The sequence below is a fragment of the Lepidochelys olivacea genome (assembly GCF_965140295.1).
Source record: "Lepidochelys olivacea isolate rLepOli2 genome assembly, chromosome: 8".
Classification (NCBI taxonomy): domain Eukaryota; kingdom Metazoa; phylum Chordata; order Testudines; family Cheloniidae; genus Lepidochelys; species Lepidochelys olivacea.
The window spans coordinates 18,004,781-18,148,959 of NC_140418.1; the positions used below are offsets into that span (position 1 = coordinate 18,004,781).

Here is a 144,179-nt window from a genome sequence, read left to right on the forward strand (position 1 = left end):
AAGTCCAGAATAAACTCCACTGAGATCAGAACACCAAATCAGGATCTGGCTCCTAACCAGAACAATGGTACAGGAATTTCTTTCTGAAACTTGCTTATGAGTAGCTTATGAGTCAGGCAATGAGAGAGTTAACAGGGCTGGACATGTAAGTTGATCTGTCAGTGAGTAACATACATAGTTGTTATGTTAAAGTTTTCAACAGGGTTGCAATTTGGGGAGAGGGAGAGCTCTTATCTCTTGAGCTGTGCAGAGCTGATTTTGTCTTAGAAGGGGCACAGATGCAAGGTTAGTGGTACTTCAAGAATTAGCAACCTGCTCGAGTTTCCTTTTGGGGCAGACATCTTCAAACACAAGCTTAACAAATGAAGTTATGCTGTTTATAATGTCCTTATCCGTGGGGAAATGTTCCAGTATATATTGATCAGGATTACTAGGCAAAGTATTCTACAAAATCTTTGTATTTAACGTGGCACAGGTGCCACACTGGATTTTCAGAGAGCAGGTTTCAGGGTTGGCAATATTTGTTTCAACATCAGAGGGGAAATGATTCCTGGTTAGGTTTCTTTTACACACACACACACACTTCTACTGTGTGTTATAGAACTGTAATTGTTTTCACAAGCCATAACTTGAATCCAAAAAATGTATACATGTTTCAGTGTAAACCAACATACAATTGTAAAAGGAGCTAAACAGGTTGAGTGACTTTACATTGTGGGAGGGAATAATGACTTCTCAGGCTGTTTTGGATACCCAAAGCAACTAGTCTAGGTGAGGATGAAATTGCAGAGCTCCTTAACTAAAGCAATACTAAACTCCTTAACTAAAGTCTCTCTTCAAGGCACAAGAATTATGTTTGTATTTGGGTGACTTTTTTTATATAGAATTGCTGCCAAAACTAGTAGAAAGAAAGCTAATTAGGAAATATGTTAAAAATGAAACAGTGTGGGTGTGTGTGGGATTGTGTGTAACTAAACTGCTGTGTTAAGACTGAACATATTTACTCTTGACTCTATGGGATATTTACCAGAGGATCTCTGCTCCTGATCTGGTTTAAGTATTGTTATACTATTCATAATTAACATTAGAATAGACTGCAAAGCATTACAGCGAAGTTTTCCTACAGTACATGTGAGAAGGAATGTTCCTGTCTTGATTGAGTTGCCCTGCTCTGGGGCACTGGCATGAATTAGTATAGTTGTCTCAATCTGAGCTGCGGTTATTTATCTACCCTGACAAACAGAAACTTGGTCTCTCCTGCAGCAGACTTGAGCTTGAATACAATTCTTCTCACTAGTACTGAATCACAAATGACTCACTTCAAACTTGGATGTGAGAGCAAAGTATACATTTGCAAATTGGCTCGTGAGGCATTGCTTTGCAATGTAGGTGGGATAGGTTTCATACTGTAGCAGTCAAGTTCTGTTCTTTTTTTCCCCTCCTCCTCTCTTTTCCTTCATGCAGGATGGTTTTCTGAGTTCAGGATTTCAGTGTCGTTTGTGAAGGTACTGTAGCAACTGCTACCCAATGCTCTGGTGAATGTATCATGTGGACTTTCCTGGCCTCACGTGAGACTGGAGTTCTTCACTAAAGATGGACGATTTCGCCATACTTGACCTGTTGGAATGTCCTGTGTGCTTTGAAAAGCTAGATGTCACGGCCAAGGTGCTACCATGCCAGCATACCTTCTGCAAGCCTTGTCTACAGGGGATACTGAAATCCCAAAATGAGCTGAGGTGCCCGGAGTGCAGAACCCTAGTCTTCTGCAGCATTGACGAGTTACCGTCCAACTTGCTTCTAATTCGCTTACTGGACGGTGTCAGATATGGACAAAATGTTACAAGGTTTGGCTCAGTCCAAAGATCTCGGGTCCTGACCTCTCCTGCTTCCATCAGGAGAGACAGGGGAGATCCAAGAGGTTTACAACTTAATCAGTACAGGCTGGCACCAAATCCCAGGATCCATATGGAAGGGGTAAGGAGAGTCCATGTTTCTTAATATCTTCATAGGCAGAAAAAGTTGCATTATTGTGAGTCAAGAACTATAAAAACCTTCATGTTAGTAACACTGCAGAAATACTTAAAAACAGGAGAGATTAATTCACTTGATTACAAATCTGCCTGCTCTCTCTCTGTGATATTTGGCTATTTTGAGTTGATCTCTGCAGTAACAACATTAAATCTCAAGCTTATCAAAAATAACTTGTCTTTCTGAAAATCAGGTTGCAAAAATTTCAAAAAAACAATTTTCATCGTGAGTTTTCTGGTGCTTGCTAGTTTCAGTTGTGCCAGAAATATGGTGTGCTCTGACTTGCAGATGATATTTTGGTACATATATCTCCCGTCTGAGATTAACTCAGGAAATGCAGAATCATGGAAGTTTCAGATTGAAAAGTCTTTTCATTTTATCCATTGACTGAGACTGGTCTTTTTTTCCCTTCAGTGATTTTACCAGTCTAATTTTAGAAGTCCTCAGTGGCTTTTGCAGCATCCCATAAGAGCAGTTTTTTCTTATATATTCAACTCATGTTATTTGACCCTTTGAATAGGTTTGGTTCTGTCTGCATTTGGTGTAAAGGGTGGCATTAGGTTTTATTTTACCTGCACTGGATTCCAGTCCCTAATTTGTCATCGCTTCGATTCCTAGGCACTCTTCATATAATGCTAATCTAAATCCTTTTCATAATACTCAAGAACAAAGGGTTGTAAAGGCAGAGGGTATCTGAGTAGAATGATTGCCAGAGACATGAATTTATAAATGTATATACAGTGAAGAAACACACACTTGCATGTGCATAGTGTTTATGTAACATTTATGTACAAGCATATTTCTGTATACATTTAGAACCGGGTACAGTTTGTTATACTGTACCCTATATAAGTACAATTTGGTAGATGCATCCATTAAATCTCACAACCTCTGTTGAGTTAGAAACTCTTCTTGCATGTGTGGCACTTTAAAAAATGATATTTGAAGAATGAATCTCAGATTTTTCCCTTAGTGTGAGAAAATGTGACATTGTTGCCCGAGAAGTTTATGCACTGGACCTCCTTCTGATGTGGCCACCAAAGACCTGTGCAGTTTAGGGGAATTGATGGCTGTTATTGAACCAGTCCGTGGTTCAAATCGAGCATAGTTTGGTGGTAATGATCCAGAATTCCTACTTCCTGGCAGCTGTTGGGTGGTGTATGAGAAATATGTTGTATCTTTATTCCAATTTCCATCAATGGCACAGTGACATTAATGGGATCCCATTGCAGCCTTATCCAAGAGTCTGAATTTCCTTCAGTTATAGAAGTCTGTTTCTTTAAGGTCAGGACTGACATACATCACAGGGACAGCATGGGTAAGCATGCATTACCGCTGTGTGTTCCTGACCTAGTCTGTAGTAAATGAAGGGCTAGTGGTTCCAAGACTGTCAATCCACAACCTTTCATCAGCCCTAAATTCATATGATAAATAAGTAAATAAATAAATACATACACACATACAGAGGAGGGAAATTAGAAGACTTGCTTTGCTTCCATTATTATATTGTTACATTCATCATACATGCTGCAGCAAATGAAATTTTACAATTGTTTGGTCACTTGCAATCTCCTTGTGACAGTAAAAAGTGAAAGGTGAGAGTTGTTCAACACCAGATTCTTTGCAAAAAAGGGAAGACATTTTATAAACTGCAAATCCCACTGGAGAGCACTAGCAAACTTGGTAGCCTATCGGTGGCTATTATTGTAATCCCAATGCGGTTATTAAGTAAGCAAACTGGCCTTATCGCTGCCAGTAGTCGTCTTTCATTTTCATTCCGTTAGGTCACTGGCCAGATAAGAAACTAGAGCAGGTCACCATGGAGGAAATCAATCACCTAATTCTCTTGCACACATACCTGTTTTGCCACAAAATATATTTAACCCAGATCAGGCAAATTCTGGCTGCAACTCAAACCCAGTCCCAAACATTGTAGACTAATCACAGCCCAAAGGGCCTAAACTGCTATATTCATAGTGTGATTCATTAAGTGGAAGGTTTGGAAGGCACAATATCATAAGAAATCAATCTCCTGCTATTTACTTTATCATGTCATTCTTTAAATTATTGAATGAGTGAACGTAAGGCAAGTGAAGAGTTAGTTAGTCCTAGGGACTGAAGTTCTCTAGCCATGGAACAAATACATCAGATAGTGGATATACAAACTTCCTTTGACAATACCCTGATCTGTGTTCTTCGCCCCAGAGAACACCACATGGGCATTTCAGCCTCCATCACCATGTAACCCTTGGCCGCTGTATTAAAGCTGCCAATGAGAATGACAATCAGTGGCATGGCCAATGATGGGTTTTCCAATATAAAATAGCTCCCCTCTAGGAGCTGGAATTAATCACTGATTTATTTCAGAGAGGCTACTAGTCACTTATCAAATAGCAATTGTTTTCAGTCACTATCACTACGGGCTGACTTTGCACCTTGAGGTGAAAAGTTTCATAATTTATCCTGTTCAGAACCCTTGTGTCATCCAGCCCCCATTCAAAAGCTTAATTCCTTTTTACGATCATCTTACTCTTTTTTCTCTGTGTGCTTTAGATTTTACTTAGCTCTCAGAACAAGGAAAAATCTGTTGCTGATATTGTGCAGTGGCGTCATGCAGCTATTTGCTCCTACCAAAAACAGTTAAGATCAAATTACCCTTGAGAATCAGAATAGCTAGTTAGTTTATTCCCTGCTGGCTTGGGAAGAGTCCTAGACAACAGGACTGTGATGTTCTGTTCATTGTTCTGGCACTGCCTCACTGAGTAAGACCGAGGAAGTCACTTAACTTCTCCATGCCTTAGTCTACCCATCTGAGAAAAGGGTAGAACAACATTATAGGAGAGTGCTGTAAAGCTTAATTACTTAATATTGTAAAGCACTTTGAGATCCTCAGCAGTAAAGTACTGCAAAATGCAACATGTTTTGGTAGCCCAGTATATATATAGCAGTGACATATTTCCTTAGCTGCTGTACTGGGTCATTCACACACACCCCTAAGTGAACTAGCCCTTAGTGTTGACTCTCAAACAGTAACAATTAACCTCAGACGTGCTTATAGTGTAAAAATTCAAGACTAAGAAATTATGGCTGATCTTGTCGACATCATGGGAGTGTTTGAGTTTATGTTCTCTAATCACCAAGATAAATCACGGTAATCTGAGGCGTCCATAAAAATGGAAGTTGTTGCCCATGTTGTGAACATAGCTACATAGAGGGAAATGGTTTTCTGGTTAAGCAAATTGGGAGGAAGGATAGTCTTCTGGTAACAGCACAGGAGTAGCAATCTGGAGGCCATTTCTTCCATCAGACTCTCTGTGCGACCTTGGGCAAATACCAAATTATAAAACCCACATTGACTTCAGTGGGATTGGGATTAAAGTACTTTAGTTCTCCCATCTGTAGAATGGTGATACTTACCTAGCTCAGAGGTATTGTACATTGTGAAGTTAAAATTATTTGATATTTGTAAAGCACTTTAAGACCTTGGGCTAGAAGGTGCTGAAGGAGCCTTTTCCAGTGCCCACTGAAGTCATAGGGAGTCTTTCCATGGGCTTTGGCTCAAGCTTTAGATGTGACTAGCATTATTATTATATAGCTAGGATGAATGGATTTTGAAAGACAGCAGCCTGGTCTCTTGGGTATTTTTAGATCTCATAGCTGTAGAAGAATAAGTTTGAACTTCTGATATGATTTCCCTCTCTCCTGATCCTCTCCGGCGGCTTTCATAATGTTCTTGAAATGACTTGATTACAAAAAAACCCCCAGTTTAACAAAGTGTAGTGAAAACCTCTGGGAAGATACAGAGAAATCTCTTGAAGCCTATTGATATCTAGCTCACTGTTTGCATTCAGATGAACTGTAACAATGATTCAAATTGGTGACTCTTCTCAGTTTAAGATTTCTGAAAAACAAGCTATTAGAGCCTCTGATAAAGAGCAATCTATTCCTAGGAGAAAACCCACCTACTACCTTCTCGCCACCGTTATTTCCCATTTGATGCAGAGTAACACGTGAGGCTGCCCTGGACATTCTCCACGATATTATTTTTTAAGAACTCCTAAAGAATCTTCATTAACATTTTAACCTTCCCCACCCCCTCCTCTCTCCTGCCCCTGCCACATATCCAAGGAGAGAAACCACCCGCCTACACACCTCTTCTGTTATTCCACATCCTTCCCAGCACCTCCCCAGTCGTATTTAATCCTTTGCTCCATCAGCACCAGGCAGACTCAACACATTCCTGCAGTATAATAAACAACTGTCTTCTAGATCTCAGCAAGCAACCCACTTATGGACTGGATCTGTGAGAACAGTTTTGCACATGGTGAAATTAAGGGAATTCACCTCAGCGATGTTTTTACAATGGAGGCTGGGGTGAGCCAGACATCTTTGGGGCACATTCAATATTTACAGTTAGAATTTCTGAGAAGGTAGCTCTTGAGGGAGAGTTGAGAGCATTATTTTATTTTTAAATGTTTCTCATTTGGGGCATGATCCAAAGCCCACTGAAGTCAATGGAAAAGCTCCCATTGAAATGAATGAGCTTTGGATCAGGCCCTGAGATAGCTCAGTGAGATTAGCATCTCATTTGTATGAGCTTCCATAGTTCATTACAAGGCTAACATCAGTCACTTGCTTGTGTGTGCATGGATGCAGGGTCCATGTATGACTGTAGTCGGGAAGATCAGTGATGCCCAATGGAAATCGTCTCTCTTCCCTTCCATGGGAAGCTGTGCGTCAGCCTCAAGCTACTTCCTCTTACAAGGCTAATAAAATAATCTATTCTGTTCCTTGCCTCACTGCACCTAAGATGTGTCATGAAAGGCAGAATCGGGAATACAGTTTTCTTCCACTTAGGAAGCCATCCTACAAACATATGGAGCTGAGAGAGATGGAAAGAGCTTAGAGCTGGGCACAAGAAGACAGTTTGCTTGGATTCTCAACTCCTGGCAAGCCTCTTGTTGCCACTCATACTCAGCAAGCTGTTGCTCTTCAGCCTCTTGAGCTCCGGAGGAGTGTTCACAAAGCCAAAAAACTAAAACAAATCCCATCACCACAGAGCAAGCAAAGAATTCAAACCATTCCAAGCGCAAAGTGCATACGACCCTCAGCAGAGCTGCTGAAATAATGTTATCTAGAGACAGACCGTAGCCAAGAATTTCACAGCCAGAGCCAAACTCCTACAAAGGGAAAGGGTGTTTTATAGTTCCAGCGCATCTCTAAATATTTTTTACCTGGTGGTACCTAAATCATTTGTATTTTCATGCTCTGCACATGTGAATACAATGTAATCTGCTTATATATCATACACAAATACATATGTGAATCATTATACAAACACCACAGAAGTGCAGCCACTTCTGAAGCGGAGGACACAGACAATTGAGTAGTGCACAGCCTACTGCTCAAGAGCCAGGGGCAGGAGGAATTTTTGCAAAGGAAACCAGGGCAAACCTCAACTGTTACAAATAGTGCTATGAGATCTTTAATGCCTTTGTAGAAAGCATAAGACTTTTGCTTTTAAAAGTGTTATCTGAAAGATTCCCCACACAATAAACTGCATAGACTCAATCTAACAGGGGGCTAAAGGATTTGCTGGGAACTGAATGCTAGGGAGTGTAAATAATTTAACCTGAATACTTTAGACTGTTAAAAGCCATCCTCTCCATGTGCAATATATGGTTACTTTCTAGGTGAGGGCATACTTCACAGCTCAGGGGAAAAGCTACAGCATGGATACAAACTAAATAAAATACATTTTTGACAGTTGTGAGAAGAGTGAAAAGTTTCCGTGTGGAGCACTATGCATGAAGCTTCCATGGTCCTCCAAAGTGTAGCAGGGCCAAACTGTACCCCAGACACAGATATTCTCTTCATGAATCATGCCACTAAACTGCTATTTGGGCAATGAACATTATAGTGCATGGAAAATACAGGAAAAAAACAGAGCCAGGCAAAAATATCCAGATAGTATGAAACTCTGCCCTTAGAAACACAGAAAATACTAGTCCACCTGAGGCCTATGTTCTTGTCTCAGTGGAGAAACCCCCCTCCCCCCCACACACACACACACAGAGCATTTTATGGGAGACAGACAGATACCTCCTCTGTTGAGATAAAAATACAGTATACTCCAACGTTGCCACCTTCACACTGAGTCCTATATATAGTGACTATGCCTTGCTATTCTCTTCTCTTCTGAAATCATCTCCAACTCCTTTTTGAATTGACAGACAGGATTTACTTTGCCAGCTCTTTTGAAACTATGCGTCCAACATTCTTTGCACTGGCAACCAGGATTCCAGAAAGAGGAGACAAGTGCAGCAGGAAACAAGTTATGGACCCATTGCAATACTTAGCTTTCCTCCCCTTGCATTCCGCTCCTTTCCAGTCTCAGGAATGACCTAACAGCACAAGGCAAAATCCTGTCCTTACTAATTAGAGTCAGGTTGGGCTTGGAGGGGAAAGGAGTGGATAGATGCTGAGCATGCATTAGGAACAAGAGCTTTCCTATCAATGCACACTGACTCAGGGTAAGGCACACACTGCTGTTTCTTTTAAACGAAGGACCATTTTCTCCCTGGCTAGCAGCTACTGCAGGCAGTGGTATACGTGCCGCTCACTTGGGGGTCTGTTCATGCCACGCTGGCTGCCATTGTCCACCAGCTAGAGAGGAAGTCAGTTCTCTTTCCATTCCTAGGGCTGGGCTATGCTGCTGGAAAAGGACGCAACCTATGCCCCCTTTCCCATACTATTGCCCCAGGTCAGGATTTGGCTTATGGTGACCAAAACAGCATAGGGTATCCTACAGTGTCATCAGTTAGGAGATCCAGGGAGCCAACGTTCCTCCCCCACAGGGCTTTTGCACTTCCTCAAAGTTCCATAGGCTGCTGAGCAGAGGGGCGGAGGATGGCCTGACACCTTTAAGCAGAGGTCCTGTACCAAATTAGTACAGCTGCTACTAGAGCAGTGTGGATTTCAGCACCACTGACATTTGATCTGACTGCCTCTCCGTATGGACGGAGGGCAGCTGGGCCAAATTTCATTGGGTTGTGTTGACACCTGGCCCATGGGATCTGTTCCTGAATGGCAGAGCATAGAGGAGTCCATTAAGAACTTGGCCCCTGGTAGCACTGGCTCATGCCCAATGTGGGTAAGAGATGGGAGGTTCCCCAACTGAGGAAGACCTGGGGTTCTTACAGGGGGTGGGGAGGAAACTGGAATTTACTCCACTCCTAAAAAGAAAAATCTGAATTGGCACCACTGGTATCCTACATGTGACTTGACTAATGATTTCCCTAGTGCTAGAACAAATAATGCAGTTTGCACTGTGCACCCTCTGTGCATCACAACGTTGTTGGCCCCCCTCCCCCGATGGTCTTAGTGTGGTAATTGACGCCTAGTGGAATTAGAAAGCAAATTCACTGAAATGCAGAGAGCCTGACAATATGAACAGCAAAAGAGGCTAGCCCTAGAGATACAGCATGCTTTCAAGAGGCAGCACTGCATGCTACGTTTTAAGGTCTCTATATGTCTCCTGCTAGCCTATGAAAAATATAGTTACCAGTGTGTACAGGATACAGCAAAACTTTCAGTCATGTTCATTAGATGGAAGCACAATCCAAAACCACAGCTATAAACACCCTCAGTGATGAGGATTTCAGCTCTGAATGGTGCAGCATTAGGAACTCACTAGAAAGGCCACTCATGTAAGAACTTTAGAAGAAAATTTAATCTTGGAGCAGGAGAAAGGATGAAGCACACAAATTCACCTAAAAATGTGAGTAGGGATAAACGGGCTCAGTATGGGGGAACTGAAGAAATTATCTGGCCTGTCTTATACAGAAGATCAGACTAAATGATCTCATGGTCCCCTCTTACCTTAAAAATCTATGAATCTACTAATCGCTTACCTGGTTAGAAACCTCTAATCCAGCTGTGCTGGGTGATGATGAGCAAGAATCACACTTGTAATGCAGAGAATGAACCAAATAACTACAGGGAGAAAAAGTCCCCCCTCCTGAACCCATCTATCAGTAACATGGAAAGACTGCAGAGATATTTATTTATCTCTGATCCATTACAGAGCACCCTATACTCTTGTTCACGCAACTGATAGGGGAACAAAAATGACCATACATGAGCCAATTTTGTGCTCCATGCAAACTCTCAGCTGTTTACCATCCCACAGCATGAGTGCAGTTCTGACTTGGCATGCATGGAGAAAGCGACACATAGTGTGTACGGGTTTGCAATAAATTAATCACGAAAAAGAAAGCAAAGAGGTTGGATTAGGGTAGTGCCGAGCATTGACAAATAGCAAAATGACCTGCCCTAAATCTCAAAAGCTGGTTTCCCTAGTTTTACAAAATTAGGTCCTGAATAGCAAAACACACCCCAAAAAAAGTGTTTTAATTTGTTACCAAGGCAATGAGTCAGACTCAGATGGCAAGTCAGGAATAGAATAACCCAGGCTTTTAGCAGAGTGCTATGTTCATCTATTAAATACTGCAGTTGGAGGCATGGATGGGGAAAGTCTTAGACACTTTTATTTTCCGGTCAAATATTCCACACTGGTGGTTGGTTGGGTTTGTGATCATGATGTTCAAGTCAAATGGATTGATTTTGTAATTTTCATTGCTGGACAAAAGGGGAAAGAACAGGCAGATTCATGGGTCAGTTTTTAGTCTGGGGTTATTCTAAAAGATGATCTGAGAAGTCTGAGGCTAGCTTTTGACAGGAAGAACACTGATTCATTGCTTCAATTTTAAACTCTTCTCTTGGTCTCCTTCAGTTCTCCTCCTCGCTAAGAAAACTATAGCATTTGCAGATAAATGTTGGCTTTTGTTTTGTAGGTATTATTTATGAGGCATTCACAGCAAAAGATGCTTCTTTAGCAGGCACTTTGAGTAGCATTGATACTGTCTTCCATATATATATAGGTAGCAGAATGAGACAGCTACATACTATCCTTCCCCAGCATTAGACTGGCACACAAAGAATCTAGTGAGAGATGAGAAGAACTTCTGAGAGTGATCTTGGCAGTGGTGTCAAGCTGTACACTCACTATCATTACGGCCCAGAATGATGGGGATGGTCTCTTCTCCTTTAAGAGAGTTGGGAATGTCTTTGTGATCTTCCAAATGGTTCCATCGCTGCTTGGCCTACCACATGCATTGGTTATCTAGACACATACTGTCATCTTTTTGGCAGCCCTACCTGTCTATGAGCAGTATCATCTTCCTTCTCTTGTTCAAGTACCACATAATGCACAGACACGTCATCTGGATTATGCAGGCCACCCCTCTTGACTCAAAGTCTTCAGGCACCTACTCTGTGATGAAAATTCCCACCCAGCTTGTCACAGTACTTACTGAGGCCCTGGTCAAGAGTGCATGCAGCCAAGAGACCGTGTAGAGCAGGGATAGTCAATTATTTTTTGCCAAGGTCCAAATTTCTTGGTCAAGGTATAGTTGAGGTCCAGACTCCACAGAAAAGAATAAAAAAAACAAACCAATGATGATAAGTAAATAAAAAGATTTTGGGGTCTATTCAAAAGCATCTAGTGGTCCGGATTTGGTCTGTAGTCTGCCAATTGACTACCCCTGATGTAGAGTATGAGCATCAAGGTCTTCCTGTTGTTGTTGGGGCAAGGTCTGGTAGACCCAGTCATTCACATCCAAGCTAATGGTTAGAAGCATGTGCCATGATTAACAATATTCTGCTCTGAATTAACTTTCTGCAGTGCCTATGAATCACATACTGCAGTGCCTATGAAGAGAGAGTTTGGGGCCCTGTGCAATGATTCTTACAATGGAGAACAGCGACCTTTCAGATGATTTCCTTTTCCACTTGACCTCTCTGAACAAAATCTCTGGGGTTTTGCACCTTGGCCAACTTTCTGCTCTGCAGAGGTTCATACCTTCCATGGGCAAAGACCTGGACAAGAGGACCCAATAAATCTTTTCCATATGTAATTCCTGTGATTACACAGGTAACCAGCTTTCCTGCTAGTGGAGCATTAGCAGATGACCACCTCTAGTGATTGCTGCTGCTATAAGCAAACTATCAAATGTCCATCCCCTAAAAGCCCACAGTCACCCACTCAAACAGTTACTAAACACTCTGCTGTCCCTGACATTTTCCTGCCCTTGGTGATAAGCTCAATGGACAAATTTGCCCTACTCTAGGAGAATTTAAGGATACTGATGGCTACAGAGACAAGCAATAAGATTCTTAAATCAGAGGAACAGAAGCAAAATACAAACTTCCCACTGCTATTGACAATAATCCTGGGTGAGGATTAAACTGTGGTTCTAAAGTACAAAGAATCAGGATTGAACATGTTGAGGGCTGGCACATTTTGTTTCTGATGCCGTTTAAAAATCATGACACACAATTTAAACAATGTCCCAGATTGCTGACACAGTGGTGGGGAAAAAGTCCGATAGCAATAACCATGAATGGAACAGCTGTAAAAGGTTTGATGCAGACGCTACAGCTCACACATGCCTGTTGTAGCTACCACCAGCAGCAAATATACTGTGGCTCCCATAAGCTACAGGACCAAGATGATACATACTGCTGACAAATCCTTCCCCCTACTTCCTCCTTCCACCTCCCCAAGAAAGAAGATAGGAAAAGGTGAAGATGGATTAGGGACAGATCTGAATAAATCATCCTACCACCTACATAATATTGTATGTACAAAAGAATTTGTAACCGTCAAATGAAGCCAGATTCACGTATAATCCCTGAATTATACTTTGTTTTGACATTAATTCTGCCTATCTAAAAATGTCAGATACAGTAATACTTAATATGGTAGTTTCATCATCCTGACCTGTTGTGCGGTATTACTGTGCACTGTTAAATAGCTGATGTGTTCCACCCCCAGGATGGGTGCATTTCAGTAGTGAGTCATGTAATTTCAAAGTGTAAAATGCTTTGAGATCCTTTGTGATAAAAGGAGCAAAGTATTATCTTTAATCATTTTTTTTCTGCGCTGTTTCAGTCATGACCCCTCCCCAGAAAATAGCCGCAACTTTACACCAAATTCACCGCATGATGTAACTGTGGGTGTGGTTGTGTATCGAATGCAAATTAGGGAAGTGCTGTGATCTACACTGGTGAAGCACCACTGGCTGCCATGCAGAAGCACAGCTACAGCAGAGTAGAAATTAGCCCAGTAAGCATAATTTACATACTCTTTACTTTATATTACATGCTTTTATATACTATGTTTGGTTACTTTTCCTGATATCTTTCTTCAGTCTGTTACACCCCCTTACACCTGGTTTCTGACCAATTTACACCCAATGGGTAAATTAGGCCAGTGTTTTCCATACTTTGCTAAATCTATATCACTTACATCATCAGCTTCCATATGAGTTGCAGCCAGTCCCACCAGGTCTGAACATGGCTCATTCATTAACTAGAGCCACAAAGTGGCTTTCACCTAACGTCTAAAATGAATGAGGAGAAAATAAGGCAGATTTGGTGAATGCTATTAAAGTACTTTCACAGGGCATGGTTTTATTCTCCCTGGTGTAAAAACAGGCTGCAGGGGAGATGCTAGCATTCCTCCTGAGGGGGGAAATAATGCAAAAACTACCCAACTGTCTGAATTCACAGAACATAATTATATGAAGAGATTGAAATGACAAGTTTGATGGTTTTGTTCTATGTGACAAGGCTGACGTTAATGCTGTTAAAAAGAAGAAAAACAGAATTGTAATGGTAATGAACTTACCTTCAAATGGTTCCTTTCAAGCAGTTGGATCCAAAGAGCTTTGGAAACTTTGTGAAGTGATTGTACAAACTCTATAGATGTAGGGATCACTTCTCCCATCTTTGAAACGCTGTCCCCTCTATTAAATGGGGGGTAGCAATGGAGATATAGGTCAGTTATTGAAATGGAGTTTCTAGTGCTTGTCTTTCTTCTGAGAAGGGTGGAAGTCAATACAGCAATAAAAACCTGCCTTCTATCTCTATGTGGTTCTAGCACTATACGAGGATGCACAAGACCTGGATTCAGTTCCCAGATCTGCTACAGGCTTCCTATGTGACTTTAGGCAAGTCAGTTAACGTCTCTGTTCCCCATCTGTAACATCTGTAACTTCTTCCCCCACCCACTTTGTCTCACTTGCCTTTTCAGATTGTAACTTCTTCTGGGCACGACTTTCCGCTACTATGTGTATGTACAGCACCTATCACAATGAGACTGTGATCTTGGTTGAGGCCTCTAGGCGCTACCGTAATATAAATCATAATAATGACTGATAGCAGCAAAGTCATTGTAAATGAGAATTGTTAGATTGGGTATTTGTTTCAGAGCTCAGGCTTCCAATTTTGGCACTCACTCCACATGTGTATTTGTATTTTCATTTGCATAACAGAATAGTCTGTCTGCACACTGCCAGAAGTCAAGTAGCACAGGTACCATGCATGTTCCATGCCATGTCTGTGCCATGTCTTCACTTCTTACATGTAAGAAAAACAAAATGATGTGTACTACCACTTGAACAGCAAAAAATCCAGAACAACAGTGAGGTGACTGAAGCAGTATGAAGCCATGTCTATGGGAGGAGCACTTTACCAGAAGAGTGAATCTGTGTTGGGGGGCGTGGAGGGTGAGAAAACCTGGATTTGTGCTGGAAATGGCCCACCTGGTGATCACTTTAGATAAGCTATTACCAGCTGGACAGTGGGGTGGGAGGAGGTATTTTTTCATATTCTCTGTGTATATATACAGTCTGCTGCAGTTTCCACGATATGCATCCGATGAAGTGAGCTGTAGCTCACGAAAGCTCATGCTCAAATAAATTGGTTAGTCTCTAAGGTGCCACAAGTACTCCTTTTCTTTTTACCGGAATAGAAATCCTGATACCAGCAAAGTTCCTGGTGTGGATGCAGCTAGACAGCAAAGCTCCACTTTGTTCCAGAAGAGCAAAGCAACCCCTCACAAATGGAACAAGCTATTCCTGTACGAGTGCAATTTTGCTGGTACCTGTATAGCTGTGTCTACACTAGGGACCACACCTATGTCAGTCAGGGATAACACCACTTCATGCCCGACTGACATAATCATTCTGGCAAAAGTCTGGAGTGTAGAGTTGGCCTAAGTAAACGTTTGCTATCAAAGAAGTGCAATAGTGGGAGAATTTAAGACAAAGGCTAGGGTAGACACAGTCCAAGCCAGCAAGTTATCTATAATAAGCGTATAATCGTGCCAAATTGTAGTCCTGAAACTTCAATAACAGTTTCACTTATCTGTTAAAAAGTTAAGTAGGTCTGGCAAGATATAATACGCTTCCCTGGTCTCAAACAATGGGAATTTGTAAGTTATTGCATAGCGTGCACAGTGATTTGGAATTGAGAAGTCTTCATGTTTGTGTGTGTCACGGAGGTTGAAAGGAAAGGGAATATGGCTAAAATGAGATGCATTTATAAGAGAAAGGGTCAACAGATCATCCTATTCATATCTATACTGGCTACTCCTCATCTTTTGTTTTAAAGGGGAACTTAGTGCAGGTGAGATACGATGGATTGACCAAACTGGAAACAGTTTAGCCAACAGAAATGGGTACAACATGTGCAGCATGAGCACAGATTGCCACACCCCATTCCACCAATGTGCTGCAGATAGAATCTACAGAAACCACTCCTAGAGCTGAGCATATAGCTCACTGTGTTGAGTTACCCGTTGTCTCTCTAGTGAGACTGCAAACAATTCTGAAAACCTTTAACTCATATAAATAGACCTTTGCAGTCAATAGGCCTGCGCGTATGATTCAGGACTGCTCAGGGGAGTAAAGGTTGGCAGGATTGAAACCACGGCTGTGTCTACACTTAAAGCGCCACCGTGGCAAAGCTACAGTGCTGCAGCTGTGCTGCTGTAGCATTCAGTGTGGCCACTTACGAAAGCAAGGGGAGGGGTTGGCCCATCGCCATAGGTGTTGCCACAGGTAATCCACCTCCCTGAGATGTGATAGCCAGCTTGGCAGAAGAATGCTTCTGTTGACCCAGTGCTGCCTACACCAGGAGCTGAGTCTGCTTAACTATGTCACTCAGGGGTGTGGATTTTTCACACCCACGAGCAACGTAAGTGGGTTGACTTACCTTTGAGTATCGACCTGGCCCAAGATTGTAAATTGTGGTGGTGGGTTAGTGATGCGGCCTCCTGTCTATTATGGTCAACCCGTTCATTTCACATAGACCACCCAAAACCCGACAACTGTCAGTGGCCTCTGGTCACTACTAAACTTCACTCAGACAAGTCCTCAAGGAGGTGAAAACTACTGAGCAAAACCATGCAAAGCAATCTTAATTAAAGGTGAAGTCAGGCAAAACTCACCCACTTGGTTGTATCTAGTTTCATGTTTAACTAAAAATGGAGTTTTGTTCACTGAAAGAGTAGTTGAGGGTTCAAGACCCCACTGGTGGCTGTTGGCCATGGGCAGGCCATGGGCCTTATGAAATGCTCTGGTGGGCTGTGTATGGCTCATGGGCTGTAGGTTGGGCACCACTGTCTCAGGCAATGAAGACGAGTCCTTTCATTTCTCCTGAAATGTCACTTTTGCACCTCTTAAGAGTTTGTTTTTATGATAAGAAGTAACTGTTGCCGGAGAGCTGCAGGGCCCCCCCCCCCCACATGTTGACACTGATCCTCAGTCTTTACTCTTCTGTGGCTTTGCAGGGAGTGGGAGGAGGATGTTCTTTCAAAAACCTCAGTATGGTTTGAACACTTGACTAAACTTTGTTCAGACTTTTGATGGAGCACAAGGCACAGAGCCAGTCTGGAGGAGTTAGGGACAAGTGGGCTTCAATTTCACATGCTTCCATTAGGAATGGATCTGAACAGAAACTCTGGATCCAAACACTTCTGAACATTGGGGTGTTCAAAATATAGATCCAGATTATAGATTTTGGCCCATCTCTAACTGATGTCAGGGCAGCACAGGATGGGACCAAGGGGCAATGGCACCAAAGAGAATTAAACAGACGTTTACAAACTGAATCAAAAGCCTCTAACAGGCAAGAAGTCAATTTGAAAGATCTCCAGATTTGGATTTCTTTTTCCTAGCGATGAATACCTTGTTCCTAGAAATAAATCACTGCTCCAGAGCAGAGCATAGTGAGGTACATAAACATCTACCAAAAGGCCGGACACTGCCTCAATGTGCCGTTGCCTTTAACCCTCTCATGCTATTGTACAAATAATCCAGTACTTGAAGCAGAATAGAGCTGCAAGCACATCTTGGATCTGTGCAGCCGTTTACGTTGACTCTCCTATCCGTTCACTAAAGAATGGCCATGCCTCTTCTCTGCAGCATCTCTGCTTCTCAATGTCCTGCCCAACCTTTTGGGTGGCACATCTGGGTCTAGTTTTGTTTTTCACAGCTCATTTACAATGTTCCAGTTCTATTTCTGGTCATCTGTGTCTGTCTAACTGACAATGACTGCAGCCTGATTTCCCAACACCCACTGGACAGAACATTTTTGAATGTGCTCTTGACAGTCTCCCTGTCAGAGACCAGCATTTTAAAGATACTTAGGGCCTGAATCTGCTCTGCATTGTGCCAGCAAGACTCAGGAGTAACTCCATTCCTGTCACTGAAGTTACACCCATGAAACTGAGATCAGAATCAGGCTCCTGTTATTTAGTCCAGGGAAACTATGCCAGTCTGGGAGGAGACTACATGGTTTGGATGGTTTTCTGTATTCGAGTTTACAGGTGCAGGCAAGAGAGATTCCAGGGCATTTCCTGTGTAGAATTATCAACACTGCAGCTGAGAAAGTTACTTGAGTGAAAATCCAAATGTACCTGAACCAAGCCATGTTTGAGCCTGCCAAAATCATCCTAAACATTGTGAATCGGCTCTAGCAATCAGAGCAGTAATGTGCTGGAGGGGGGCTCCAAGGCCTCTAATTAACATCCTGCCACTAAACTGAAAGGAGTGAACTTCCTACTTCAGTTAAGATTGCTGGCACACTGGATCCTACCAAAAGGCATTCTCTAAGGATCATAATCACTGAACAGCATTTTTTCCCCTTTGGAATGGACCAAAACACACCAAATAGGAGGTATTTTCAAAAAAATTTCCCAAGAGAAATTTCCCAAGGTACTAGCAGACTTCTTTGCCCCACCTCTCCTCCAACACACATACATGGGGCCTGATGCTCTGGCACACTAAATCCCTTTAACATTGCCAGAGCATCAAAGTGGATATAATGGGGACAGCAATGGCCCCTGGGAATATCTCCCATGCAGAGGGTCTCCCCAGTTGGCCTACAGCCGGTTTCTGTGACATAGTTCTGTGCCAGCACTGATCCTATGTTAAGGGAGAGAAGGGGCAGCCTGGAGGGAAGGGACTTGGCTGGAGCACATTCCTCTCTGGCTATTCCCTTTCTGTCATGGCCCACAGAGGAGAAAGGAACGCAGAAAGTAAGTTAGATCAGCCCAAAGGCATTAAGTCCAGGACCACAGTAACCCACAATCTGAGATGGATTCAATACTGACATAGAGGGAAGGATGCCACCTATTTAAACAAGGTCACTACTTCTTACAACACTCTGTGTCATTCTTGAATGTCTCCTGTCCAAGCATGTGAGATCGCCAGCTGGTTGGAGGCCCTGCAGAAAGCAGACATTATGCAGTAATTAAGGACAACAAGCTGGAGAGAGAACCAAGGTGCTGCTCATTTCTTTATGTTTACCTACATAGCTGTTGCCTTTTCCAGGAATACAGTTGGTTGGGAAAAAAGGGGAAATCCACAGTAGCGTCCTTAGCTTGGTTCTGCCTAAATCATTTGCAATGTGCACCCTTGGAAATGGGATTAAAGGGAAATTCTGTGGAAAATGCATTGTTCTGATGCCTAAAACAACCACGTGTTCATCCTGATGTATCCCAACCAGTTTGTTTGCTCCATTCATCCAGCTGCCAGGGCACCACAAGTCAGATCACGCTGCTTGTCATGAACGGCATTCAATGGAATTGCCTGAGACTTGGTTTATCCAGAAATCTGTCTTCATCTGCCTCATTGTTCTTCCTTATTTGTCTTTATTTCTTGGCATTTTTAATGTGCCTTCCTCCCTCCTTTCTTTTAAATCCAATAATATGAAGAAAGAAAAGGAGGACTTGTGGCACCTTAGAGACTAACCAATTTATTAGAGCATGAGCTTTCGTGAGCTACAGCTCACTTCCTGCATCTGAGGAAGTGAGCTGTAGCTCACGAAAGCTCATGCTCTAATAAATTGGTTAGTCTCTAAGGTGCCACAAGTCCTCCTTTTCTTTTTGCGAATACAGACTAACACGGCTGTTACTCTGAAACCAATAATATGAGTTATGCAATTTTATAATAATCCAGCATCAATAATGGGGAAGTTATAACTAGCTCATTTAATATAATTATAGTGCACATTTATCCCAGCTATGAGGAGATGCTTTGAACTGCTTCCATATAGATAGATAGATATTAATTTGTCTCTCCATTTTGTATGGCAGGAGATTCAGATGTTTTGGACGATTGCCACAGCTCCGCTAAAGCCAGATGCAAAACAAACAAAAAAAACCCCAAAATTCAGCCAGAAAGATTAGTTCTCCCACCTCCCTCTCAAATGCATCAGTATTGCAGGAAGCACAAAGAGCCACATTCTGCTGTCACTTACACCCTGTACAAGTGAGGGCAGAATCTTGCCCAGAGATTTTATTGTGGTGATAAACCACGGAGCTCTTGAACTTCGCAGCCTTTAGTTTTGGCTGTTGCATTCTCTCTTCGCCATCTCCTGAATTCTCAAAATAATGTTTTACACTGGGACCAGACACCAACTGCATGATATAACTGGACTAGCTCACTACAAGTGCTGGGCAAGCTCATTTGCCGTAATTTCTACCCTTCAAACACTGTGATCTTAAAATATCCACTCATATGTTCATACGTTAGTGCAATATTAGGGTCACATTCCACTTAGGTAAGACAAAAAGGGAGCTTAGAGAGAGAAAAAAAAATGGAAAAAAATAGAAAAACAGGTGGGCATAAGGCAACGTTATTACAGACTGAAAAACAGAGAGACTAGGGAGTGGGGAGCCTCTAGCTAGCTTCTTTTGGGGGCAAGAGGGGAATTCTCCCCTGAATGTCTAGCACAGGTTCCCTGTAGCTTAAAAGAAGTGGTTTATAAAATTGAATCATACTTGGGAAAAAACACACACACTCACATATATAGCCATTGAAATCTCAGGAAAATGAGTTTACAAACACAAACCATGATTGCACACCCCAAAAAGAACATGCAATGTTTGCACAACATGACATTCATCCATTCCTACTTGGCGCCCTAAAAATGTGACCAAATTGTTTAACATTGATACTTAATTACCCCTTTTTGCCACACAACCCTCTCTCCCCCTAACCCCCCCCCCCCACACACACACACACACACAGTAATGATTGGGAGTATTCAAGTAGGAGAATGTGAAAGACTCAGTCACTTTAAAAGGATTGCTGTTATAGGCCCAGTATTGCATAGGCATCCTGGAAAACCTTCTCCCTTCACATGTATTTTTCATCCATGTTGTGTTCTGTTGGCCATTCTGGGATGCGTTAAGGTAGATGAAGCTCTTCGGAGCCCAGGCTGAGATACTTTGGTAATGAATGCTACCAAAACCCTGAGTGGGTTGGGTGTGAGCCTAAACCACCCTGCACACTTGTGGCACAATAATAATATGGAGATGGAATTGCCATATCCTCTCACACTCACAGTTCTTTAGTAAGGGTCCGGTTCTATCCATTCAAGTCAATTGGAGTTTTGCCTTTGATCTTGATTGGCCAAATTCTGAATTGCTTATTCCGGCAAAATTCCCACTAGAGTCAATAGCCATGAGTAAAGACCTCAGATATGGGGAGGGATAGCTCAGTGGTTTGAGCTTTGGCCTGCTAAACCCAGGGTTGTGAGCTCAATCCTTGAGGGGGCCATTTAGGGATATGGGGCAAAAATTGGGGATTGGTCCTGCTCTGAGTAGGGGGTTGGACTAGATGACCTCCTGAGGTTCCTTTCAACCCTGAGATTCTATGATTCACTATTTTGTCCCAGTAGTAGCAGGATCTGGCCCCAGGTTCCATGGCACATTTACACTTTGTCCTTTATTTATTTTAGAGATTTGAATCAAAGATACACTTCCAGATAAATTAAAAAGGTACACGCAGCATAATAAAAAATGGTGCTCCTCCAGCCTGCATTCCTGTTTTATATCAAAGTTCGGCATCCTTAGTGTGTATGTGCACGTGTACATATGAGAGAGAGACGGAGAGAGGAACATTGAATGCAGGGGATCTTTCAAATGTATCATCATTTCTAAAGTTATCTGGGTTAAACTTTCTGCCACTACTAATACTCTGTGAAAATGAACAGCAGTTCTCAGAGTATCTCCAACTAGGGAGAGGGGCATCTGGCTGGAGACTTGGAGGAACTCACTAGGCTACACAAGAGATGCTGCTTCTAGATGCATGTTCTTCATTACTTTGAGCTACCAATTACTTGATTTCTGCAGTTATACTTACCTCATTTAAAAACAGGCTAAACAGGTTTATTTTCAGATGCTGCTGATACAATCCCAAAAGCAGGCAGAAACCAAGCAATGGCTGAGGGTGTGTCTACACTGCAATTAAAAACCCATGGCTGGCCTGTGCCAGCTGATTCAGCCTCGCGGGGCTTGGGCTCACGGGACTGTTTAATTGCAGTGTAGATATTTGGGCTCAGACTGGAGCCTGGGATCTAGGACCCTCAAAAGTGGGAGGGTCCCAGAGCTCGGGATCCAGCCCAAGCGCCGATGTCTACCCCTCAGTTAAACAGCCCTCTGAGGGTAATCCAAGCAAAGAATTAGATCTTAGGTATGTCCAGAGCTCCCAGAACCGCATACTTTAGTGCCATGTGCAGTGATCAAAATTAACATAGAGATGCCCATAGTAGTCTCTGCTCTTCACCTCTCCCAGTTTCAGTAGGCTTTATTTACTGTACCTTTTTATTTTAGTCATTGTTCTTTGTCTTTAGATATTTCATGAAAGCTTTTGCAAAATGGTGAGCCTTGCTGTGCTCTCTGTAAGCCATCAGGTTCAGGTTTTCCTCCTTCAGCAGGCTGTGAAGTACTGTTGGTTTATGCTCAGATAAATTTGTTAGTCTCTAAGGTGCCACAAGACCTCCTTTTCTTTCGTTTATTAGGGTTACTCTTGGGGGGGGGTTCTGTAATTCTATCAATGTATTGCTTGTGTCACTTGTGTTCTCATACAGAGCTCTACTTCTGCAAGTTCCCTCCCACTGGCGCTATCCTTCCAGCCCCAGAATCAGATGAACACACACACACATTAACAGAGCACATCTGAGAGGACCGGGTTAATCAGCACTCCCAAGCTGACCCCTTATATGTCCCTGGACCCAGTAGGCTGGATCGAGCAGCACTTCCAAGCTGCCTCCCTCATATGCCCCAGGTACAGCACGCCCCTATCCCCACTTGATGAGCAAACCCCACAGGATTTTGGGGTGCTGCAGGGATCTTTAGCTTAGGTACAAGGAGCGTTGCTGCAGAGTGAATGGGGAAGCCAAAAAAAACCCACGGTGGGGTGGGGAGAAGAAACCAGTTTAACCATAAATGATACTTATTGCCAGGTAATAACCATACGGGAGCCAAACAAACCAAAAGGTTATAATATTAAATCTAACATAATTTTGATTATAAAAGTCAGGTTTAGAAAACTATAACTGATCACACAAGTCAGGGTCAGAAGGCTACACCTAGAGAGAGAGAGAGAGCACAGAGCTGACCAGTAACAGCAACAGCACGCTCTGCAAAGAACATCTTATCACTGGTTCTATAAAGTCACCCTGAACACTATCAGCTGCATTGTCCCAGAGACACATAGCTGGACTGAGAGTCTCTGATGTTGTTTTACCACAGCCCACAGAGATCCTTAAAGGTTGAAATAAGGGTATTGATCTATGTCCTGACGTGGAACCAGTGGAAGATGCAGAACTTTAGTACATGCTGTCAGTGTTTTTTCCAGCCAAGGAGGGGAGCTGCTGTGTTCTGCATGGGTTTCAGTTTCCATAGCTCCTTCACATTTAGTCCTATGTACAGTGAGTTATAAAGTCTGGAGGTGGCAGCTATTGATCACTGTGAAATTTACACATGAAAAGCGCTATGTTAGCCCTAGGGGTCATTATGATTATCATCATTTCCTGGCCAGATGGAGGTGAAGGAAGCTACTTCCCACTACTGATGCTCCCGTGGTGTTCAGGATGAGTACTGGGTCCTGTAAAATGCAGATATTCATCACTATCTCATTGAATGGAAGGCAAATGCACTTCATCAGTGAGTCTCCTGATGTACTGTTAACCATAAACCCATGAATAGGTGAAAAATCCCGCTGTGGAGAGACAGGATGAATGTACTGTAGATACTGAGCTAAAAAGCACTTCAGCATCATCATTAATTATTATTACCATAGAAGCTAATAAGAGTTTTGCAGCTAACTTCAATAGGCATTTAATCTGGCCAGTAGGGCCATAGGTGTGCTCAGCTACATAAAACCATGAGAGAGAGAGAAAGTCTCTGCCCGAAGATGTTTACAGTCAGCATTAGATTCTCTACACCAGTTAAGGAGCAACAGAGCCAGAGAAGAGATTAATGGAAGGGTAAGCAAAAGAAGAGGGATTTGAACCAGGGAGGCCACTAGGTGACACAATAAGAGGGAGTCTGTTCCAGTCATAGTGAAAAACATGGTGTGATGGAAAGGCACTGAATTTTGAGTATCAGGAGAAAAAGGGGAACATTGAGGATTGAGGAATGGGGGAAAGGGTTGAGTTTGAGAGGGGGTGTAGGAGGAAAGGAGATCAACAATGTAGGTGGAGGCAAAGCTGTAGACACTGAAAAAGGTGAAAATGAACATCTTAAACTTAATCTGGAAAGAGAGAGAGAAAAAAAAGCTACAGAAGATATTCAATGGGGAGAGATATGGTCAGAACATCAGGACAAGATGATACTTCATTTGTAGTGTTTTGGATAGATTGGGGAGCTGGGAAGGCCAGAGAGATAGAGGTAAAGGAACTAATCAATGTACATGCCAACGTTTAACAATTTGGACAGAGAGGGATTATTGTATTTTAGAGACATTGCAAAGAAAGAAGCAGCAAGATTTGACAAGAGCCTGAACTTGAGGGTAAGGAAGGACAATGAGGTGTTGAGGAAATGAAGCCCAGGTTACAGGGAGGACAATCCAGCATACATTCTTTTACACTGGGAGCTCGAGAAAATTTGAAGTATATGGACAGGATCTACTGTATCCCTCAAAGACAAAGCCTTAGAGAGACCGTGTGATGATACTGACAAAGTTAGGGAGGGCATGTTGATCACAAGTAAAAGGAGTGGCTAGTATAGGAGGCAATGCCTGCAGGTGGATTAAGAGCCATGGTAGTGATCAGCCAAACAGTTCTTTTCCACATGGATAGCCCCAGAAGGTTTTTATATGCATATGCATTAACTTTAGAAACTAGACTGACTGTGAGCAAAACAAATAGTGAGCTACACCCACACCCCACTGGAAAGCCTCTATATCTAACTGAGCGGGTGCCATTGCCAATCCAATCTACAGTCACAAACCATACGGTATGACAATTCCAAACTCCTCCACTTCCTGGGGGTTGACTTTGTTCACAAAGAAAATAACAATGAGGTAATATCAAGATCCTCCCCAGGTTTAGCCTCTCCCGGAGTGCCTCCCTCCAGATTGCTCAACCCACTCCCTAGATCTTCTCTCCTAAGAGAGTCACTCTTGTCTCCCACATATCTAGGTGGGGTGATGAGTTGCCTGACTCAGCAAATCAGCAGACCCTGCTTAACCCTTTTCTAGCAGGATCAACAGCTACTAACAAAGCCAAGGGTCTCACTCAAACATTGTCAGCCTGTTACACTAGATTGAGTATTTCTAGACATGGTTAATGGGTTTGATCCACATCTTGTGTTCATGAGGTGCTAAGAGCAGCGGTTCTCACCCGGGGGTCTGCGGCCCCCTGGGGGTCTGCAAGCCCTTTCAGGTGGGCTGTGGAGCCCTGCAGCTGAAACCCGGTGCCCCAAGCCTCAGCCCCAAAGCCAGGAGCAGCGTGGGGGCTGAAGCCAGGAGCCCCACCCCTGCTGAAGCTGGGAGCTGCACTGGGAGCCCCCGCACGCATACACAGCCCCTAGCTACCCCCTGCCTGCACCCTGAGCTACTCCCCTTTTCACACACAGCCCCTAACTACCCCCCTGCCTGCACTCAGTCCCTAGCTACCCTCTGCCTGAACCCTGAGCTACTCCCCTGCCTGCAAACAGCCCCTAGCTGTCCCTTCTCTGTACCCTGAGCAGTTTTCAGACTTTTTGAACTGAGTCCCCGCTTTGAGTTATATTTTTGGTTGCATCCCCCCACTGCCCAGGCAGACTGGGTGGCCTCCTGAGTGAGTCAGGGGGTGGAGGTGGCGCTCCCTCCCTGGACCTCACTGTGCAGAGCTGGCTTGAGCCCCACCAGCCCTTGCCCCCCCACAAATAAAGGTAAAATTATCCCTCTTCTCCAACCCCCGCTGGGCTCTGGTGTTTTTATAGCATGTTGAGGGGAGCCTCAGCAAGGAAAAAGTTGAGAACCCCTCCTAAGAGGACCACAGTCGTACACTCTTACTAGAGCTTTCTTCAGTACAGCATCACTAATGCTGTTCAGAAGAGAGGGGGAATTTCACCTGCTGACAGCAACCAAGAGAGCTGATTTCCAGAGTGTGAAGGGAACAGGCTGGTCTCAATACATGTCACTAAGAAGGTAACGAAACAGAGATGCCAGTGAAAAGTCTGATGACATTCCTCGGTGAATAAACTAGAGGACAGTTTTGATCCTTTCTTTCAGTCTGTTGACATTTAAAGCTGCATTGGCAGATACATCCTGGCCTCATCTGACTATTTCTGCAATCAGATTAAAATTTACTCTCTTTGTTAAGTACATGTATAAAATAAGCTAGCCTCATGTGGGCTCTGCACAAACAAATATCTCTGTTTCTTTCAGATATTTCAGACCCTTTTTAGTCCAGATTTGAATTTAAAGTGAACTGATAGGTTCTTCAAACTACATCTACCAGGGCCTTTGCAGCCATGTACTATCTAAGGGAGACTGACAGTCACTTTTGGCTCTGGACAATTTGATATACCTTGAAAGTTAAATCTTCAGTTAACAAATGTCCCTCCTGCTTAGGTGTATTTAGTTCTTAAAATAGATCGAAATCAGAGCAAGTGCTATGCTTAAATTATGCACGTGAAACCAAGCACTGCATGTCATTGCCACACATGCACAAAACTTCATTTCAGAGAAGAACATAACAGCAGCATTTCCATGTTTGCTTTTTAAAAATTACTCCAGGCTGGAGAGATTGAGCTTGACATTTCAACATGAAGTCTCTGGTTATCTCTAGAACCATTCTTCAGAGGTTTTGTTGTGAGCGTTTTCTTCCCGATAGCACCAGTGATGTGCTAGGTAATCCATGGACAATAAGACAAAGTACCAACTCTGAAGAGCTTATGAACCTAAAGGCTTAGTTAGGTCCATTTAACAATGGCTTACTTTGTGGGTGGGGGTGCCAAGCAGGTACAATGGGAGGCATTGTGTCTCAGGCAGTCACAATAACTCCCAGAGGTTCCCAGCACGCTGGCCATGTGTGTAACATATGAGGGGGAAACGTGTGTCTTGTCTTTCTGTAAGTGCTTCCACAATTATGGATTGTGACCCCAGTCATCAATGGACGGGGTCATGAACTCCTCTGAACTGCTCTACAAAATGGCATCCTCCAGCGTGACCTTGCACGCAGCATACGTGCAAAGTCACGTTGCAGAGAGGTTGCCATTTTGCTCTACAGTCTGACCTTGAGGGCATCATACATGCAAGATCATTTTGTAGGCCCATGTTGCTTTGTTGCTGTCTGCTGTCACAGAAATCAGTAAGTCCTAAATGGGGTCATGCAGGTAAAAAGTTTGGGAACAGCTAATGCCTGGTCAATGTAAAACATAAGACTATTGCTACCAGCTAATGGAGTAAGCCTTTTAGCTCAGTGGTGTCCAGACTTTTCCTGTCGTGCCCCCACACCTTACCAGTAATGGAATCTGTCCATGCCCCCCATCTCCACTACTGCACAGTCGGCGCAGCAGAAGAGTTTGGGCTGAAGGCAGAGCTGGGGACTGAACTGAGGATGGGGGGAAGAGCGAGGGCTAGAGGTGAAGGTAGCCTGCGGGCAGAGAGGGAATGAGCACAGAGCTGGACTAGGGGTGGAGCAGGGGGCAGAGTGGAGCTGTGGCCAGGGCTGAAACTGGGCTGGGGGCAGAGCAGGGGACAGACTAGAGCTGCAGACGGGGCCGGAGCTGAGCTGGGTGGTGCTCCCTCCAGCCCCGCTGTATGCCTCCCCTGCGTGCCCCACAGTTTGGGGACCACTGTTTTAGCTCAAGTGGTAGCAGCCTTGATCAAATTTCTGGGGTTTAAAATCCCACTAATGACCTGGGCCCCCCACTGAGCCCTCTTTAATAGATGCCACATGCATTTCCTACTGAGACCGACTAGTGAAAGATGGTGGCAAGGCTGCATGTGCGTGGGACCCATCCACGGGTAGCATAGATATTTCTGGTTTCTCTCTATTTCAGGCCAGCTCTAGCAAAGGCAAGAATTACTGGGGACACCTGTGGCTGCAGCCATCTCATTCTCAACACCACAGTTGATTGTATTGGACTCGTCTGCTGTAATACAGTGAAACTGTTGCAAGACAGCCAGGCTTTTCACATCATGTTTGCATTGATCAATTTAGATTAACAGGGCAACTTACTGCTCAGTTCTTCATTCAGATGGACTAAAACAGCAGTGCTTGGATCCAGGTTTAGGCTGAGTTGGGCAGAAGGGGTTCTGGAATTCCAGGCAGAACCAAGGCTAGATTGTGCATTGGATGGTGCCAAAATGAGTTTTTAATGCAATCTTGTGAATTGTCATAGGTTTGCAAGGACATAACTGAATATGGATTAGCCAAGTCATAGAGAGCTCCTGGCCAGGGGGACAAAGGGAGACACAAAGTAAAGGGCACTGAGGCCTCCAGAACCTTTTAAACTACAGGTCATAATTGTATAGGGGCTCAGCACGAGCACCTGCCACTGGAGCCAGTGACACCTGTGGGTACTCAGCACCTCTGACAAACGAAGCCTTGTATCTCTTGGGCTAACATAAGTCATTTAAGTTGCAAGTATAAGATTGTTTGGCCCTTATATCCTGAGAGAGAGAGAGAGAGAGAGAGAGAGACTGACTGTGCTCAGAAGATGAATATTAAAGCCACTTGTTTCTGGTTGTTTCAACAACAAACTCTAGTGACTGAAAAAACAGAGCTTGCGGAGTTTGGACTTTGTCAAAGAAATTAAGGCTACACAGGGTTCTTTTGTTGCCTTTCCTATTGCACAGATGCACTTCAAGTACAACTAAGACAGGTGCATGCATTTTTACCATTAGCAGATATTACAGTACAAAATGAATTACTTAATTAGCATTAAACATTAATATTAATTGCTTCATGTTTCAAAATACTTTGAAGGTGTAAAGAGCTTTGAAGGTATTACAGGAAGTTTTTCTTTTCCCGGCTCCTTTCTCTGTAGTAAGCAGCAATGATTACCTAACTATTCTTGAAGAACATTCTCTTCCCAAGTTCTAGGTCACTTTCTGATCTTTCCCAAGCTCTAATTAACTTGGAGTCTAATCTTTCTCTGGAATCATACCTCCCTCCCAGAATACTGCTGGGATTGACTGATTTCTGTACATGAACTGCTAGCCAAATCCTAAGCTTTGACATATCTTAGCTAGATTTGCAGTTGTGGAAACTTGTATTTCTCTACACACAGAAAGCAACCAAACACTTTCAGTCTGAACGTCAAACACAAGAACAAACATGAAATTGCAACAACGTGGGTGTGGGTGTGTTGCCTGTTATATGTTGGCTCAGTGCTGCCTCCCAACACCCAGGTACATTTAAAACCAGACCAGAGAAAGCACTAACAAATGTAGAGAGTAGGGAACAATCCTGCAGTGATAGGAGCTAGTTGACTAAAAAGGTCTTTTCCATCTACTATCACAAGTCCAGTCGACCCCCTCCTCTTGGCCACTCACCAGACTGCTGTGAGGGGACTCAGCCGCTGGCTCCCTTGTGTTTTAAGCCTCCAGAATCTGAACAAAGCCCTGGCTCTGGCCCTGTCTTGGGGACCTTTGGCACCCCCTTCTGAGAGTTGTAACCACACAGCCCACTGCTAGGTCCCTGGAGCCCTCAGACTCTCCCAGTAGCTTTAACACATCCTTCCCCAGAACTCCATGCGAAAGTGAGAGCCATCTGGCTTACCTCTTCAAGGAACAAGTGATAAGGTATAGCACATACAGACACTTTGCACAGGGTTTTACAACATTATTGCTATTTCTTTAACAGCACAAGTCTATACAAGGACAATAAAGGCTACACACACTTCCCAGCCCCAATTTCCTCACCTCTCTGGAGCATTCTTTGCACGGGGGTCAGAATCCTTTGGGGCTGTCCACCATCCCTCTGTTGCCGTGTATGGTTGTATTTGGCTCTTCTTCTCTGACCTTGGTCTGTCTCGTATCCCTCTCCAGCTCAAACTTCCTGTGTGTGCCCCAGCATCTTCCCCTTTCCAACCTCTCCAATTCCTTCCCTCCCTGTTGAGGGAATTTGGAGAGAACTGTGTTGCCCTAGAGAGCAGTAACTCTTCTGTTCTCCCCAGGTAAGGCCTACTGAGGTGTTGATAGTCCTTAACCATTGGCTATTGCCACGGTCTGGCAGGGCCAGAGACCCAGCCCCACACTAGCACATTTACACAGGGGAATTCAATGATACAGCCATTTTCATAGTAACAACTTAATAATCAACCAGAATTTCATACAGGTTCCCCAAACCATCGCACATATCAAGGGCCAAATTCTCCTCACACGTTGGTCCTGATTCAGTCAAGCTCTACAGCATGGGTTTTAGTCACATTGAAATCCATGGGACTTAAGGCTATGCTTATGTACTTTGCTGATTTAGGACCACAGACCCCATTCCCTCCACGGGAGCTCTTGGGCCTCAAGATAGGAGGTGAGCTCAGAATATTTGCTTTGGAGCCACGGAAGCTTTCGGAAATGAAAGAACCAAGCTGGCCCTTTGGAAACATTAGCTGTTGAGCTACGCTCTCAAGAGGGAGAGCGTTTTTTTACAGCCACGCGGAGCTTCAGTTTTGACAGACTGTGCTGGTGAAGGATAGTGGGAGAGCAATTTTGTGAATCACTGAGGGAGCAGCTCAGCAGAATCTAAAAGGGAACACAAGTGTCAGATAAAAACATTGTTTAAAATAACAGTTTTGCCCTGATTTGGGGGCGATAGCCACTTTCAGTGGAGAACACCACCCCTAAGCACTTTCCACAGGAAGCAGTAATCAGCCTTAAGTCCCCACCCCCACCCCAGCGAGTGGTGATTCCTACGTTACAGATGGGGAACTAAACAACAGAGATGTTAAGTGAGGCACTTCAGGCCACACAGCCTGTCCCCAGCAACAGCCAGTAATAGGACTCCAAAATTCCTGACTTCCAGGCCTGTGATTGGCCCACTAGCCTGTGCTGCCTCTCCAATAAGATTATGATTATGATGATTTAATGTATATTGGTTATTATGTGAGAAGCAAGACAGGATCTTGGAGCAGGAACCAGGGACTTCAATTTTTTCCATTCATACTAGTAGAGTTTAGTTTACTTTTGTTTTAATTTAGGGCTCATGAAGGTAAGGTGACTTAATAATAATACTTGACTCTTACATGGCACTTTTCATACATAGATCTCAAAGCGAAGTCAGGATCATTATGCTCAATTTACAGATGGGGAAACTGAGGAATGAGGAGGGAAGTGACTTGCCAAAGGTCATCCAGCAAACCAGTGGCAGAGCCAGGAATTAAATCCCAGTCTCCTAAGTCCTGGTCCAGTGCCCTAGCCACCAGGACACTCTGTCACCCAGCCCTTGACTGCCCTAGGGACTGAAATCCACAATTTATCCATTGAATGGGCACAGCCTGAGCAATAGCAGCGGAAGCTCCCCACTGCCCCCTTAACATGCCTTGCTCCCTCACCTAGAAAGTCCACTTCTAGATAGTGATACAAATTATTCACTCCCTATGGACCATACAGTCCTTGGCCTCTCAGCCGATGGCAGCAGATCGCTTTTGAACAGTTCACGTCAACACGTTTAACAGTAGTGAATGCCACTTTAATAAAAGGTCACGCTCCAAAAAGTACCTATAATGAATTAAGCACATTTGCCAGCTGCTTTACACATAATGTGCAGTTAGCCCCCCTACATAAAGTTGCAAAACCCAAAGAATGGAGAGAGTTAATCTAGGACTGCAGAGACAAGATAAAAGAGATGAAGAGGCATTTGCTGGTGCTATCTTTAGCATTAGCAGTTTCATTTAACTCTGGTCTGGACACTGGAGCCAAGGAGATGGGACGGCGGTCCAGAATGTGGTCCTCAGAATATTTGTTCTACAGCACATGGGAGGTGACTACAGAACTCAGCTGGTTTTAAAGGGATCCTAAACATCTGGGGCTTTATTGCGGCAGGCACTGTGTAATTGTGGGGACTAGAGGTTGTGGAGCCGCAATAGAACAGGGGAACCCCAGACCATGTACCAAGGGAGGTGCTTGTGACAACCTCCCTTAAGGGGAGGGAACAGCAATGCACCTTTCTTTTGCTCTTAATTCTGCTATCAACACAAAGGAGGAGGAATGGACCTTATCCATGCCTCTTCCATGCCCACTTCGAGGTTCCCCAGGGAAGCCCTAGAAGATGACATTTCCTGTGTCTGGGGAGCATAAGGATGGCAGCTGTTCCCAGCCACTGTGAGGGGAGGGGCAGAAGAGACCAAGTGGTGGAGCCTTCTGAGACGGGTTCCCCCCCCCTTCTTCGGAGTGCCACTTGGAACTGCCTGACCCACCAGCCTGGGCTCTCTTTACACTGTATTGCTGATGCAAGCCAGCCAAGCCCTCCCCCTCAAGCTTCAGACTGCACTTTACCAGCACACATACAGGTAGGGACACATCCCGGCTGCAGCTTTACACACAGATGCTGAGATCAGCTCTGCATGGGAAGGCTCAGCTAAGGAATTTCCCAGTACTCAAGTACATGCCCCCGCTCTAGAGAGTAGACCCAAATTTGCACCATCTTGCGCTGCACAGAGAATTGTACAGTGTAAACTCATGAAACTCGGCCCCTCTCTCAATGTGGAGAGAGGTATGCAACAGCTTTTTGCCCCCCAGTTATGAATTCCACACGCTGGGTTTTAGACAAAACAAAACAAGTTTATTAACTACAAAAGATAGATTTTAAGTGATTACAAGGGATAGCAAACATATCAAAGCAGATTACCCAGCAAATAAAACAAAACACAATCTAAGATTAATATACTAAAGAAATTGGTTACAAGTAGCAAATTCTCAAGCTAAATGATGTTTTAGGCAGATTCCAGAGACTTGCTTGCAGCTTAAAACTCCAGATATTCCTTTCACAAGCCAGACACCTTCTAGCCTGGGGGCTCAGTCCTCCCCACCCACCCCCAGCTCAGTCTCTTTGTTTCTCAGGTGTTTCCAGCAGCCTTCTTTCTTGGGCAGGGAGTTAGTGAAGAACAAATCACAATAATGTCACTCCCCTGCCTTAAATAGTTTTTGCATATGGCGAGAATCCTTTGTCTCCCAGGGTGGTTCCCACCCTTAGTTAGTGGAAAAATACTAGTATTTTCATGAAGTCCAGTACCAGGTGACTTTGTCACATGACCCTGCTGCCATAACTCAGAGGCTGTTTGCATGGTCCCCAGGAAGACTTCCCGATGGGAGATTAGTATCTTCAAAGACCTGTTGTTTTCCCTAATGGCACTTCCCAACTGGCCATCCAGACTGATTGCATTCTGTTTGGTGAGCATTCCCTAGGTGTAAAACACATTTGTAATAGATGCATAGGCAATATTCCTAATTTTTCAGGAACAAAAATGATACATGCATACAAATAGGATAACCATATTCAGTAAATCATAACCTTTCCAATGATATCTCACATCACCCATCTTGCATAAAATATATCTTAGTTATGCCATAATCATATCATAACCATATCTCCATGAAGAATATGGGGCGTAATGCCACACCTTCTTGCACAGATCCTCCCAATACTGGCGCATCTGCATGTCTGGAAACAACCCAGCCTTTGTAATATGTATCCCAGGGTGGAACTTCCCCTGGGAGCTGATGGTGTTCTTTGCACCTTCTTCTGAAGCACCTTGGTACTGACCGCTAATGGAGACAGGACACCAAACTCAATGGATGACTAGTCTTATCCAATGTGTCAGTTCCAACATTCCTAACTGATCAGAGACTAAGCAGTTCAGATTTCTTTCAGCACGAATGACTGTGGAAAGGATGATAGAATGGGGTCTTTTGCAAGTGGAGGGGGGAATCTTTTTTCAAGTCCCTGCATCTCCCGCATGCCAAGTGAGTGCCCTAAACACTAGGCTATATAGTCTCTTTCTCTCTCTGGCCCAGTGACTGTTTAACTATTTATACAAAGTGGAAGAGCTCTATCAGGAGAGAGACCCACTTCAGAATAGCCAACAGCCAGGGCACTCTTCTGAAATATGGGAAACTGAAGTTCCAGTCCCTCCGCTGAACCAGGCAGAGAAGGGACTTGAACCAGGCTCTCACCTATCCCTGGTGAAAGCTGTAAGTATTGGGCTATTGGCTATTCTGAGAGTTCCCCTCCACAGCTCCCATGAGAAACTTCAAAAGATCTCAGGGTGAGACCCTGATGCAGAGTGGGAACAACTTTCAAAATCTCCAAAATTTTTGCATGGAAGAGAGAATTGTTTCCCACCCAACTCCAATTTTTTTTTCTGGTCTTTAGACCTTGGCTGCAGCGCTCTGGGCCACCATGGTATGTTGTATCTATAATCCGCAATGGATCTTTGGGATATTTATGACTTATACTTTTTCAATCTTTGCCCTGGGGGAAACAGGATACCCCTGGAACCCTCTCTCAAGTTCAGAGTTCTCAGTGAATGATCTATATACTTCCACAGAGAATGGAGCTGCCATTATTTCAAGAGATATAACAATTGCAGTGAAGGTACCTGAGCATATTCCACTAGGAATTGCATAATTGCAAATAAAAATGTATTAAAGGAAACATATTTTATAAGATGCATAACCTGTGGAACCCACTGCTGCAAGATATTATTGAGGCAAACAATACTGTAGGATTCACAAAAGGATTAATACTTTATAAGAGTAAGAAGAACAACATCTGCAGTTACACTAGCTGGGGTAAACTTTATCGGCTATATCCACCCTCCTTCTTCACAGCATAATACCAACAACTAACTGGCTCAGGTTAGAAAGAAACTTCTCCCATAGGCATGCTATTGCGAAATTGTGTAGCATTAGGGTTTTCATAGAATATTACAGTTGGAAGAGACCTCAGGAGGTCACCTAGTCCAATCCCCTCCTCAAAGCAGGAGCAACAGCAATTAAATCAGGACCAACACCAACTAAATCCTGTACCTCTAAAGCATTTGGTTTCGGCCACCATTGCGAATTGGATACAAGACTGGACGGACTACTAGTCTGATACAGCATGGCAATTGCTGTATTCAATAGCAGCAAGATGCTGTATTACAATAGCACTGTTAAATAAATAATGTTTAGCAAGCCAAAACAAGGACATTCAATAAGGCTGCTGCTTCTAATGTCACTCTTCCCTCTGTGCTTAGAGATTGTAGAGGTCTTTTGGCAGTGCTCTTTATTTTATACAACTTTTTACAACACTCAGGCACCTGGAATGAAATTCACCCCTATTCAGAGAGCCTACACACTACTTAAGTCAACTGGCCCTCACACGGGGTTATTTGTGGGTAGAATACAAGCCTTAACCCTTACTGCACTTCCAACTTTTTAGTTCATTTTGCACTTCAGCTAGAAGCATATGGTACAAACTACAGCAAATATAAGTGAAACCCAAATTCCACCAGTGTTATGTGGAGTGTAGTAGGACAGTACGCTATCTAATAAAGCTGCTCACCCAAGGTATTTCCACCAGCCTGGAACACAAGCCCCCCACCTCATTTTCTGAGCTGATGCAGAAGCTAGTTGCACCAAGAGCTGCACGCCTGGAACTGCTACACAGCAAGAAGCAGCCTTTGGCTTATCTGTACTCGTCTTCTTCCAGGAAAAAATCTGCAAGGTTGCTTTCAAACTGTAGCTCTCAGGCTCAGGGCAGTGAGGCCAGTGATGGCTCTGAATTTAATTCAACCATCCAAACAATCCATTGCACTGTGTATTAAATTGAATTTTTTGAGTGGATAAAATATGATTCAGGCCAGTAAAGTGGATATTTTAAGTGAACTCTAGTTTTACTTAGGAGACTGTTGCAGGGGACAATGTGGGAAGGTTCCCTCATCTCCTCTGATTTCAGTAAATTTCTCCCTCCAACCCAGATTGAACAGTTAAGAAGCAATAATTATTATTATTATTAATAAAGTGCCCCCTCCTAAAATGCTGAGAAGACAAAATATAATCTAAAGCCAGCAGTTACATCATAGTGCATAGGATACTGAATAAAAAACTAACTAATAAAAAGCTAAATGATGTGGGTTTATTAATATGAAAACATTATGAGAGGATCACAAACTCACAGGAGACAGTTAAGCCCCACAAGGACAGAGAAAGCAATTGCTCATTTCATCAAATTCCTAAATATTGAACTTGATGTGTTAGCTGCACTGGTGTCAGGAGTTCTCCTTTTGGGCTTGTCCTCACTAGACATCAGTTTAGGATGCAAATGCGAGGAGTCATGTTAGCTTAAACAATGATGACCAGAACTTTGTGTCAGTAGGTCATGAGTAAAAGCTAATGTTTGTTTCTTATCCTGCAGGTTCCCCGGGCCAGAGCCCTGTACAGCTACAGAGGACAAAACCCTGGTGAACTGAGGTTCAATAAAGGGGATATCATCATATTGCACCGACAGCTGGATGAAAAATGGTACTTGGGAGAGATCAATGGGGTCAGTGGGGTTTTCCCAAGCAGCACAGTGCAGGTTATCAAACAACTTCCACTACCACCACCCCTGTGCAAAGCACTTTACAACTTTGATCTGAGAGAGAGAGATAAAAAAGAAAATAAGGACTGCCTGACATTTCATAAGGTAAGGTTGCCTGTCTGCCAGTCAGGGGCTGGTATTTGAACAGCTGGGTAGTTTCTCAACCCTAGGTCCTGTTGTCAGCACCATAGAACCTTGCAGGTCTACAGCACCTTTCATCTAAAGATCTCAAAGCACTATACAAACAAGAATTAAACTTCCCAAAATCTCAATGGGATAAATATCATCCCCATTTTGCACATAGATAAACCAAGATGGAGAGGTTGAGGGTGAGGTTTTCAGAAGTCCTCAGTGTTAACCCAACTCTAACCTAGCATTGAAGTCAATGGTTGAAAGTCCCACCTAAGTGACGTCGCCAAGGACACACACTGATATTTAGAAAATGAGTGGAAATTTGACAGAGGTGAAAACAGAATCTGGAAGCCTGATGTTCAGTCCCTTGCTTTAACTTCTCCACAATGCTCCTTTAGTCAATTAGCTAATAACTGATTAGCTGCATTATTCCCTAAACTATGGGAGGGTTTGCCTTGAAAGATGCTTAGTTATATAATAAAAATGGCTTAATAGTCAGGGGACAGAGATCATCTATGCACCTTCAACATATTCAGCCATTCCTTTAGGAACATACATTAGTGAAGCAACACCTGCATGCTTCTACAGACATTTGCCATCTGTCCTGGTATTCTACTGAAATTATAGGACTTGCATTTATTCTTTTTATAGTAGATACTTTTCAAGGTAAGTGTGCTTCACAGCAATGTCAACACTTCCTAGTATTTCAAAATTAAGTGAAGCATATTGAATCTAGCTGAGAAACCAACACCTAGGGGCTCTGATGTCCTAACAGAAAAGTCACCTGTTTTTCTTTTCATTCGGCAACTCAGCCCCTAGTGCTGTTGCTAATCAGCAAAAACAAGCAGTTCTCTAGAGGGGATTAAGGAGAAAGTTAAGAGGCTTGATAGATAGGGCTGGGTGAGGGGAAGGCTGGGGGAAAGAAAGTTCAAATATCCAAAACCAGGTTTGTTATCTCAAACTGGGATGGGGCGGAACCAGAGGAGAAAGTAAGTTTCACTGAAGCATCTGCTGCTGCTCACTTTGCATTGTCACTTTAAAGTGTGGTTTCTAATATTGCTAACAATAACACAGGGGACATGGGGAGCCAACAATATTTTTTAACTGCAGATGCTTTCCTCTCTTTCATGCCGTCTGGTTTTGTTTTCTTTTTTGCTTTATTTGTCTTTGTTTCACTGCTTACTCATTCTATTTATTTGCTTTTGAAGACAGCCCTCATTTCCACGCCTACAGTTCAGTTAGCACACAGAGCGTTATCGTACATATAAAACAGGCAGATGCTTCTTCGAGGAGGGGACAACACACTCACTCACTCACATCCCCGTGTCTTGCAATGTTAGTCAGACAGTTCTCATTGTATGTTCTCACTTAAGGACCCCAGCTGCTGCAGTGATTTCCTTTAATATCACCCATCAGGCTGCACGAGGTCGCTGAAGCTCCCTCTGTGCACCCAACCACAGCAGGAGGATTCAAAGCTCAGCATACCCCACATAACCTCCTCTCTGCTGCTCTTTTCCCCTCTTGAGGTTATTTGCACCCCAGTGGGTGCTAGTAGTCAGCAGAACCCAGGCACTACCATTGTGACAAGACTCATATGGGTGATGCAAGAAAGGAGAGGTTCTGTGTACCCATACAGAGTGAATCACAATCTGGCCCTGGATGTTTATGCAGTGATCTGAGAGTCACAGTCCAGATGACAAGTGCTATGAAAGTGCAATGTATTATTATTAAAAAAAAATCTGGAAAGGGAGCCTGATTCTCCCCTCTCCTTCGTCTTGTGGAGTCATTTACACCTGTGCAAAAGGAAAGCAAAGTTCTACCAAACTGTAATGGAATCCTCATCTACCCACTTTGCATAGATGCAAGTGATGCAAGCCAGAGGGGAATTAGGCCAAGACCATTCTGCTCTCAATTGGAATTAGAGTAAAATGTGATTGATTCTCAAAAACTTCAAATTAATTCAAAGGGAAAAAAACCCTGCATTTTTGGACCTTTTCTCCCTACAGGTATTTTCAGTTGATCAAATACAAATATATTAAAAATGAGTAACATTTCATTTCTGCTGGGTTGCACAGAAAATGGATCTTTCCAAAGGATTTTTAGCCACAAGTCGATAGAAAACTAGTTTTGCTGCAGAGTATTTGAAGTACTGCAGGTCCAATAATATTAGGGTATTTCAACTCTTGAAATATTCGTTTATATAGGAGTTTCTTGGCAGTACAGTTCCAATTGCCTGGAAACTTATAATGGTTTATATTTGGTACATATCTGAAATGCCATTTTCATTATTTTATTCGTGCATGATAATTAAAGAAGAATTTCCACATGAAGGAAGTATTTTAAAAAGTCATAAACTCACTTGCTTTTCACACATTTTCCATTATTTTTTGTTAAATTCCGTTGTTTTAAGTTAAACGCACGCTGAGCATAGAGCTGAATACAGATGGACTTAAACATGTACTTAAGACTAAGCACGTGCCAAAGAGCTTTGCTGAAGACATGTGTTCTCTACAATGGACATACCTCAGAGGCTGCTTAATGATTTTGTTTTGCAGCAATTACGGGTCAAACCCATCTTTACATGTACTATCTGTCTATCCCAGACAGGAAGGTTGGTAACAATATACTTCTGCATTTCAGGGCGATATCATCACAGTGATTAGCAGAGTTGATGAGAACTGGGCAGAGGGAAAGTTAGGTGATAAAATAGGGATCTTCCCCATCTTGTTTGTGGAGGTAAGTGCAGCACATTCAAAAACACTTATTCAATCCATTACCACAGGGAAGCAGTCAACATCTGTATTCACTCCCACCATACTGAATGATGCTCCTCATGTGATCCATGATCCTGGAGGGTATTCTCTGGTTTCTGTTACATCTCCTTTAAGTGAAGAATGGTGCTTGGAAACTAAGGAGATACTCTCAAACACTGCCCTGTCAACGTATCTCACGTCCTAACTGGGGGGACCGCAATTACCAGTGAAGGGGTAATTCAGTCTTCATGGCCTATTCAGTCCTTGGCATTTTGCTGACACTATGAATAAGGGTGAGGGTCACAAGATGGGTTTTGTGATGTTAATAATTAGAAATAGTGCAAAATGTACATTGAAATTCTGTTTTAGTGGGGGGAGGGAGAACTCTTTCAACCAAACTGAACACTTTCATGGGAAAAAAAATTCATTTTTTGATCAAAAAATTTTAAAAGTGAAAATTCTCAAAATTATTCATCCAAGTTCCATTTTGTTTTGTGTTGTTTATTGGGGGGAGGGGCATTTTCTTTCACATTCACTGCCCCTCTCGTCATCATTTCCAGTGTGGAAAAATGAAAGAGGGTTGTTTTTCCCCATCAAAATGATATTTTTCAAATGTTTTTCAAAATTTTATTTCAAACATATTTTTGGCAAAAAAAAAAATCCAAAAAATGTCATGGAAAATGTTCATTCCTTGCTAATTTTTTTGACAGACTAGACTTGTCTTTTTTGATCAGCTCTATTAATACATTTCCACTAGGAACTGTAATGAGATCAACCAACTGATTTTCCATAAAGCACAAAACATCTATCAGATAGTAACAGCCTTAAGTCACTACCAGCCTGCCCCAAATTCAAAGCAGAGATTTAGAGAGAGAGATTTATTGCATTATCAATCTCCTTGGCCATCTAGTCCTTCCCCAGCCGCAACATTTCTTGTTTAATACTGAATTGGTCATTAATGATCTCCCTAAAGTTTAGCTTGGGCTATAAACTGTAAATGGCACACCAAATATCTAGACACAAATGGAGATATTATTAAACTAAGTACAGAAAACATTTGTTACTTATTCCACAATTACTTTATAGACAGACACTAGTAAAAATATTACTTGAAGTTCGAACAGATCTTGTAAAATGTCTCTTCTTTTCATGAAATAATTTTGACTCAAGTAATTTTTTACTTAATCTGGCATTAGCTGGAATAAATTAATTATGGCCACTGGGGAATTAGAAATTAATTATGGGAAGGGAAAACCTGGGGCTAGTTTGAGAGATACAGGACTTCTTTTGGCTTTGGCTTTACAGACAATGATCAGATCCATGTTCCACTTTAACCAAATACCTAGTGTTATGGGAATTCAGATAAATGGTTTTGGTTTTAGACTCATCTCTAATCACTTACAGAAATTACAATATTATATATAACACTTATTTCTGTAAGTACTTGGAGAGGAGTCTAATATATCACACACACACACTACCTGTTTTTAAACCTGGGATTGAGGAGGAGACAATACAAAAACAACCTTTGCTTTTACATGATGATACTGGTAAGGGCAATGACCTGTTCCACGCTAGGTGGATTATTTTTCATCCTAGGCATTAGGCATAATGTTTCGAGTGAGTGGGAGAGAATCTCAAAGATTTGCAAGTCTTTAATGTCAGCCGTAAATCAGGGTTAATTTCTTTGGGAGCCATTGTGGGAAGAAACATTGCCACCAAATGCCCTTTGCTATTAATATTGAGTTACTCAGCAGGTTCAAAGACATCCTGTTGAAATTCAGGCTATTACTACAGTTTATGGTGGCAGAACTTACGTTGCTCAGGGGTGTGAATGAACCACCCCCTGAGTGACATAAATCACACCAACATAAGTGCCGGTGTGGACAGGGCGATGCTGGTGGGAGAGCTTTTCCCACCAACATCGCTTCTGCTGCTCCTTGAGGTGGTTTTATTAGGCCAGTGAGAGGGCTCTTTCCCGTCGGCACACAGCGTCTTCGCTGGGGCAACGGCCCCGCTGCAGCACCGTACGTGTGGACATGCCCTTAGTCTCTATGCAAACTGAGGGTCTGACTCTGCTCCCCTTAAAATCAATGGTAAAAATCCCACATCTTTCAGTGGGAGCAGGATCAAGCTGTGAATGTTTTGGTCTAAACCAGGGGTGGGCAAACTTTTTGGCCCGAGAGCCACATCTGGGTGGAGAAATTGCATGCAGGGCTGGGGCAAGGAGTTGAGGTGTGAGAGTGGGTGCAGTGTGCAGGAAGGGGCTCAGGGCAAGGAGTCGGGGCAGAGGAGGGGTGCAGGGTGTATGAGGGGGCTCAGGGAAGGGGATTAGGGTGCAGGAGGGGGTGCAGAATGCAGGAGGAGGCTCAGGGCAGGGGTGCAGGGAGGAGTGCGGGAGGGGGCTCGGGGCAGGGAGTTGGGGTGCAGGAGGGGTTCTGGGTGCAGCAGGGGGCTCAGGACAGGGGGTTGGGTTGCAGGAGGGGTGTGGCAGGGGGTTGGGGTGCAGGCAGGGTGCTCAGGGCAGGGAGTTGGGGGACAGGGGACAGGAGGGGTTCGGGGTGCAGGCTCTGACCCAGCACCACTTACCTGGAGTGGCTCCAGGGTGGCAACAGCGCGCACCAGGACCAGGGCAAGCTCCCTGCCAAAGCCCTGAGGGGCCGGATCCAGCCCACGGGCCATAGTTTGCCCACCCCTACTCTAAATTGATCTAACTGAATGGAGGCAACACAGCTTATAAAGCTAACATCAGTATGGACTTCTCCATATGAACGCCTTCATGTCAGTTGGAGAGACTTGACCCCCTGCTGTGAAATGCACCCAATCTTGCCAACACAAAGCAATTAAGAAAGATGTGCCGATTTGTCCATTGTAATTTGGCGTTCCATTTATCATACTGTATACTGGAGCTGAGTGGAAGAAACTAGCTGAGATGCATGCTTCTTCATCTCTGTGAGTCTCCAGTTTTGACAGGAAAGGAAGCCAAACCTTTCTGTGAGACTTCAACTGGAGAGAGAACCAGACATACAAGCTTAATCAGATGGTGTCTCAGTGACAGACTTCTTCCAATCCATTTTAATTTGGTGGTCAGCTTTGTGTTAGTAATTATGCCTCTGGGATTTGTCACTGAAAATATAACAAAGCTGAGCCACTCAATTGCAAAGATTAACCATAATGCCATCTGAAGCCCAAACTCAGCTAGGCTCCTTGTTAGGATGAGATATAAAATGTGGGTCTATGCTCACTGGGTTTGGGGTCTATGCAAAGCTTAACTTCTGAGATGGTGCCATAAAACTTCTCTTCTTTCTGTCCCAGCCAAACATGACTGCAAGACAACTCCTACAGACAAAGAAAAGCCACCGATCCCCCTCATTTAAATATTCATCACCTTTAAGGACAGCCTCTCCCAGAGCGAAAGGCACAGAGTCACCAACCTTCCGCAAGGTGTCAGAATCTAGAAGGAAGAGCCTGAGACCATTCTCTATCACGAGTGCCTTGAATTCACTCAACAGGATGGTCCACTCACCCACAGAGCGGCAAACACTGGAAATCAGCTCACCAGTACTCATCAGCTCCAGTAATCCTACTGTGGCAACCCAGAGCAGCGAGAAAGTAGAATTCCCATATGGCCCCCCCGTCCAGGTAAATGAAAACCATTCATGTTGCTGATTGTTGAGCACACACATTGTTGGCTCTGCAAACAATAGGCTGAAAAGTAACTTCTAGGTGGAAACATTTTTCACTATGCAGATAGCAACCTGATAGGCCAAAGCTCAAATTAGCATTAAACAGCTCTTTTAGGTTTTTAAACATTTATATCTACAATGGTTTAAACTCTTTTCCACGGCTTAGTGCAGCTTTCTGTAAATACGACAGGAAGATGATAAAGGTAAAAGACTCCTTTTAAGGATTGCATGTTAAAAAAACGGGAGAGAAGGGAGATGGAATGCCAGTGCTAGAGACGCCTACAAGCCATTGTGTCATCCATGAAGTCAGGGACTTCTTCCCCCCTTTGGAAATGGAAAGCTCTGCCTCTTGAGTCACAGGTGCCAATGTGACTCATAAAAGGGGAGATTAAATGATCAGAATGATGACATTGTTTTGGTAAGCTGCGGGGGTTGGAGACTGAGAAGAAAGAGGGTTTTCTTAAAAAATAAAAGACTTTCCAGTTTGGAAAGTCTGGCCTGGGATGTGCATTCCTTGGCCAATTAACTGAGCCTCAGTTTATTTGCAGAGAAATGTGCACCACATAAACTATGCATGTGTGGGCATGCGCACACACACACAATTATGGGTTTCCTTTATGTGAAGGAATAGTCCAAACAGACAGAAACGAACAATATCAACAAAATAGAAGGTAAAATTAAAAACACGGATGGGCCAAGTTCAAAGGTGCCACCTCACTGATGCTTCTAGTCCCCCACACAGCCTCAGGTTGTAAATACTGGTACATGTTTGCCTAAGTGTTGCTGATGCCCCATTTAAGACCCTGTTTCCTGCACTCACTGTGCTGCCTGGACTCCTAGGGTGATATTCTGGCTCCATTGACGTCACTGGAAGTTTTCCCATTGACTTCAATGGGGCCAGGATTTTTCCCCTAATGACTTCAGTGTGAGGTTAGCCCCTGTGAGGAAGGACCTGCAAAGTCAGATCGCAAGTTATCATGTTTAACGAGGAGTTGATGGATGGTTCTAGACTATTCTCAGTGGCAGCGGATGACAGGACAAGGAGTAATGGTCTCAAGTTGCAGTGGGGGAGATTTAGGTTGGATATTAGGAAAAACTTTTTCACTAGGAGGGTGGTGAAACACTGGAATGCGTTACCTAGGGAGGTGGTGGAATCTCCTTCCTTAGAAGTTTTTAAGGTCAGGCTTGACAAAGCTGTGGCTGGGATCATTTAATTGGGGATCGGTCCTGCTTTGAGCAGGGGGTTGGACTAGATGACCTCCTGAGGTACCTTCCAACCCTGATAGTCTATGATTCTATGAAGTCCAGTTAGGTTAATGAAAAAGCAGCAATTCCTTAGGGATCTTTTTGATGGCAGTTGTTTTAATGGGCTTCTCTCCTGTCTCTTTGCTTGAATGTCAAATGTATGTAAACCTGTGGGGATGTATTTATTTATTTAAATATCTCTGTCACCTTTCCAGAGTTCTAGGAACCTCCTGGCATCTAGGGCTATTTCTACACAGGAGTAAAAAACCCATGGCTGGCCTCAGTTAGCTGACTTGGGGTCATAAGGCTCAGGCTCCAGGGCTGAAAAAGCGCTATGTAGACACTCAGGCAGCAGCCCAAGCTTTGAGACCTTGTGAGGGGGGAGGGTCCCAGAGCTCAGATTCCAGTCCAAGCCGGAGAACACCTACACAACGATTTTTAGCCCTGCAGCCCAAGCCCCACAAGCCCAAGTGAGCTGACCCAGGCCAGCCGTGGCCATGTACACATATTCTAAAGCACTCCATTAAAAATCCAAAATGTGCAATACAATATTTTAATGCAATAGTTTCTCCTGAAGGCAAATTTTCCACTTACTAAGCTTGTCCACAAAAACTAAAAGACATGCTACTCGGTCATGTTGCAACACCCTGCCCTCCCCCTACGGACTCAACCCCAAAATGCTAGCAAGGAAAGATGGGTGTTACAGCATGCCTGCCTGCCTTGAAAAGTTACCAAATCAATTTTATCTGGTAGATTGCAGAAGCTGTACTGACTACTTCCACTACGGAAGTCATAGACTGTGAGACTGACCTCGTGCAGCAATTTTCAGCCATAAAAATCCATTAAAGGTTCTGTAGTGTGCTTTGACAAATTCCCCTTTGACAGATTCCTGTTTGAATCACGAGTTTGAAACAGGTTACATGAGAACGCACAATGGAACTTTTATGTGTAATAGCAGTGTCTAGATAGCCAGTTAGTGCACCACAGGCTAGTGTGCATTGTAGATTCACACCCTGGTTTGCCACACACTGACTTGCTGCGTAGACAAGCCCTAAGATACCCTGTTTCAGTACATAAGCTGGAGAAAGCAAGAAATCCTGTAACTTACCAGCTAAAAAGAGTGGAAACTATTACTTGAAAGCCAACATAGTGTTAATGGAAACCTGTCATTGTCGAGGGCCAAATACTGCAACAGTGAATTAAAAGGGAGTTTTGACACTGACTTCAGTAGGCAGGGATCAGGCCACAGATGAGCTCTGCTCTAATGATACAGTAAAAAGCATCTTCTAGACAGTTAAGAGAGGTGATACTAGAGTAATGAACGCAGACTTTGCTCGCAATCAACGTGATGCCCTCTGAAAGATGATCTTAGCCTATCAACCTAAATACAACTTAGTGAGGCTTGTCTTGTCTCTTGGTTACACATGGTGCCACCTGCTTTCTGCCTCACACACATGTAACTCACTCGCCTCCATTCCATGACTGTTATGAAGCCAGCGAGAAATCACAAAGAAATCCAATCATCCAGACCAGAACCCTTTTTCCTTTGGAAAGGAGTCCTGGTCTTTGTCCTTCCACTACGTCACTCTGCTGCCTGCATCCCTTTAAGTCCAAAAGAGGAATTGCAATAAATTCTCATGGCAGCCTAGGAGTCCTTGCCTCCTTCCAAACCTTACCCCAAGATTGTCCCAACACAGACTGAATTTGGGACTGTAATGGTGTAACAGTGTTATTAAAATAGACCTTTCAATATAAGATCTCTCCTTTTCAGGGAAGTGAAATACCCCAAGATCCCCAGTCTCTGAGCAGAGGTCTCCACCCTGCTTGTTAACTGATCATCTGAAAAGAAAAAGGGGTTGTTAAGATTTATTTGGCACCTTAAGGAAGCTCCAAGGGTTTTATGAGCAATAAGCCAGTTCTTGGTAGTGCAGTCGCTATGCAAGAAAACCCAGCAGGCATTTTGTGCTCAGCAATACCTTGCACAGCACGTTGGATGCTTGATCCTGTTTTACTGTGAGTGAAAGTGAAGCTTTACGATAGGGTCATCATTCAACTGAAATCGTATCATGGCTTATTCACCCAATGTCATTTCACTGAAAAATGTCTTTCTGTGAACTACTGTCAACAGCAAAAGCCATAGTGCAACCATGTTATCTTGTTGCCTTATAATGGCTCTTAATTGGTTTATTTTTCCTAAGCCAGCCTTTATTCCTGGTAGGTTTGTTTATTTGGCTACTGTTTGTTTTGGAAAGGGGATGCAGATGGCATCATGTGTAATTTCATTTCAAGCCTAAACTTGTGGATGGCCAGTTTATATCCATTTGTTCTTATGTCAACATGGGCTCTTAACTCCTCTCCCTCCCTGCTATTTATCCCTCTGACGTATTTATAGAGATCAATCATATCTTCCATCAGTCTTCATTTCGTTAGGCTAAACAGCCAAGCTCCTTAAGTTTCCTCTCATAAGGTAGGTTCTCTATTCCTCTGATCATCCTAGTAGCCCTTCCTTGCACCTGTTCCAGTTTGAATTCATCTTTCTTCAACACAGGAGACCAGAACTGCACACAGTATTCCAGATGAGGTCTCACCAGTGCCTTGTATAATGGCTTCCCTATCTCTACTGGAAATAACTTGCCTAATGCATCTTCGGATTTCATTAGCTTTTTTCACCGCTGCATCACATTGGCCGCTTATAGTCAGCCTGTGATCCACCGATACACCCAGGTCTTTCTTCTGCTCTGTTGTTTCCAACTGATATGTCCCCGGCTTATAGCAAAAATTCTTGTTGTTAGTCCCAAACTGCATGGCCTTGCACTTTGCACTATTAAATTTCATCCCATTTCTATTATTCCAGTTTTCAAGATCCTCTAGATCTTCTTGTATGATTGTCCGGTCCTCCTCCATATTGGCAATACCTTCCAACTTTGTGTTATCCGCAAATTTTATTAGCATATTTCCACTTTTTGTGCCAAGGTCATGAATGATAAGAGCCAAAGTTATAGATAAAATTTGATGCTAGATCATCATGTTGGGTAAACTCTTTTGAAAATCTGTCCTTGACTCAGGTGCTGAAAACTTTTGAAAATCTGGTCATCAGTGCATCCCCTAAAATGTGATTGTATCCTGACAACTGTCTTTATACAAATGGCATTGTGTGGTGGAGAGAGGGTGTTCTGTGTTCAGATTTAATTACTCCAGATCAAACGTGCTCTGTTTGCAAGTAAAGACATATGGGGGTGGGAGTTCTCCTGCAAACTCAACCTGGTATCTGAGAGTCATGCGTGGTTCTTTCCTTCTTGCACATCATCATTGGTAAAAAAAAAAAAGTTCTCCCAGCCAATTAATCTATGCAGCTCTGTCGCCTGCATTAGGTTTGCAGAGGTGGAATTGACTGGAACTCAATAAGTCATTCTGTTGATGATGCACCAAAAGGAACCAAACCCACAGTTCACTCCCTCTTGGTGTGCTGGGCCCACAGGCCTAAGAAGTGTAAAAGCATATTTCTATCACTAAAGTCAGCAGATAATGCTCTGAATACACAGAGGGAGCAGATTGGTTGATTTAGAAGGAGCCAGTGTCTACGTCCTCACTATTCAGAGCAGAATTGGACTTTAAACTTTCCTCTATACTTCACCTGACTCAGTAAGTATTCAACGTTGAACCAAGGGGTTGAAGTCCAGAAGGAGCTTTGCCTCTGAAAATCCCTTACCCCAAAATATCACTGTGGAAGGCTACAGAGTAATCAAAGGGCTGAAAATGCCAGTGATCCTGGATAACCGATTCCTATAGAACAACTTCTGTGAGACACTGACCTAGAAAGAAAATACTAGGTACTCTGAATCAAACTCGAGCTGGGGCAGCAAAGACTGGTGACAATACAACCAAGTGGAATCTAAGGAACGACCCCAAATGTGAATGTGGAGAGCGTAGGCAAGCACTTGAATACTGCCTGATGCAATGGTCCCTGTATTCCCAGGGCACGCTTTGAGATAAGTGACATTATCAGGCCATGGCTGCAGCTTTAGAGTGACAGATATGATGATGACCTGCCTCTATAACAAGAAGCACATGTTTACTACAATTAGGTCTAGTATTTTACCCAACTGTGTCATCCACTTTAAGTATAATTGGCTGCATTCTAATAGTATTAAAACAAAAAAAAAAACCAACAATAGTTTGTATGTTGCAGTGTCATCTCTGTGCATGTTGCTGTGAAATTAAATCATAAGTACCTCCAGCAAATGCACACACACTATACAGCAACACTGGAGCTCAGATAAGTGCTGGCCTTCAGCAGGGCAAGGAGCCTAGGTACTTCCCCTAAGGATAAGTCCAACTAAATTAAAACAGGTCCCACCTCCTTGTAATGCTCCTTTGTTACACCTTACTGGAAATTCCAGTAGATTTCTTCAGAATCCTTCACCTGTTCTCTCTTGGCAGCCCCAGGCGGCCTAGTGGCCCAGGAGGTTTTGCTTTGTTCTATTGCCTACTTGGCCAATTAGAACCAGCTGAAATTTCCACATGCCAAGACATGATACAAAATAGGCCTCAACACCAAAGTCAAAATCTGAGACTGGATGCAAAACTTTGCACAAATTTGAGGCTGTTCAAATCCATCTTTATGTTGTAACTGACAGGTGACAGTGGAGGTGCTAAACCCTGAAATTTATTCACTAGAGATGGGCCCAAACTCTTGCTCAGTATCCCCTTCTTCCCCTAAAACTTTAGGGAAGCTTGAATCACTCTCTGAAATGGAAGCATTAAGGAGGTGCATTCCTTGAAGCATTCCTGGGTTTAGGTGTGGGTTTTATTTGCTTTCTTAACTCAGTAGGGAGCCTGTCAGTTTCCCCAGTGCATGCTTTGAGACTGGTGATACCTCTGCCTTGGATGGTTGCGTGCAGGAAACTGGAGGGTTACACTGGCTTGTTCTGTTTGACTGCAAGTCTGGGAATCTACCGTCAAGACTTTCATTTGCAGCTTCAGAAGGTTTCTTTGCAAGCAGGTTAGTTTTCCCTTTCACCAACTCTTTCTTTATACAATCTAAACTGAAGCTTTGTCTCCAATGCAAAAATAGGTCTGTTTTTACATCAAGATAGGTAACTTGAGACAGCTATTTCACTGGGAAAAAATACACCTAGTTTTGCAGTGAAGATATAGCATTGGACTAGATGATCTCCTGAGGTCCATTCCAACCCTGATATTCTATGATATATGTTTCTATGATAACCTTTTGCTTTGTTTGGAACAAAAAAGATTATTGGGGCTATGGTCTTATTGTATATACTATATAAAATAGATGAGAAAATATTAGGGGAGCCATGTAAGCTCCTAAATGGGGGACAGACTGCATATGTAGTACAGATAAACTATATGGAGAAGGGTCAGAAGATTGAACAACATTCACCTCTCCCTCTTTCACCCCCTAGTGGAAGTTTCTAGCTGTCCTCCTAAGATGAGTGCAGGAAACACGCTTTTCTGCTATAAGGGAGGAAGGATGGGTTTATTTAGATGGAGCAAAAATTCATCAGAGATTAAAGACAATGGGTGAAAGCATTAGGACCACCAGGCATACTGGCAAATAGTCTGAGTTGCCTGCACGAGAGCTATGCATCATGACAGACATACTCCCTTGCTGGGAGCGAGGGAAAGTCCGCACTCTGGTATCTGAGGCGTCCATTTGAAATACAAAGAGTTCGGGAGCACTCAGTGCCATGGGGCACCACACCTCAAAACTGTCATTATGCCTCATTTGGCCTCAGTCAAAAGGCCACTAGATTTAGTACCAGTGCCTCCTCACAGGCCAGTTAGAACTTCAGTCACTGATCTCAGTCCTTCCCCTCCAATTCCCCAAGAAAATAAAAGAAGCTACAGGGATCTCTTGTTAAACTACTACACTCATTTCCAGATCCAAACCAAGCCCATCCTGGCAAGTCAGGTGGCAGCAAGGTCAGGGAGCACTTAGCTCGAGGCCACTGCTACCCTTCACCACTAGTCAAGTGGGTCAATGAAAGTGGAGGAGCTCAAGAAACGTGATGGCCAGCATCAAATTTTATATCTTATGTTGTACAAACATCTAGGACTTGAGTTTTAGTTACACTCAGGCCACTTTATGCTGTAAATTGGCAGAAATGGCCCCCTGCAAGTATCCCCTTACTAAGAAGGCTTCCTGGGCCAGTGTGGAGCTGGCGTAAGGGCTTCACATCAGCACCCAGTGTAGACAGCATATTGAGGACAGATGGCAGGAGTTGAAGAGAGGGGGGTGGGCCACGGGCCAGGAGAGGACACAGTCAGGACCAGCTCTAGGCACCAGTAAAGCAAGCACGTGCTTGGGGTGGCACAATTCCAGGGGCGGCATTCCAGCGATCCTTTTTTTTTTTTTTTTTTTTCTGCTTGGGCAGTTGCACTCTCAGAGCTTGGGGAAGCAAAACACCTAGAGCCAGCCATGGACACAGTTATTCCCTGCTTTCAAAGGTGCACAGGGGGGATCCATGGGTAGCAGAGCACAAATGATTACAGCAGCCCTGAGGTTGCTCTTGACCTACAGTTGGTTGGAAACTTTTTGATTAAACTTTTTTCATCAAAAGATGCCATTTTGTCAAAACTGAAGTACTTTGTGAAACCATATTAATTTAGACAGAGGTTTCTATGGGACGGTTTCTCAGATGCAGGGCGGACTTGAGAGAAAGAGAGAGAGAAAAAGATCAAAAACCTGACCTTTTCAGTCCAAAAATGGATGTTTTGACACAATTTTCTTTTCATTCCAATGCAGAACTAAAACAAAATTTCCAAACCTCAAAAATTGTCACAAAACAGAATTGTCATTAGAGATGGCTGGACATTTGTACCAGAGGCTGGACAGTTCCCAGGGCAAGAAAAGATTGTTTAAAGCTAGCTGTTTCCTTCTCCACTTCCACGCATGCCCAAATGTCAGAACAGAGGAAATGAAAATCAGGGCTAATATGCGGCAGGGAATGAGATTGGTAACGCAAAAAGCAGTACTTTCTTTTAAATCAGTATTCCACAAATGCCCCGGGCATGGTACTAAGGGGAGGGGGCACTACTGCTGGAATTTTTAGCTTTGGGATGAGATAGGAAATTAAAGCTCTGACCATTTTCATCATTAAAGATCCTGTGGCCCTTTTCTCCAAAGTAGGAGGATGAGTCCAGGTGGCAAATTCCAGCTTAAATGCTTTCTGCTGACCTAAACTTCCCCATGTTAGCAGAATTGCAGAAGCTATTCTTCACTCCCCGTCCTGAGAAAAGCGATGCCACATGAATGGTGCAATATGGCTTCTGTATTTCAGCTTGCAAGTGGCTGCATTTTAGAGGTGGATGAACTGATTCTTGTATTAGTTTCATCCCAGAGCAAATGTTTATGACCAAGTTATAAAGCTGCAAAAGGAGGCTATAATTAAAACTCTTTAATGAAGGCTGCCTATCACCTCGCTCAACTACTTGTGTCCTGTCTTTGAAGACGTGCCAGTACACTGTCTGCTGTATGCCAGCTTGAGTGCCAGCCACCAGGAGTACAAGAGCTCTGTCTCTGAGGCATGTTGTGTTGTATATGTAAAGAGGGCGAGTGGAAAAACAAAGCTGAACTTCATAGGTAGAAATTAGGAGAGTGGAAATCACCTGTATAAAAGCCTGTGGTTTGCTGCTGTACTGCTGTTACATACAAGGACTGGATCACAGAAAGCTGCCTGGGTGCCACCTTATAAGAATCCCAAGATACACAGAGGAGTGTCTTAAATAAATGAAAAGGAGGACTTGTGGCACCTTAGAGACTAACCAATTTATTTGAGCATAAGCTTTCGTGAGCTACAGCTCACTTCATCGGATGCTCAGATAAATTGGTTAGTGTCTAAGGTGCCACAAGTACTCCTTTTCTTTTTGCGAATACAGACTAACACGGCTGTTACTCTGAAACCTTAAATAAATGAGACCGTCATGCACCAGGGCTCAACAGCACAACCTGTTTGTTATTCTTTCTGAAGTGAATTTTTGTCCCTGTGAAAGACAGTGAGTGGATTGACAGCCCAGGAGACTGCAGCCCCCCAAGTGCACAGAGCAGGTCCACGGCCAGGTGGAGCAATACTAGCTTCTCCCACACCACCCTATGCAATGGACCTCAGCCTCCCCATCTGTACAAGAGAGATAATAAAATCTCCCTGCCTCTCAGGGTGATGAGAGACTTCATTAATCTCTCTGTGTCTATAAAGCACTTGGAGAGCCTCCAAAGCAAGGTGTTAGAGAGGTGCAAAGGGACCACCTTTGAAGGATAAAGATTTCATTCTCCTTGTCTCATTTAATCCTTTGTCTCTCTGCTGAAGCTGCAAACAAGCCTAGCAACTGCAGCTGGTCAAAAAATTTCTGCTGAAATAGTTTTTCTCCTCCCCCCAAAATTTTGATTTTCAGCTAAACAAAATTTTTCACAGAAAGTGTCTGCTTTCTGAGGAAAATTTCAACTTTTTTCATTCAATCAAATGCCCAAAGATCTACAGTTTTCCATTTGTGCCAGGAAAACAAAATATTTCAGTTAAGACATGCCACTGTGGTGCTGATGAGAGTTGTAGTTTGGTTGCCTTATGTCTCCATTCTCCCCTATGGGCTGGACTCCATAGCCCCACTACATCTCCCAGGCTGCACCATAGCCAGGGACTCCCGTGATCCATCAGCTCCCCTCACCAAGAAAGGAGACAATGGTGTACAGTGAGTGATGCTGTTTGGCTTCACTCTATAGAGGAGAATGGGAGCACCAGGTCCCTGACCTACAAATTCCTATGGGAGACACTGCGGCAACATTTCTAAATTAAATTATTTTGTTTTTTTATTTTTTGCCAAAAAGTCAGAGGATAGGGAAAAAAACACATTTCCCAACCAGGGTTGGACTAAGACCACCAACTCATTTAATCAAAAAGCTATTTGATGGCCACACCTTTAAACCACTATCAACCTTAACTGACATCAAACTGGCTACCTAGAAGTGAAAGCCTCTGATCGCATTAGCTGTACCCTGAGTCCCCACTCTGTCCTTCAGCATACAGGTGCAACAGGTTTGAGTTTGGAGCTGTAGGTTTTATTTGATTGGTAGAGCTGATCCTATTTGTCAAAGTATAAACTTACAAAAGAAATGGCTGCAGTTAATTAGCTGAATAATCACAGAGCCCTTTAGGTATTTGTTATATGAGCAAGAGTGGAAGTATCCTTGAGAGATCTGTACAACCCATCTTCCTAATTTCACTTCCTATAAGAGGTATATTTGAGAGAGACCCTAACCCAACTGCTCCCATCCCTCTTCACTGGTCCAGATAAAACAGCTATGTTGCTCAGTGAAGATTTTTCTCTGAAGGCAAGCAAGTGACATCAGTTATCTGCTTGTAGCTAATAAATTACAGGCTGGTTTAGCAGACTGCACTGGCTCGGAGACAAACACAGATAAGAAAAATTAGTGACATAGCCTCTTGGGTTGATGACCCCCATCCACAGCCTGTCCCTTTCCAAATTAGAATTAATCGACTTTGTTCTGAAGTTTCGTCTCCTCAGAGCTGTTTATCAAGCAGCATGTGACAAATGGGAGCCCGAGGAGGATATCCCAACACAGGCACACTAACAGACAGCTGGATATGGGTTACCTGCCAATGCATACTAGCATACTCCTGCAACTCATGCAAGCACAAGGTAACCAGGTCAAAACGCCTTGGGGTTTAAGCAGACCCCAAGATTGAAGGTGAACAGGGCAGTAATAACCTGCTTTCTCCAGATTCCACTATTTCAACACCATTTCCTGCTTCCTCCTGTTAGGTACATTGCTCTTAAAGGGTTAATATGTTTAAGCCCTGGGTTGTTACAAACAGCAGGCAAAATTCTGCTCTCAACTACAGGCAGGCAACACGGAGTGTACTGGCACTTCTTAAGCCAATGGGGTAAAATAGAGAATGGAATTTGCCCCAAAACCCCTTTCCCTCACACAGGTAAGTGTTTGCCTCTTACCCCTACATGAGAAAGGAAGTTTTGTCCACACCATTACCATGTAAGTGAGGCAGAGCTGAAAAATTAAATACAAAATGCATACAGTACTTGGAAAAGGTGGAGATATGCAAATAGGTTAGAAGGAAATAAAAACTGCTACATACAAGAAAAGTTTGGCTTATGAATGCTGAAAAATAGCCAGATGGTGAATCAGTATGCTTTTATTACTACCTCAAAGGTGAACAGTTCTGAGGCTGGGCTTACTATTAGTCAGATCGCATAAGTAAGTTACTGCATCTTGACTAGATGTGGCTTAGGGCAATGACAACTATTAAGGTCCTCTAACCTACGCAAATATCTTACTTGCCAGCTACCAAGTCATAGGCGGTCTTGTCTAATGGTTAGAGCAAGAGTCTAGCCTACCACTTAGCACTGAATCCAGATGGGGCAGCTCCAGGAATAAAGCCAAGGGTCATAGCCAGGAGTCAGAAACCAAAGCCTTAGCTGCAGGGTTAGCTGGAATCACAGTCAGAAGGTGGAGCCAAGGGTCTGAGGCGGGCGTCAGAGATCAGAAAGGAGCAGGAGCAGGAGCAAGACTAGAGACAGTGGAAGCAGGGGCAGAACTGAGCGTAGCTGCAGGCTAGGAAAGCATTGAGCAGCCACTGGACTGCTGCTGCTGCTGGTGAGGCTTGGTATCATGCTGCAAGTGTCTGCAGAAAATCCGGTGATGCAGTCAGTTTCTATCAGGACCAGCTGTGCTCAATGGGTTCCCAAGAGACTAGCTCTGCTGCAGGCTGGACCCTGACAGTACCCGCCCCCCCTTCAAGGGTGCCTCCTAAGGACCATAGGGACCTGGTCTTGGGGGGTGTTTCTGATGGAAGGCACATATGAGTTCTAGAGCATGGACTTTTTCCTACAACTCCCATGACTCCCTTATCCATCAACAGATTAACCAAATCAGGGGTGCTCTTGTGCTGAGTTGGAATGTTGTGAACCCGGGCAAAGTCTAAGTCCATGAAATTGTTGGAGGGCCCCAAAGTCCACATGCCCCCTCAGCTTGACCTCCGATATGGTGGGATGTTGTAACCAGAGAGGGAGTTGGAGGGCACTGGCACGGTGTCCCTTCACAGCTGAGGTACAAGTTCCTGGAGTGAGGGGGGGCGGGAAACATAAGCTCAGCCAGACCCCCTTATCAGGGCTGAGGCCTGGAGTCTTTCTAGTCAAGACACAGCTGGATTCCTAACAGGGCATCCCAAAGCGTGGTGTCCAAATTCCCCATAATACAGGCATATCCCCAAAGCAAGATGCCAGCCCTTTTCTGCATCAGAGGCAAGGCCGAACCCAGCTGATCTGCCTGGGCCACTGTAATGAGAACAGGAGAGGGGACTGGGAAGTCGACTCTCTCTCCAGGAGATGTTTGGTTAGGGGGTCATTGGTACCTTGACCAATCAACTTGACCAAGACATCCAGGATGGATGGTGGCTCCACCCGTGCCAACTCATCCTTGATTTGCTCACTTAGGGCATGTCGGAAATGGTAGCGCTGTGCCACCTCATTCAGCATTTGCTGCTAGAACTCTGCAACAAGCTTGGTGATCAACCTATTTCCCCGGCACAGCCCCCAAAGCAGGTTCTCAGCAGATCATGTGCAATTTGGATCATCAAACACCATTGCCGTAGCTCAGACAAACACTTGAAACTGCCCCAGCAGGGGTCTAGAAGTCTCCAGGAGGGGAGACACAGAGGCCAAGGCCTCCCCAGTTAGCAGACTAATAATAAGTTCTTCTCGGGTCTGGTCAGTGGAGAACAACTGGGGCCGAAGCATAAACAGGAGCCAGCATTCCACAGAATTTGTTATGGTACCCAGCAAACTTACCCGGGATTGGAATCTCTGACTCCCTAGAAGCCAGGATGGCAGCTACTGGCAGGATGGCTTGAGCCCATAGAGCTGCAAGGCCATAATCTGGGCCTGTAGGGTCTGCAAGATCCCACAATGTTTGGCAGGAGCACAGTTGCCTCTTCAGAATCCATCTAAAGGGAAGTCCAGCCACTTACCCAACCGTGTTCAATCTTTTGAGCTGCTCAGACTGTCAGCGACCAAGTCATGAGTGGTCTGGCCTAGTGATTGAAGCAAGAGTCCAGTCTGTCATTTATCACTGAAGCCAGATGTGGCAGATCCAGGAGTGGAGCCAAGGGTCATAGCTGGGAGTCAGAGACTAAAGCCTAAGCCAAAGGGTTAACCAGAGTCGCAGTCGGAAAGTGGAGCCGAGGGTCTTGGCTGGGTGTCAGAAGTCAGGAAGTCGCTGGGGGCTGGAGCAGGCACAGGCTGGAGAAGAAGCAGGAGCAAGGCCAGAGACAGTGGACCAAGTGCAGCTGCTGGCTAGGAATGTGTTGAGAAGCCACTGGACTGCTGCTGCTCCTATTGGGTTCCGGGAAGCAGGCGGGCACAAGCCCGCCCATTGCTAAAGGACCCTCCCCAGCCTGAGGGGAGGATCCACAAGGACCAGGAACTCAAATAATTACGGGGGACAGCCAAACATGTAACAGGGGCAGGTGTGAAGGTCAAAGGGTCAAACAAAGGGAACCTGAAGGGGACACTGACAGGGCTGGCTCCAGCTTTTTTGCCACCCCAAGCGGTGAAAGGGAGGGAAAAAAAAAAACAAGCCTGGTTGAGCTGCCGCCAAAGTGCGGCTGAAGAGGGAGAGAGGGACTGCAGGGCCTGCCGCCGAATTGCTGCCAAAGACCCGGACGTGCCGCCCCGATGACGGACAGAGTGCTGCCCCTTTCTATTGGCTGCCCCAGGCACCTGCTTCCTTCGCTGGTGCCTGGAGCCGGCCCTGGACACCAAGCATGGACTGCTGCAGAGTCTAGATGTCAGGTTGTAGGAATTGGCAGCCAATCAGGTAGCACAGTCAATCAGACAGCTTCCATCAGGGCCAGCTGTGCTCCTTTGGGTTGCCAGGAGGCTGGATCTGCTGCAGGCTGACACCTGACATTGCTCTTGACTGGCTTATCAGAAGCCAATAGTAGGGTTGTGGGTTTTTTCCTGGCCCTGTAATTTCATCCCTTCTTAGCAAGTCACCTCAAAGAAAAAAAACAAAACATTTACACTTCAAGAAATTCATGACCATAATAGAAGAGATTTCCAGAGCTCTCTGATGAAAACATTCAGAATGTCTGTAACAAAACATCTGAGGACCAGCAAAATGCATTGTCCCTTGAGCGAACTTGGCTCTACATTAACACTTCGGTCAATATATCTTGACATTCTTCTCAAGAGGAGCCAATATCTGCCTATCTTTCTACATCATCCTAAACCCTCCCATGCAACATATGACATGACAAGATTACTCTGTTTTTACTGAATCATCTTTAAAGGCAGGATATTGAGGGATTCATAGCTGGGAAGCGTGTGTCATTTTTGTAGCTGCTGTGTGGTGGCATGAGGGTGGGAAGTTCAAGAATTACAGAAAATGGATGTGTGGGAATATGCCTGCCTTAACCCATGTCGAATACAAAATGCTTCACACCAAGAGAAAATGTGGGCTGCTAAATACTGTGATAGTTTAAGGACCTTACCTCTAGTGCGCTTGTTGAATCCCACTGCACTCCTTAGAATATGAGAATCTCAGGATTTCTCACGTTGTTGGGATAGGGGCATGGAAACAGAGGGAAGAACCAGAGACACTTTTCAATGCCATAAATGTTAGGAGTGAGCCTAACACTGTTCAGGACTGGTGCTAAAACAGACATGGCTCTACTCACCAAAGAGGCGAATCAGAGAAGCTGAGAAAAGAGGAAAACAGATCATAAGTTACTTCATAAGATAACCTTTCTGGCTAACGGGCTTGTATCCCTTTAACCCACAACTTTTTTCTTCAAGGGGCATTGCAGGGAAGAGACAGTGACCCATTTATTGATAAAAGCTTCCTGAATGTCCACAGGCAAGTCACCAAGGGTACGTCAGCACTGCAATTGGGGGTGTAATTGCAGCCCCTGTAGACATACCTGTGCTAGCTTTAATGTAGCGAGGGCAGGTACCAATAGCAGTGAAGAAGCAGCAGCATGGGCTATACAAGCCCACCTGGGTATGTACTCATGTAGCTAGCCTGTGCTGCTATGGCTTTACTGCTATTGCTATATGAGCTAGTTAAATTAAAGCTAGCTTGGTTACATCTATACATATTGCAATCACACCCCTGACTGCAGTGGAGAGGTACTTAGTGTCTCTGGGCTTCAGTTCCCCAGGAGAGGATAACAGCATAGCCCCAATGTCACCGGGAAGTTGTAAGGATAAAGACATTAAAGATTGAGAGGCACTCAGATTCTATGGTAATAGGGCTGGATCAGTATGATTGATAGATAACTGGTGAAAGTTGGGATTTGTAAAGGTTTCTTCTTTCCCTTCTCCTGGACTTTCTTTTCACTTACACTGTGGATAGCAGCCCATCTCCTAGCAGTGACTATGGCAGCACAGACTCCAGGAATGCTAGTCTTATGGGAGATGAAACAGGCAGCCTGACATCGGTGGTGAAAGCAGCAGCAGCAGCGTTTGGAAATCTCTAGGCAGGAACTTTTGCCTCAACAGCAGCTCTGGAAGGGACTTGTATTAAACATGACCACCAACAATTGCTTTGACAACAGTCACAGATTCAGGCCCCTCGCCCCAACATGAGAGAATCACATGAGAAAAGTGCATACTGGGTGTTAGGATGACTGGTACATTGGGACCGTGGCAGGAAGGAGGTGTTCCCTCAACAATAGTCACATCATTTGCGGAATTATGACCTCTAAAAGACCCCACTTCCCAAACTATTCTGCAGCTTGCTGTGTGCCATGTGGTTATCACCTGTCACCCCAGAAGTGGCTGCATGTCAGTGGAGCTTTGTGTATGTATGTGTGAAATGCTTTTTGATCCCTTAGGATGATATGCAACCCTATAAATACCAGATAATAATAATAATAATAATAATTAATAAATACTGTTATTGCTGCAAGCTCCCTGACACAAGGACTGTCTTATTTGTGTATCATACACAGCCAAACACTTGGTTGGAGTTTAGTAAACGAAATTATGATTATATAGTCCCACTCACCTGACTGAGGTGACATTCTTCCCCCTGGTTATCACACTTGTGATTTTAAATAACATTTTGTCAACCCCTGCCAGCTCCTCTTCCCTTCTAGGTTTCATGCCTGGAGTGCATATCAGTCCCAACAAATGAATCAAGGACTCGCTCTGTTGTAGAAGTAATCCAAAAGGAAAGAGAAAAAAAAAACAAAAAAAGGAATGAACTCCACCACCCTTGAGTGGGTCTCATATTTATATGATCAGCCATGATTACAGATTTAGGGGACTGGAGGCTCAGACATAACATTTGAAAGTCATGGCTGTTAGGTGACGTTTATTCTGTTTAATCAGTGTGCTGAAAATCTCCACAAACACAAGATTAGCACTCCTAATAAACCTGTAGCTTGGAACCTTGCCAGCAATAGGAAAGTATCTACCTGGCCATTTTTCTGTGCCATGCAGCAGTAGCACTAAGGGCAGAACCAGCTCCACGCATAAGCTGGAGAACTGAAGCAAAACATGATGATGTATTGAATTCCAGAAGTAGGCAAAACGCTACTCTGCCTCCATTTTAAAGTATGTGGGGCTGATTATCCTGTTACTTACACCAGTGTAAATGAAGAATAGCTCCCCTGAAGGCCGTGGAGTAACATAGCTGTAAAACCAGTGTAAGTCGGGAAAATCAGGCCCTATGTGTGAGTGCAAGTCCACTAGGGGGCTAGTGAAAGGTGCCGGGCTGACAACCCTCGAAATTAGACACTACTCTTTACTCACAGAATGGCATAGCATGGGCAGTGACAATGCAAGCTTCCTCCTCACTGACCCACCTATGTACATCAGCGTTGAGGTAGAAAGGCCACCTTGAGAGATGAACGGGTAGTAGCTTAAGTTTCCATGACCCATGCAGCTTTTGGACATCTCTGCTGTGACTGACAGCAAGGTTGCCCATGGGCATCTACTGTGATGTAGACAAGAGGTTTGGAATGTAGATAACCTGTCCACTAGGAAATGAATTGAGACAGCAGTCCACTGAAGAGATGGCAGCAATCACTACTGAACGGGGCTGGAATTCAGTCTGTCCCCGTCCCTACACAAACCGTTCTGTTTCAGAGTTCTGTGATATTCAAGGCCACTGGGGTAATAAAGCAACAGAACACTTTTGTGGAACAGGGCATGTTTCCTGGCTGTGGTGGCAAATGATTGTGGGGTCGTTTCACACTCTTCACAGTGGGGTTCCGATGGCAGAGGGAGCCTAAACTCAAGGTCATTTTATTCAACTTACTTTGTTTCCATTTTTCATTGCAGGTCAGCGCTTCTTATTATACTGCACCAGGATCCCTGGGGCACTCAACTGCCATTGTCACCCTTCCGCATCTTCAGCAACACATATCAGCTAATATGTACGTATGAGTATTGAAACTTTGTTGCTTTTGTTTCAGAGGGTGGCAGGGAGCTTGACTCGTGAAAGCCCATCTCAGATATATGGCATCTCATTTTCAGTGGGGCTTCTGGGGGCTTACCCAGCCAACGCAGAATGGACACTAAGTGTTTTCCTGAAGTAACATGCTGATGAGGAGCTAAAATCAGATTAGAAGCTGTGATTCTTTGGACTCCTAGTTCTTTCTTACGCATTCTAGCCACCAGATCACTGAGCCCTAGTAAAACTCTTGAACTCACAGCCTGACTCTTAGGCCAGTGAAAGGACATAGCACTGTAGAAAAATAAAGATAGAATATTGGCAGCACACAAGGGCTTTTCATAGATTTCGAGTGCTTTTGCTCACTTTAAATTAGTATGATCTTCATATTTCAGTTACTACAATCCTAACACTGTGGGTTTTTGTACCTGATTGTTTATCTCTTTCCAATGCCTGTTGAATTACTGATGTGTTTCTACATTTTCAAACCAAAAATTCTTTAAAAGTGAACTGAAACGCTCTTTAAATTTAACTAATTATTTTAATTAAGAAACGATTTAAAAGTTAATTGATTTTTTACAACAAATCATTCAAAGAAAAATACATGTTGAGTTAAAATTTGCAAATAAATATATGGCAGTTGTTTTGTCTGTCTGTCTCCTGGACAAGAATCAGCAGCCTAGCTCTCATGATAAGCAACCCTACAACAACAAACAAGCATGAATGCAGTCTACTGCTCATGAGCAGTTCTATATTGAAAATCGAGATCCTGATCCTGCAAAGATAAATATCTATTAGGAAGGTGTATAACCTTGAATTATTCTCATGCATAAACTTACATACACAGACCCTGATCCTTCAAAGATTTACACACATGATTACTTTAGATCCATGAGTAATCCTGATGACCTGAAATGGGAATATACAAGGGGTTGCAATTAAGCACATGTGGAAGAATTTGCAGAATTAGGGCCATACTGAAGTGTTGGTAGGATTGGGTCCCTAATCTGGACCATTCATTGCTCAGAACCTACAGTAACAAACTAGCATGAGTGCAAGCTACCACCTAAGCGCGGTACTTCAATTAAAAAAAATAAACCACTGGGGAGTTAGAGCAGGTCTGAATTTAGCCCCATCTGCACAAATAATAGAAGGAAAAATCCTCTTATAAGGAAAGACATTTCAATTTCAAACTTCCAAATGGGTGTTATGACCAACAGAGAGAGAACAATCGCTTTTAAGAACTAGCAAAAAGTCCTTGACAGTCTCCTTTTTTTTAATAACTCTTGGTTTTGAGGTGATGATAGTTGCTGTAGCATCTGCTACTCAGATTAATATTTGAAAACAGACCACATCCCACTTGGGAGAAGAAAAAAAAACCAATGCAATTAGATAAAATGTGTGTCTCCTTGGAGACAAATAAAAGTTCTTTTTTTAAAAAAAGCCACAGGCCCTTGGGAAAAGGGTAAAATTGAAAAACAGGTGGATGAGATTTTTGATGTTTTGTTTTCCTTATTTTTTGCCATTCTGTCTTATGAGGACCCCTGCTGAGAACAAGCAATCTCATTACACAACTAGAATCAGTGGGGGTTTTTTGTTTTGTTTTGTTTTTTAAACACAGCTCTCTGAGCAGGTTTGCTAAGCAGGAGAGACAGGCTGCAGGGAGCCCCCAAACACTTGTACAGGAGACAGCCATAACTTGGCAGTACATGCTGAGGAAAGCAAAGTAGATGGGGCCGGGTATCTGGCTAATGCTTTCTATGGAGCTCACAGTCCCTTTGGGTGTGTCTGGGTGAGATTATAACCAACAAAAGCTGGCAGGAAGACCCAGGTTAACAAGTCCTGTTGCTGACCACATACTGATCCCATTGTACCTTTCAAAGATATAATGCCTCCTTGACACAGTCTTTTGGGTGGTACACCTCACCTGCGCTCTAGTGCTGCTCTGCTTTGGAAGACGCATAACTCCATCCCTAATCAGTTATTTCAGTGGAGTATTCACGGTTGGAGAATAAAAACAGCCCCCTCCAACCCCAATACTGGACCCCTTTGGCTGAGACTGACAGTTCTAGGTCAAAAAATGTTGACAAAGACTGCTTCATTCCTGGTAGCTTTTCTTTTATTCATATCCCCCCTGGCCTTAAGATGTAAGCAGTTACCTTCCTACAAAGCCTTTCCACATTCATGACAGCACCCAGATATATGATGCGAGTGCCAGCTGAAGATGCTTCAGGCAATAGGCTCTGCTCACACAGAACCAACAGCATCAGCTCCCAGAATGATTAGAAACAGGATTGTTGTGTCATCTCCTATCCTTACCGCACACGGGGGAGGCAACTTTTCCATAGTGCATGTCTGTGCTTTTCTAATTTCCTGTGTATCAACAGGTGCGTCGCTCTACACTCCTACACTGCTCATGGACCGGAGGAGCTGGATTTGCAGAAGGGAGAAGGTGTTCGTGTTTTCGGGAAGTACCACGAAGGCTGGCTCAGGGGAATGTCATTGGTCACTGGAAGAGTTGGGATCTTCCCCAGTAACTATGTTGTTCCCCTTTTCAGGTCTGATTTCCTTATGTGAAATAATGTATTTGTAGAAGGAGTGGTACAGTAGGTAATCCTGGGGGGGATATAATGAAAGAAGCTCACTGCCTGGCTCCAGGACAGTGAGATTGTCCTAGAATATTAATCATGGCTGTCAACACCATGGGTATATGGAATGCTGTCCTGCTGCCACCCCTCCGGAATAACTGGATCTCATTTCACATTATCCCCTTCTGTACTATGCCATTGGCCACATGTGCTATATGTGCTTCCACCTCCCTCTGAAGATCAGGCACTGGCCACCACCAGCTGTAAGATACCCAGTTGGGTGGATCAGGGTCCTCACAGGAATTGCCGTATGATCCAGATAAGATGGACAAATGAGCAGTTATGGCGACATCCTTCATTCGTCTCTTTTGAATCTGAAATGTCAACAGTGTAATGCAGTCAGAAGCCCTTTTCAATACTGCTCAGTCCACTCCAGGATTTAAGGAAACCCTGTTTAGTAACATGCGGCAACATGCTTAGTTATTTTGGAGCCAAAGAGCCATCAGGAACCACAGGGTCTCTCTGTGCCCAGCGGCCTCAAGAAAGAATCCCCTTTATATTTGTTTCAAGACCCTACTGGAATCAAAGCACTGTCGTCAGAGCAGCTGTTTGCTCCAAGCGTTGGAAGGTGTTGACCTAGCGATATAAAAATGTGCATTAGCAACCCCCTAAAGTCAAGTCAGTACCTAGGCAACATCTTTTAGGAACATCATGGCTTTTTTTTAAAGCAGAGATTCCACTGCTGAAAAATGCATTGTGGATTGCTTCAGCTTCTTTTCTCTCTTACAAGCAAGGCAGGGATGGACACCAGAGTAAAGCGGGAGAGCGACCTGCAGAGATGAACAGCTAAGGACTTGTGGGGATGATTTCCAAACCTACCCACTTTCCTTTCATCTGTGACCACATCAAAGCAGCACAGCCCCTTTTACAGATGCAACAGCCTATCACTCAAGGGTGTGAATGCCACGGTGGGAGCGGAATTGTTTGGGCTGATCCAAGGAATAGGGAGATGAAGTAATGCATGTGAAAATGAAGCTTGAGTGTCAGAGATGGGAGGGAGTGCCAGGAGGGAGTCTATTGGTTTGCAGAGCAGTCTGCCAAAGGGAATAGTGCCACCCTTTGGTTATTCAAAACTGGACTAGAGAAAGCACTCTAGCATGTACCTGCAGCCATAAAAACTCAGGTAAATACCACTTCCCTACTCCAGGGAGGTGTTGTGAGGGTAAATACATGAAAGATTACAAGGTGCTCGGTACTATGGTGATAGGTGCCATACAAATCCGATTGACTGATTTATAGATGTCAATAGATAGCACCTTGAGATGTGGTTGGTCAGCACTTAGAAAGGAGACTGTCACAGGAGGGGCTGCCCCACACCAGCGCTAGGAGTAGCTCCCCAAACAAAAGTTCTCCCCATCTTGATTTCATATAAATGGGTCCAACGAGAAAGCTCATCCTTTCTGGATCATGAGCAGTGTAACGTAGGGCCTGATTCATCATTGCCCTGCACTCTGCACAGTCACTTACCCAACTGCAAAGTGAAGTAAAACACTCCCATCCTGGTCTAGGAGCATTTTACACTGGTGTAAACAGCCCTGTCTGATGCAGAGCAATGGGGAATGAGACCCTCTGTCCTCTAGACTTTCCCCCACTGTTGCCCCCACTTTTCAGATACAGCAGTCAGGCCTGGAAGGTGCACAAGCCCTATCTGCATCTGCTTCCCAACTGCTTAAACCCTTCATGCCTAGTTCAAAAACTCAGCACACATGACAGGGAAAATGAGGTCTGGGGATTTAATCCTAGCTGGGCAGTCACCCACACAACTGCCTGGGACTTCCTAGTTCCAAAAGGATAGCATGCCCTATCTCAGAAACCTTGTCAGGAACTGAGTACCTCACCACTGAGGAAAGGTCAGACCAGCTCAAGGTGTGTGTTGCCCTCTAGTGGCAGAGCAGAGATAAGCCAGAATTCTGATACACGGATAACATGAGCTTCGCCTCTGGCTCCTGCCCAAGATGCCTGTGCTTTAACAACAGAAGTTGAGTTCTATGTTAATGTATGGCCATGAAGTCCAGTGCAGCTAGCATGCCCTAGAGACTGCAAAGTCCTGGGAAGCCACAGACACATTACAAACTCCAGGGTGGTGTGAGAAGCAGGTATTGGGGATTTGCAGGTGGCTCCCTGTCTGGTGAGTCACTCCTGAACCAGTGCCCCAGGATGGTGTGAAGGGGTGCTGCCTTTTGGATGAAGGAGCGATCAGCTATGGGAGTGTGCCTCAGTTTGGACTATGTGAAAACTTATCAAGGAACTCAAGCTTTGACCCACTGAAATAGCCTAATGGTGGCCTAACTCCCTCCACATTATCTCTGACATTGACAGATAGACTCTGGCTCCTTTTTCTTTTCCTGCTTATATTTCACTGTGTTAAATTCTCAGTTCAGACTGAAGATGATGATGCTGCTTTGATCCCAGCATTAGCCCTCCCTGATTTAAAGGGAGCCAGTGATTATTCTTTGTCTCTTTGACTCATTTCTCTGTGATACAGCCTCTGATAACACCATGGCCCCAACTCCCTGCTAAACAGAGCAAACAAACAATCCAACACAAAGCCCAGCTACCCTAAAGTCACCTAAGCCATAAGCACCAATTTGGGAGCTGCTCTTCTGTATCCTCCTTTGGACAGTTCATCATAATAAATTGACGCGCCAGTTATTTTGATAAATCGCCACTCTGTTATTAAACCATAAATCATTCTTCTACTGTCAGAGAGAGTCATGGGAAGGGAAAGAGAAGGGTCAGAAGGAGCCGTCTTTTCCCTTTCAGAGGAGTTAGCAGACAGCCTTTACCCTGGCTGACTTTCCCACTGAATTAGGAGCATTTGGGAGGGTTATTAAGCATCACGCTGATGTGGGAGATTGAAGGCCTTTATGGCAATTTAACGGATTTAGATGAAAAAGCCAACATGCCCTCTCCAAGGAAAGCAGATGAGGAGAGGAATAATAGGAAGTGACAGCTGCTCGCAATGGGGCCCGAACAGAGGCTGGGCAACCAGAGTCAGAAGGGCAAGGAGTATGAAAGCTGCCACAGCCTTTTCCTTAAGGATCACTGTGCTCCCTTTAGTGCTTTCTGGTGAGAGCTGTACCAAGAGCCAAGGTGTGATGTCAGCAAGCCAATGGGCTCTCTTGCCCAGCTCATTCAGTGCAGGACAATGGGTCAGACACAGGCCGAATGAGCAAAACGAGCATGTTTTAGCTGCATGGAATTTTTACAGTAATACTGAAATGGTCCTATTTCCCTTTGGAGAGGCACAGATCAGACCAGAACACCGGGTGAGGTTAATTCACCAAGCTAGCTTCAGAGCATGTTAAGCTACCTACAGCACAATAGCTTTCCTTCCCTAACTCAATGGGCGGAGTGCAAACCTATGATGAGTATTTACATATGACCGTGTCTGCAAGATTTCGATGGCTTCTGTGCTGCTTAACACATTAGTAAGTGGGACAAATGCTGCAGCTCCACACAATAATTACCTGGCATGTCCCCTGCTGGCATTATGGAAGAACACTGGCCGCTAAAAGCCCCCCTTCCTTTTGGCACCCCATGGGAACTGTTGCAAATGATTCTAGGTTGTGTCTGAGAAGGCCCAGGTATAAAGTGGGCATGTGGGAGTGATGGGAGCAATAGGGCTGAGAATGATTGCTCTAATGGAACCAGAAAGTGAACTGCAGGGATTCCAGAAGGATTTTTTTTAACCTGATGAACTCTAGGGACGGATGGGCTGTTAAAAATTCTGATCTGGCTCCACAGTTTTGCAAACAGTCCTTTTCTTTGTAATGGGCTGAACCAAAACAGAAAACAAAAAAACACATACACCATGCTGTGTGGGGGACTGAAGATTTGGATTTGAATTGTGCCTCTCTGTAGCTATATTTAATTAACTCTCTCTCTTTCTCCTTCTCCCCCCGCAACCCCTTTGCCAGCAGGAAGTCACCCAATTTCTCTGAATCCAGGATGCCTTCCCTGTATGCCACTTGGACATTATCCACTGGCTCACTCTCCTCCCAGGGGAGCATCTCAGAGAATGGCCCAAGGCAAAGCAGGCCTTTGAAATCAGCCTTCATGCCCACGGTGCTGTCTTCGCCACTGAGAAACGTAGCTGTGCCGGCCACCTCAGGACAAACATCACTGAGGCGAGGACGCGGCAGTACTAGGAAGAGTAAGTTCTGGTGGGAGGGCGAAGACAGGCCTGTGAGTGTGTTCCCAGGTGGGCAAGTGGTACTGGGAGCCTTTAATTAACAAACAGAGACTCAGAAATGAGGTAATACTGGTAATAAATAACATGCTACAGCTCTTAGAGCTGGCCGCTTCATAGAACGCATCCAGCTGGGATGGAAGCCTACGGGGGCAATGTTTACGTGATAGGCACTACAGTGGCATAGCCATGGTGCTATAGCTGTGCGTCTATACTACGGGGTTACAGCAGCAGCCTACAGCGACGGAAGGAGTTCTTCCCGTTGCTGTAAGAACTCCGCCTCCCCAAGTGACAGTAGCTAAGTCAACGGAAGCATTCTTCTGGCGACCGGCTGCATCTCCCCCAGGGATTGGATCAGCAGAGCTCTGACAGTCCAGTGGGTGGATGCATCCGATGAAGTGAGCTGTAGCTCACGAAAGCTCATGCTCAAATAAATTGGTTAGTCTCTAAGGTGCCACAAGTACTCCTTTTCTTTTTTCACATGCCTGAGTGTCATAGCTCTGTCAGTTTAACCTTTACGTGTAGGCCGGGCCTTAGTCTTGTGTAAAACCTGCAGGTGGATGGACTGGGGGGTCTGTCAGGAGAGATGGTTTAAAGGTCAAATACATCCTGGTTAAAACACATAGGCTGACAAGATCTGCGCTGTCATTTTCCACTCCTTGTCCCTCCTTGTTAAATTAACTGATCTCCAAGCTGCTTAAAGTAAGAGGAAGTGGGGTTTGCAGGAGTCCTTAAATACTGAGGCACTAGGGCTGGAGTCATGGGAGTTACAGAGGGATCAATTTGGCTCCTCCAGAATTTAAAGCTTTGATCTTTCAAAGAGCTTCAACATGGCCTCTGATTTTGTACCTGCAAAGAACTGCAGGTAAAATGTTGTGAACAAACATAGTTGTGGGTGCATTTGACAGCACTTAGACATCTCACTACTGGATTTTTGGGTGCAAACAAGGGGTTAGATGTCACTTTCTGAGTCCGAGTATGTGTTTGACCCGTGTCCTTGACCCTCATCTTCCCTTACTGCTCTCTCTGTTTGTTGATTGCTGCCTTCTACTCCAGAAGTGGTTGCATTTCAGTCCAGTGGGCATACTCACACTTCATCAGGATGAAGTATAAGATCTATTTATTGGCATAACTGTAATAGCTGAGCACCTCAAATATCACCACATCAGGCATCAGAGAAGCCTGCATGAGATAGGAAAGTATTATTGCACCCCTTTTAAAGATGGGGAAACAAGCACAGAATGAATAAGGTCATAGTGGAAGTCTATAGCAGAGCTGGCAATAAAACCCAAGGCTCCTGTTCTTAGTCCTGCCTTAACCACAAGACCATCCTTTCTCCCAGCTCCTGCTATTCCAAATTCCTGACTCAACACACAAAAGGATCCTTTCCACAGGCTTATGCAGAGCTCAGCGTGTTGCATTCTTTCCATGAGGTTGGCAAGGTTTATTTCAGACAGCTCAGACTGCCATGGAATAAATCTCCAGCTTTATTTAAGCAACTAAGCAATGCATTTTTCAATAGTTTCAGCCTGAACTGCTACTTGAGCTATGTAGAGTCACTGGCAGGGGGTGAGGTTCATTTGCAAAGGACACGGTCAATGTTTTTAGGCTCGAAATTGGATTTATCTTAGAAGTTGTTTTACCTTAAAGGACTTGTTCCCCCACTGTGGTTCTATTTAAAATCAATCTTTCAAGCAGCAGGAAATTGCAAGAGAAATAAAGCATGCATCACCTATAAAGTAAACATTCAAATGGAGTAGGCTGTGATGTACAAACCACAAATGTCACACAGCTGAGAGGCCTGCTAGTGAGGGCTCAGGTATAGGGCTCATGCTTGGGATTAGCTGACTGGCAAAAAAGGGGCCCACTTCTGTGAAGCCAGTGGTAGTTGAGTGTGCACAGCAAGCAAGGTCCTCACCCAAGGACCTTAGCACCTGGCAGGATCAGATCCTTCTAGGTTAGGGTTCTACCCACCTACTTCAATTTGTCAGGGCAGGGGTAGTAGAATTTTGTGGCGAATCAGTGTGTGATGTGTCATTGCCTCACCTGTTGATGCAAGAGTCCAACATGGAAACTCAATATTGTTATGCTGTGTTAACATGGCTCAAAGCCTGAGATAGTTGTAGAGTCTTTAATGGTCCTGCAGCATACAGGTGGATCGAGGAACGTCAAGCCTGTCCTGCCCACTGCCATACAGAAGGCAGAAGAGTTAAGGACTTTTTTATTTTTAAATTCCATGGATTGAGTTCAGCCTTCATAAACTGACAAAGAGTAGGGGAGTATAGTCCAGTGGTTAGAGCAGGACTCCAGACTCTGGCTCCTCAGTTCTATTCTGGAGTCCATCACAGACTCATTGCGTTGCCTAGTGCAAGTCACATTGTCTCTGTGCCTCATTTCCTGACATTTGGAAAATGACGACAATAGTACTTTTCTAGAACCACACTGAGTATTTGTACGGCCCCAGCATACTGAGGCCCCAGCCAGACTGAGACCCCCATTGTGCTAGGCACTGTACAAATACAAAGAAATGCTGGGAAATTAATTCATTAAGCTTTGAGATTTCAGATAAAAAGGCACGATCCGTTACCTGCAAAGTGTGGGGAGTGGAAGAAGTCATTTTTGCTCATCTGTTATTTATATTGGGCCCCCAACCATGCAAAGGCCCCTGCAGACCTGTAGGAATTCAGTCAGACCCTGCCTCAGACAGCGGAGGGTCTCAGCAGCCAACAAGAGCTGGTGGAAAGGGATGGAACATGAGAGTTTTTGTCTTTTCTGATTCTGTTTAAATTTTCATATTTGCCCATTGGCACCTATTTATTTTAACCTTCATCTCCGATTGACTTCAAAACAATCTTTCTCCCCAGATGGATCACTGCAGAGACCTGTGCAGCCCGGAGCTCTTCCTCAGGTTGTCGGCTCCCTCAGTCGCACTCCAGTTGCCACAGTGCGGCCCCAGCAACTTCAGCTTTACCAGCATGTCTCCTCTCAGCCCCCTGTCACCCCTGGCATGGCGGATCCAGGAGCCAGGCCAAGCGCCTCCCATGATGCTTCATTGCTGCTTGTGCCCAGGGCAGGTGAAAGCAGATCTCCTTCTGTATGTAGCTCAATGATCCTGGATGCCAAAGAATCCCCAGCAAAAAGTGAGCCAGCTCCAAAGCCACCTCCATCAGCTCCGCCCTCCATCCTGGTGAAACCAGATACCTCCCGGAACAGCACCGAAAAGGTAGCGTAAGGCTGAATCATTGCAAGGAACGATACACAGACCCTCCACCTCTGGAAAGTCCAGAAAATCCTGCTGGGACTGACCTTAGGTTTCAGCTGACTATTCACCATGGTTCAGTTCCCATGAGGTCCTTACTTCAGTGAGTCCATACTCAGGCAGGACTCCCAATGTGATTCACTGGGATTTGTGCCTGAGTAAAGTTCTCAGGATTTTGCCCCCTCTCCCACACCCAACCCAACCCCACCCTACGTTTATTGTTGTTAGAATGAAACCATTCACAGGGGCAGATATTTTGAACTCTTCTGTCTTCTGTTCACTTATGGCCAAATCCTCACATCTTTACCCAGACCTTAACCCAGGCAAGAGTCCATGAGGGTTTGAGTGAGAAATGAGTAAGGAGCTCCGAATCTGGCTATTAGAACTCAGGCTTGTCCTACCAGGACTTCTGAGATTGCTGTCTGGCTCCCTTTGCTTGTGTGTTAATTGCTTCTCTGCTGAATAGGTTGGGTGTTTTCTGATTGACATCTGCAGTAAAAAAAACCCAAATGGTTTCATTCGAGGAGTGAAACTACCCTGGTGACAACTTTCCCTACAGGTGGTACCTGCAGAATAACTTTGTAAAAGCCACACAAGTCCCACAAAATGAGGCCAGCTCACAGGTTTCTGGTTAGCATATTAGCTAGAGATTAATCTTTCCAGAGTCCCAGGTAAAAGAGAGCCAGAGGATGGAAATCAGGTTATGTATTCTGGGTGAATGGCACCTCAGGCTAGAGGTCAGCCTCTCTCAGAGGTCTCCCCACCATTCCATAGCCTCTCTCCTATGTTCTCCTCCACCTTAACTCATGCTCTATCCAATCCTGCTTCTCTAGGTTCTCATATTGCCCCCATTGTGTGGTATCCAGTTTTTCTGGTACCCTCTATGCTCTTCTGATGTTTCCCGCCTGGTATAGTACACATTGTAAAGCCTCTAATCACTCCACTGCTGCACACCATCCCAAGTGTGGGGCACTCACACCCCCTCTGTTGTGCACCCAGTCCCCTGCAGGGAAAGTATCTGTGCTCCATCCTAGCAGCCCTTCCTCTGTCTTTGCCACAGCAGATCAAAGCAAAGGAAGAGACTCACTGTGTTTCTGCAGTAGTAACTCTTGGTTCTGTTCACATTTCAGCAAGTGAAAACGGTGCGATTTCAGAACTACAGCCCACCTCCGTCCAAGCGGCACAGCTCACAGCCATCGCCAAACCATCCCGGTGGCAACACTGAGCAGACAGCCCAGCCAGAAGCAAACACCCTGGGCCCTGACATGACAGCTCTCTATTCGCACCGACTCAGCTCCAGCCCAGTGCATCTGAGGAGGACGCCGCACCCAAAGACCCCATCGCTGGATCTTTCTGCCCAGGCTGGGCAACTGACCTTCCCTACCAAAAAGAACTACAGCAGCGTTTCTGAGAACTGACAGGTTTTCTTCCCATTCAATTGCTTTCCTTTTCAAATGGGGCTTTCGCCTCTGTGATAAAATAAACTCCCCACAGACCTCACACCAACCTGCCACCACCCTGGCTTCTCCTTACAAGAGCTAGCGATCCAGTCAGGAACTTACTAGACCCCAGTTCCATGGGGAGCAAGGCCTCCTTCAGGCACTCACAATAATTGCAGCTGGCCAGCCAGTAACTTGGGGGCCTCTGAGGAACTGGCATGGGGGTCAGCACCTCTCTCTAATTTTATGGTAGAGTCTCATTTTAAATGCATCTGACTCACATCCAGCAAGCCACATCTGTATGTCATGGCAATGCATCAAATGTCATCAGCCCAAACTGCCCCAGTGAGTAGATGCAAGCACCACAGACCAACATGGAATGGGTTTGTGGTCCCTGCAAAACCAGTGTTCTCTGGTATCCTCCAATATCTTGCAGCCAGCCTTATAGAAAAGTGGAAGAGGGAAGAAGCATGCATATATCAGAAATAGTTAAACCTTTTTTGGTATCCTTTCTGCTATGAAAGCCCATAGAGATCAAAACTCTGGTTCATTACCTTTCTCAGCTCTACAGGATAAAGAAACCATAAATCAAATTCAGGCAGTTCCTGGATGAATTTTCAAGTTCCCCTTTGATGGGTATTTGCTTTAGTTTTTTGAGCCTGGGAGTAGAGGTAATTTTCTAGGGAAGAGAACCCTGCCCTGCAATCAGTACTAAGCTGCAGCTGTTTATGACAGTCATTGGGTCCTTGCAGTCATGTGATTTGGATCTTGCTTCTGCTGGTTGGTTGGTTTTTTTCTGAGTTGTGGACAGTATAGGCAGCACTTCCTAGATGCCTGTGATTCAGCGGCAATGTTATTTCCCCCTGTTTAAATCCTAAATGGATTTTTAAAAATCTGGGTCCATGTTGAAGTTCACGAAATAGTAAATAAATAAAAATACAAAAAATACAAAAAAAAAAATACAAAAAATACAAAAAAAAAAAAATACAGTGGAAATATAGATAGATATATCTTCCTACTGTATTTTCCATGGCATGCATCCGATTAAGTGGGTTTTAGCCCACGAAAGCTTATGCTCAAATAAATTTGTTAGTCTCTAAGGTGCCACAAGTACTCCTCGTTCTTTTTGCTGATACAGACTAACACGGCTACTGCTCAGAAACCTGTCTATATAGAACGTTACTGATGGCGGATACCTTTCCTGGCATATCAGCTAAAAAAAAAAATGTCAGATTTGAGGCTGTCAATTCCAATTTTGCCTTGAGCATGATTCATGACACCCCACATTCATCAACATCCTAGCCTGATGTGATGGATTGGGAAGCCTAACGCAGCTCCAATAGAGATCCTCTCTGATTGCATCTGATGAAGTGAACCGTAGCTCACGAAAGCTTATGCTCTAATAAATTTGTTAGTCTCTAAGGTGCCACAAGTCCTCCTTTTCTTTTTGCAGATACAGACTAACACGGCTGCTACTCTGAAATCTCTGATTACTGGCAATTAACCCCCGGGTTTAGAAGGTTATGGTGTTGTAACTTCAGAACCTCAAAAGATCAGGGTGAAAGAGCAAAGGAGAGCCCATCAGTAGTTTTGGAAACTCACAGGCAAGTTTAGGGTAGTCTGCATACAAAGAGAGTTTTAAAGAAGGAGAACAGAAAAGAAGCAACACACTAATTCACCAGTAGCTTCAGACAGAAACATATGTTGAGGTAAAGTCACCTTGTAAGGTTAATCTGTAGCTGGAGCAGATTTTCCCACAAGAGACTCCATTCAGGCAGAAAGAGGTTATGAGAATGATTAACTATTAATAACAGAACGCCGTTCATTCTGGGGATACAAAGTTAGGTACCCAGTGAGAAATCTGCAATGGAAGTGAAGCTATATTCCCTTCTCCCTTTCCTGAGTCCTGCCATCCATGCAAAGGCGTGAAAATTGGTAACATGAATTTTTTTGTGGCCTGATTTTCAGAGATGTGGAGCATCTGCAGCTCCCATGGATATATTGTAGGAGAGCTGCAGGTGCTCGGCACTTCTGAAAATCAACCCATTCCAACTGAATAAACCACTAAAGTCCTTCCTCAAAACCATACTTACACTAGCCAGATGCAGCTTGTATTAGCATCAGTTCAGGAGCTTCCCTTTCATGGAAAAACAAAACAAAAACCACCTCTCTCCATGTGGATGACAAGATTCAGTGAGATGAGTGAGGTTGCATATCACCTGTGGACACACGAGTTTGCAAAGCCACACAGCTATCCATTATATGACACTGAATATGGAATGGTGCATACCCCCAAACAAGTGCCACATATTCAATGTGATCAAAACACTTGTGAGCTTAGACCTTGTTCCCATTGCATCGTGACAGCACTAACGGAATCAGGCTGATCAAAAAGGAGAGGGCTTTTTGCTTACATACACACGCATGCTTTGAGTCCTGAGCAGTGACAGGGAAAGGAAATAGTGACAGTGAAATTGGCACTTTGGTAAAATAGCATGTAATTATTTTGGGCCAGGAGATATCTCAATCAGAGTGTTTCAGTGCTTTGATGCCATGGTGATAGGTATCCTAAATATACCCAAGATATAGAGAGAGAGACTGATGTGAGGAGATCAAAGTGGAGGTGGGTGTATTTTAAAGTGACAGCTCTAAAGACCGGTTCTGTTGTCTTTGTCCAACCCCTTCCAGCTACAAAATACACCCACCTTCCTGTTTAATATCCAACCCTGTTATCGTGAAAATGTTGCAAAATATATTATATATATCCTTAGCCACCTAACCCTTCACAGTTGGGTCTTTGCTGCATACCTTGGCCTCTTGGGACATCAAAGAGTAAAGGGGCTGGAACTAAGATCTTTCTACTCCAGAAGCAAAGGCTAAAAGAAAATCCCCATTAAGGGTTAAACCATGGCTTTGCCTTGAACCTTGAGTAAAGAGCAGCACATTGGTTCCTGGTTTGCTCCTGAGGCAGTACAATAAACTGCCTCAGGTCGTGTCTGCACAGGGAAATTGATTGGCAGAGCCATAGCAGAATAGGCCACTCTGCTATAGTTATGCTGGAATAACTCTCCATGTCGAGACACTATTCTGCAATTTTAACAGTGACTTTTATTCTGGAATAGTGTCTCAACATTGGGAGTTATTCCAGCATAGCTATACTTTGTATTCACTGGGTACTGATGTGGGTGGGTTTTTACAGGTAATGAAATGTCAGTTATTACTTATGTGCTCTTGTTGAGGGGTTTGGAGGAAGGGGTTACTTGGAGTCAGGCAAATCCTCCTTATCCCTATGCCGAAGATCCACATCACACCAGTTCTGATCCAGGGTTGCTGGATGTGGCCTACCACCTCTGCTTGTTAAGGTCACTCATTCCTCCCCAGGGGATGCACATGTCGTCTCTGTAGCACTCAGTTCTTACAACTTGAAATAGTAAGACCAAAACTTGCTGTATCACTAACTCCATTGCCTTCCGTTTTGGTCACAGATCATCAGACAAAGTACCAGGTACAAAGAAACAAAAAATGTTAGCAACATCAGAATATCATTCCAGATGTACTGCAGCATAATGGGTTTGGATAATGAAAATATATTGCTCTCTATCTAACAAGTGAATGTAAAAGAGCAGGCTGGTCACACAGAGCCTCCTACCATCAGTGCATTGATTGTCTGAAGTGCATAGAAAAGGAGCCCTGGGATAGGGCATAAAGTAGTACATTGGGGACAGAGGGGTCGTTAATGAACCTCTCTCGAGTTTGTGAACAGGGCTTCTCCTCAGCTCACAGTATCAGCTCATTTTATATGATTAGTTAATGAATTGGAGTTCAGATCAGATTATTCATCAGCCCTGTTTTAATTGCCTGCCTAACTGCTCAAGGACCTGGAAGTCCTTCAGTAAGTAACCCAACCCCTTCAGCTTGAACTGCAGTCATGTTTCCTGATGAGAAAAGAAAAGAGAAGAGAGAGCAAAGGCGAGACCCAGAACATTTTAACCAATTGTTTCCATGAGTGTCTCTTAAAAAATACAACCATGCCCCTAGCCAGACTTGACTGCACTCAGACTCACCAGAGAGGCAAACCAAACACCCGTGTAATGCTGATGGGATAATTTACTAGTTCAGGCCCAAAATCTGTTCTTCCACCTGTTACCACAAGGAGGAGAATAATGAAAAAAGGACTCTCTTACCCATCAAAAACAAAGGAATGCACAAAGAGGGGCAAGCAGGGACACAGGCCCCTCCGCTAATCAGTGGGGGCACAGAACTCCTCTAGTCCAGGGGCCGCGGTGGGAGCTGACAACTCCTCCAGCACCAGGGCTGTGGCAGAGGTACAAAACATGCCCCTCCAAAAGCAGTGAAATTTTAAATTCCTGCACATGCCCCTGATCAAAAACATTACCTGCCACGAATAGAATTTTGCAAGTCTACTTTAGAGGTAAAGTAGCCACCTTTACTAGAAGGGACCATGACAGCAACAGAGTATGAGCTTGACAACTGTAGTTGGGACAAGTTGCAGAGGGACAGTATCTGCCCCATGATGGGGGTGCCTAATGGAGAGTTTTATCACTTGATGAGATGGATGGGCTGGGATTATAAATGGGTTACACTCAAGGAGGATGGCCAGTCACATGGAAAGTAGATTCAGAATCATATGTTTACTGGGAGTTGAGAAGAGCTGAGACATGCTATGAGGTATATATGCAGATCACGGGCTACATAAGTTGGGGTCCCTTTTATTTGCTTTCTTATTTTTGAGCCTTCAGTGTTCACATTTTCTCCACAACCAGTAGAGCTGGAAACTTTTTGTAAATGAAAGCTTAGTGTCACTTAATTACTTGACTCCAGAAGCTGGGGCTTTGTGGAAAAAAAAAACAGATATCACAAATCTTGTGATAAACTAGTCAAAGTTGAGAACGAGATATACAATACCAAACCCTGGTTTCTTGCCCTCTCATGCTTGGTTCCTCCTTTCAGACACTATCCAGGTGTCTTGATACTGGAAAGACAGGGTAGCATCCAGGAAAACAGTGTACTGAAGAAATAGCATCAGATGCTAAGGAGAATTAGGTTGTGACTAATTTCCATGGTAGGTAGAGCTGCATTGTAAATATAGGAGGACATTAAGTAACGTTTGTTGGATATCCATCTCAAGAGTGCTCAGAGAAAAGCCAGGAAGAATCTTCTGTTTGCATCAAAATAAGCGACAAAGTTTACAATCATTCCTCATCACTTAGCATGATATATCCACAGCAGTGATCTTATCTAACATGGGCATACAGTCCATTTACATGTCATGATCAAATGACAAACAATGCACCCTTCTTCTCCTGCTCCAAATATTTTGCCCTGAATTGGCAAGGTCATTTTCTAAAACTAGCATAAGGAAGACCAATTAGCTTTAGTGCATTTAGACATCAAATCCATTCTGTATTTTTAGTCACGAGGTATTTTAAATAGGTCACTTGTTTCCCAGTGTTTCATGTTCTGCCTTGATCCTGTTAATTTTTCATAAACTACGAAAAAAAAGCTAAAACGCTAACGGGTCTGACCTAAATCCACAAAATCCAGGTTAAAGGCTAAAAATCTGGGAGGATAGACAGCCCTTAGCTTACATAGCAGTTATTTACTTAATGGCAAATAGAAAGAGGCATAATGCAAAATAAGACTGGTGTCAGCCTATGTTTTTCATTCTTACCTCTGAACTGCCCTTGCTTTGAGGGGTTACTTCAACCTGGGGCTCTGTAGTTTAAGCTCTTTTTTGTTAGCTTTATAGCAAGTTTTTTTTTTAAATGAAAAACCCAATAGAGGCATCAAATATATAGCTGAAGAGTAAGAAGGAGGAGCGAGGCCAAATCAACACCACATGCCTATTGTATAAAAATCTCTTTATGTTACTATAGGCAAATGTGTCACTGTTGTGTTATAGATACCAGGCCAGCTTCTTGAATCCACTGTGGCCCCTTTACTCTTCTAGGGTGGCACAAAGGGACTGCAAACTACTGAGACAACCGCTTCTGCCCTGGAAATAACCCCAATATAAGGAGGATTTTCTGGTAGCACAGGACACACTACCTCTCCTCACAGATCCCACTGCGGAGGTGCAGGGGATGTGTCCACAGCATACTGCCCTCCAGCTATTCTCAGTGACGAAACCACCCACAGGAGTTACCACGTGGAAAACCATTGTAAATTACAGAAGCCATTGGGCTGCTCTAAACTGCTCAAGGCCCAACAAGGCCCAGAATTTTGGGAGAACGATGGTGGGCTTTATGCTCCCCTCTCTCTCCCACTACTCCGTGCCTAATGCAGGAAAGCAGTAATGCAGGGTTTGGCCCACAAATTACGCACACAAGTGATTTCATATGTATATTTATAATATGAATCATTTACTAAATAGAGTCGTTACAGTTTATTGTGTAAATAAATATTTAAATGTAATAAAATCCATAGGAAGTGGGTTTTTTTCCTTCATGCACAGTGGCTTTTTAAATTGTTTGTTTTCTATCAATATCTCAGCTGTTTAAAAAGTAACATTTTAAAACACCCAAAGTGGTCCATGTTTAGGGCCTGATCCTGCCCAGTTAAAGTCAATGAGAGTTTAGCCATAAGCTTCAGTGAGAACCTGCACAAGCCATTTACTCTGAATTCCGCTTTGTAAAGGAGACTGATTTTTTGTTTGGTTGGTTTTTAAATTCTACCGATGGCAGAAACCACTATTTGGAGTGGCTCCTGATAACCATAAAAATGATCAAACTTGGTAGAAATATAAACATGAAAAAAATAGACTATCTGGACCAAGTTTCAGACCAAAATTCATATATTTTAAGGTCAAAAGGAACCATTAGATAATCTAGTCTGACCTCCTGCATAGCAGAGGCCAGAGAATTTCATCCAGTTGTTCCTGTATTGAATGCAATAGCCGTTAATATGGCTGTAACATTGCATTGTGTTATAAATGAATAGAATGGAAACTTTGTTTTTTTAATAGAAATAGTAGAATATATTTTCTTCCCTAATTTTGTGATGGGGTGGGAGGGCTTTGGGAAGGTGGACAGAACCTATAATTTTAGTCTATTGTTTAAAAATAACTGCTGTATAAATTCAGTTATATGAAGTTCATTTTTAAAAGGTTTTTCAATTTAACTCACTTTCCTCAAGAGGAGGAAGTGAAAAGTTGATGAACAAAACGTATCTTCATCTTCTGTTTTGTATTAACCACTGAGGTATTTATTTTGTATTACATCAGTTGAAAGGCTCTGGTTTTAGAATGCTCTAAGTTACTACAAATTTACTTGTTTAAGTTTATAACTCTAATGTTTAGGTTTGTTGTCTGTAGACCAATAAAAAAAAAGTTATCGTGACTTGAGTGGCGTACTGCACCTTATACACTGGAAAAGTAATTGACAGACTGGGTTTCAGAATGAGTGCACTGCAAAAATTAGCTCATCAGCACGGTGGAGGTCAGCAGATGGAAAGTATAGATGTTGGTCAAGTTTTCAATGCCAAATATGTATATGATTCCATTCTGTAAAAGATTTTGTGTTGCCATGAAATTTGTTTTTGCATGAAACAATAAAACAATGTTTATTTTCATTTATTTGAACTGAATTCTACTTCTAGTCTTTCCAGTTGCCTGCATGAAAGGAATTATTTTAGTGCTGGTTTCAGGGGACTTAGCAGTTCTACTCTGAATTCAGCCATTCCTTTCCCAGCTACTCTGGGAATGTGGTTTGAGTTTGGGACTCTAGCTAGGACTACCATGGCTGTCTCCCTGTACCCATCACCATTTTGACACCCGATTAAAGGGAGATCTATATCTCCCTTCTTTGCCTCCAGCAAAACTGCAGTAACCTACAAAGGACTTTATTAATAATACTTTTAGTACTAAGAGAGTTTTCCTCCAAGGATCTCAAAGTGCTTTTCAAAAGGAGGGTGAGTATCATTAGTCTCATGTTTAGGAGATGGGGAAATAGAATCACAGAGAGACTAAGTGAGCCGCTTAGGTCACACTGTGAGTTGTTGGAGAAAGAATCCATTTCCTTCCACTTCCAGTTTCATGCCCTATTCACGGCACTGTGCTTCCTCCCTTAAATGTGTTCCTATTCCTCTATAGCCTTTTCAGTTGCAGTGATTTTGCCACTGCTGCTTTGCTAAGGAATTGCATGCAAAATGCTTTGCATTAGGATTCCAGATCTCTGTGCCCAGAGAGGGAGGTCATCAACTGCGCCATACTTCAGAGCAGGCCCTAGGAAATTTGCAGCTGAGGCGGTTAGGTGTTATATCACGGTTTAACATACACAGCCTTGCAGGATTATTAGAGAGCCTTTGCTGTAAGACACAAATGCATTTTATTTCTAAAAATAAAGTATTTTACATTGGCAGGAGGGGGAAGTATCATGAGTCAAGCTTTCTGGCTGGGAATTTTTAAACTAGGGTATCTTTAGCTGTAGGAGCAGTGTTTATTTCATAGATCTGGGTCGTAGCTCTCCTCTTCAGCTCTCGGGCCACTTGGCAAACAGCAAAAGGCCAGCAGCAATGAACTGCCATCCAGTCTTCACACAGGGTTCCCTAGGGAAAGCAGGAAGATCATTTCACACAAATGGAATGATCGTGAAGCAGCTTTTCTGCCTCGCTATGTGTTTCCTATTCTAATCACCCTATAGTAAGAATGAGTTGCTGGGCCTGATCCGGACCTAAATCAACAAGTTACTCTGGATGTATGCTGGGGTAAATGAGATCTGATTTGGGCCCAGTGTCTACCAGGATCTTTTCTAATCTGTTGGCCTACAGAAGATTTAGGATCTGTCTACACTGCAAGCAGTGTACCATTTTAATCTAGCTAGCTCAGGTACTGGATAGCAGTGAAGCCACAGCAACATAGACTTCAAAGGCTAGCTGCCCGGATAATTGCTGAGGGTCCTGGGCGGGCTTGTACAGCCCGTATTGAAGCCCATGCTGCTGCAGCTTCGCTGCTGCCAGTACCCAAGCAAGCTAGATTGAAGCTAACCTGGCTCCGTCTACATGAGCTGCAGTTACACCCCCTGCATTGCAATGCAGACATAACCTTAGGCTCTGACCTTGCACGGTGCTGAGTGCCCATGACTCCCATTAATGCCAATGAGATTTGAGGACACTCAGTACCTCATAAGCCCTTAAAGTGTCTCTCCACATGGTTTGAACAATGTTTTTTGTTCCCTGCCTATCCTGATTACATAGCAATGAATATTTTACAGCATCAGCTCTGGGCTATGTAAATTTACAGCAACAAAAACAACAATCCCCACCCACCTACCCCCACAGTTCTGTTCTTCCAAAGTACTTTAAAAAACATGAGTAGTTGCTTGGAATGGGCATTCTATCATAAATCAAATGCTGCCTTTGCTTCCCTGCAAAGAGAAAGGGCATTCTTGAGGTTTAATGTATTAGTTCTGCTTTAAAAATGCAAAATGCATCTGAACAACAGATTTTCAGATCACAAAAGAGTTTGGCTAGAGGACCCCGTTCAAACCCTAGCTGAAAATAAGGGAGGAGGAAGGCTAGTGAGGTGCTGAGCTCCTTGTTCTCAGGATCAGGCCCCAAGTGAATTTTTTACATTTGCAGAATTTCTACATCATCAATATTCAGTGGCACACTCCAGCACACTAATCCCATTTGACCACGTCTACAGATATTAAACTTGTTCTGCAGTCTCTCTTTTGGGAACAGGAGGAACATGCCTCTTAGCATTATGTAAGCTGCACAAAACAGCCTTCCCCCCCTTCCCCAACACACACACAAAGACTTACTCGTATCTTGTATTTCTCTCTGGCGCCGACTCTCAACGCTAAGGTGGAACCTGGCAGCAATGGGAAACACAGGCACTCCTCATAGTGCCTTGCAAGGTTGCATTCTAGACATGGACTACACAAGGCACCACAGACACCTGCCAGTAACCACAATCACAATCACAGGAGTGCTGTAGGTTCACACTTAACAAGAGGTAAACGGCACTTTGAAAATAACCTGGAACATTCATTTCATTCTAATAGCCTTGTCCTCTTGGGGATAAGAGCGTTTTAAACGGGACTTCACAGAATTCTAGCGAACCCTACACTAGAAGGGAGGTGGTGGCTTTCCAATGGCTTCTTTCTGTGGGCAACTCACATGTGTCCCATCTCCTCTTCCCAATCCCCTCGTGCTTAGTTCTCAACATGTAGCTTTCTGCAGAACACCAGGTACAGTTTCATAAGTCACAGTTTGATAATCACTACACTACTTGGCCCAGCAGGTCATTTTTGGTTCGAATGTCTATGGATCTATGAACTATGCTATCTTCAGCCAACCATTGCTAACAAGATGCTGCTATGGTTTTACTGATCAGCATGGATAGGGGTTTTAATCTTTGAGCTAAAATAATCAATGCAGCTATACAGTGGATCACCCACCCCCATAAAAGCAGTCTATAGAACACTTTTCTAACACTAAAGGCCTTTTTATACTACTGTTCCAACCACAGCAGAAGATACAGCTCCCCTGTAGTGCACATGAGCCCTAAATCTCCAAAAGAGGGATGAACTGACAGCAAAGCTTAAAATGCATTGTATTCAAAATATCTTTCCAGACAGCCCATTTGGCTTCATTTGTTTTTCCTTTTTAAAATTCTTGAAAAAAGTAAATTCAACAGCATTGTTATCACACAGTTTCATGCAATTCATTGAAATGTCTTTTGTTCTCAAATCAGGAGTAAAAGCACCTAGGATAGCGTTTGTCTATAGCAGAACGATAGCACAAGTGCTCACTACAGGGAATCATTCATTTAATTTCTTTGGTGACTATAGATACAGTATTTTTCGATAAAATATACTAGTTCCTGTTCTGTTAAGTGTGGTCGATGGCCCCCTTTTTAGGAAATCTTCACATTAATCTCAGTGGAAGCCTGAATCTGTAATTACTTTAAATATTATGCTCTGAAGATGACAAAAACTGAAAGAAATAGTCCAGCCACAGCCCTCAACTCACCTCATCTGGGAGCAGGGTACTGGCTAAGACAACAAAATCAATGTAAATGATCCCAGGTGACACAGCAGGAGAAACTAAACAGAGTTCTTCCTCCAGAAGGGTATTTTCACCAGTGGCTGAGAGCAAAACTTGAAAGCCAAAAATGAATCCCCAGTTCTATCTTCAGCTGAGTAGTGATGTCAACCAAGTCTTGCAACCCATTTCTAAGGCCCAAGCAACCCACCCAGAAATTGGAATTAAAAAGCCCTGCCCCCCTCAGTGTAGAACTCCACTGATTTTAGTAGAGTTGACAGGTGTAAATGAGGGCATAGTTTGACCTCATACCTGCATCCAAAGCTCAGCTGAGCTACCTTCAGACAAATAAGTCAAAGCAGCAGCAGGTTTCTGAGAACATGCATATCAGCTGTATAGTTCCAGCTGCTCCACTGTGAATTTAAGTTCATTGATCTATTGAACAATTGCAAACACATTCATATGCCTGTTTGGTCCATCAACTGGCATTATAAATACTTTTCCCATAAAATAAGCCGCCCTGGCCTTTAGAGTTGTGTTCAGAATAAAATTCAGAGCACTAGCTCACAGTGAGCAATATGAAGCACCTTGTGCCTTTGAATCTGGCTTTGCTCCAGATTGCATTCTTACTGCAAATTAATAGCGAGGATTTGCTACTGTTGACATATTATGAAAGAAAGCTAAAAGGACAAAAGAAAACAGAAGAAAATAGTAAGCAAGAGAAAATAAAGACAAGAAAACCTGAAGTGCTATTAAGGAAATAAAACATCAAAAGAAACAAAGGAAAAACATTGCTATTAGTTGTTTACCTTCTGTTTAAAGGATTCGAAATTTCTGCAATAATTTTTTTTCTTTTCTTTTTTTTTTAAGTTAAGGCAAAGAAACAATTTCTTTTTAAAGATCAGAGGGAAAATGATGCATGTTTAGGATTCCATGGTGTGTCAGACTAAGACACAGAAGGCAGGTTCATTGCCTTTTTTAATTTTTAGCAACTGCTTATACACAAAAGAGTTTGTTTTTTTTAAAAAAGCCATGTTTACAAATATACTAGCTCTCTCAGTCAGGGATGGCAGGAAGCCATTGATTAATGGCACCTAGTTAGTGCTTGTTAGGGTTCCCTCCCCACTCTGAACTCTAGGGTACAGATGTGGGGACCCTCATGAGAGACCCCCTAAGCTTATTTCTACCAGCTTAGGTTAAAAACTCCCCAAGGCACAAATTCTCCTTTGTACCTTGGATTAGGTAACGCTGCCACCACCAAGTGATTTAGACAAACTCAGGGAAAGGACCACTTGGAGTTCCTACTTCCCCCTAATATCCCCCCAAGCCCCCACACCCCCTTTCCTGGGGAGGCTTGAGAATAAACAAGATGAGCACAGACCAACCTTGGGATTTTTAGGACACTAAAAAAAACCCAGATTCTAAAAGAAACAGAACTTTATTATAAAGGAAAAAGGTAAAAGAAGGACCTCTGTAAAATTAGAATGGAAGATAATCTTACAGGGTAATCAGATTCAAAAACAGAGAGGATTTCCCTCTGGCCCAAACTTTAAAGTTACAAAAAGAAAACCAGGAATACACCTTCCTCTCAGCACAGAGAAAAATGCAAGCCAAAACAAATATAAGCTAACGCATTCCCTTGCTAGTACTTACTAATTCTAATGGAGTTGGATTGCTTGATCTGTATCTGGCAAGCACCCAGAACACACACAGACCAAAACCTTTTTCTGCCCCACCCCAGATTTGTAAATATCTTGTCCCCTTATTGGTCCTTTTGGTCAGGTGCCAGCCAGGTTACCTGAGCTTCTTAACCCTTTACAGGTAAAAGGATTTTGTGCCTCTGGCCAGGAGCAATTTTATAGTACTGTATCCAGGAAGGTTGTTACCCTTCCCTTTATATTTATGACAGTGCTATAAGCCATGGAGATAATGCAAACTCTCACTGTAACACAGGAGGGGAGGATGACAGGAGAACTACTAGTTGGCCAAATCCTTTTTGATGCTGAGCATCCCTGACTCCAGCCGACTTCCATGGATGATGATGGTACTGAACACTATTCAGGGATCTAGCCCAACTACATTTAAATTTTCCCGTATGACGGCTAATAACACTGACATTATGAGCGGCTGTAGCAAAAGGAGTTCATTCGGCAGCCAAGATTTAACATAGCAGTAGTAGAGAGGGGCTTATGTGTTCTATTCCTCGCTTAACATAATTTATGACCAAATTAAGTAAGGGAGTAAAGAGAGTATATTTCCTTAAATGTCTTCCACCCACTACATGCAAACCCATAGGCACACCCACATTACAACTCTGGGTTATCCTACCATTTTCTGGTTGGTTGGAAGGGGACTCAAGTCCAAAGAAAATGGAAAGTTGAAAATAATGAATTTTCACTTTTCTGTTATTTAATTAAACTGAAATAAGGGAGGAGGTGGAAAGGGGCTGTATTTCTGGCTTTAGCGCTTATCATTTCAACCCCTCGGTGGCATCAGGAACTCCAAGTGCTATATGTGGATATGCCACCATGTAAGTACATTTATTCTCTCTAATTGAAAAGAATTGGCAGAATTAAGGCTAGTTTAATTTTGGGCAAGTTTAAGGATTGGTTTTCAAATAGAAATTAATACCTTCTGATCCTCCTAAATGAAGACATCAAAGCCCTTGATAGACATACAGGAACTTAGTCTAACATGAGGCAAAGATATCATCCCCACTTTGCAAATGGGGAACCTGAGGGACAGAGAAGGTAAGCGACTTGCTGGAGTTTACGATCATGATACACCATGTCTTTGGAAGAGCCAGGAGAAGAACTCATGATTCCCAAGTGCTACGCCTTAACGACTCAACAGTCCCTGCTTCCTTCCTTCACACAATTACACTAGCTTTTCAGCTCTGGAGAATAGCCCTTTTTCAATTCATTTGGTTTTTTAAATCAAATTCTGTCTAATTTAGGTACTTGTCTGGCCCTGATCACCGGAGTATCTGGGCACCTCACAGTTTGTAACATATTTATCCTCCCAATGAATGGCAGTGCTATTATCCCCATTTTACAGATGGAGATCTGAGGCACAAAAGGTATGTCTACACAGCAACTGGGAGAGCTGCTCCCAGCTGCAGTGCAGACATACCCAGGGAGGCTAACGATATGTCTACACTGCGACCCACAGCACGAAGTCTCAGAGCCCAGGACAATTGACTTAGGCTTATGGGACTCAAGCTAAGGCGCTCAAAATAGCGGTGTAGATGTTCAGGCTCAGGCTGGAGCCTAGGCTCTAAAACCTGGTGTGGGAGGAAGGTCTCAGAGCCCTGGCTCCAGCTCAAACATTTACACTTTTATTTTTAGCCCCACAACCTGAGCCAGAGTCTATTGACCCAAGGCTCCAAGATTCAGTGCCCTGGGTTTGTTTGTTTTTTTTGCAGCACAGACATACACTGACTAGCTCAGTATCACACAGGAACGGAGTGGGGGAAAGCTGGGACTTGAACTCAAGTTTCTGGCTAGCGCCTTAACCACTAGACCATCCTTCCTCTCTGAACTTCTGTTCAAAATGTGTTTAACACACAGGTAATCCAGTAACATGCATCTCTCACAGTACATACTCTATCTTACAAAATGGGGCATTCTAGTCATCAGATGGAATAGCATGCCTTCCTATTGGTGAGAGTAACTGCTCTTAAAATGGTAACTTTCAGAATCAATTCTCCTTTGACAAGGATTGTTCTCAATATTCTAGAAACTATCTTCAAGAACTGATCAAATATTTAAAGCTATTTTGCAACTATGGAAGAAAAGTAGATGGGGGGGTGTCTTGTTCGGGGGTCTTTTGATACTGAGTGTGTTGGCACCAGAAACTACAAACTACTTCCACAAACAATATGGCTATAAGCAACTCACTAATGCACAAGAGCAAACTGATTTGGCTGGACATATCTAGTCTTTCAGAACCATCTTCCCTGGTTCTCTCAAGTACTAATGTGGTTTAATTCAGCCCGCAGGGCAGGAAAATAGACAGAGCCCATTTAGCTCAAACCTGCTACAGGACACCCCTCCCTCTCTTCTTTCTGGCAAAGGAAGCAGCAGCCATTCAAATTAGGGACCATTCCAAATGCAGGGTAGTTGTGGTAACCACTGTCACAAGTACAATTAGCGTAGAGATCTCACTTTGATCCCATCATTTGCTCACACTATAAATCACCATGCAATATGATAGGATGGGTATTCCCTGTTCAGAAAAGGCACAGAACTCGCAAATGCAAGTCAGCAATGGAGTTCATTAGCAGGGCTGTATAGAGGAAGCTTGCAGGATACACCACATAAACCAAAGGGGAGGGTGTGTGCAAAAGATTCTTTGTAACTATTTGCAAAATCCTTAATGAGTTCCTGCATTATGTGAGCTAATACTTTGTTCTGTTAGCCACTAATTTACATGGAGCACAAGAAAGAAACAGAAACATGGAACAACTAAGGCCTCTGTGACTGGCCTTCTGTAGCTTTCAGCTCCTGAATTGGACTCAGGAGAATTGGTCTATTCCTGACTTTACCACTGATTCACTGTGTTAGCTTCAGTAAGACATTTAATCTTGTAATGCCTCAGTTTCTCCACTGACAAAATGGGACAATAAAATACACCCAACCTTTAGAATCCATGAAAGAGGTTTCCCTCACAAGCATTATTTGTTTTTATGATTTGACTATTGATTTATTGGGACTCTCAGTTATACTAATTTCATTACCCCTAAACCAGCCATGATGGATGGTCTGATCTTCAATCTCCAGTGTCTGGTAGCTGCTCTATAAAAGTCTTTTGTTTTCCTCCCCGTATTACTTGAATTCACCCCCAAAGGAGGAATTAAAGCAATGATAAAACACTGCAAACTCTTACAAACACTCTTGTCACTGCAGATACCAAAGAGACCAGTGGTCCAGTCTCCTCCGGTCCGTATGACTGTTGTGACGGTGGACGTGCCAACCCCATGAGTCGGCTGAGTTGTCACGGGCTCTGTTGTCTTTTTGTTCCTGATTGAAAAAAAAGCAATAAAATAAAAAAGGGAGGCTGGGCTTTTACCACCGAGGTTGCTCATAAATGAAGCTATCCTGAGTTTGACAGAAAAAAAAGTGGATTTCATTATTTTAGTGCTACCAATTTGCTTTATGGCTATCCCCTTTTGCAGTTTCGTTTCTCTCTGCTTCTGTTGCTGCTGCTCTCTAGCCACTCAGAGTGCGGCAGAAAATATAGCTGATCACCAGTGCCCTTCAGTCTCTAGCAAACAAAGAAATGATCAGAAACCAAGTACTTCAAGTGCAAATACACAATATCCATGCAGGTTTCAGCATCCACCAGTCAAATCACTGCAATTTACCTCTTTAATGTTAACGCTTGAAATCTGTTCCTAGCACGGACCTTTCATCCTTATGATGAATGTATCAATGCATTCATCATTTCACCAAAGGGGGTTTTCAAGGGCTGAGCTACTGGTACTGATTTTTTGGTGAGTGGAACGATTTCATTTGCGTGCTGAAATGTATCATTCTTTCCTTTTTGGACGTAGCATGAAACTTGGCTTCTGAGCCAAACCCAACTTCTTTCCAAAGTAGCATTGTGAGCAACTCTTCTGGTGGAACATCTAAGGCTGCATTCTATGCTGCATCTTCCAAGAGGTGCAGCCCGGAAGACGCCCCCAAGGGGTGCAGGGGATGCCAAGGTACCTTTAATCCCCCTTTGTACCACCCAGACTGTGCCTGCAGCCAGTGATGCAAGCCCCAAGTTATGACAGCATCCTCACAGTTATCTGCAGGGATCTTTGCGGCTCAGAATGGTAGAAGTACTCAGTGCTACAGCCACTTCCCTTCCTTTTGCCAACACCCTGGTCTCCCCCATGCCATGTTCCCAGCCCTGCTTCTTACATCAGGGAGGTTGGACTACAGGGAGAGAAATCAGATCTCATGCTTCAGAGATTCAGCCAATTGCCTGCAGGGTCAGGAAGGAATTTTTTCTCTGATACACAATTGGCCAGATGTATTCTAGGGTTGTTGAATGTTTTTATTATTAATATTATATTATATTATTATTATTATTATTTTGCCTTCTTCTGAAGCACCAGAGACTGGCCGCAGCTGGAGCCAGGATGACAAACGGGGAGGACCAGTGCTCTCAGGTGGCACAGAGAATCCTCTTTTTTAGATGCCTGGCTAGTGTGTCTTGCTGATATGCTCAGGGTCATACAGATCATCGGATTTGGAATCAGGAAGGAGTTTTCCCCCATGTCAGACTGGCTGGGACCTTGGGAAAGTTTTGTCTCTCTCTCCAGCAAGGGTTGTAGATCATCTGGGCACGTCTTACCTAATCTATTTCCTGACATTGCAAGGGCCTCAAGCAGTGGTACCTCGGTCTCTCATGTTCTCTGCCTATGGCACACAATGGTTTAGTTTGCTGAGGAATGAAATGCTTTTGTCTAATGAAAATCACTAGGCTCAATCTCAATGCATCAAATCATAGAAATGTAGGGCTAGAATGGACCCGAAGAGGTCATCAAAGCCCAGCTCCAGTGCTGAGGCAGGGCCAAGTAAACCTAGACCACCCCTGACAGGTGTTTATCCAACCTGTTCTGAAAAACTTCCAATGATGGGGATTCCACAGCCTCCCTTGGAAGCCTAGTCCAGAGTTTAGCTACCCTTATAGTTAGAATGTTTTTCCTAATATCTACCCTAAATCTCCCTTGCTAAAGATTATGCCCATTACTTCTTATTTTCAGTGGACCTGGAGAAGTGACCACTGTCTTCCTTATAACAGCCATTAACATATCTGAAGACTGTTAGCTGGTCTCGCCTCAGTCTTCATTTCTCAAGACTAAACAGGCCCAGTTTTTTTAACCTTTCCTCATAGGTGGGGTTTTCTAAACCTTTTATCATTTTTGTTGCTCTCCTCTTTCCTAAAGTGTAGTGCCCAGAATTGAACACAGGACTCCAGCTGAGGCCTCACCAGTGCCCAGTAGAGTGGGACAATTACCTCCCATGTCTTACATAAAAACACTCCCCAGAATATTAGCCTTTATATAAGGGTATCTGGGTGAAAATTCATAGACTGTGTTAAACAGGTGGTCAGACTAGATGATCTATAATGGTCCCTTCTGGACTTAAACTCTATGAAATCAATGAAACTAGGACCATGTAAACTGGCATTATTAAGCACCTCCAGCATTGGGGGAATTTGCTGCAGGGCTTAGGTGGCACCTTTACAGCCCAGCCTACATGGCATGGTAGCAGCAAAAACAGAGGCCAGAGTGGGAACCAGAATCTAGCTCCCAGGTTTATTTCATACAAATGGAGTGTCAGACCAGAGTGGTTCAATCCCCATTTAAAAACCAAAAGTTGGCAGCAACACCCTTGCATGGATTTTTTTAAATTATTTATTAAAATGCTCCACATAGTAATTAATTTTCCCTAGGTTCAATAATGTTGTTCCATTTGCTTTGAAATTGAAACTGCAAGAACCTTAATAGAAAGGGATTGAGAGGTTGACTAGTTTCTCTGGACTTCTGGTGAGGTAACGCTGCTTTTTCCTGAACGGCTTTTTTTTTATGCTTCTTGCGGCAATGCTACCTCAATAAATCACAACAGTTAAATCTCCACTATAGTATCCTCTGGGAATTATTTTTTCCACCCCCTTTCTCCAGCAGTGGAAGAACACAGCAGTCTCTATGCTGTGCTAAATCAGGGAAGCGGTCCTTCACGCCAATATTAATAGGTTCTGCTATTAAACTATATAACTCAGGAGGGAGCCTGTATCAATCCTCAGCATTTCTTAATGTTATTCTTTGTGAGAACACACAACAATCCGCTGATAATTTGGTCAATATTTTGACCATATGGGATAACGCACACTTAAATTAGAAATGGCAGCAAGGTCTCGTTGACATGGACCTAAGAGCCAAGAACTCCTGGGGCCCAGCCACCCTCTTCCACAGAAAGTCCCACAGGAAGGCATCCTGTGGCAAGCCAAACACTGTAGAAATCAGGGGTCTGCTGGAGAATTAGATTCAGGTGCATGGAGGCCCTGTGCCTCCACACTGGATTTGGGATCCACTCCTTCCATGTTGCCAGGTACTCTTGTACCTTGGGTCAGTATAGAGGGGCTCTGGTTCATGAAGTAATATAGATGTTGGCTAGATCAGTGCTTGAGTCGTGAATTCTCTGCAGAGTTGCTGGAGCGAGGCCTGCGGGTTGTAGGGCTCTCTCAGCCTCATTCCCAGCCCCATGGAAGCATGAGGAAGGCGCTGTGGAGACAATTAACACACACATGCATACAAGGGGGTAGATCGTCTCCATGTGGGCCAAGGAAGGCCAGTCCAGGCCCTGAGCTGTAATCCCAGTTTTGCACTGATGCTTCTCAGGCAAGACTCAACCGCAGTGTATCATGCCATCATTTCCTATGCTATAAAATGGGGATAATGCTTATCTATCCCACACAGGCAATTTGAGAGTTGGTCAGTATTAACGCAGAGCCATGTGAAAGTGCAAAGCACTACATAAAAATTAAAAATGAGTATTTGCAAGTGTGCTCACTCATGGCGGTTTCCTAAAGGGGATTCTTTTCCTACTCAGCAGCTGATTTGTGTGTCTCATTAACATTTAGTTGATGATTTCAGCTTGTTCCTAATCTCAGTGGAGAATAAATCCAGCAAAGGTCAAACTATCTTGCTAACCCAATAAGACACTACTGAAATATATCCAGGAGTGGTTTAATCAAAATTTGGATTCTGGGTGCTTTTTTGGTGCCCCATGCAGCCAATGGTTCTCTCTTCATTGGCCGTGGAGGCCTAAAAGGACCAATCAGCTTCTCAGCTGAAAGCCACATGGGACTGAATAACAAGGAAACCTCTCTAAGACTTGTGCCAGACTGAATCCTGTGCAGAGCACTATACAGCAGCAAGCACATTTCTCATCACCTGTAAAATATATTTTTCTTTTTACACACAGTTTATTTATAATGCCAACTGCGAGGTGAAAGGCAGGCACCTTATTTTATTTCTTACCGTACAGCAGAAAGAAAAAAGGTCCCATCTTCAGGTGTTATTAGGGAGAGGAGAAGCGGCGCTTGGATCTCGGGCAGTGGGGCCGCCTCAGTCACACTGAAGCAGCGACTTCCCAAGCAGTTCATTTGGGGTTGAGGGGAAGGAGAGAGAAAAATTCTCCTTCTCTGTTGAATTCGGAAGTGCCTCAAGGTTGTTCACAGCTGAATGCTGATGACATCATTGCATGCTCAGGCCTGAGGTCACAATGGGGTCCCAACAGCTGAAACAACCCCCAGATTAGAAAGTGAAACCGCCTCCTCCCCCAGAAATTACACTTACACACACACACACGTCTTTACGTGAAATTTGAAGATAGCCCTTCTGCCTCTAAACTTTAGTCTTTTAGTCTAAAGCATGTCTGTTGTGGATGGGAGAGTCCTTTAAAATGATGAATGACTGGAGATACAGACCTGAAGTTTAAAGTGATGGAAAATAATCCAGACCCCCTTGATTAAGAACTGCTAATCAGTGCCCATGTATGTTTTTGCCACAGATGTGATTCAATGGCGAGAGGGCCTATAGCTCCAGCTAAGAAGAGTATAATGGTATAAATATCAGATCCAGTAGTATACCACCTTTCCCACAGCCTTTCCCACTACTACTACTACTGTTATAGTATACAACTAATGATATATTATTTCACAGTGTTTGAAGAAATCTCTCAACAATTTACCAAAAGCAATGTGAGAAGACAGTTGCTAAGGGTATGTCTACACTTAAAACACTGCATCTGTGCCACTGTAGCACTTCAGTAAAGATGCTACCTACGCCAACAGGAGGGTTTCTCCAAGAGGTGGCAGCTAGGTCAATGGGCGAATTCTCCCATAGACCTACCGCTGTCTACACCAGGGCTTAGGTTGGTTTAACTGCATGCTCAGGGGTGTGGATTTTTCACACCCTTAAGCAACATAGTTATACTTCCCTAATTTCAAAGTGTAGACCAGGACTAAGGCTGGAGGAGGGAGAAAAAGTGGGGGAAGGGGCAAAAAAAAAAGCTACAGTTTAATGCTGGCTGACCGCTCTGAAAACAGAGTATTCTACCAAATCAAGTTTGAAGGACAGAGATAAACCAGGCACAGGAGGAATTAAGTGCAAACAGATTTAATGCCTATGTAAGGCAGCCAGGAGTTCGTGCTCATGATTTTGTTTAAGCTATTCCCTGTTAAAGCTTGCCTAACCCCCATTCTCCCTGTAAGGCAAAGTCATCCCAAAGTTTTGCGAATAAAACGGGGAAATCTAACACATTAACAAATCCCTTTATCTTGTCACTAACTTTTATCAGACATAAACTGGCCAAAGTATTCACATTACAGGCCCACAGTTCACATAGGAAGGGTTGGTTTCTTGCCTCCATTAGAGAAGGCCTCCCACACTGCCCCCGGTTATGTTAATTTAGTTTTTGGCAGGACCCATGTAAAAGATTGTTGATATTGGAGTTTTCCTTGAATCTTATAAGATGGGCACCTGATGGGGGGAATCAAGCCACATTTGTGTCATTTTGAAGAGGACTACAGCAAAAGAGGAAATCTATTTTCAGTTTTGAGTTTATTTTTAGATTGCTGAAATCTATGCACAATTTGGCATGTCATCCAATCTGTGATGGCTTTAAGTAATGCAGCCATAATAATTTGCATGTTTATAGAACTTTTCAGGGGATCTCAAAGTTTTAGAAACATTAATGAAGCCTCACAAAACTCCTGAGAGAAAGGAAGGTATTTTAATACTATTGATAAAGATAGGGAAACTGAGGCACAGAGGAATTAAGGAAATTTGCCCAAGGCCACATAGCAAGTAAGTAGCAGAGCCTTGATCGTTATTCTGCTCTATACCACTGGACAACACTATACATTAGCATGAGCAAAAAATTGCTCATCAGTGTTTTTTAAAAGCAATTCCCTGTTAAAGCTTACCTAACCAAACTTTTTCCAGTAAGGCTATGAAGAAGGCACAGAGTTTTGCTACTAACATGGAGAATCTAATACTAACAAATCTCTTTATATAGTCATTAGTTTTTATCAGACAGAAATTGCATACATAGCTTCATAACAGTGACATCTCCTGGAAACAAACAAACAAAACAAGTCTAGGAAGAATAATCAGTTTAGTTTGTCTGGACTGCAGGAACCTTGAGCAAATGTGAAGCATATTTGTCTTCGTTTTTTGCTTCACAATGAAAAGTACAAGATTTTCCTCCTAGAGGCCTTCTTTAAAAAGCAAATCAAAACATTATTTCAATGTGCAATATCAGTCTAAAATCTTCTTTGTTCTTGCAATAAGCTTTAATACAAACACAAGCTGTTAAATGACGAGGGTCAAGAAGCAACCTTTGCTGTTAGAAGGTTTTGGATCAAATCCAGTCTGCCCTGCTTATCTGGTTGTCAGTCCACACTGCTTCAGGATTATTTATTTATTGGCTTGCTTGGTTTCCAATTTCTGGAGCCAGCCAGGGTGATTCTAGACAAGGAAAGCATCTGTTTAAGAAAACTTTTTTGATCATCTCCATTCTACACTCTAGCCTGAAACTCAGCTGGGCTTTTTGGGGGTTGTTGCCTATAACATCTGTAGTTATTTGCAGCAGCACCCATTCGTTACTTCCACCTGGATATCCTCCAGAGCTGGTGGAAAGGTTTTAGGCCTTATTCCAAAGGAGGAGACTTGTAATGTAACAACAACCTATAGGAACAGCACAGAAGGGTCAGCTTTAGTATATCACCCCATTCCTGGGGTAGCACCTAAACCTTTAGCATTCTGACTTGAAGTTGGTGTCAGTGTTATGAACTGGGACCATGGGGGCACATCTGGAAATACTTAATTGTGCTTCATTCCTTCTCTGTTCATTAAAATCTCAATTTTCAGTATCAGACCCAAAGCTGCTTAAGGAAAGTCAAACAAGTTGTGACATTCAGAGCCCTGACAATCTGCTATCAACTATTTGCTATAAATAGGTAAGAAAAAATAATTCTGAGTCTAAAAAAGTGATTTTATCCGACAATTGAGCCTGAAAAACCTGAAGAGTAGGAGGAAGCATTAACATCCTACAAAGGTTCTCCTAAAGCGGGATGTATTCACAGAGACATCGGAGAGGAGAATGGGTGTATGGAGATCTTTTGAAAAAGATCCAGTGTCAGAGGTAACTCCTGCAAAACACCAAATTGGTTGTGATGTGCAGTCTGTTTATTCAAGAGCCCTTTTCATAGACTCAGAAGAATTCTTTGAAATGTATAAAAAGCCCATTGCAATGTTCAATATACACCTGTGTGAAATTAGGAAGCCATGAATTAAAGACTGTATTTCATGAGGATAATGAATGTAAAGCAAAGACTGTAACCTTACAATGCAAGGTGTACTGAGTCTGTGGCCTGCATTGTGCAGGAGGTCGGACTAGATGATCATAATGGTCCCTTCTGACCTTAATATCTATGAATCTATGAGTCTTGAGCTAAGAGAAGCAGCAAAGAGCACAATGGCAATCAAGACTTAACACCTTGAGCTGACCAAGACATTATAAATGGGGGGTGGGGGGGAAATGATCATTGCTAACACATGGAGACAGGGGCTATTAATGGAAGCTCACAGAGGGACTGACATGATGCTAGCACATGACAAAAAGATGAAATCATGCACTGTCGGTCTGAGTAGATGGCATGAAAGTTTTTCCTGCTTGATTGTAACTAAATAGCCAGACCTAGTTAGTCATGTTTACTGCATTGTTTGTCTAACTATAGGTTATAGGTGATGCTGGAGATTTGCACAGTGAGACACTTATGAGAGAAGGCAACTGAGAAAGCAGGCAGAATAAAAGCAAAGTGAGAGCCTGAGCTATTGAGGGTGCGAGAAGTGGGTTTCATGTCTCAGCCGCATAAGGCCCAACGTAATCTCACTTGTCAACTAGATCTGTTTTCATTGTCCTTGGCTTCCTCACCGTTTGTTATTCCCAATCTTTTTACCTTTTAAGGCTCCTTATCTCGTTTCCCTCACTCTCTGATTTGTACTACTCTCTCTACCAGCAGCACTCTGCTATATATACTGCCCTAAGCCACCAAACGTTGAAAAAACAGGTAGAGAGGTAGGAGACCAGGAGAGGAGAGGATCTCAAACTCAGTGAGGTCACAATGTCAAGAAGAGGAAAAGTGATCGTGTCAAAAGCAGCAGAGAAGATTGAGGAGGATGGGGATGGTGTAGACAACCTCAGATTTGCTGATGAAGGGGTCATTGGACCTTATTCAGTCAGTTTACATACGTATTTACATACCTGTGCCTACAATATACAGCACATACTTATTACTACTTTGATCCTACCCACTTTTATGAACACACCTATTTCTTTTTCCTGAGTATAACTCCATCAAAAGCATGAAGTCTTCTGAGTATTTATTTCCTTGGTTGGCCAAAAAAATCCGAGTCTTATTGTCAGTGTTTTATATACTTACACAAACATAGGGGGTTTGGTATGCAAGTCTCGCTGGATATTTATAACTTTGTGCCCTGGTTGCTGTAATTCCCTCTCCAGCATATATAAGCTTCAGAGCAGGTTCCTACTGCTGTGATGACAAGCATTCAGCAGGCACTGTAATTGCACAGTTAAAATAGTTCATTTTCTTACTGACAAGCCCTAGTTAAAGAGGCGTTAGGAGGCAGCCTGGTTTCCTAAAGAGAAACAAATCAAAGCACAAAGAAAAAGGTGAGAGAAGGACCAGTGTCTTTCACCCTCAGCTAGGGTGACCAAATAGACAGTGAGAAAAATCGGGATGGGGGTGGAGCGTAATAGGCGCCCATATAAGAAAAAAGCCCCAAATATTAGGACTGTCCCTATAAAAATCGGGACATCTGGTCACCCTACCCTCAATCCCCTTTTCCACATTGGTTAATAAGTTATTGAAAAAGATGGCGGCTGCCACTCTGCCCAGGTTTTTGGACAGGATATTGGAAAGGAAATAGAAATGGCTTGGATTATTATTTATTTTAAAATACTTCAGATTTTTTCTATGTGAGTTCTTGAAGACCTCTGGCACAGCAGCAGTAAAGCCCACATTTCTTCACATGCTCGGTCATGTCCAGAAGAATGGTGCCAAGTACAGCCGAGTGACGTTTCTCAGCCATTTTCTGTTGCAAAAAAATGAAAAATTTGGGTCAACCTTTCGTGAATTCCTGTCGATTGTGCCAAACTGATTTGGCTGAAAGAGCCTTTAAACAATTTGAAGGGGATGGGGGGGGGGGTGGGAAATCAGAACATCTTGTTTCAACCTCTTTGAAACAAAAACAATTTGATTTTTCAATTAAAAATGAGTTGGGGTTTTTTAAAGTAAAAAAATACTCGACGTTGAAATGAAACATTTTGTTGCGGATCGAACAAAACATTTCTTTTGACCCAAAACAAAAGGTTTTCTTCAACTTTTCACTAAAAATTTTTCATTTTGGATCAACCTGAAATGAATTTTTTTCAGAACTGCCAGAGAACCCCAAAAAAACGCTCAATTATTTGCACAGCTCTAGTTCTGAGCAGTTGACCCTGGCTACCTCCACTTGGAAACCATCTGATCTTCATACCATGAGGGATTTTCCAAGATAAGATTTACAACACAGAGACTGGGACATGGAGATGAACATAGAATCTAGGGTAGCTTTGACCAGTCTCGCTGACTGAGGTTCTAGAGGCTCTTTGGCCTGTGACCTTACAAGTTGGACTCATTCCCCCCTGCTGACTTGTAAAGAGGGGAGCTATAGAATTCATCTATGATAGCTGAGATCATTAGTTACTCCCCGCTGCTACATCAGCTGGTGATAAATGGAGGAAACAAATAGCACCCATTCTAAAACAATGGTATTGGCTCCCGGGTTCAGTGCAAGGCTTTGCCCCATAAAGCCTAGTACAGCTGAAGTAGAGCCTTCTCCTTGAATTCTGCAGTGGTAGCCAGCTTCAAGTTAACAATCCCTGCGGGCCAGGCATGCTCAGTGGGTGGCCCTCAGCTATGGAACTTATTTCCCGCAGTGGTGTGAGGGTGAATCTTTAGGGATCAATACAAGGCCCATTTCTCAAACATTTGCTTGGTGGGGCTTGGAAGGATTAGTGGCAAAGGAACGTTTGTTTATATTGGTTGAGGTTTATTGGTATATTGCTTTAGTTCTCTCTACAGAGGCAAATAATGTACGGCTAATTTCATTTGTAAATGCACACTGCCATGGTGAGAGGGGACATCATGTACATTAAAAATACACATCATAAGATGGGACAATGAACCGGGAGACAAGGAAAAAAAACGACGTGGCAATATTTAACTCTCATGATGATTGTCTTAGACTAATACACTATCCCCTTTATTTTCACCCCCATTATAAATTTGATCTTCCTTTGGTAACATGCTAAGACAAGTGCAGTATCAGAAGTTGTGAAACTCAGTCAAAGACTGATTGTATAGAACAAACTATCCCATCTCTGCCTGCCACCCGTGACCTTTATTTAAATACAAATCTGCACAGGCAAATTTTGTATGTGTAAGATTTCTAAAGCAGTTTGTGTTGATCCTCAAGTCTAACATAGACCCTTCTCTCTAGATGAGCTGAACATACTTTATAGTACTGTTGGTGCCTTATGTTAGAACAGCTCATTTTTAAAAAACAATTTGGTATTCCTGGATTACCAAAAGCCAGGATTGTTCAAACTGAAACTGTTTAGGAAAAGGACACGTCATCTCTCCACTTAAAAACAGTTCTATAAACAATTTTAAGAACAGAATAAAGTGCAAGGCCTTAACTAACAGCATCTTGCTTGAGGTACATCTCAATTCTTAGTATCAATACTTACCTATTATATTTTATATTCACTGAGGAAACTTCCATGTATGCTTTCGTTGAGGGGTCCTCACTATGCAATTCCTTCTGAGCTACAGGTCCATATAAAAATCCATTGCACTGTGCTTAAAGCTCCACCCAATCTTTGAAAGAGTCATCAGACAATGAAAGTAAATGCAATTTTTCCGCTTTCTATTATTTTTATCAATCTATCCATAAGAGATCTGATCACCTTCTATGTACAGAAATCAGTATCTAGCAGATAAGAATAATACCATGTAAAGATTTGTCAAATACCAAAAAGCTGAGGAGCTCTTGAAAAAGGTAAATTTGCTGTCTCAGCATTTGGGAAAATTATTTCTTTCAAGAAAAGCCAAGGGGAAGGCAGAAAATGTTTATTATACCTATATTTAAAATATTTTGGGGCCGTGCAACAAAAGATTTCTTTTAAGAAATGACAGTTATCTTGGTCCATTACAGATGTTTTCAAAGCCACTCTGGAGTTTTAAAATATCATATTAACCCAGGATCAAGCTGGTGTAGTCCACAATTTAATGAATTAGATAGACAATTGTGTCGCCGATATCCGCTGTCAGCCCGTTCTCGGTTATGCAAACCCGTTTCTCAGCCAGGTCTAGGTGGAAGACAGCTTGCTCTAAAATGGGAGTTTTCTCTGCATCTTCTTTTCCAAGTACAGGAACACGACGGGGGCCCAGCACAGGATCATCAAATCGCATTAGTTTTACTTTAGAGAGCTCTACAAAAGAGTTGACAATTCTCACGTCACAGGAGTCTATATCCAGGTTAGTGTTTCACCCATACTAACCAGAATGGAGGTCTTTAATTAATAATGGGCCCTTCTAAGGCACCTTTCTTCAAAGAAATGCACAACACTTTATAAACACCAATCAAGCCTCAACAGCCATACGAGATATGTACTGTGACCATTTTACCAATGGGCACAGAGGTTATACAACTTGGTCACAAAGTAAGTTGCTAGCAGAACTGGGAACAGAACCCAGGAGACCCGATTCCTAAAACTCAGCACTGAATGACATTAGCTGCTTTTTCAGCAGCTATTACAGACCACAAACAATACTTCGCATCTCAAGAGCTTTACTAATGAGCCCAGAAACTAATTGTCGAATAAAGCTCTCTCCCACCACTAGCATTCATCAGATAGAAACTCCTCAGGTACTTGCTTAACAGTGGTATCTCCTAGAAACAACAAAGATCTGGAAGAATCATTGATGTACTCTCTCAATTGTTTTCGTTCATTTCAAACAGCTGCAGGACTCTAGTTAACAGTATGTATGAGTCAAAAATGTATTTTCTTTTCTATTTGTACTTTGCCATGCACATTACCTTGCACTTCTTCCTCGGAGAATTTTTTTTTTAAATACTGTTTCCCTGTGCATCAATATAAAACGGTCTCTTTATTCTTGAGATACTACAAATGCAAGCTGTTAAATCACATGGAAACAGAAGAAGCCTTGGTGTTACAAGCCTGTAGACCAAGTCCAGTTTTCCCTCCATATCTGGTTGCCAGTCTGCACTGCTTGAGGTTTCCTTGTCTGGCTCTGGAATTAGCAAAGTCTCCAGGCAAAGGAAAGCTGCTGTCCCTTTAAGAAAACTGTCAACATAGGAGCCTGAAATGTAACATTTTTCCACCGATGTGTTTGATGGCCACAGTATTCTCCAGTAAGTAAGTCAGTAAGGAGAAACTAGGAATTGCTAAACAAATCAATTTATCACTGTAAACTGGAGAAATACTTGTTTTAAGTGAAAATTAAAAGGAAAAAGTAATCTCTAAAAAAATGCTGCCCAAAAGACCTCTGAAATTATGCTACTTACAAAGCACTTTTTATTGTCAAGGCACTATAAAAATATTAATTAAATCAACCTTTACAGCACCAGTGGGAATAGCTATTATCCCCATTGTACAGATAGCCTCTCTGTACCTCAAATATGCTAAGGAATTTGCTCAAGGCCATACACTAAGTCAATGGCAGAGCCGGTAGGAGAACATAGGGTTTCCTTTCCTCCATTCCATTTATGCATCCGGTCCCTCTAACACTTATAATGGGGGGATGCTATATTGCAACATAAGGCAGGAGTCAAACAAAAGTCATAAGGCTATATATGTGAAAAGCAAAGAATCAAGAACAGACACTGAATCACATGAATATCAGCAGCAACCTTGGAAGTCTCCAAGAGAAAGTTTGTGGAGGTTACTTTGGAGACAATTTCTCTAAATAGGAAACCACACAAGCACAGCACATTGGGAATTTGAGATGGGCATAGAGTCGGTGGGTTTTTTGGATTTGTTTAACACACATTTTAACTTTACCATGACCCACTTTTTCATTGTTGAAAACCACCCTGAGCTGCTACAGGAGGTTGCAGCACCTACATATTCCCTCTTGATGTTTATGTGACACAGCTACCTCTTAAGCTATTCTAAGGGGGGTGGAACAGAACAGTTTACCTGCAGAATCTGGCTCCTAGGTGACAAAATGCATTTGTCTTAATGCCTTCACACTGCAGCTCATTCCTGCCAATGAACTCTAAGGGCTTTCCGAAAGATTCTGCTGGTACTTTTCCCCTATTTCTTTTAACACTATAGAGTCTGAAATTTAAAAAACTCTAAAATAAGGCATGTCGTGTATTAAGAAATGGGAGGGAATGGATGGCTCAGGGGACTTGTAATGGAATATTGAGCCTTTCACATTTAGGCCACTGGTTCCAATTTAGCAGAGGTCAGTAGCAACTGATAGACCACTGGGCAATTTTTGAGTGGTCCCTATTTGAAATGAACTAATGGCTTCTGTCTAGGTTCTTAGAGGACAAGTGTTCACATTATAAATCATGATATTGTAGTTGGCACTGTTTGGCCTTCATGTCAACTGTCTTAACTAAGTGGCTTAAGCATGAGATGCTCTATGACAAAGAGCTCCCTCCCTGAAGATTGTGTCTGTAGATTGGGTATTGGTAAGGATATGGGGTGTAGAGAAGCTTTGCAGGATAAAGAAAAGCTTTGAAATGTCCATCTGGCACCTTCTCCTCAATGAATTCATTTAAAATGTCTAAACAGAAAATAAATTGCAATCCGGCAATTCTCTTCAGAGGGCTCTAACCTAGGATGCCCTCACCCTCCCGGAAGAAGCTCCATATAGCAGACTATTGGACCATTAAACCCCCCTCTTGGAAATCCCTGGCACAAGAACACATCCACTGTGCAAGTCACTGATAGAGAGTAAGTGGCTCTTTTGGCGGAGAATAAAGGACTAACCCAGGAGGGAAGACAGTGCTTAGTAAGGGTGCATATCAGAGGCACACTCTTTTGCTTGTCAATAATGCCTCAGCTTCTGTAATTTTACACCTCAAAAGGAGTATGCACCCTGCTTTATTCTGTATTCACATTCACTGAGCACAGAGCTCTTTGCTTCTTACTAAGCAATTATTAAAACAGGCCAAATTTCAGAAAGAGATTCCTGTCGATAATGAAAACCTGCCAAGCTGCCTCCTGTTTCCCAATGTCTCCTGGGAATTCTAGAAAACTGCACAATTGTTCGAAGACTGCCTGGTTGAAATGTGATATCTGTACTTCCAAACCAGTGTTTACCTTTGATTCCTCTGTCCACCTTCATTAAACGCCTGATTATTGCATCTCTACCATCTCCTTGCCTGACTTCGATTTTTGTAGAGAAGTGGCCATTAGATGGTTGGGGGTTCACCAAAAATAGAGATATGCTGGGCTGTAAGACATTAAACATAAACACATTTGTAAAAAATCATGCTTTTTGTGGGTAGAATCACACAGGAAGCATGCAACCAGCAAGGGAACAAAGAAGTGTCCGGCACCCAACTGCATTCTAGATGGACAAGAAAATCTTTTATTCAGAAATACTGAATACCAGTGGATGGATGCAAGCACCATCACAGACCTAAAAAAATAAACTACAGCATATGTATAAAAATGTTTATTGTTTCTTTAAATACACTCAAATGTTTTGCTTTTAAGATATCCAAATAGCCATATTAAATTATTATAACTAGCTTAAGGATTGGTACAAAGTAGCATTACAGTGAACTTCACTGAGCTCCACGCCTTATAACTCGCTCTACCTCTCAAAGATTTCACTACAGAGAGGTGTAATGAGGTCTCAATTTACAGGCCTTTGTTGTTTTCACAAAATGCAATGCAGTATAGTAGTACATTATTGCAGTTATCATAATCAAAATCACAGCACATTTTGGGATGCATCGAATAAAGAATAGCACTTTCCATGTGGGAGCTCAAATTTCTTTAGACCCTGAGCTTTGTAATACCCTAAATAGATAGGGTGAGTAATAACTCCATTTTACAGACAGAGAGAGGTGAAGCGAGACTTGCCCAAGCCCACACAGGATTTTCATGACAGAGCCAGGAATAGAACCAAGGGCTCTGTACTCCCAAGTCTTGACCCTGTGCTTTAGCCACAAGATCATGCATCCCTCTCTAGCAAGTGTTATTCTTGTGCACTTGTGAGTGAGTGTGGTGGGGGAAAGGGCAGGGGGGTGTTCCTCCAAATTCAGTCACCTGTGATGAGTCTCCCAGTTAGTGTCAATTAGAGAGGTTCTACTGAAAGTAAACTTAAGATAAGACACAATCACAGTCATGTTAAATTCTACATCTAAAGAACAAAACAAGCATCACTTCTTTAAGTTAATTCAGTGCTTGCGAGAGGCATATTGGATCAAAAACAGAAGGAGAGTTCTTCTACTGATCACACAACTTGAAACCCCAACATTACCCTGCCAACGTGCTTCGGCCCTGAACCAGACGCCCCACTTTTCGACATGAAAAGGTAGTTTAGTCTCCACACACATCCAGTCTGTGGCTTTTTTCAGCAGAAACACCGATCAAGGTGAAGGTAAGGGGATGGATGTTTATGATGTGCAATCACATCCACTGGAAACGGGATCGAGAACAAATTCGTATATCACAGGCTCCTGGATAGCAAGATAGCGACAATTTAGTCGTTATAAATTTTAGCTTAACATGAGCCAGCATGTCCTGTCACTAAGTGCCCTGAGCCACCTAGCCCTCCTGTGCATATATTTTTTGATGGGAACACATCCTCAAATTGAAAGTCATTTTATTTTTTACATCAGTTAACGATGTACCCTGTATTTCCAATGCCTCTGGATTTCATAACTTACTTCCATTCTGAACACAGAAAAAGGTTTTCCAGGACAGCAATCTTCTTTTATTTTATCGTCCGCTTCAGAAGCAAATTTCACTTCGATATGATCCAGCTTTGGTGCATTGGGAAAGAAGAGATAAAAGTACTATCATCCCCACTGAAAAAATGAGAGATACCAGGCCACTGAAGTAGAATTGTTTCTAAAGTACAGAGGAAGGCAATCCCCACTGATAAAAGGCAAAACGAAGAACAACAGGAACAGCAAACTTAAAAGTTGATAGCATACTATTGCCAGCATGGTGATCTTGCTCAGAGGACTGAATTCAAAATGTAGCTAAGATCACTGACTTCATATATTACAGAATATAAAGTGAGGTATTCAACTGCTTTAAATCTAAATATCATGAGATTAGAAATCCTGAAATAAGTTATCTCCTTTAACTATGCCTAGGCTTTCCCCTTATTATGACCCTGTCCTTTGAGCTGAATTCTGGCCATCACATGAAAGGGCATAATCACTCCCAAACTGGCATCCGTATGCACTAAAAAAGCAGCATGCACTATATTCTAGCCCTATATGCCCTGGCATGGAGATGACATATAGTTGATGACATATAGTTGCCATGGGAAGATCAGATGCTATAACAGCATAAGAATTCTGACTATGCTCACTGGCATTCCTTGGCACAGCCCTCTATGGCTCCAACCATGGAAGATGCTGATTTTCTGTAATTTTTGAGGAAGCCAGAATATTATCTGATGTCTTCCACTGTTCACCGGCAAAGAGCCTTTTCCCACTGACTTTATGTCAGACACAATGCCAGAGAGAACTGATTCTTCACAGCTGGGTTACCATTGGGGTCATCACTGTACAAAGAGAATCTCTCAATAAGAGCAAACTCTGCTTTTTGTATGAGTGTAGGTGTCAGCGTTAATAAAAACATTAAACGTTCATGGTCATCCCAAATCAAAAATGAATTTAGTTAGGCTTAAAATCTCAGCAAGTGTTGGGCCTCCAGCTACTCCATAAAGGTCAAATAAAATATGCCTCCAAATGAACACGAACCTCCAAGGAATTTGTCAAATAGACTATATTCTCCATGAGCACGGCCCGTTCATCAAATTCCAGCTCCAGATCAAGAACACGTGGACCCTTCTTCTCCAGATTTTCCTGTCATGTCAAAAGAAGGAAAATCTGGATTAAAACTCTCCCAGGTTGTAAATGAAGAGGTCACTGGGAAGCTACACACTCTAGTTGCATCAGTCCTGAGTAGATGAGGCTATTCGCTGTTAGAGCTCTTTGCTGGCAACAATTTCACCACACATTATAGTACAGTAGTTATAATTGACAGTGAAATGGCTATTTTTACAGCAAGATACTGACACTGATGGAAGGGGAAGCGAACCTCAGCTCCAGAATTTGTATGGCTGAACGTTCTTTTAAAAGCGAGAATGCATTTTAGCATAGAATTTGAAAAATACATAGAAACAGCTGTAAACATTTCACTTTCTCTTTAAATGTGCAAACTGTAGGACACACTCAGTAAGCTGCCATTTTTCTTCTGCTTCACAGCAGGCATTCCAGTCTGATGACCTAGTTTGAGACAAGCAGGCAGAAATTGGACACATTCAAAGTAACAGTACGATAAGTTCTTCATAGAAAAAAAATGTACTTTGTATATTAAAGCACAGTTACTCAAAATCCCAACGTTTAATTTAATACACACAATGGGTGAAATCGGGGCCAGAGTGAAATCAATGGGATTTTTTCCATTGACTTCAAAAGGGGCCAGGATGTCATCTCCTACGTATGAAATTTCTAATGGGAACAAAACAGAACTTCCTTTTCACAGCTAAGGCTCCAGCCCCTCTCTTCCTTTCACAAACAGAGCTGTGTTCCCTGAATGTCTAACAAGGTCAGATTTCAGGTGGTGGTGGCTTTCTGCTTCATTGATAATTTGTTTTTATGCATGGTTTTTTAATATCCAAGAATCTTTAAAAATTATCAATAATTTGCTTCAGTTTGTAAATTAGAAAATCTTTTTTTAATGGAAAGAACAACAAAGAAATATCTTTTGTATACTGAAGTTGCTGAATAATCTACTTCTGAGCATAGCACGTTGGCCCAGTGGCTCTCAACTTTCCAGACTACTGTATCACATTCAGGAGTCTGATTTGTCTTGCATACCACCCCACTTAAAAACTACTTGCTTACAAAATCAAACATAAAAATACAAAAACGTCACTGCACACTACTACTGAAAAAATTGCTTACTTTCTCATTTTTACCATATAATTACAAAATAAGTCAACTGGAATATAAATATTGTACTTACATTTCAGTGTACAGTTAGCATATAGAGCAGTATAAACAAGTCATTGTTAGTATGAAATTTTAGTTTGTACTGACTTCGTTAGTGCTTTTTATGTAGCCTGTTGTAAAACCAGGCAAATATCTAGATGACTTGATGTACATGTACCACTGGTTGAGAACCACTGGCCTAGGAAATTAAAAATCTGGGCTGGATGTTACTAGGTCTCGTTATATAACTGCTATCTATTGTTGCTTCAGAACAGAAATGCTGAGACTGTCTGATAAGGGAGGTGAAGTGGTAAGCATGACCAAAGCTCATGATGAAGGCAAGTCATCTAGTTAGTGCCAGCCTCCTCGCATCAGATAGGATCTTTAAATATAGGCTTGTTTCAGGATAGGAGACACACACACCCTACAACCGTGAACAGTTAAAACACTACACAGCAGCCCTTGTGACTTTCTGGAACCAAAGCAAGACAAACAACAGCTCCAGCATCTGCATCAATGGAGTTCTGCAGCATCAAAAAAGCAGAACGTTCCCTAACAAAATCTTCTCCCCTTACCCCCTAAAAGCCATATGGTGTGTTTTATATCTGGGATGAAGGAATTAAACTAGTTTAATCTTAAAAGGATGCCATATCCCCTGGCATGTTTTAATGCAGCAGATACTGGCCCAGGAGAATAGTCAGTGGGGAGTGTTATAGCTGGTCTTACCCATTCTATTTCTCTGAACATTGTGTGCTTCAGCAGAAGGGGATAATTAGATTAGCGCTGGATGCAAAGGGAAAGAAGGAGCCTACATTTGTATGGTGCAATAAAACTCACTGCTCTACTAAGCAAACAACGTTGCTTACATGTGTTTAAAAAGTAGCCCCCTCTATTCACCATCAACATTCCCAATTCAAGCTTTCAAAAACACGAGTCATGCCCTCAAAATCATGAGACTGGCTTAAAAATCATGAGATTTTTTAAAATAATAAATGTTAGACTCTTTATTGATCTTTTAGTTTTTGAGCATACAAAGTTCTTGTGTTCGAGCTTTTCTGTGCCAACATGAGGGATAGAAGCTTACTTTTCTGACTCTCATGAACATTACATGACAAGGAGCTGAGGCTTTAAGAAAATCCCTCAGTATCTTGAGATTCCTGATAAGATTGTGAGAGTCGGTAACACTCCATTACTAAAAATCCAGCTCAGCAATCCCTAATGCACTCTTAAAAACTGAGTGCCCAGTAATTAACTCTAGATTTGTGCCAAACTTCTAAACCATATTAAGAATTCTGCAAAGACAATTTTTAATATCCCCATAGCATCACCTTGTTTGTGTTCTCGGAATGAAAACTGGAACAAGAGACAATGAATTTGATGTATGTAGGAGGGATACACTTGAAGCAGTGTCGCACAAATCATAAATTTGTATTAGCTGCAAGCCAACTAGTCCATAGTTCACTTAGGACAATACATATTGAAAGCACTTACACAGCACCTTTTGTCCAAGAGTCTGAAAATGCTTTATAAACAATAACAAAAAGCCCCATTTCTTCTTCTTTGGGATATATCATCTGTTTTACAGATAAGAAATTGAATAGAGAGGGGTTAAATGACCTGTCCAACAGGGCAGAGTAAGGCAGAGCCAGGAATAGAGTCCCAACTAGAGAGTCCCAACACCCAGGTCTGTGCTCTAACCATTCGATAACATTGCCTACATTTCAGATCATTCTCTTATTCCGGACTGAAAACTTGCCCTTATCTTGGTTCTGTTCTCTGACACCTACCTTAATCAAGGCAACAAAAGGCATAACCCTCTTCATATATTTCTTCAGCTCCAGCAAGGTGTTCAATTCACCAGCAATTACTTTGTTATCTGGCAATTGTCCTCCATTGATCTACAACATGGAACAACAATCCATTAAACACTGCACAGCAAATATCAACACACTCCACAGGGATTTACCATTTTCCTCCGCACCTTCTTTCACACTCCCCATATGCCTGTAACGTCCTCCCTCTGCCTATAACACACACGCCTCAAAATCCACCTGTTCCCACGATCCCATGGGGAACAATCTTCCAAGTCCCTTTAAATAACTTTTAAAAAGTAAACCTAAAAAAAGTTTGGAAAAAAAAAAAAAAAAACCATGACTATATGCCACACAGGCAACCAATTTGATTATGATGTATATCCCTCACTCTCCCAACTCAATGTTTCTCCAAGCATCCTGTCTATCCCAGCCAAACAGATTTTAAGCTATTTGAAACCAGGCCTAGAGATATTTTCAGAACACCTAAGAAACTTCAGAGTCTGAGTCCCATTGTCAAATCACTTTGAAAATGAGATTTAGGCACTTTTGAAAACGTTACCCAACATCTTTGTTCACTATGTAAAGCAACATGCATAAACCTATAACGTTAAATATGCCTGAATTTTCACTACATGTTTTAATCTTGTGTAATAAGACCCTCCTTCAAGCAGACGTGAAGCAATACTATCTTAGGTCATTAATTTTTTTAAGGTTCAAATTCCACACTCCAATATTTGCTCTGCAACTTTCACTGGCAGCAGTGACCACTGCACCTCTGCATCCAGTGGCAGACTTTGACCCTGATGTAAAGAAAATGCAGACTTCACTCCAATTTGGTTTACCCTCAGAATACCCACATTTGTTCATTTCCAACCATATGTGAAATGTAACCCTGGTATTACAGATAAGGGTGGAAAAACACGACTCTGCAATCTATCAATTATGATATTGACTTGCAAGGGCTGAATAGAACAATTGTTCATGCACCATAACAATTACAGGATCAGTTCCAGCAGCTCAGCAATGCAGGGTTTGCTGCTTTTAAGCCAGATTTCCTTACACTGTATTACTTACAAGAGAGAAGAATTGATTGCTTTTCAGCAGATTTCCTGCAAAGTTCGTGAATATCATACTCGCCAAGTTCCAGAACTGATGCTTCTAAGCCTCCTTGCATAATAAGGCAGAACTAGCCAATATTTCCTCAAAAACATTATTGGGGGAGAAATATTTTACTAATCTATGCATGTGAAAAAGATTAAAAGTAATGGAATGCTGGCCAGTCTTTATTTTAAAAATGTCAAAAGTAATAGGTCATATTGTGGACTCAATCATGTGCCAAAAACCATTTTTACTGAACACCGTAATCCCTTGTAGAGTTGTAAGAGCATAATAAAGCACGTTAAAACTATTTCTCCTTGCATTCAAATACCTCGGTGTCAAGTTAACTTTTGTTTCATGGACAGAAAAGCAGAGCATATGAGAACTGCAATAAGTGTCAACAAAAGATCACCTGGTAGTGCTTGCGCAAAACTGATAGGGTGGTGTACTGCCAAAGTGGGTAGGTCTTTGCCACATAGATGGTGCAGTGGGATGGCTTCTGGGGCAGCTCCTTACTTCCTTTCTAAAGAAAGAAGAGGGAAAATATGTATCATCTCAGAAGAGTCCCTGAATCTGTTAACTTTCCGCATACACTTTTGGAGAAGGGACTTAGTGTATTTCACCTTTCCTTTCGGGGGTGCCATGTAGTTCTTGAGACGCAGTCGGAGGTCATGGGCTGCTTCCATGAGGTATTGGGAAGATCGGATCAATACTTCATCCACTAGGCCTGCTACTGGCCATGAAGCTTTCATGATGGAGTCAGGCTGTCAACAAAGAAAATGACAGGCCTTGGGATTAATGGACAAGAAATTCTGGTGGTTTCTCTATCTATTGTATTTTAATTGGAAACTGAACAGTCAGGAGATACATGAAGATTTTAAATTTCGCAGTACACCAACTCACTAACCCTATAATTCAGCTGTGAAGTACAGAAATATACTCGTAACTAGCATGCATTTGTGAAAGTGTATTAATGCCCACACACACACACGTTTATGTTTATACCATTACATAATTTTTCATTTGCAAACTTGAAATTTACTTCTGTGGTTGTTAAATTACCTACACAAGTACAGATATTGGCTGTATAACTAAGTGAATGAATTCCGCATTGTTATTTGTGTTAATTTTAGGTCACCTCATAACAATGAGGCATACAAAATGACTACATTAAAATTATGTATGTTAACACAACACCCTTGCAAACATAGCCACATATACAAGGTTCACATTGTCATACTCTCTTGCTGTATGACATGCATTCACACAATTCCTCTGTCTACATATGGAAGACATCCAGGTATTAAGCAGAAACCTGATCTAAGACCCACTGAAATCAATACAAGTCTTTCTATTGAGTTCAACAGTCTTTGGATAAAGCCTTCATCTACAGATTATCAACTACAATTACATTTCTCACACAAATATTAATTTTATAACAAAAACAGCATTTGTTACAAATACAGCATAATACACACAAACCCTCTGTAGCCCATAGGACTAGCTTGCCTTTACTATATTCACTGCCTTGCCTTTATTATTCTGCCTTTATTATATTCAGTAGTAATGCAAGGAACCTACAGGCCTGCATTCTGTAAGACATTGTCTTCGGCAGTTAGCATGAGGCTCGAGGCCTATGAATTTTGGCATAGATAAACAGCCCAACGGTAACCCCTATGTTTTGGGGAACTCGAAGCAGAGTGCAAGGAGGTTTTTGTCCATAATGACATCAGCCAACCACAGAAACATGAGCTAACACCAGGTTTTGGAAAGAACATCCAAACACAAGAGTGCCACGGCAACGAATTGACATATATGATAATGAGTTGAAATCATTAATATACTAACCTAAAGAAGAAGGATACCTTAACATTAGTAAGGGGAGGAAATACAAATAAGGAAGAGGGGAGAAACCCCTACTGAATATGCGTTAGATACGGTAGCATCAGCGTAGCGTATTATAAAAGTGGCATCCTAGCTGTGGGCAGGAGGAAAGAGAAAGATGAATCTCTTGGGAGGTGACAGAATGATGGCCGCAGGTGAAGATGAAGGTGGTGATGATTATGAGGAAGATAATGGCTAACATTTCCGGTTGTTCTGCAAGGAATGGTGTAAGTATGGATATTCAGATGTACTTTCTGTATTATCTCTATCTACCTTACTGAGTTAAAGTGTTTGTGACTGTGTTAAATGTATTAATAACTATTTGTAAATATAGAAGAGTTCCTATAGTGTGAGTATTGCAACTGTGCACATCGGGGTTCCCCACTATATAGTAATTTTAATAATACTGGGCTTGATCTTGGGACAATAACCTGTCAACCTGCAAAATGATGATACCTGGGAATTCTTATACATAATCTATCAATCAGTCTACATCTTGAACACTCCAGCATCAAATTTCTCACATATTAAGTTCACATAACAAAAGTATCACAAATATACACTTTATATGTATATCATATACTGATAGAGGCCTAAAATTTTAAACACTAACAATGAAAACTGGGGCAGTACCTTCAATTCATATAGATTGATGATGATTATTTTTCTCTTGCCCCAGACTTTTGGTTCAGGTTAGTCACAGTAAGCATGCATGCTTAGTCAGCCCAAAGTAGAGTCTCAAAGAAGCATTCTTGAGTTATATACTAGTACCTTTCCCAACAGTGTCCACACATGTTCGCATAGATGAGGGCAGACTGGAGCCAGCAGCAGAGTCTGAGCTTCAATAAACTGGAAGACCAAGTCCCCATGCATTCCTTCTATCGCTAGTTCTCGGTACTTATCTTTTGCCGCCTGAAACACAGCCAGCAGAGCCACCATTAAACATTCCAGCTGGCATGGAGAAATATTTCTTAAAAAGCCAATTTCTTTTCTCTAATATGTCTTTAAAATGTAAACAACCTAGAATCCAATAATGGATTATTAAAAGGACTATATTTTCTTAAACAGCTGGGAATGGAAGAGTATGAACTTCTGCCAATTGGACATAATAGTTTTACATTATTATGGCTCAAAAAAAAAAAAAAAAAAAGACATCTATCGACACAGACATAGAAGTTAAAGATAACTGTAAATGTATATTAGGTGCTATCATTCTGGATGGCCCATATAAAAGATGCTATTAAGTACTAACAAAAAAGGCAATAAATATGAGCTATCATTCCGTACGCTGTTCAGCCTGCCTAATCATATTCGTGAAAGACAAGTCAAGCAGTCTCTACAAGATGTTATTAAGTGAAATCAGATGGTTCTGCAGACACTTTAGAGAAATGCTGACACCTCAAGAAACATTTCGAAAAACATTCCATTTCCAAATAGGTCTGCTGATGTATTTTCTGTATTTCTCATGTATATTATTCGTGTTTTTAAAAAAGCTGAGGCAAGGAATCACTCTTTTTAACCATTTGTCCTTTTCAGTTACACATTGCTCACCTAAGATCATAGGGCTCTATTTGCAAGATCACAGCTGCTTCCTGTAGAAGTATTATGCCACAAACAGACCACCATGACCTCAGATTCTTAATCCATTTACTTATTCCTGTTTCTTAGCACAATACGGACCCTGATTCAACTGTATAATTAAATAGGAATCAGATGTATCAGTATCAAAAGAAATGAGGTAACCAATGTCAGGATTTGGTTTCTTGTCCCCTGCAGATTAGACCTCCCACCTGAAATTCAAAGAAGCCAGTTTTCAGAGCTTCCTTGAACATCATCTTCTCATAATTTTGATCCGTCTTTGTTATTCCTGCATTCATTTCGCTAGGAAGAAAAGAGAAGAGAAAACATTAGCATCACACAGTCCAACTCACATAATAACGGCAATAATAATTAAAGATAATGGTAATGAGACATTATAAATGACCCTGATCCGGCAGGAACACACACTAGTCTGAAAGTTAACTGAACATTTGTTTGTTTTAAAGCATTCATTATTCAGTAGAAATAGCTTCATAAAACAAAACAAACAAATGTGAAATGAGACTCAATACGAAACTAAAAACTATAAAGATATTTATTCTGAGAGGTACCTGGCAAAGACTTTGTCATTGAAGGTGTTGGGAGTCCCACTTCTTAAACTGTCTCTATTTGCAATCATTTCCTTCACCCATTCCACCCAGGTGTAGAGACGGAGAATACCAGCATCTGCCATGGCTTCCACGAAGTTGGCATCCTCAACTGTGTCGCCAGCATCAGCGAGTGCCAGACGCATGCCTAGAGGAATGAGAGACAGGATTAACTAACATGTCTGGCTCCACAGCCAACTAGTAAATGCGGCTGCCTGAATCCCAACTGATCTTTCATGCAGAGGGCCAGCAAAATCCAGACGGAACACTCACCTATGAAGGACAAGCGTGTATTGCATGTGGTCAATGTGAGTGAAAGCAGTGCCTCAAAAGGGATCTGGGTTGATTGGAGTGAGGAGGGCAGCGAACTGCCTTGTTACAGGAGTGAGAGGGACAAAAACCATTGTGTCCCAAGAGGCAGGAATGATCTTGGGTGGGGACATGTCCAAAAATAGAGGGGTATGGAGGGGGACAAAAGAATGAGAGCCTAGCATAGCAGCAAAATTCTGCACTTTTCTTGTTCACTATCTAAAGGCCCTGGGCCTCAGAAGGGGACGTGTGACAGGAAAGGATACAGAAACTGCCAAAAGGAGGTGCCAAAGAACCTTGCAATTGATGAAAAAAAGATCCTTCCTACTGACCCAGAATGCCTCATAACTGATGCCAGGATTAACATGTACTCTGCATTCCTAAAGATACAAGAGCTTGGTGATTATTCAGACAAGAGCAACCGATAACCATTGTACTTCTTGCAATTCAAATATCAAAGCTGCAATGAACCCATTACTCCTTGGAAGATGGCATGACACGCCAAAAAATTTAGCATCACTAAAACAAATGCAAGTTAGCATGCACTTACCATCTGCAGAAAACTTGTCAACAGCTTGGCTCAGGGTGAGGAAGTTGCCTGTAGATTTAGACATCTGAAAGAGAAGACAGACAAGAGAAATTCTGACATGTTCATGCTGCTAAGTCTGATAAACAAAGGGGGAAAGACACAAATAAAACAAGCTGTCCCAGCCTACGAGGGCAGGATTGTGTGTCACTGGTAACCAAGATAGATAAGAGAGATTCCTGTGGCTTGCTCAAGAATTAGCTCTCTGCGCCTTGGTCTACACTAGGAGTTGAGGTTGACTTTAGCAGCGTTAAATCTATTTAACCCTGCACCGGTCCACACAACGAAGCCCTTTTTTTTTCAACTTAAAGGGCTCTTAAAACCAATTTCCTTACTCCACCCCCGACAAGGGGATTAGTGCTGGGAGCTATCCCAGAGTGCTCCATTGTGACCGCTCTGGACTGCACTCTCAACTCAGATGCACTGGCCAGTTAGACAGGAAAAGGCCCGTGAATTTTTGAATTTCAATTTCCTGTTTGGCCAGCGTGGCAAGCTGCAGGTGACCATGCAGAGCCCATCAGCAGAGGTGACCATGATGGAGTCCCAGAATCTCAAAAAAGCTCCAGCATGGACCAAACGGGACGTACGGGATCTGATCACTGTATAGGGAGAGGAATCCACGCTATCAGAACTCCGTTCCATTTTTTGAAATGCCAAAACATTGGTCAAAATCTCCCAGGGCATGAAGGACAGAGGCCATAACAGGGACCCGAAGCAGTGCTGCATGAAACTTAAGGAGCTGAGGCAAGCCTACCGGAAAACCAGAGAGGCAAATGGCCGCTCCGGGTCAGAGCCCCAAACATGCCACTTCTATGATGAGCTGCATGCCATTTTAGGGGGTTCAGCCACCACTACCCCAGCAGAGTTGTTTGACTCCTTCAATGAAGATGGAGGCAACACGGAAGCACATTTTGGGGACGAGGAAGATGATGATGAAGAAGTTGTAGATTGCTCACAGCAAGCAAGCAGAGAAACCGGTTTTCCTGACAGCCAGAAACTGTTTCTCACCCTGGACCTGGAACCAGTATCCCCCGAACCCACCCAAGGCTGCCTCCTGGACCCGCCAGGTGGAAAAGGGACCTCTGGTGAGTGTACCTTTTAAAATACTATACATGGTTTAAAAGCAAGCATGTTTAACGATTAATTTGCCCTGGCATTTGCGGCTCTCCTGGATGTACTCCCAAAGCCTTTGCAAAAGGTTTCTGGGGAGGGCAGCCTTATTCCGTCCACCATGGTAGGACACTTTACCACTCCAGGCCAGTAGCACGTACTTGGGAATCATTGTAGAACAAAGCATTGCAGTGTATGTTTGCTGGCATTCAAACAACATCCGTTCTTTATCTCTCTGTGTTGCCTCAATCTCCCACCCTGCCATAAACGTCTCCCCCTTACTCTCACAGATATTGTGGAGCGCACAGCAAGCAGTAATAACAGTGGGAATATTGGTTTCGCTGAGGTCTAACCGAGTCAGTAAACTGCACCAGCACACTTTTAAATGTCCAAATGCACATTCTACCGCCATGCTGCACTTGCTTAGCCTGTAGTTGAACAGCTCCTGACTACTGTCCAGGCTGCCTCTGTATGGGTTCATGAGCCATAGCATTAAGGGGTAGGCTGGGTCCCCAAGGATAACTATAGGCATTTCAACATCCCCAACGGTTATTTTCTGGTCTGGGAATAAAGTCCCTTCCTGCAGCTTTTGAAACAGACCAAAGTTCCTGAAGATGCGAGCGTCGTGTACCTTTCCCAGCCATCCCACATTGATGTTCGTGAAACGTCCCTTGTGATCCACCAGTGCTTGCAGCACTACTGAAAAATACCCCTTGCGGTTTATGTACTCGCCGGCTTGGTGCTCTAGTGCTAAGATAGGGATATGGGTTCCATCTGTGGCCCCACCACAGTTAGGGAATCCCATTGCAGCAAAGCCATCCACTATGACCTTCACATTTCCCAAGGTCACTACCCTTGATATCAGCAGATCTTTGATTGCATTGGCTATTTGCATCACAGCAGCCCCCACAGTAGATTTGCCCACTCCAAATTGATTCCTGACTGACCGGTAGCTGTCTGGCGTTGCAAGCTTCCACAGGGCTATTGCCACTCGCTTGTGAACTGTGAGGGCTGCTCTCATCTTGGTATTCTTGCGCCTCAGGACAGGGGAAAGCAAGTCACAAAGTTCCATGAAAGTGCCCTTACGCATGCGAAAGTTTTGCAGCCACTGGGAATCGTCCCAGACCTGCAACACTATGCGGTCCCACCAGTCTGTGCTTGTTTCCCAAGCCCAAAATTGGCGTTCTACCGCATGAACCTGCCCCATTAGCACCATGATGCCCACATTGCCAGTGCCCGTGCTTTGAGAGAAGTCTGTGTCCATGTCCTCATCACCATGCTGACGTCGCCTACTCGCCCAGTTTCGCTTTCCCAGGTTCTGGTGCTGCATATACTGCTGGATAATGCGTGTGGTGTTTAATGTGCTCCTAATTGCCAAAGTGATCCGCGTGGGCTCGATGCTTGCCGTAGTGTGGCGTCTGCACAGGAAAAAGGCGCGGAACAATTGTCTGCCGTTGCCCTGACGGAGGGAGGAGCGACTGACGACATGGCTTACAGGGTTGTCTTACAGGGAATTAAAATCAACAAAAGGGGTGGCTTTGCGAGAAACTGAATGGCCCCCTCAAGGATAGAACTCAAAATTGGGTTTAACAGGCTTTGACTTCACGGAGGGAGGGAGGAGAAAATGAATACAAAACAAATCTGGTCTATTTCTTGTTTTGATCCACTTCATCTATCTTTAAACATCTTGCTGGCAGCAGACTGTGCAGTACGACCGCTAGACATCGTCATCTCCTGGGTGCTTGGCAGAAGATGGTGCAGTATGACTGCTGGCCATCGTGTTCTGCTGGCTGCAGATTAAAAGACAGTACACTGCTGGTAGGACTCAATCGCCATGAGACAAAACTTAAAAGGGAAATGACTTAGCTGAATCACTCCCATGTTTGCCTAGGCGCCCCTGACCTCATCAAGGTTGGCTAAAAGAGCACCCTGGACTTCGTTGATGACGGCTACCAGTCTGCTGCCAAAAGGCAATTAACTGTTGCTGTGTGGCAATGCAGTAACGCGTCTGCCAGCACCCAGGAGACATACAGTGACGGTTAGCTGAGCGGGCTCCACGCTTGCCGTGGTATGGCGTCTGCACAGGTAACTCAAGAGAAAAAGGCGCAAAATGATTGTCTGCCCTTGCTTTCACAGAGGGAGGGAGGGAGGGAAGGGGGGCCTGAAAATATGTACCCAGAACCACCTGCAACATTGTTTTAGCCCCATCAGGCACTGGGATTTCTACCCAGAATTCAAATGCGTGGTGGAGACTGCGGGAACTGTGGGATAGCCACCCATAGTGCAACGCTCCGGAAGTCGATGGTTGCACTGGTACTGTGGACACACTCCGCTGACTACATGCACTTAGAGCATTTGTGTGGAGGGACACACACACGACTGTATAAAAACACTTTCTACAAAACCGACTTCTATAAATTCGACCTGATTTCATAGTGTAGACATACCCTGCGAGACACCCAAACTCAGCTCCTGATACAGCCTCCTGTTTTCCATAAAGGGCTTCTGTCAACATAGCTAACATGGTTTGCAGAGGTGGTGTCTCTACACTGGCAGGACTCCTCCATCTGTCAGCATATGCTGCATCTACACTAAGGGGCTCTGCAGTGTACGCACAGCCGCAGTCTACACTGCAAACAGAGATGTGCCTTAAGCACATGCAGACGTGCTGAGCTATCTAACTAGCTCGGAACAGCAGTAGTGAAGCCAGAACAGCCACACAGGCTAGCCACCTGAGTACATTCCTAGGGACCTGGGTGGAGATGGACAGTCCTTAATACTGCCTGTACTGCTATTGTTATTCAAGTCTGCTAGACCAAAGTTAGCTCAAGTATTTCTACATGTGCTGCAGTCACAACTCTGACAGAAGTGTGGGCATACCCTATGTCACTTAGGCATTTTTGACAATTATACCCTGAGGCTAAAGCACATTTAATTCACTTTGACAAAACACACTCAGTACAGCAAATTTTGTCTGCATGAACTTTCCCCTTTTCCCCCACTTTCAAAGTGAAATGCACCTTTACAGTACTGTAATTAAGATTCAGACATAAGAAACTCTCCCATAAAGGCAGGTGACCCTGAAACTCTGGAAGAATTAAGCAGATACCTCAGGTAAACTTACAAAGCATTATCAGACCAGGTTTGCTTGTGATCTGTGGAGGACCATTAAGTGGTCAGACACTATGGTATGAAAACCTAGACAGATGGAATGGAAGAAAAGCAGGCTCCTGCTTTGGAAGATGGGTAACTGAGGCATTTAATGGGAGGAGGTAATCAACATGCTAAATGCTGCCCTGATTAATCTGCTGAAAGATATTTTTGAAGCAGGCCCAGGAGTTTCCAGTTGTCTTGACCATCACACGAATATCACAGATGAAAAACTATTGTACCTTCTCAGAATTCAGGAGGAGATGTCCATTTGCTCTCACAGCTACAGGCCATTTGTCTCTGCATTTGAAGACACAAAATATAGAGTATATTTTTATTTTAAAAAGCAATTACATTTTTTCTTCGAAAAAGAACAAAAGTCTAGTGATTTCAGTTAGGAATGGGCATGTTTTTAAGTGGAACCCTCAAAAAAAGGCACCTACTGGGGTATCTTGCGGGTTAATGTTGTCACTTTGAAGACAAAACAGCTACAGTACAGGTAGCTAAGCCTTATTGCTACTACAATTCAAAACATGCACTACAGAGCTTTAAAAAAAAAAAAAACTACACTCCACTTACCCCCACTGTCTCCTCTTTTCAATTACATTTTTAATTTAATTTAGTGCCAATGAAATTAAGGACCAATAGCAATGGATAAAGCCAGTTGTTTCACACATCTTTGCTGACAGAAGAAGCTTATGAGCTCTAAGTATGCTTGAGAGAGGAAATTTGCCCCATTTCTGCTATGATCCTGATCAGCAGCTCCCAAACTCTATTGGTTCACATATCACTTTCTTAAAGAATTGTTGAGAAGTGAATGGATGGAACATTAAGCTCACATATCACAATATGGGAACCACTGGTCTCGATGGTATATATACATGCTTGCAACAAAGCCCACTAAAAAAAGAAAACACATGCTTTCACCCAAGTCCCAAAAACAGAACATCCTGTCAAGAGCCATTGATGGGGGTACCAAGGCTGGAGGCTCGTAATTTTATCTCCATACTTGCTTGACATCGCTTCCAAACTTACCTTTGATCTGGCCACATGGCTACGTGGTTATAGAGGTAATATGACAGATGGTTTGGGACGAGATCCTTGCCAGAGACTCTTAGATCCACTGGATACCAAAATTCAAACTCCTCCTTGAGCTTGTCTAACTTTTGCTTTGGAATCTGTGTCTTGGGAAATGGAGCAGTCCTGAAGAATATGTAATCCCAGACTTCTTTGGACATCTGATGCGCCCTGCATAGAAATATTAACGTCTTAATAAAGAATACACACATGCGCGCAGTTAGTTTTTCTTTAAAAATCAGGATGTTTGTTTTTAACAAAACCTGAATCTGAGGCCTACCACTACTTAATTCAAAAATTAGCACTTTACTAATTCAAAGTGAGCTACAAACAATAACTAATGAATTCTCAGAACAGTCCCTATGAGCTAGTTACTCTTACTATTTTACAGGTGATGAAAGTGAGACACAGTGGGTACATCTACACTTTAAAAAAACAAAACAAAACAAAAACCACTGCAGCAGCAAGCATCAGAGTCCAGGTCAGCTGACTCAGGCTCATAGGAGGGACTAAAAATAGCAGCTTTGTAGACATTCCTGCTCAGTCTGGAGCTTAATCTCTGACACCTAATGAGGGGAGGGTCATCTGACTCAGGCTCTGTGACTCACTGCTGTGGGGAGTTTTCTTACAGCGTAGATGTACCCAGAGAGGCCTTGCACATGGACACATAGGACTGAGTCAATGTCATAGCAAGGCTCAGAACTCAGGATGTCCTGTCTCAGCCATGCCCCTCTCTACTTGACAGTGTCCTCTGACTCCTGTAAAGTGAGGGGGATACAAACACTTTAAAGCCCTGGAAACTTGATTTTATATCTCTTCTCCATTCCTGTCTGGGCTAAATACTATCCTGAAAATGCAGAACCAGAATCTAAGTCCTCCTAAGCCTCTACGCCATGGGTCATTCACAGGTCATGCTACCATCCTTCTGGTGGAGGACAAGATTAAATCTCCTTCACATGTGTCAGCCCTTCCCCTTAATGGTCACGAAGAGGACAGGAAAAGAAGAGGGAGGGAATCACTTTTTCAACAACACAAGGCAAGAGAGTGAGTATTCCCACTTCAGAGAGTGAGTATTTTGTCCCCATAGCAAGCAGTCCCACACTCTACCAACGCAGGCCAAGAGACAGAATCCCCACACAACTGACATTTTCTGATGATGAAAGGCATATACTATAAATCATTAGAGGCAGGACGACAGTAGTTTCAGAACAAACGTGCTACCCTTAGAGATCAGACACAAAGCCAAGGCTCCAGTCACCAGCAGTCATTCAAGATCCCATGGCACTTATTTTATGGGGGATTTCACTGTAGTTTATTAGACCCTACCTGCCCTTATTTCCCCAAAGTTTCAACCACCACCCTTTTTTGGCCCTGCTCAGCATCAAAGGCTTTACAATATAAGTTAGACAGAAACTACAGCTCACATAAGAGACATCACCAGGCTATAGTCTACTCCCTAAAATGGGCAGTTTTAAAAATTTCTAGTTCTGGTGGATTATTGCTGAAAGGCTTTCAGTTACTGTCCTACCCTACAGTTAGAGATGTGTGCTGTTACTCAACAGCTATGTTTCATGCCAAAGATCGCTGCACTATAACAATGGGTGAAGTGATCCCTAAACATCCCTTATTTACCGCAGAATACTGTTAATCTCTGCAAAAAAGTGCTTTGCAAACCTTGGATGTTTAGATGTTCTATACGAGGCAAAGCACACGATAGTTTACAGGTGCATCTAAAATCCAATGCAATTCAGATTGCTCACTTCAAACCTTGTTTCCAGACATACCTAGTGCAAAAAATATCTTCTGTATGTAATTAGAGGTGTTCTTTGAGTCAGATGAAACTCCTGCCAGGCTTCTTAAGATTAGTTTTTGCTGCAGGTACCTTATGTTGGAATTCCTTTCCAGATTAACTAAAGCATCAAACAAGGCTTCAAAGCAGATGTGTACAGGGGTCACAGAACGGGGGGGCCGGAAAGGCTAGTGTCCCTGCAGTGGAAATATTGTGAGAGTTCTGCCCCCACTTAAACTTGCACGTGGGGTGTGTGGGGGCACACACAGATGTGAGAGTGAGACCCAGAGGGACTGAAGCAGCTGCCACAGGGCCCAGGATCAGGCATGGGGAGCAGGACCCAAAAAGGCCACTGCGAGGCCCAGGAACCAGTAAAAACCCCTTTTCATCAACGAACGGGCTCAGCTCCCCTCCCGCCACCAGCAGAGTCTGAATACCTCTCCTCACTCCTCTCTAATCCCTGCGTCCACCATTTGCAGGAAGCTTCCACTTCTCCCTTTATTCTCTCAGATGCATAAGTGAACTACTCTCCTGAACACCTGAAACACTAAACTAAAACCCCAGCCTCAAAAGGGGAGAGTGGCAGCAGCAGAACACTTGGCTGTTCTTGTCCTGAGGACAAGACTGAACACAAACTATCAGTCACAGGTCACAGCCCTCAGCCACCCCATCTGGAGCAGACCTGGCAGACATCCAAGCACAACTGCTTTTCAGAGGACACTTACCAAATGAGCCAGACCCCAAAAGTGAAACCTATTCTTGGCATATCAAAAATCCTTCAGATTCAACAGAGGAGAAAAAGCTAGAAGCCTTCCAAATAAATATTGGCTGCAGCATAGTAAAAATCCTAGTTTCTTAGAAACCCCAGTCTCTAGTGTGGGTTCATTTGTGATCAAGAGCAAGACCTATCCTCGTCCACTGTGTCCCCAGAAGCAGGCATGTAGAAGGGGACCAGCTGCAATTTGCTGAGATTGTAAGAGGTTACAAAGCAGATTTTTAGCAGGTACCACAGAATTATTTGCAGGAGCCACAGTGAAACCAGTCAGTTACCAAAATATCATGCAGTTTCCATTTGAAGGCAGCAAGTGCTGAGCAAAGAAGGTTACTTGCAAACAGACCTCCTTCAGCTGCCCTTGGAGGAACTCCCGTGTCCTTCCCAATTCTTCCAACACTACCAGTCTAAAAGCTTTGCTAAATCGGGGCTCTGCCTTTATCTATACAACTATCTATATATAATGCTCTAAGCACAGATCTGAAGAGTCGGCCTACAAGTTATGCCTTTGGAAAGAGCCAGAATGGAACTATATTGAAACATACCATTCCGCACCAACCTGGATCCCTTACCTGATGCCAAGCGGAGAATCTCCTTGTCCACGCAAATTATCTCCTTGCAGCAGATGAGTGACTGTGTAGAAGGCCATGTAGATAGTGGAATCGGAGAGGGATTCTATCAGCCACTGCTCATCCCAAGGTAAACGAGTACCTACAAGAAGACCCAAAACAGATGATCATAACCAGGCACAGACCGGAATTCCCATTTGCCGAGTTCACAACAGATGATGGGATTTTCAAAAGTGCCCAACTGACTTATGAGCACAAGTCCCACTGACTTTCAGTTGGACTTGTGCCCTTAAATCACTTCAGAGCTTCTGAAAATCTCACCTCAGGAGAATGGGCCAGTTGCAGCTGGTTTTTTGTTCTTGAACATCTTGGCAGACAGAGGGAATCCTTTCAGGGGACTGTCCTTAGCTTTCCTAATGCAATGGTCAGCTCACTTCTAAATTCAACAAACTGAAGCACCTGCTCACCTTATCATTTGCTCTGCATGTTTCATAGAAAGAGATTATCTTGGCCTGCTGCCATACTGAGTCAGGTGGTCTTGTACCAGGATCCTATTCTTAGTTTACAGAAGGGTTGGGTCTGGATGAGAGACCTGCAAGGAAAACTCCCAGGTGCTGCAGGAAATGGTACTGGTTCCTTCTATGTCATCTCTGAACAAATGGGCCGTGTATGGTGACGCGGGCAGGGGTGCGTTATTGCAGGTGGTGTTTCCATATAAAAAATAAAAGAGCTCCCGATTAACTCAGGTTATGTGGAAGGGTGTCATCTTTTTGATGTCCTGGGTCAAATTCTAATTGGGGTAATTCTGTTCTGCCTACCTACTTCCTCCCACTAACCTCTCAATTAGATATTGTATTAGATTTAAAATGATCAGTATGTCTAGTGATTTTACAACTAATACAATATCTAATTGAGAGGTTAGTGGGGGGAATTATGTCCTCTCCAGGTGAGGGTGGAGTAGCTGCCCTTAGTAGAAGAGTTCAAGTATGAGTGATGGTAAGCGGGAGCATGAGATTGACCAGCGGATTGGTGCGGCAGCAACAGTGATGTGGGCACCACACAGATCTGTGGTGGTGAGGCGGGAGCTGAGTCCTTGGATGAAGTTCTCGGTCTACAGGTTGTTCTACATCCCCATCCCCATCTATGGTCATGAACCTTGGGTAATGATTGAAAGGACAAGATCGTGGGTACAAGCGGCGGAAATGAGGTTCCTTCGGAGGGTGGCTGGGCTTACTCTCCAAGACAGGATGAGGGGCTCAGCTATTCTGGAGAGCCTCAGAGTAGAGCCGCTACTCCTCTGGATTGAGAGGAGCCAGCTGAGATGGTTCGGGCACCTGATAAGCATGCCCCCTGGGAGGCTTCCTTTGGAACTTTACTGGGCATGTCCCTCTGGAAGGAGGCCCTGAGGCCAACCCAGGACACACTGGAGGGATTATATCTCCCAGCTGGCCTGGGAACATTGGAGAATCCCCCAGGAGGAGCTGGAACCTGTTGCGGAGGAAAGGGAGGTCTGGTCCTCCCTGTTCTCCATGCTGCTACTGCAACCCTCACCAGGAAAAGCATGAATGGATGAAAAAGTGAGAGTTACTCTCCTCAAGCAGCAAGTGAGGAAAAGCTGTGTGGTTTGCCTACCTAAGCCATACGTTCTTGAACAGGCATGCTCCTGCAGCCAGCCCAGTGTAGCTTCAAAATTCTTTCTGGTCTCTTCACAATACCTATGTGGAACAGACTGTTATTAATCCTTGGTCTCCCTCAGGGTTACACGCCACTTCCCGACCTACACTTTATCATCTCTTTCCCATAACTTACGTCTCTAGATCCTTCAAGCAGTCAGATGCCTGCTTCTTCCAGTTTACTTCGCCATAATCTAGGTACCTGAAGATCAAGCAAAATAATTAGAATAAAGAAGTTCACATAAGGATGCAACAGAGGGATGGGTTAAGTGATTTCACTTCACTCACCACTGGTCACAAAGAGCCACCACACACTCATCCATGGACCTTGATATAACTTGCTTCTCAGGTTCCATATAAATCATTGCTTCACCCTGAAATAAAAGGGAAGAGGTATATTTATACCTTTAAAGAAAATATAACATATAACACATAGGGCATTATATGAAAGGAGTTTACCAACAATAACCCCCCTATTATAATCCCAACTCAGCCAGCAATTTACCGTGATGCCTTGGACAAGCCTCAGCCTCTCTATGACTTGGTATTTGCAACTATAAAATAGAGAAAATACTATCAACTGTATCAGACGCTGAGGCTTATTTTATATAATCTTGTAAAGTATGTGGCGATTTTCAGTTAAAAGGTAGAAGCACAAAGTCTTTACTGTTTAAAGCTATGTACAGATGGTAAAAATGTGTATAACAAGGCTTTAAAATATGATGCACAAAATCCTCAAGAACTTGACAAAATGGGGAATGGGAGAGAAGTGAGTGATTAGCTTTAACTCCGCATCCATATTCTGTATCAGAGAAAAGAGATAGAGCACCACACTGCAGACTGCAAGGAACGATCCTGCACTGACAGAGATATAGACTAAATAACTGAAGCCTTTTCCATATTATCACCATGATTCTATGGGCTATGACTAGGCCATAAGGCATGCCTCTATATAAGGCAGTACGCACAAAACTAAAAAAACCAGACATCTCTTTCTACTTGATCCATCAGGTACAATACACTTCTCTTTATCTAAAAATACTGTACTTTGTTTTACCATCACTTTGTACTCTATTGCTACTGCTCTTTCCAGAGAACGTCTAAGGCAATGCTTCTGTGGAAACAAGCCAATATACTTTATTTAGTGACTATCCTGCTATGGGAAAGACAGACAATCATCTTGGAAAGCAGTATCCAAACTACCACATACATTGCCCACCATCTTCTTCTGTATAAGCTTCTTGACATCCTGGACTTTTTGCCCCTTGTACTCATCCACCAACATTATCTGTAAGGGAGAGACCATTGCAGAAGTTAGGTTTTTTAAAAAGATTAAAGTTTCAAGTAATATGTAAAAACAACCAGTTCTTTTGAGCTACAAGAAATACTGGTATTGTGACCTATGATGTACCTTAAAAATTAGATGTTGAAAATCTGCCTTAAAAAAAATCCCCCTTAACTCCCACATATATATTTATACATTATGTGTTTTACCTAAGAACATTCAAACCAGGAGGGCTAGCTGGACATGCACAACCCTGCCACACAGGAAATTGATCTTTGAATTCCAAATAGTTTAGATGGGCCAAGGCTTAGGGCATTGTGACAGAAGCCCACTGAATGAGCTGAAATGGGGAAGAACCACCCTTCTGTCATTTTCTACCAGCCTCCTCAAGTCAAGGTTTGGAATGATGTTGACCATTTCTTGAGAAAGGTGCATCCAGTGGCCATACAGTGGGCCTCATCTTGAGGCAGACACACCTCCAACCTCCCAACTGTGATTCTACACTATCCCCATACCACATTCAGAGGCTCACCTAAGGGGAAGTTCCTTAGAATGGGAGCCATGAAAAAATCCCAAAGGACCCAACCCCCATCCCCCATACACCTTCACCTTCCCGATTTATTAATCTGTTAATTCATCTGCCTCTTTTCAAATGTTTCTTATCAACTTCAATATAAAAAAAAAAAAAAAAAACCATCTTTCACAACACACCTAGGGAAGCCTAGTTACTTACTCCCTCATAAAATCCTTTCAGGTACACTCTCTCCTTAGCCTCTGTAAGTTTCTCTTTGTCATTCTGACTCTGGATTTTCAACTCGTCACAAACCAATGGAGCAGAAAGGCTGCCGTAGCCTGGGATTTCGATGATGGGCACCTGGGAATAGCATGGTATTGTCAGATTTTGTTTCAAATTGTGTGAACGCAACACAAGTTCCACAGGAAATTGACTCTTGAATTTCGCAGCCTTCAGTGGAAATTGTACACTGAAGAAAATGCAGAGCTAAGTGCATTTTTCTTCCATGTTCACAATCCACCAACCAACATGGGAATTGAAACCAGAGATTCGGAGGGGAGGAAGAAAGGCATATATCTCCCAACTGTGAAAATTCATAAGCGTTATACTTGTATGATTTGCACAGAGCAAGTGATATTATAGAGAAAACACCTATAAAAGCAGCTGTCAAAGTTACAGCAGTCTTTGAATTCCTGCTGTTCTATACATAATGTGCTACTTTCCAGAATTTACTGCTAATCAAATTTGGTGGAATTTTACAAAAATTCAACACAATGCCACTAAGCTCATCAGGAATTTCTGGCACTCCCCAGAGTGACTCACGATTACACGTCTGCGAGCAATAATCCAATTTTTTCCGCTGTGCATGAGACAGACAAGGAGTACTGAGCAGCTAACTGAGAGGAGAGCAGGAGCAATGCAGAAAATCTGAGATATATTTGGCTGTAACTTATACTCTCAAAATGACATACATGGCTGAATCCCCATAAATTCCATTAGCAGTAACAGAACTGGCATAGCTATAGCAGTTTACATGGAGCGGATAATATACTCTCCATTAAATCAAGATCATCACAGAAGGTTTTAACTCACAGAGACTCAAACTCTAAACTTCAGCCTCAAAGTAGCACTTGCTACAAAAACAGTATTTTGTGTAAAAAAAATTCGAAGTAATGGAGCTTTGCTCCTTCAAGGCCACAGTCTAACAACTGCAGTTTCACAACTGTGAGGGCAAGTTCTTCTGATGCCTCAAGCTCTTTTGGCTAATGAAGGATTTTAAAAACAAAATTTCTGAAAGGCATGTAAGCTCTTAATCCAAGTAAAAAAGGCCTTGTATATTTGAGACAGACACTTAGGTACACTCACCGGTTCAAAAGGCAGGACCATTTCATCTTTAATTCCATACTTCCCTCTTAGTGCCTACAGAAGATGTTTAAAAAAAAAAGCAGCACACCATAAAACAGAGGGGTTTTTTTTAACCTATTTTTTTCATTAATTCCATAAAAAAAGAACATCCTTCTGAATGATCATGCTCTCAGACATGCTGTCAACCCTATTTCCCCAGCACTCCTTGGGAATTAAGAAATTTGGGTTCAATCAGAGTTTTGCCATCGATTTTCCTGCCATCCCTATGTGGCTCAATTTTCCCAATTATAAAATGGGGAAAATACTACTTCTGTACTGCATAGGGTGTTGTGAGGATAAATACATTAGCAGTTGTTAGGTGCTCAGGTACCACACTACCTAGAAAATTCATATGTCTCGACTTTAAGCTCTTCAGGACCAGACTCACTTATTTCTGAAACACCTAGCACACTTTTGGTACTATATAATCAAATGGCTGCTATGTGGTTTATGTGAAATGAGTATAGTGGTCTCAACCTAGTAACCAATGGCCAAGTGACCACACCAGAGAAATCCCTCTTAACCCTGGTACTAATTTCCACCTTAACAGTCTTGTCAACCCCACCTATAGAATAATAAAAGTGATGAGGTTGTGGTACAAAATCATTTCCAAAGCCTGCATTAAAATGATACTGGAGAGCAGAGTTTTTTAAATATTATTTACAAGTGGATTCCAAACTACAGTCTGCAACACTGTACATTTAAGTTTGCACATAAGTTTAGAGGCCACTCATGGAAGTTTCATCAATTAAAAAAAAAAGCGGTCCCCATTTTATTTGTCAATGTTCTTGCCACTCAGAACACTCAAAATGAATTGTGAGCAATACAGATCTGAATGAGAGGCTGACCTGTTTTTTCTTCAAATCTCTCAGGGCTGCAATGTCATCAGGAGCATCAGATGGGACACTTGTGACCACTCCAGTGCCTTGCAAAAAATCAATCAGGTAACAAAAATCAATCAATATATATTATGAAACATGGAATTAACTAACAGGCTCATGGAAGAAAATGATGTTGTAATGTTACCTTTATCTTCCTTAATTGTGAGCATAGGAAGAGCATAGATTACTTTGTAGGAAGTTAAAGGGGCAGAGAGTGCAGCTCCAAGAATCTCCTGTGCAAGAGAGGAATATTAGAACAAGGAGCACTGTTTTGGCCTGGCTCAGCAAGAACCTGCTAAGCTGATGTTCCTTTAAACTCAGCTGGCCTTCCCCACACAATACAAATAGATAAATAAATTAAAAGGCCATGACACAATACAAACTGCAGAAGCCCTTCTTCTGCAAAGTAACTAGATACCAGTCATATCGCTCTGCGGGACAGTCTATGGACTGTTTTATTCATTACTAGGAAATGAAGTACCAAATTTTGGAAGGAATTCAGAGAAGAGCAACAAAAATCATTAGAACTGGAGAACAGTACAGAGGATTATACCATTTTCCAGACACAAAACAATTTTGATAAAGGGGTGGTTGAGTGGGGAGAGACTGTCTCCAAAGAACTGAAAAAGGTAAACAGCAAGGAGAGAATGGAATGGTTTAGTGTGACACATTTAGGTGAAAGAGGGTTAAATCCTGAACATCAGGAAAAAACTTCCGGAGGACTATTAGACTGAAAAATAGTCTCCCAAAGGAAATGGAGGAAGGAACTCAGAAATTTATAGCTAAATTGAATGAAGGACTGGAAAAGCACTCATACTGTCAGGGCCATTCATGCATTGACAACGGGATGGAATAGGTGTTCTAGCAGTCTTCCCCACCTCCAATTTATGTGGATTCTATATTCCACTTTCCGTCCTTCATGTGACTTAGTAACACAAAGGACATTGTCAGGAGATCCAGTGCATCAAGTTTTAGCAGGTAGCATTCTAGTTACACAGTGAGGTAGAACGGCACACCCCATATTGCATTGTTATGTTGAATAAATGCCATTGGTCAGCACTTTTAGTCAATGTTTGTGAAACTAAATATGCTGAACACCTGGCCCAAGCATTCTAAAGCATTAAAGATAGGGAGCAGTCAAAGGAAGCAGCTATTCTCACCCAGGGTGAACTGGGTATTTCAGTAGAGAATGGTCCTGGACTCATTTAACTCGTTCTAACTAACTATTATTTCCCTTCCATTCTTTGTAGTAAAAATAATGAGTCACTGCTTTACATACTGCAACACACATTACTTGTGTCATTAGTTCTCAAATACTATTGTGGCAGCACAAACACATTTGTCCATAGATTAAACAGCTGCAGTAGTCTGGTAATCTCCTCCCCATTCTTTATTTGGTCACTTAACACTCACCAAAAAGCTACCAATATAGATTAAAGTGTCATCAAGTTTGTATGCCATAAGTAGGCAAAGCACAACTGCTGAAGGAGTCCATAACTTGGCCTATAAGCTGCAAGATGCTCACCTCTCCCATCAGCTCCTTGACGACAGGTACCACTCCGTTATCTTTTGTAAAGCCTTGGTAGGACATGTTCCTGGCAGCTCTTTGGGTGCAGATAAAAATATCCCCATTCACAGTCTCAAAGCCAATGTACTTCATATCTGGGCGAACCCAACAGTTAGTCTGTCCAAACATGGTCTCTGGTCTGAGAGTAGCTGCCACCAAGAAGATATTTTTTCCTTTAAGGCCACTAAAATAAGATAAAGCACATTAAAATAAGAAAACTCGAGTTATTACAGAGTCTAATTACTCACAAGCTAGACCTAGCCCTAAGAAAAGTTCTGTAAGGGATGAATCTGGATGGTCTATTAGGCTTTTTCACTTAGTCTAATACGGTAGAATTTTGTGAGTCTTTATTCAGATTCATGAATACACTGACTCAAGACAAGAAACAAGACTTTCACAAGTTGGGTGCCCAACTTGAGACACTTTAAAGGAGCCCAATTTTCAAGTGATGGATGTGCAGCACTTTCTGAAAATCAGACCCCTTTAAGGAGTCTCCAGTCATCACTTTTGAAAAATCTTAGCCAAAGCACTTTTCTCTTCCCAGTAAAGGACACTATTGGCCAAGAGGAATAAAGAGCAGTAAACTGTCAATTAAGTCACTAGGTGTGAAATTGAGTGCACACAGGGAGACATTCTGTCACGTACGAAAACAAATTTTGAAAGTAGTTAAGGACAGGTTTCAGAGTAACAGCCATGTTAGTCTGTATTCGCAAAAAGAAAAGGAGTACTTGTGGCACCTTAGAGACTAACCAATTTATTTGAGCTGTAGCTCACAAAAGCTTATGCTCAAATAAATTGGTTAGTCTCTACGGTGCCACAAGTACTCCTTTTCTTTTTAGTTAAGGACAGAGGTAAATGGTAATTGGGATAAAATACAACATAGTTTTACAAAAAGTAGATCATGCCAGACCAACCTGATCTCTTTGAGAAAATAACTGATTTTTTAGACAAAGGAAATGCAGTAGATCTAATCTACCTGGATTTCAGTAAGACATCTGATACAGTTCTACCTGGGAAAATATTAAATTGGAGAAAATGGGGATTAATGTGAGAATTAAAAGGTGGATAAAGAACTGATTAAAGGGGAGACAACCACAAGTCATACTGAAAGGTGACCCATTAGGCAGGAGGGAAGTTATTAATGGAGTTTCTCAGGGATCGGTCTTGGGACCAATCTTATTTAACATTTTCATTTATGACCGCGGCACACGCAGTGGGAGTGTGCTAATGAAATTTCCAGATGATACAAAGTTGGGAGTAGAACTGGACTATCTCACAAGATCTGAAGGATCTTGAAAACTGAAGTCATAGAAATGGGATGAAATTTAATAGTGCAAAGTGCAACATCATGCACTTTGGGACTAACAACAAGAATTTTTTGCTATAAGCTGGGGACTTATCAGTTGGAAGTGACAGAGAAGGAGAAAGGTCTGGGTGTATCAGCTGATCACAGCATGAGCATGAGATGCCAATATGATGCAACCATGAAAAAGGCTAATGCTATCCTAGGATGCATCAGGCAAGATATTTCCTGTAGAGATAGGGAAGTATTATTGCCATTTTACAAGACATTGGTGAGACCTCATCCGGAATACTGTGTAAAGTTCTGGTCTCCTGTGTTTAAGATGAATTAAACTGGAAAAGGTGCAGAGAAGGGCTACCAGGATGATCAGAGGAATGGAAAACCTACCTTACAAGAGGAGACTCAAAGAACTTTGCTTGTTTAGCCTAACCAAATGAATATTGAGGGGAGATATGATTGCTCTCTATAAAATACATCAGAGGGATAAACACCAGAGATGGAGAGAAGTTATTTAACTCAAGTGTCAATGTTAACATAAGAACAAATGGAAAGATGAAGTGAAGTTCTGGAACAGACTTCCCAGGGTAGTAATGGGGGCAAAAAACCTAACTTGATTTAAGACTGAGCTTGATAGCTTTATTGAGGGAATAATACGATGATGCACATGCCATTGTAGGCAATCTGTGACTTACAGTAGCAAGTATACCCACCAGCCAGAGATGACATACTAGATGAGCAGGGCACTGAGTTAGAGAATTCTTTCCCAGGGGTCAAGTTGGTGGGTCTTGCCAACATGCTCAGGGTTTAACTGACTGCCATATTTGGGGTCAGGAAGGAATTTTCCCCCAGGTCAGATTGGCAGAAACGCTGGTGGGTTTTCACTTTCTCTGCAGCATGGGGCAAAGGTCACTTGCTCGTTTAAACTAGAGTAAATGGTGGATTCTCTGTAACTTGAATTCTTTAAATTATGATTTGATAACTCCAGTAAGTCAGCTAAAGGTTGTGGGGTCCATTATAGGAATGGGTGGGTGAGGTTCTGTGGCCTGTGATTTGCAGAAGTCGTACTAGATGATCACGATGGTCCCCAATAACCTTAAAATTTGAGTCTTTGGGAAGTGTATTTTAAATATTAATTACAGGAGAGAAAAAAAATCCAGGACTTGACAGGTGAATAAGAAGAAAAAAACAATATTGTACAATTATGTTTTACTGTAAGTTTCTGCACTTCACACTTTCTATTACCAATTTTAAATATTTATTAAAAACGGCTTTTGAGTTCAACTTAAAAGTTTTCCTGACCGACTTTTTTTTTTAAAGGAGACTGGATCCCTCCTGTAAATACATTTATAAAGGAGACTTGACGCCTTTCAGGAAAATACGTTTTAGTCATATACAAGGTATTAGGCTCAATGCAGAGGTAACGGTTGAAATTCTGTGGTTTGTGTTATACAGGAGGTAACACTAGATGACCTAATGCTTCCTTCTGGCCTGAAAATCCATGAATCTGAGAGACCTACCTTAGCTTTGCAGGGTAAGGCTCCACCACCTTCATTTTTATTAACGTATATTCTTGAGGTCCAACACCCTAAGAATCACACACACAGACCAGTAGTCAATATAAAAGTCTACTCACGCAGCAAAAGTACCATTTCCCAAAAATCAATTCTACATTTTGTAGTAGCACAATTCAAATGCTATTTCAGGATCTTATATTGGAGTCCTTAAATAAACTAGACTTTCACTGATGTCAATGGGAGTCAGGACATCAGCTGCCAAATTATCAGTCAGAGAAACCTGGCTAAAGTTAACACTATCTATTGCACGTGTCACAACAATTATATTTTCTAGAGACACCCAAGCTTGCCATGTATTAATAGCTTGAGATCAGATAAGTAAACATGAAAATATATTTAATAATCATTTTCAGCATAGAGCATACTTCTTCATTATTTAAAAGTTACATATAATATACAAAGAACCTGTGTCAAATAAAATACCTTACCTCCCCAGTTTGTCTGTCATGATCCATGCAAGGTTGTCCATCTTTTGGAGAATAAATTGTATACCTAGGAAACACAGTAAATTATTATTTAGGGGTATGCATGGCAATCTACAGACAAGGAGGAGGACAAGGTCCCTGGCACAAAGAACTTTGGGTGGGATTTTCAATAGCACTCAACTTGCCTAACTCTGCTATCATTAATGTCAGTGAGAGTCCTACCACTGATATAAATGGAAGCAAAGTTCGATAAATATTGAAAGCTTTTAAAAACCTCACCCACGAAGCCTAAGGACCCAACTGGACAGCTGGCCGAGCATAGTAGCCCCACTAACTTCAGTGGGACATGTGCATTCAGAGGACTTGCTTGGGTGAGTCTGTATAAATTACAAAATGATTATAACTAAGTCACAGAGACACATATTATACCCAACTTTTTAAAGCAGTTCATGGGGGAAAATTTACATTTTTTGCTAAGTTTGTAATAGTACAGACTTAGTAAATTAAAGAGAGCATGTTTACCGTTTCCCAAATTTAATTTTATTTCTTTCCTTCAGTGTTAAAAATTGCCACCGTACAAATGAGTCGTAATAAGGGTTAACATCAGTGGTAATGAAAGAACGTCTCCAATCCACCTGAAAAGATATGCAAGTAACAGGTAAGCAAATCCAGCCAAAGATTTCTGTGAACACTCACACACAGAACACTTGTTTCATCTCACTCATTTGCTATACTTATTCAACCCTACAAGGTACTACCCGCTCCATGAAATTAAAAAAAAAAAAAAAAAAACAACCCTTGATTGTTTGACACTTGTATGCATATACAAAGCCTATGCAGTTGATTGCATGTGGGTCTTTCAGAAAAGACCTTCAAAAGCCTGGGTTCTGTCTTCTGTGTGCTCTATGGCACTTTTTGGTAAGACCAGGGGGGTGGGGACATATTTCTCTGACGTCCTTTATGGATTCCCTTTCTCCTCTACATGTGTTTTGCACATGTTACCTACCTGGGGGCTATGCTACACCTAGAGGGCACTGCCTGTATATGGCATCGCATGTAAAGGATCTGTAGCACCTTTCACCCCCAAATCTTCAAAGAAAAATAAGGTATGGTTATATAAAAGTCACATCGTACACACACACAGTCCTTTATGGACAAGCAAACTTCCATCACTGAAGCTCAGGGAGATGGCATTTTTAAAAATAAATACAGAGAAATAACTGAGGGGGGTCTGTTCATTTATTCAAATAAGTTTTCTGATGGTGAAAAGGGCTAGATTAAAAAAATTAAAAATCTGACATCCTCTCTATCCACAGAACAGGTGCAGCCATGAGAAACAAAGTGGAATTTTCCCAACCAGTTAGTTAATTCGCTGTTTTTCTGTGACATGGAAGAGACTCCCTCGAGGGTTGTTGAGGCAGCTCTGTCTTCAATATACATTCTGTCCTTGGATTTTCTACAGAGACTTCCCAAAGGAGCCACATTAGTACTAACAACAATTCAATGCACAGACATGAGACAGCAAGAACTTTTGGCTATCAACCACCAGGGCAGGATCTGACCTAGCAGGAAGTCATGGATAGCAGAACAAAACCTATCAATTACTTGTACCACTATTGAGTCACTAGTAAGCCAGGGTCCTAAACATGAAGGAATTCCATCACTAGAGAGCAATTTGGCATTGAGAGTTTCCTGTGTGATGTGGAAGTAACTGCAGGGATAATTTAGTATTTGACATATCCTCTGGGGCAATACACGGTGGGTTCTATTCCTGGGTTCTATTCCTGTCTTGCTATGTGACCTTCGGTGTATCAGATAATCTTTGTGCATTAGCTGTAAAATTGAGATAATACTTACTGATCATACAAGAATATTGTGAAGCTTAATTAATGCTTTATAGCACTTTGGATGTTCCAATACTTACTGCACTGCCACTAATGTTAGGCAAACACATCAAGGGGAGAAGAGATCTCAACATTAATTTAGTAAAATCAGTAAGAGAATTCATGTTTGTAACTGCATTTTAGATTTTAAACATGTACCTTCAACCCCATGCTCTTCAGGTCCTGGAGAGCAAGGGGTGGGAAGTAATCAAGCCAATGCTCAGCCTCTGAAAACTTCACTATTTCTTCATCAGAGAGACCCAAAGACTTCATGATCCCCCACTGGTACTTGGAAGAGCCAGTCTTTGCAGCAGCTTTACTCTAAAAAGAGAAGTAGAACGAACAAAAGAACATCAAAGCATGTCTCACTGTTTCTTCTCCTGCAGGGAATCATTCAATCCTAACATAACATCTTCCAATCACTGAGATGCATACTAGTACTGCTATTTTGGCTGCCTCTCTCTGATTTAATAAGGATACACTGTGATGGGTGCTGGTATATACTCAAGGTCTGCCTCACATTCACATGTCTACTCTAGCATGCTGCAGCCAAGAGAATGAAGTTCAGATCAGTCCAAATACTTTCAGAGACCAGGGCATGCCGTGGGGCAGTTAGCAAGCACTGACTGGTACAGGCGAGGTCTTGGTCTAGTAAAGATACATTTGCAGGAAAAGGTTAAGTAGCTCTGCTTTAGATCCTTCTGATTGATTGATAATCTCTTCTGCTCCTATTTTGCTCTCATATGCTAGGGACAAATAGCTGGAAATTAAGATTGAAGATTGTGAAGAAACAAAACAAAATATTCGCTTGCCACCAGGGCAAATTAGGCTTTGTCTACACGACGCACCTTTTAGCGAGACGGTTGTGCCAGTTCTCCCGCCGACAAAAAATTTCCGCCCCCAGCAAGCGGCAGCACCTTTGTTGGCAGGAGAGCACTCCTGCAACAAAGCGTTGTTCACACCGGCGCTTTTTGTAGAGAAAACTTGTCTTTTTTTTTTTTTTTTGGGAGGGGGGGGGATGTTAACACCTCTGAACAACACAAATTGCCAGTGTAGACAAAGCCTTACGGAAGAGCTGTTTTACACATACACACACACACACACGGAGAAAACAGACTGTGTCCCAAATCCTTTGCTCACAAATTATCTAACAATTATCTAATGATTAATTATCATAAATTAATCTGTGTGGAACAAAATTTAACCCCCCCAAAATTTTAGTTTTCCCAGGCCCTAATATTTATTGTATCTTTCCAAATTCATAAATCTCTGTAACAGTTTGATAAACCACTTGTTTGAGTATGGTTGTACTTGATACATCTAGCCAGGGTTTGACTCTCAATTTAGCCCAGAGAGTCATCAGATAGCTAGAACGATTAGGCCGTCTAATCCATCACACTGACAGAGCAGGATTGTATCCTACAGCGTGTTTTCAAGTGCTTTGTCCAGTGTCCTTTTCAACATCCCAAGCGAGGGGGCAGACTCCATTTCCCTCAGACTATTGAAGAGTCTAAGTAAGCTCATCATTAGAAAGCTTGTATGCGTTAAAATAAGATTCTGAAGACCACATAATTAAAGCATCTTTTTAAAGCCAACATTAAAGCACCGTGTTAAAGCGAAAAAATAGCTTTAACAAATGTACACTAAAAAGCTGCATGTTTACATTTCACGTGCATTGGTATGTATGTTATGTACCTATATGTATCTATACAAATACTTTCAGAAAGATTTGATACAAAACTTTACCTTTTTGCCTTTTGACTTGTCTCTGATTACCACTTCCTCCTCTCTTCTAGCAGCCATTTCCTCCTCTTCCTCCTCCTCATCAGGGAACTCAGGTGGGCAGCCATATAATTCCATTTCTCTTTTCAGCTTATCTGCACATGCCTAAATAAAAAGACATTTGTAACCTATCAGAACTGCTCAGCGGCTAAGGCTGGAACAATGATCAGTGACTGATTTTTATATCAATTATTTATGTACTTGAAAGACTATTTGATAATATTTCTATCTCCCTTTCCACAGGAGCAATTTAAACCACTTCTGGAGACTCATGACAATTTGCAAGTGTCCTAGCTTGTAGTTCATTAATTCCCCCTAATTCACCACTAACCTGTCCATCTTTGACTACTGGCTAGGAATTGAAAAAATTCTCCTCCACTTCATATTTTAATTAGTGATGGAGATAGGAAAACAATTATCAGACCTCAGTCATAATCAGGATAGCTTATTAGCCATTAATCAATAAAAAAAATATTAGTCACTGCTCATTTTTATCATAGTCCTAGATGCATAAGCAATGTTGGCTATGCAGGTACAAAGACATAATTTTCTTTTAAGTTTTGCAGCTATGAAATAATTTTAGAACAGGGGTAGGCAACCTATGGCACGCATGCCAAAGGCGGCACGCGAGCTGATTTTCAGTGGCACTCACACTGCCCGGGTCCTGGCTACCGGTCTGGGTGGCTCTGCATTTTAATTTAACTTTAAATGAAGCTTCTTAAACTTTTTTAAAACCTTATTTACTTTACATACAACAATAGTTTAGTTATATATTATAGACTTATAGAAAGAGACCTTCTCAAAACGTTTAAATATATTACTGGCAGGCAAAACCTTAAATTAGAGTGAATAAATGAAGACTCGGCACACCACTTCTGAAAGGTTGCTGACCCCTGCTTTAGAACATAAAAATAGATTATTAAAGGTCCAAGGTTTCCCAATTTGAGGCCCTCGTGCACTGGTAACATTGGATACACACAAATGACTCAGACTGTAAGATCTTTGAGGCAGTCATTCATTAGGTGTTTGTACATAATACACCTGGTTGTGGCCTTTAGGTGCTATTGAAATGTATATATATATAAGGCATCAGAGCAGAGATGTACCTCTCCAGCTCCCTGTCTTCATACACTGGAGAATAACATAGCAATCAATTCCATCTTATTCATGTCAGCTAGAATTATCCACTATAATCTAAAATATCATTCTCATCCTAGGAATTGTCCAAATCCAAGTACTGTGGATTGTCTGTACCTATTATGACAGGGGATGCCATACATCAGTGTGAGTGTGGAAAGGATGTAAATATGATCTGAACACTTTGGTTTGAGACAAGGGTGTTCATTTCCAGAAATGCCCACAAGAGATGCTTTTCCATTCAAATAGAGCCATGCTTTCATACCGTACAAATCCTAAAAATTGACGGGTTTCATATCAAACTGCACCTATGCATTCTTCAAACAGTTCAATCAATACTTTGAATATGCAATGTAGGGCTAACTGAAAACTTCACTTAAATACAGAACTATGCTGAAGAGACCTTAGTAACTCAGAGCAGTCTTACCTTAATAGGCATGCCAGTACAATGCAGGCCAAATGGGAACAGGCAATTCTTTCCTTTTAGCCTTTGATACCCAACTGCAAACTACAGAAAGTTTAAAAAAAAGGCATCCATCAAAAATATGAAGCAATAACTGCAAAAAGCTATAGCAGGTGACTTGACACACTAAGTCCTTAACCTCTGACTCAGATTCATTTTGCAGTCAAAATTACTAAATATACACAAAGCAATGAATATTGTCTAATGATCTGAGTAAAAGAATAGAAGTTAGGAGTATATTCCCAGTTCTGCCACTGACTTGTTGTGCAATTCAATTTAGCAATTAATTCAGTCTCTATCTCAGGTTCCCCACCTGAAAAGTTAAATCAACACTTACCTATATGACAGGTCCCACAAGACTGGACTGACTGATGTTTGTAAAGCACTGAGTTTCCATGGATAAAAAGAATGCACAGCAGTATCATAAAAACTTTATATAAACTGTTGACTCCAAGACACGGTGCATTAGGAAGGTGAGCATGAACTTGAGTATAACACACATAGTACTTTCACAAAATAAGCTGTGAAATTCTATAAAATTATTCTAATGATATAAACTAATACTCTTCTTCACAAATATTTATATTAAGAAAGGAAAGGGAATAGCAGTTAGCCTTATAATGTTCCTTACAATTGGCACAGATCAACAAGAGGAAAAAACATAGTGTCAAGTAGATAACAATGAATATTACATTCATGAAAGACATGGTCTGTTCAGCCTGTATGAGTGCCAAAAAGACACTGCTAAACTGAAGGATCAAATGGTAGTTAAGATGTGATCTCAGAACTTCAGGGATAGAATTCATGTTGTGCACTATTATGAGAATTCCAGCTTTCCTCTTTCCCCTATTATGTATCATTCTTCTCTAGCCCAGGAAGTCACAAACATCGTACTTTGAAAAAATATTTCAGTTGTGATTATGGCGACTCTTATGCCATCCACGCTTCAAATCCAGTAGGATTTCAGCAGACACTACTATGAAAACCAGTATAACTAGAAATCATTGTTTTATACCATCTCTCTAGTTTTCGAATTTCAGAAAATAGCCTACTTTTGGATATGAACAGGTCTGTGCACAAACACATATGCACACAGATGGCAGATTTTGTGCATGCACAGCTGTTAGGATTTAAAAACACTTGGACGTGGGTGTTAGAGCTTGCATGAAAGAAAGATGCGTTGAGGTTTCTTTGGAAATCTCAGACCTTAATCTTCTAATTCCTTCAAGAAAGCAGCTGTTAAAAATCATGACGAATTTGAAATAGGAGTACAAAGAATACAAGACAGGATAATCAGAATGATCTGGCTTTAAGGTCCAACATCTCACAATCTGCTGGGATTATAAACATTTTACTTTTGCTGGTTACTCTGGTGTCACCTTGTGTAAGGACCGAGACATTAAAATGCAGAGAAAACAGAAAACGTGGCATTTTAAGACTTTGTTATTACTAAGACAAGAGAATAATAAGTGAGGCACTCTGGTGGCTCAATAACATTTGCTCTGAAGAGGCATTAAAATAAAAAGCTATTAGGAAAGAGAAATTCTTACCTCACATTTAGATAAAGAAAACGTGTGTCCAAGGTGAAGGCGACCATTCATATATGGGTATGGAAAGGTGACAAAGTACTTCCCTTTACTGAGGAAGGATTAAAAAGATGTTTAAAACACCACCACAACTAACTTTTAAAAGTGAATTTCAGAATAAGAGACTAGCACCACTTATTTTAAATGAATGAATCTATTAAACAACTACGATAATGTAAGTGTCCCCAGTAACAACCTCTATTTGGTTATAAGCAAAATTTCTTCATAAATAAACTGAATACTGTTCTAACAAAATAGCTGGTAACTAGACGCAGCATCTTCCAGTGGACAAAGAACCAAGAAACACTTGAGTTCTAACCCTGGTTATGCCAGTGACTTGATGTGTAGCCTTGGATAAGTCATTTACTTAACCTATCTATGCCTCAGTTTCCCCACCTGCAACAATGGCACTGACGCTCTTTACAGAGCATAGTGTACGAGCCGATGAGTTCTTTGATGGCTGCTAAGTCCGAACCGCAAGTGACAGTCCGGTCATACCCACGCGCTAGCAATGCTCTGAATCCGAGCAGCAGATCCTTTCCTTCTCTGAAGCCAGTCATCACAAAGTTTGATCCAGTCCACCTCGCTCTATCTACAAGCTGACTCCACCAACCAGCATCCTGCACTCCTTTCCCCAATCATTCACAGAGATTCCAAAGGATACTAAATCATCTTTGCAAGCATTCCGAAATCTGTGCAGCAGTCTGCCTCTCTTTCTAGACCCTTCACAAGTTTCAGAGTACAACGTGCTCTTTAGGATCATGTAATCCAGCATTCGCTTGACATGTCCAAGCCACCTGAGTCTTTTCTTACTAATCAACAATCTCTAAGGTGCCACAAGTACTCCTTTTCTTTTATTGCAGGAAATGACATACCAGCACAATTTGACACTTCCACATTTGTCACCCCATCTTGCCATCTTATTTGAAGAATTTTACGCAAGTATCGGATATGAAAACTATTTAGTCTTTTGGTAAGTTTAGCATAAGTTGTCCATGTTTCTGAGCCATATAGAAGAGTGGATAAAACATATGTCTCATAAATACAGATTTTCACTTTAGTTGACAATTTATTTTTGTTCCAGGCTCTGTTTCGCAAAAGACCAAAGTCATGTTCTGCTGACATGTCTCCAGAGCTTACAGGTACAATTCAAATGGTTGGTTATAGTTAGAGCCCTACAAAATTCACGGCCATGAAAAATGCATCATGGACCGTGAAATCTGATCTCCCCCTATAAAATCTGGTCTTTTGTGTCCTTTTACCCTATACTAAACAGATGTCATGGGGGAGACCAGTGTTTCTCAAATTGGGGGTCCTGACCCAAAAGGCAGTTTGGGGGGGGGGGTTGCAGTATTGCCACCCATACTTCTGTACTGCCTTCAGAGCTGGATGGCCAGAGAGTGGCAGCTGTTAGCCAGGCACCCAGCTCTCAAGGCAGCACCCCACCAGCAGCAGCACAGAAGTAAGGATGGCAAAACCATACCACATGACCCTCACTTCTGCAAAGCTGCCTTCAGAGATGAGCGGCCGGAGAGTGGTGGCTGCTGACTGAGGCCCCAGCTCTGCAGGCAGCAGCTCAGAAGGGTGCCAATACCATACCATGACATCTTTACTTCTGCTCTGCTGCTGGCAGTGGCTTCTGCCTTCAGAGCTGGGCTCTTGGCCAGCAGCCGCCACTCTCCAGCTCTAAAGGCAGCATCGCCAACAGTAGCAGTGCAGAAGTAAGGGTAGCAGTACCCCCTCTCCCCCACAAAAAAAAAAAAACCACAATACCCTTGTGCCCCCCCCCCACACACACACCCACCCACCCACCCACCTCCTTTTTGGGTCAGGACCTCTACATTTACAACACCATGAAATATCAGATTTAAATAGCTGAAATCATGAAATTTACAATTTTTAAAAATCCTCTGACTGTGAAATTGACCAAAATGGACCATGAATTTGGTAGGACCCTAGTTATAGTCTTTAGAGTTCTGACTATTCTGGGACTAAAGTAACAGGGAGGTGGTCTCTCACCTAACTCAGAAAGTATTGCATTCAGCAGGGGGAATTCTATAATTAGACCTCATCCTGGCAGATAAAGCAGAATTGATCACAGAAGTAAAAATTAGTGGTTGCGTAGGTACAAGCAATCAATACTTGATTTTTTCTGTGCAAACAGAATAAAAGGCCAAACTAGTATTTTATATACTGGGTGCTTAAAAAAAGTCAGTTTCACAAAGCTGAAAACAATTACGAGCCAAACTGGCTGTGGGAAAGAATTTAAACACAAAAATATCAATGATAATTGGGAACTGTTTAAGAACATTTTACTGAATGCCCATGAAGCCACAGTCAAGACATAAGGCTACACAGGTTAAAAAACCAGGCTTAGAGGGGAAGTGAAAACAACTATACAAAAATAAAAAATACAACATATACCAAGTGGAAGAAATGGAGCACTGATAGCAACTAAAATAGATTAGAAACTAGGCATCGTAAAAATTTAATAAGGGAACCAAAAGGGCACAATGAAAAATGTATAGACAGCAGAATTAAGGACAAAAAGAAGTTTTTCTAATTATATTAAGAACAATGGTATTGGTCCATTACCATATGGAAATGACAATTGTCAACAATAAAAAAGAAAAAGCAGATGTAGTCAATAAATATTTCTGATCTGTATTTGGAAAAAAGCCTGATGATGTAGTCATATCACTTTCCATTCCAACAATAACTCAGGAGCATGTTAAACAGCAGCTGTTAAAGTTAGAGATTTTTAAATCAGCATGTGCAGATAACTTGCATTCAAGTTTTAAGAGAGCTGGCTGAGGGGCTCTCTGGACTGTTAAATGTTCATTTTCAATAATTTTCAAATCGAGACTGGAATTTTTTAAACAGAAATTAATTCAGGGAAGTCCTATGGCCTGTGTTATGCAGCAAGTCAGATTGTATGATCACAATGGTCCATTCTGGCCTTACAATCTATTAATGTGAATCTATGAAACCTTATATCTCATTGTAGCATTTAAGACTGATAGGGATGTTCCTGCTGTCAGTTTCTAGGACTGAATCCAGGAATGGCAGCAGAAGGCCCTCACTTTCATAACTCGCTCCCCCTGCTGATCTATCAGAGCTCAAGCTCAGTACAATGTAAGGCAGGGGCAGGCAAACTTTTTGGCCTCAGGGCCACATCGGGTTTCCAAAATTGTATGGAGGGCCAGTTAGGGGAGGCTGTGTCTCCCCGAACAGCCAGGCGTGGCCGCCGTCTCCTATCCAACCCCCACTTCTTGCCCCCTGACGGCTCCCCCGGGACTCCAGTCCCACCCAACCCCCCTGTTGGCCCGCTCAGGACTCCTACCCCACCCACCCCCACCTGCCCCCCCCGACCCCTCCCACCCCAACTGCCCCCTGCCTCCCCATCCAAACCCCCCTCTCATTCCTGACTTGCCCCCCAGGACCCCTGGCCCATCCAACCACCCCTTCTCCCTGTCCCCTAGCCACCCCTGGAACTCCTGCCCCGACTGCCCCCCGCCAACCCATCTAACTCCCCCTCTCCTTCCTGACTGCCCGCCCCCCCGGGACCCCTGCCCCATCCAATCCCCCTGTTCCCCGCTCTCTGACCGCCCCAATCACTCTCCACATCCCCTCCCCCCGACCACCACTCCCAACTCCCCTGCCCTCTATCCAACACCCCCGCTCCCTGCCCCCTTACCGCGCTGCCTGGAGCGCCAGTGGCACTACAGTCGCGCCGCCCAGAGCACCGGGTCAGGCCGCGGCTCTGCAACTGCGCTGCCCAGCTGCCCAGAGCGTTGCATCGGCGGCGCAGTGCACTGAGGCTGCAGGGGAGGGGGGACAGCAGGGGTGGGGCTGGGGGCTAGCCTCCCAAGCCAGGAGCTCAGGGGCCAGGCAGGAGGGTCCCACGGGCCAGAGGTGGCCCGCGGGCCGTAGTTTGCCCACCTCTGATGTAAGGCATAC

At 42.8% G+C, this 144,179-nt stretch overlaps 3 protein-coding genes across 6 annotated transcripts in view; 1 reads left to right on the forward strand and 2 right to left on the reverse strand.

The window, feature by feature from the left end:
• The first annotated feature begins 210 nt into the window (after positions 1-210).
• SH3RF2 (SH3 domain containing ring finger 2) lies at positions 211-72,926 on the forward strand. The gene is made up of 10 exons (XM_084636777.1): positions 211-285; positions 1,465-1,974; positions 36,061-36,330; positions 38,998-39,093; positions 42,426-42,752; positions 60,386-60,480; positions 62,885-63,055; positions 67,069-67,301; positions 70,202-70,560; positions 71,727-72,926. The coding sequence occupies exons 2-10, from the start codon at positions 1,594-1,596 to the stop codon at positions 72,012-72,014; spliced, it is 2,220 nt and encodes a 739-aa protein (XP_084492903.1). The 5' UTR covers positions 211-285; positions 1,465-1,593; the 3' UTR covers positions 72,015-72,926.
• Positions 72,927-80,424: 7,498 nt separating this feature from the next.
• Positions 80,425-92,204, reverse strand: PLAC8L1 (PLAC8 like 1; the record flags this gene model as incomplete). The annotated part of the gene is made up of 4 exons (XM_084635822.1): positions 80,425-80,600; positions 81,818-81,954; positions 87,930-88,063; positions 92,080-92,204. The coding sequence occupies 4 exons, from the start codon at positions 92,202-92,204 to the stop codon at positions 80,457-80,459; spliced, it is 540 nt and encodes a 179-aa protein (XP_084491948.1). The 3' UTR covers positions 80,425-80,456.
• A 1,617-nt stretch (positions 92,205-93,821) lies between these two features.
• Positions 93,822-144,179, reverse strand: part of LARS1 (leucyl-tRNA synthetase 1) — a 56,120-nt gene continuing 5,762 nt past the window's right edge. The window contains exons 3-34 of one of the 4 annotated variants that reach the window (XR_014712761.1): positions 140,184-140,271; positions 138,598-138,678; positions 136,998-137,138; positions 135,411-135,572; positions 133,891-134,003; positions 133,372-133,435; positions 132,887-132,954; positions 130,025-130,250; positions 128,645-128,732; positions 128,467-128,543; positions 127,580-127,633; positions 126,434-126,574; positions 125,626-125,703; positions 124,704-124,789; positions 124,552-124,617; positions 124,375-124,457; positions 122,746-122,884; positions 119,571-119,783; positions 118,778-118,835; positions 114,240-114,303; positions 113,345-113,528; positions 112,985-113,075; positions 111,966-112,106; positions 109,934-110,074; positions 109,723-109,833; positions 108,186-108,296; positions 105,163-105,267; positions 104,113-104,208; positions 102,533-102,665; positions 98,921-99,664; positions 97,090-97,221; positions 93,822-96,765 (exon numbers count right to left, since the gene is read on the reverse strand). Coding sequence is in view for 1 of the 4 variants with exons in the window: in XM_084637421.1 (XP_084493547.1) it covers positions 99,459-99,664; positions 102,533-102,665; positions 104,113-104,208; positions 105,163-105,267; positions 108,186-108,296; positions 109,723-109,833; positions 109,934-110,074; positions 111,966-112,106; positions 112,985-113,075; positions 113,345-113,528; positions 114,240-114,303; positions 118,778-118,835; positions 119,571-119,783; positions 122,746-122,884; positions 124,375-124,457; positions 124,552-124,617; positions 124,704-124,789; positions 125,626-125,703; positions 126,434-126,574; positions 127,580-127,633; positions 128,467-128,543; positions 128,645-128,732; positions 130,025-130,250; positions 132,887-132,954; positions 133,372-133,435; positions 133,891-134,003; positions 135,411-135,572; positions 136,998-137,138; positions 138,598-138,678; positions 140,184-140,271 (3,409 nt within the window). In the remaining 3 variants the exon portion in view is untranslated. Of the gene's footprint in view, positions 97,222-98,197; positions 99,665-102,532; positions 102,666-104,112; positions 104,209-105,162; positions 105,268-108,185; positions 108,297-109,722; positions 109,834-109,933; positions 110,075-111,965; positions 112,107-112,984; positions 113,076-113,344; positions 113,529-114,239; positions 114,304-118,777; positions 118,836-119,570; positions 119,784-122,745; positions 122,885-124,374; positions 124,458-124,551; positions 124,618-124,703; positions 124,790-125,625; positions 125,704-126,433; positions 126,575-127,579; positions 127,634-128,466; positions 128,544-128,644; positions 128,733-130,024; positions 130,251-132,886; positions 132,955-133,371; positions 133,436-133,890; positions 134,004-135,410; positions 135,573-136,997; positions 137,139-138,597; positions 138,679-140,183; positions 140,272-144,179 lie in introns of those variants that run through there. The other 3 variants (XR_014712762.1, XR_014712763.1, XM_084637421.1) reach the window with 3 other exon arrangements.

What these genes read in the sequence shown, in the direction of transcription:
- SH3RF2 (XM_084636777.1), top strand. Translation starts at nt 1,594, where the DNA reads ATGGACGATTTCGCCATACTTGACCTGTTGGAATGTCCTGTGTGCTTT. An exon ending in CAACACATATCAGCTAATAT is followed by an intron (nt 60,481 to 62,884) that starts GTACGTATGAGT and finishes GTGTATCAACAG; the next exon opens with GTGCGTCGCTCTACACTCCT. An exon ending in ACGCGGCAGTACTAGGAAGA is followed by an intron (nt 67,302 to 70,201) that starts GTAAGTTCTGGT and finishes CTTTCTCCCCAG; the next exon opens with ATGGATCACTGCAGAGACCT.